The following is a 122,976-nucleotide window of genomic DNA, read 5'->3' on the forward strand; positions in this document are numbered from 1 at the left end:
CCAAGATGACCAGCTGGAAGAAGTCTGGAATGAATTTACTTGTTACCCAATTCCAGATAGAATTAAGAGTGTGATACACCAGAAATCTAAGGAGCTTTACTGTCATCTTTGGACAGAAAAACATGATATTTTCTATACTTGTACAGAATCCTCCAATGGGGAGACAGATTATCATTTCATTACGAACAAGCGGTACTGGGTATAGCTCTGTTCTGAATAGCTTTAAAGGTTACTGTTCAATTATACAGCATTTGTATGCAGTCACCCACTCAAAGTACATTCATAATAAATGATACATAGTAAAAATGTAACAATTAGCATATATATAGACTTTCACTCTGCATGGGGACTAAGATTGTGGGATCACCACCTGCTTTAGCTGCTAGATACTGTCTCTGGCAGTGACAAGACAAGTGCTTGGACTCACCAGCTCAGATTAATCACCTGTAATTATGAAATGCCATAATTATTCCATACAGCTATTATTAAGACATGGCTCTTGTTGATTACACATTAATAGGACATTGTGCTAATCGCTTTGGAGACTGATGGATCATGACTGCCATGGAAGAGAATATCAGACCATTTCTGTGAGTTCTTCAGTCTCCTGTAGTCAAATTGGAATAACAGAGTAGATGATCTGGTATCACACCCAAACCTTCAGGTGCATCTGGCAACTATGGCTGACTACCCATAGTCACCCGTAATATCACCCAGAGAGGGAGGGTTCCGTTCTGCAGGCTTGTACATGTCGTACTGCGTGCCAGCAACCTCCTCTGCCCAGTCTCCCTGCACCAGCTGGGCAGTGAGTGTGTACTCCTCTGGGGAACGGAGCATTCAAAAAGCAGTGGCTGTTGGAGAAGGCTTGGGAGGGGATTGCTTTCCTGTCTGTCCTTGTCAAGCATTCACAGAGGTTACACCGCTGAGGCTGGCCGTGGAATTAACGGCAAAAATCAATGCTTAAAATTAGCTAAACAAATTCTTTGAACAGTCAGAAGGAGCAATCCTGCAGGTCAGCCGTGGTCTTGGTCAGGGTATTGCAGGTATCTGTCAGACCAATAGGGGGCAGCGAAGACCTCAATCTCCTCTTGGCTCCAGGGGTGAAACGAACTGCAGTCAGTTTCTCCAGCCCTCATGAAAGGAGGCAACTATTACCTTTAGCTTGGCACAGCAGGGTTGTCTGGACTTCTAATGTGGTTGATAAGGAAACTGCACTTTAATGGATCTGTTCTGGCATTTTGGAGGGGGAGACTTTAATACCAAACAGAGGTGTGCATTTAAAAGGGCCCTGAGTAAACATGGCATCAAAATGAGACTTAAGGTCACCCCCCCTCCCCCTTTCTGCTATTAAAAGGGTCCAGCAAGTCAGGGGCAATCAGTTACGTCAATGTCCATTTTGAAGCCTTGGGTTTGCAATTTATAAATTGATTGATTTTTTGACCTACCTGTGTTGTGGATCAGTCCAGCCAGTTTCACCCAAAATAAATTAAGTGATTAAATGGCACTATTTTACGATTCAGATGCATTGCGTGAACACAATGCTTGCAAAAACTTAGTTAAACTAACCTGGAAATCTCTTCACAACTTTATCTTTTAAAAAGATATGTTCAGTCTGAAAATATATGACATGGAAATCCAAACTTTGTTACCATGCTGGCACTAGTAGAGGCCAGTTATGCCGTACGTCTTCACGTAGTCTGCTCTCCTGCGGGTTCCCCCTCCTCTGTATAATGTGAGCAATCCCGTGTGTCCGACTTGCCAACGATGCGCGCCCTGTGCAATGATCTATAGCGGCGCAGAACCAGGGTGTTAAATAACCTTCTCGTTACGCCGCTCCAGACGCTCGCTGAAGTGACTTTTTCTCCCACTGCTACTGTTCCCACGGTGACACATTAGCGACGTACGAGAGATAAAACTCCTGCTACCGCTGCTTATTACGCGTACTTCGTCTGGCGACAGGCTTCGCGCGACCTGCCGGAGAGGTTATCTCAGTTCAGCTTTACATTTCATTTATTTCCCGCCGGCCCACCGTATAATAATGGCGCCGCTCGGTATGACATTTTCATTGTTTGTTTCTTCCCGCTTTCCTTTCCTCGCGCGCCCGACTTCATTAGGGTTTCATCGACTATCTCCCCCCGGGAATTCCTCCCCTTATCGGCCGCTCGCAATTTAATTTCGGCGAACATGCCAATGGTCTTCCGTTAGCGGGAGGAGATAAGAGCAGCGGAAGCCGTTACGCTCCCATTCTGTCCGCCCCTGGCTCGTGTGCAGTTCCCCTACCCTGCATATAGGTGGTATGTAAGCAAGGTCCTTGGTGAGGACTAAAACAGGATGTACTGTAGCTTCCTAATGTTGCCTGCCTTGGCTTCCTAGTGTTACTGTGTGAACTCCAAGGCTGAGGTTAGACAAGGTTAATTGATTTTTGCTAAGTACGAACGGCATATGCACAGGTGCCTCTTTCTGCACAGTCATTAAATGCCCTCACTGCGCCACTTTGAGTTTGTTTTAGAAACCGCATCCACGCATCAAAAGCTTATTGTGTCGTTACACCTGGACACCATACATCTTTGTAATTCAAAAAGATCAAAGAATCTTGAAGGAAAAGTAGACTGGACAATTTTGTGGATAAAAATGAGCGGTGGAGAGAGTGCTGTTTGTGGAGCCCATTACTAATGGCATGAATAGGTTCCTGTTTCACAGCTGGGACATCGACATCCTTAAATAATACTTCATGATTCTCCAGTGGTGGCAGTCTACTCATTGTGTGAACTGCTGGATAGGGGCTAAAGGTTAGGGACTGAAAGTGTGAAAAGTACAAATGGGTCTATGCACACCTTAGCCTAACTAAGAGGAGCCAGTTCATGTCTTTGGGAGAAACAATATCTTCAGCAGTTTAGTTTCAGACTATGCTCTTGAAGGGGACTCAAAAACTTTCCTTTTAAGAATTGCTAACCTAACCAGAGACATATTGACAGAGATGATCACGAGGACAGATGATCTGTTCGGCTCATAACGATTACTACTTTGATAAACCGATGTCAATGGGGCTCTCTCCTGGATAAATAAAAGGCAAATAAATGTAAATGTTCACAGAGTAAATCGTACTTGGAGGTTTAACTAATTCTGTATGCATACCGGCGCTGCCTCTAGGGTTTTAGGGCCCCTGAGCAAGAATGTTGTTTGCTCCAAAGTGTTCCAAAAGAAAATAGATTCAATAATTTTGTGGCTCATGGATGGTTGTGGCCCTAAATGACTACATAAGAGTGTTTATGCCAATGGCCAGCTCTGATGTTTACTTTCAAATGTAGAGCTGGGCTAACATCCAATTTACAAAAACAGTCATGGGGAGTAGCTCCACATCCTAAGTGACACTACTTGACCCTGGTACAACCTGCTGTGGAGTGTGCATGTATGTGCCAGGAATCTGATTTTACAGTTTTATGAGGGAGTGAAGTTAAAATGGCTGCCTAAGGTGGTGTCACTGTGCTGTCCTGTCTGACTGGTATGCACATAAGCATGCAGAGAGGCATAGAAACATTACACTCAAATCAGAGTTCATCAGCAAGCGATGTTATTTCCTAAGGGTGCTGGTTCTTTGGACACAATTTCATCGCTGGTTCTACTGCCGATACTTCTGATGAGAAAAGTCGATCTAAAAATAAAATAATGTAACAATATGAGAAATGGTGCACATGAATGTCACATTTAGGTGTCATATCTCGTACACAGTCTGTGGTCTGTAGTTCTCATTACATCGTTTGTGAGAGGAAGAAGGTAATCATTGTTTGTGTAGACTCCCATGTTAAAACCTTGGCTGTTCTGTTTTGAGGTCGGGGCTGGTCTCCCCTCGCCCCCCCCCTCCCCCGGCTTTTACCCACTAAAGCCCTGAATCCCTTTCCAGAGCCCACACACAGGATACTCCGCCTTTTGTTGCAATCCACCACAATGCAGAAGATGAAAAATTGATATCATGTGATCACCTGCTGATTCTCATACGGTATCCCTGAGCCTGTCAGCACTGACCTGCTGTTGAACTGCCCTTAAACACAGCAGCCACACATGGGAAAGGTCAGAAGGAATGGCGGTAGAAGACTTGTACTTTTTACCCGGCCATTTTAACCCCCGCTGCTGCGCACAGATGAGATGGAATAAACAGTCATGCGAGCAGCGGGGGCGTTCTAATACTTTCTGAATCTCAGCTACCTGGAGTGCAAGATTTTTATTCTAAACACAAATAACAGACCCCCCCCCCAAAAAAAAAATAAAATAAAAATAAGCCGTAAAAAAAAAAAAAAAAAAAAAAAATCATTCAGTGATGATAATTATAAAGCATTCTCTTTAAAACATTTCAGTGCAAATCATTACATTACATTACAGGCATTTAGCAGACGCTCTTATCCAGAGCGACGTACAACAAGTGCATCAGTTCAAATCATTTTCTTTCCTTGCAGATGCATTGGTGCAGGTGGCGTGAGCCTAGGCTGCTCTTTCCCATTCTAGTCATGCGTTTTTCTGCTTTCTCTCCACTGGATGCTGCGTTCCTTTCCCTGGCTGTTGGTTTGCATTATTAAACGTGTGACACATTGAGGCCAGAATAAATAGATATTCTTAAATGAATATGACACTGAAAAAAAGTGGCAAAAAGCAAGGGGAGTAGTAGTTGTAAAATATTCTTAGGTCTTTTGCCTGGTTTTAGCGGTGAGGGAAAGTGAGGTTTTCCCTGACAGCATAACCAACGCGAGGTGTGTACCTCAAACTCACTCTATTTTTGTTGCTCAAAATGAAGTGCTAATTACTCGTAATGCAGGGAAATGTGACTAATTCAAACACTGAATGTGAATGTGAATGTGCTCTGATTGTAATTTTTCTCCCCTTAAAGGTCATAATGTGGCAATGCGGTGGTGTTTGAATGCTTAACAGTAGGGCTTGGTATTGGCAGTGATCTCCTGATTTGATATGAGTTTGATTCACTAGGTTTCAATTCAATTTCAATTCCATATTGATTCTGTTGAATTTCAATTTGGAATACTTCAGTTATAATATCACTTAGAAATGATAGAGAATTAATGCTGAATAATGAACTGAATGAACTGCACAGGCTGAATTCTAAATTAAATCAAATAATAGTGGAAATCACACATCTGCTGAAAAAATGCACTCTGATCGATCTCAGGATTTTAAGAATGGATATTGGTTTTTCCAAACAGAAATCACAATGAACTGGAAAAGTGGGACAGCACAGAACAATGGAAAACTGGTGGCCTTGTAGTTGTCAGGTTATGGCCAATCAAAACGTTTGCCTGGGATGTGCTGGTCATCACTGTCAGAATTGTATAAATGAAAAATGAAAAATGCGAGTGATAGAAAAAACCTTTGGTCATTCACCAAGGCATTCACATAATGATTTTAGGGGGAAAATGTTTCTAAGTGTGATGAGTGATTTGATTAATTCCTTCTTTTTAATAGAAAACTATATGAATAAATGTGCATGAGTTGCATAGAAAATAATCTAAATAAGGAAATGGGGAAAAGACTTAAGATAAATATAGATTAATCACAAGGAGACTTAATTACATGGATTTGATTGTACATGTAGATTATTGTAAGTATGCTGATCTGTGTTGAGAGTGAGAGAGAGTAATTCCTTTGGGATGGCTCAGTGAATGGTTTATGTGCGGTTTAGTCTAAAACAGCAGTGGTGTGTCAATATTTATTTTTTAGGAATCAATGTATCCAAATGAGGGAGAACTACGTATCTTTGTATCATTGTAGTCACAGAGGAAACCTGAACTTGGTTTCCATCAAATCCAACCTGCTCCAGACTGTGCAATAGCTGCAGAATCAGAGCTGATGTGTATGCCAATACTGTTTATTTTTCCAAGCTGTCTGTTTGAAATAGAAAATAAAAATTTTAAAATTTGACACATCAGAATTGGAGCACATCAAATTATACTGATCCTCTTCAACATGTTTCCGATTGTGACTGTACTTACAGGTAGCAGGGTCATCACTTCAGAAAACACAAAGACAGTGTTATCCCAGCTGGCATATATTTTCTGAATGGAAAAACAGAAAGTCCTTTGTTATATACGTACTCACCAACGCATGGATGCGTGCTGTTTTGTAATGTTGCCCACTCTTTGATGACACACATACTTCTCTGCACTGCTGTGTTCTGTCATTACCTAGATTACCTGTGCCTTCTTTCTCAATGAAAAACAGCATTAATTCAAGGACAATGAAGCTATATAATCTAGTACAGTTTAGTACAGTACAGGTGCTAATCTATTTACCAAGCAAGTGTTTAGGTTGTTAAAGTATATGTGGATATAATGACACAGAAATAAAAAGAAAGTCAATTGACTCTCTGAAATAGCATCTCTCACAGTCGCTGACATTCGCACTTTCTAGCTTTAAAGGCTGTATACAACGCTAGCTGACAAGCGCAGGCCAAGGAGGAAATAAATCTTCGTTTTAGTTTAATAGTGCAGAGACGGGCCACTAAGAGCCGGATCACAGACCTGATTTCTCCTGGCAGGACAGCGGACTACCAGAATTACATCCTTACTTTTCCATCTTTTGGGGGAGATGAATAAGTAGAGCAGGGCATCGGCCAGGGCAGGAGGGGGTCCCGCTAGCGGGGGGTTCCCCCCTGCATTATGCAGCAGGGGTCTACCTGTGCCAGATGCTTTCTTTAGGTGCAACGGTGGTGTAACTGAGCTGATAGCTTTTTGGCATTCCACAATGAAAATCAAAGAAAAGAGATAAAAATGTCTCTAATGAAATGGTAACATTTTAGTATGCTTTGGATAGTGTTAAAATAACTCCATCTGTTTTCTTACACCTGGTTTTTATGCATTAGTTCGACCTTTAGGTAGCATACATGCACGACTAATTTTCATGCTGTTCAGTGTGTTTTATGTTTTCATTTCAACTTCCCAAACATGGCTCTTCATGATTTTATTTGTATATGTGTATCAAATTTTTGCTATGCCCCCTCAAATTGTCACGATTCACTTTCAATTATTATTTTATACACCCTGAGGAAAAATACTACAGTTTTTTCAAGATAATATTTCTCATTTTATTTCCTACTCTTTTTTTATGTCTTCTTTATTTACCCAGGTGAGTCCCATTAAGATGTCTATCGCTTTTACAAGGGAGCCCTGGCCAGGAGAAGCAACAAGCAGATATTACAACATAAATCTATGTTGCTCAGGGGGTTTAGCCAATCAAACAAGCGCTCTGTTCAAAATACTAAATACAATAATTTAACTAGACAAAAACATACAAGGCAAAACACACTTTTCAGACATTATGTTAGTTTGTAAAATGCTTGCTGCTTAATGTCTTGCTAAAATCTGACCTGCGGTTCAGTGTAGTACTGTAGCTTTCAACAATTGACAGCCATATACAGTATATCCACTTCCTTTTATGGACAGCCATTCTACTGCGCCTCCATCTTGTATACACTCAGCATATGCATTTACCAGTGATATGAAGTTGTGTTTTATGGTTTCATATTATCATTTATCCTTTTTAGAGAAGAAAGGTGCTAGAAATTTGTCACGTTACAAGTAGACACACAATGTGATACCTTTGTTTAGCAGGAAACCCTGTATGCAGTTGTATGCTGTATGTCACCTAATGGGGTATGATATATTCAAAAATGTCTATTGCACTATAGCTCATAATTAACAATAATGACCAAGGAGAGGAGGAGGTGGTAGAGACAATCTCAAAGAAAAATGGACCAAAAAATAGAAGTGGCAGATATTAGTAGCAGTGTGATATTAACCTCCTGACCACACGCACATAACTGACCATGTGTATAAAATTAAAGGACAAAGACTGAGTCAATGACCTTGAGTTAAATAAAAATAACAAAGCAATGCATGCCTATACATTTAGTCCATCATTAAGAAAAATAAAGTTGTACTCAAACACAACTTGAGAAAAGATAAAATAATATAAAGTTCAGGCTGCAAGTATTTGGACAGCGACGGAATGTTTGATAGTGACAGCGACAAAACATACTGTACCCTGAATAAAAAGCCCCCCCCCAAAAAAAAAATAAAAAAAAATAAAATAAAGGCCTGCTGCTGAGTGTTTCGTGGTCTACAGCAGTAGAAGTCAGCACTAAGAATTTAAGACACAGACCGAAATTAATCCAGATTCTGAGTCGTGACAAACTGCCCCAATTAAAGCATCTACAAAAAGTAACACTGGGAGTGGTCCAACGAGGAATATATGCACACATATTTTTAAAACTTTAGGTGACTTGGAGATCTTTAGATGATCTACAAAACGGTTTCATACTTCAGTGACTAATTGCTGCAAGTAAATCTGTTTGAGGATTGGTTTTTTAAAACGATCTGTAAACAATTTAAATTCTTCAATAAATTAATGTAAATGCTAGTGCACACAAATGAACCCCCCAGAAAAGACTTGTGGATATGTAGTCTTAATATTTGTAGCTCTGTGCTGCAATGCAGTTGAAGTTTATATATTTTCAACAATTGCTAGTTACTTAATAAACAACACTCACAAAAGCCAATTACTTATTTCTGCCATTATTGTGAATCTAGCCCTTAGACATTACTGACACCATAGTGTGTCCGTCTGTGAGGGAAGTACTTGTTAAAACTGGGAGATGGAGAGTCTCCGTAAGTTTAATATGGGTACGCATATGTAAAACCACGTATGTTATACAAGAACAAATCCATTTGGTCTGCTTTCCGGCGTTGAAGCGAGACGACAGTCTATTCAAAAGTCATTAAGGTACTGCTGCAGCGAGTCTCAATCGACTTTATTTTGCGCCTTTTTTTCAACCGTATCTGGAACATTTTCACCGTGAGTTAGTCAATAGACTACTTCATCACTGAAAGGGGGGGTGGGGGGGGACTCGATAATGCACAGCATGCTTTCAGACACGCTGCATGTGCATACAATCGCCGATTTATCATTTTAAACATAATTTAATCAGGATATTTAATCTGTCCGGAATACATTTACAGTTACCTTCGGCGCGGCGTGTGTGATACCCGTCACTGTCCCACTGCTAATACATCCGGAAAACATACATAATCTGCACATGCGTTCATATCAATGAAGCAATACAGCGAGAAAGATAACCTGATAAAAGATAACGACATATAGAATATCAATGCATCAGTCCTGATTAGCTCATTGAAAAGTTTTATCAGCTGGCGCAGGCACAACTCTTCACATCGGAGACAACATCTTCATGCTTCATGCGCCGCAGCGATCTTGGAAGTGGAAATTCCTCAAGGTCCGCGCACGACACAGGTAGAAAAAGAGAAGACTGCGATTCACTGGTAGCCTACTCAGGGACAGAAGTGTGGCTCGAGCCGCCGCGCGACTGACCAGGGGTGTATATAAGGCATCTCCTGCAAAATGCTGTACAACAGTGCACTTCTTCCTGCCTCGAAGGTTGGTGCGGGCAAGTGGGGCAATGCGAAGCGCGTTTATTGCTGCTCTTGTTCTCAAGACATTATTGAGTTTTTTTTAAACCATGGATCGTGGGCAGTGTTTTGAGACTTGGACCCTCCTTTTTTAAACTGATGAAAATAACGGGATTGATTATTATTGACAAATAAGGGTTTTTCCCAAAGGGAACGCTTATAAATGAATAGAATTTGAAGTTTTTGAATTAAATGGACGATGCGAAGTGCCACATTATTTTCCATATCAGTGTATCTGGTATTTGTTGCAAATTTTTTAACTATTAATGGTATATGTTTTGGTATAGTGATATTACACTAAAATGTGAGAGTGATGTAACATCCGATCGTTTCTATTTAATAATTACAGAACCTACTATTTAAGACCTGATACGGTTTTTTTCTTCCTGAGAAATACATGCTTTTCAACTTCTTGTATCCCAATCGCGCTCAAGGAATGGATACGAATAGTCCTTCAGTGAATGGTGTCGCCTATACCGAAGCTGCGGAGATACTGAAACCAGACCCAGATCCCTTCTCTGGTCCGCTCCAATCCGTCGCGCCGTGGAACTTCAAAATCTTGGCTGCTTTGATGTTCATAATAACATCTTTGTCTCTGTCTGAGAACTTCACTGTTATGCTCGTTACGTTTAGGTTCAAACAACTGAGACAGCCCCTGAACTACATAATTGTTAACCTGTCTCTTGCTGACTTTCTTATGTCGCTAATCGGGGGCACGATAAGTTTTTTGACTAATGCTAAAGGCTACTTCTTCTTGGGAGCTTGGGCGTGCGTATTGGAAGGATTCGCTGTGACTTTTTTCGGTAAGTCTAAAAAGTTGACAGCTGGAAAACAATTTCGTCACTTTCAAGACAAATATGTCAGTTGTTCTCCCAGTGTACCTTAAAATCTAAACATGATATTAGATACAGGATGTGATATGTTACGGATTTCATTAGGTTGGCTAATATTCCATTCCATATTATAATGATATTTAGCAGACACAGATCTTACATTGCTTACATGCAATCCATTTAGACTGTGGGAGCCCTTGAAGGTACTGTAGGGGGTCCCTGGCCAGACTTGACATGCAATGACTGTATGCATTTGTGAAAATATTTAAATACAAAACCTTGGAGGAAAAAAACAAAACCATTTTTAACCCCTGGATGCCTTTGAGCCTGGGAGGGGGTCCCTGGATCAGAAAAGTTTGAAAACACCTGATTTTGACAACTAGATATTTACTGAAGGATCATCAGGTTAGGTACCTTGCTCAAGAGTGCAACAGCTGTGCCACTCCTGGGAATCAAATCACCAACAAGTAAATGCACATTTCTGTAAAATACAAGAAGGGGTTTATGGAATAAAAACAAGGCACAAAATTAAGAATCACTTGAGCACTTATTTATTGTTAAAAATGGGTGATGCTCAGAATGGGTCAGCGTAGTGTCTGACAGGATATTCAGAAGTCTTTGTACTTGATTCTGAAAGTTGTACCCTGAGAAGAGCCTTCAAATTCTGCTGCTCCGCTAGAGGTCTGCAGTAGCAATGTAAGATAATGGTTAGAGGAAAGGGGCTTGCAATTCCACGGTTGTAGGTTTGATTCCCATTATGTTGTTAAGCATGCTGTTACCTAACTCAAATTGATTCAGTTAAACATTCAGCTGTATAACAGATTGTATATAAAGAATGAATGTTTCCCTGACTGCCTGCTGAATGTCTACACTGTAAAGGTTAAAGCCATAGAATATTTTGTTATATTCACCTGAACTCGCTGACACAGAGGTCATTAACAAGCCACTGAAGAGCAGCTGTTGCCATAATCAAAGTATATCATAGTTGATTCATCTGGAATGCTAACACGGGGACATGTTTAACATTGCAAGAGCTAAAAAAAAGACTCATATCCATTATCAAAACAGTGACACATACATATCATCCTTGGTAAGTGATGCTGAAGGAGATGGTGCAGTTTGAATATATATGGAGTATTGGAGTATTGGAGATGGAGTAATTTGAATTAAATAGCTATGGGGTGTAGTGGAGTTCAGGTTTGGAGCTGATCACCCCTGTGGTTTAGCGCTGTGTTTAATAGAGTGCCCCAGTTGTAGGGGGCTGCTGTGTGCCTGGATCTGAGAGTGGGGTGAAATTTACCGATGTCCTGTCCTGGTAGGAATTGTCGGCCTGTGGTCGCTCGCTGTCCTGGCCTTCGAGCGCTTCTTCGTGATCTGCCGTCCGCTAGGGAACATCCGTCTGCGAGGGAAGCACGCCGTGCTGGGGCTGCTGTTTGTCTGGACCTTCTCCTTCATCTGGACTATCCCCCCGGTGCTGGGCTGGAGCAGCTACACCACCAGCAAGATTGGCACCACCTGTGAACCCAACTGGTGAGGTCGCCGTTCTGCCCCACACACGCAGTCGCCGTGCACACGTGCATGCACAAACACACGCACGCACACGCACTGTGACACACACACTGCATACATGGAGACACGTGTACACACACAAATGCATTTTAAATTCAGTCAGACCTACTGATGCTCATATAGACAGTCACACTTTAGCTCTTTGTACTTGGAAGGGAGAGTTAGCATGCTGTCTGCATCACAGGGACAGTTGGCTGCAAGCCCTAATCGCTCTGAATGAGTTTTTCCGTACTCTCTCTGCTCAGCGCTCTGCTATGTGGCTTAAGGCAGGTTCAGCATGTGAGCCTTGCCTTTGATATTTAGCTGTAAATGAAGCGCAACCATTGCATGCCCCCTCGTAGTTTCTAGGTCAGGAATAGAACCACAGCAATCATGACTGCATTTCAATTTTCATTTGCTGAATTATCTTATAAAAGGATTAATTAGGCGACAAGGTGGGGGTGGCGATGATCTTGCAGATGAATCCTTTGAGGGTCTGGTAATCCGTACAGCGGGGCAATGTGTGTGTTGCACATGGGGAGGAAACTCCTTCTGCATGATTCACCTGAAGGTGAGTTTGGAACCATGAGTTAGCACGTAAACACCCGCTACGGAATGCAACATCACAACTGACGAAGAGGCCAGAATTCCATGCCAGTTGCTCACGTGCCTGGAGACGTTGGGCTTCTCTTGTTATGCAGAGTGGCCAGCTAGTGGCGCGGTTGTAAATTCACTACTCAGCTACGCGGTCACTCAGTGTTTTCACATCCCGGCTGCGCACTCAGAATCACTGGTGTGAGCGGTTTGGCTTGCTGGTGTTCAGAGACTGTCACTTACTGTGATCCATTATGTGTGAGCACGTGTGCGCCTTTGTGCGGGGAAGGAGGTGTTGGAGGAGACCTGATTAATTCACCTCGGCCTTGTTTTTGGACTGTTAGGAGCGACAGGCTGATGGAGAGAGGTCGTGTCAGCAGGAGAATATTGGAGTCTTCACTTTTCTTCACTGGGGATTACTCTCCTCTGACAGACTATCGATCCGACAGCAAGCGGCCTGATTACACTCAGGACATCATCAGCTGTGTCCCACAAACTCAGTCCTGGGGGGTTCCCACTATTTTTCTAACAGACAATCGCTTAATCAACGGCAAAGGCTGTTGAAAACGTGTGCGATTTCTCCCAGAATTTTAACAAACAGAATGCAGGGAGAACACGTTTTAGCAAAATGCAAATTTGCTTTGTCGTTGAACTCGGTCATCTTCCATGGATGGTTTACTTTCAGTGACCAGGTGTCTGCACTTTCAGCACATTTGTGCTCCGCTGATTTCACCTGCCGGTCCCTTAATTAGCTTTGAATTACCTCCGAGTTTTGAATGTGCCTCGTATCATAGGGTCAGGGTCGGCTCGCTGAACACTGCCTGTGTGGCGGACGCACCGAGATTGACAATGGAACTGGATATGACAGCGTGTTTGAAATAGGGCGACTAACCTTCAGCAAGCACCACAGCAGATGGGTTTGTGAATGTCAGATAAAAGGTGAACCCTGTGCTTCCCCTTTTCGGGCAGGTACTCGGAAGATCCCTCTGACCACGGCTTCATCATCACCTTCTTCTGCACCTGCTTCATCCTGCCGCTCACCGTCATCATCATCTCCTACAGCAAGCTGATGAGGAAACTGAGGAAGGTTGGTGGGGGGGAGGGGGGAGGGGTTATGATGGCAGTGTTATTAAGTGCTCTGAACTGCCGCTCCGGACTCGTTAGGCTTGCTGCCCCCCCCCCCCCCCTCCCCTCCCCCCCAGTCCGCCCTCGTGCCTGCACTCCCTCCCTTCCCCTGTACCCTTGTCGGCATCGAGCAGGAACAAATAAAGATTAATGGGAGTGAAGAGGAGGCTGAGGCCAGGCTGGTAGAACCATGGTAACGATTGGGACAGGCTGAGTAATTATACACCAGTCAAACCCGGGGTGGGAGGAAGCAGGAGGCTTCATTGAGCTGAGCCAAAAAGACAAAGATCAGTAGTGCAGATAACCCCCCTCCTCATTGTCCTCTCACAGTCTCCTTTTCAGGCAGTAATGTCCAGTAGAGCGGGTCCTTCTCTTCATTGCCAAAACTGTATAGCGAGCTACAAGCTCCTTGACCTAGATGTTCAATTACGCCGTTTTAAGCCATAATTAAAATATAGCCCTACAATCCACCTTCTCTCTCTCTCTCTCTCTCTCTCTCTCTCTCTATATATATATATATATATATATACAGTAAAATTGAATGCTGTAATCACTCAATTACAAAATAAAAAATTACTTAAATTATTTTTTTCCTCTATCTTTTAACTTAACAACAGTTTAGCACAGATTAAAGGGGTAGTTCTCCTAAAAATGAAATAAAGCTACTGTATGTTTCCACTTACCTGCAGTGGTATCTATCCATCCAGATAGTTTCACAGAGTCCTGTTGAGGTTCGTTGTATCAGGGTGAGCTGCAGCGGAAATCTACAAAACTCGTCAAATCTCTGCAAAACTATCTGGACGGATAGATAGCACTAAGGTTAAGGGGAAACAACTTTATTTAATTTTGGGTGAACTCCCCCTATAATTTGATGGTTGACTCAAATTGTCCAAGGCAAATGGGTTCCTCGAACCATGTGAGTGGGCTGAACCTTTCCAGTGTACATGTGATGGTACAGGATTTGCTTGTCTGTTATAATGGCAAGAATTTCCACTGCTTGTGAAAAAGTGTGGAAATTGCTTTGGAGACTGAACCTTGTAAAAAAAAATAAAAATAAATAAAAAATTCTTATTTCCGTGCATTCTTTATTTTAAAAATCTTTACTTTCTCACTTTTGAAGGTTTCCAATGTACACGGCAGGCTAGGTAATGCCAGGAAACCGGATCGTCAGGTGACGCGCATGGTCGTGGTCATGATCGTGGCCTTCATGGTGGGCTGGACGCCATATGCGGTCTTCTCCATTACTGTCACGGCCTGCCCCAGCATCCACCTGGACCCCCGCCTGGCCGCGATCCCCGCCTTCTTCTCCAAAACCGCCGCCGTCTACAACCCGGTCATCTACGTCTTCATGAACAAACAGGTAACCGCAGTGAGTTTGGAGGGGCTCCAGCTTACAAAAGTGGTGTAATGAAATAAGATTTATCTCATAATTTCTCTCACTTTTGTCATACATTTTGGTATGTGATTAATTCTGTGTGACTAGCTACCATTTGGGATTTAGTCGTTTCCTGTGCTTATATTTCTTCCCTAGCACTTTCCTAATTGTCCGCACCTCTTGCAGTCAAACTGAGGCATCAGCTCTCCTCTTCTAGGTTGTGTGTCCTCACAGTACCGAAGGTATTCGCCCCGATGTTTCCTTTTTGCAGCTTGTAGCACTTTGCATTTTTTGTATCGGTCCAGTTTGTTGGTGAGCTCAGATATATTTTACTATTTTGTTCTCCTTGCATTTCATTTTTTGACTATTTGAGTGTGAGTACATGCGTGTGATTTAGCTAGTTAAGGCACACTGGCCAGTCTGTGTTCTCTTCTAGCTAGTGCTAGAGTTCTGTATTCTAGCTAGCACGTCTTCTTCAGCGCCCCAAATGTGTGCTATCCGAATCCGTTAGCACAGGGCAAGTTATTGAGGGAGAGGCGTCCCAAAAGGCTTCTCTTAAAGATCCTGTGTGTCAACATGGAGAAATAATGTCATCTCGAAACTGACTTTACTTAGCGGGAAGGATACATTAATGACCCCTCAGAACTACCACACAGCCCTGCCCTTTGTGTTGCTCATCACATTTATCTTCACGAACAAACAATGTAATCCCACGACTGCTATGGATTGATCTGGTCCCTGACATCTTTACCAGTGAAAAAAGGTTATCTCAGAATTCCTATTGCTTGTGACCTTGCTACTGAAGTATTGAGTATGGGACAGGGAGAATCCTTCTGCTTCTGTCACCCCCGATTCCAAGGTCTCTAGGGATTCCGCCCATTGTTGTGAATCATTCAGAGAATCTGATTTATCCCCTTGCTGTAAGTAAAGGGAATCTTTATCTACGTATCAATTAAACCTCCAAAATGAGTTTTTCAAGGCTCTTGTTAGTGTGTGACATGAGCAGTGTTTTCTCTGACTCGCTGCCAATTTCCCCTGAGAAGCATAAACATTGCTTGAAAGGCTGTTACCAATGACATGGCAGGCATTTGTGAGTAAGTGGTACACGTGGGAAAGGATACAATGTGCGTCTGAATACCCGGGCCACAAGAGGATTCTTAATTGTTTAGTAGAAGACACCTTATGAATCCTCAGTATAGTGTGTTTTAATTAGCCATTTGCCTGAAGTAAGATGTTCAAAACAACTGGCAAACATGAATGGTTCTAGTCTTTTGGTTTCTGGGTGTCTGTATTGATAAAATGTTTTACATTTTTTAAGAACTCAACAAGATTTTATGCTTGTCAAGTTTATTATCACCATTTTTTAACCAGAAACAGGTAAGTGGTTGAACTTCGCATGTGAATTAAAAAATAGACAGATAATCGTATCACAGTTGTTGTTTCCTTGTCCAGCTCCTGTGGAAGACCTGCTTATTGCTTTTTGATGAACATGTCCTTTGCATTCCAGCCAGGTTCCGCTCGGCTTACAGGCACATGGGCATTACAGACAGAGGTTTATTTTTTGCGCCAACTGTGTTTAAATAATTAAAAGTGTGGTTGAATATGTAGACTATAAAATACACAGTGCCATAGACTGAACATGCCTGTTTCAAAACATACACCGGGTGCCTGACTGAAGCTTATTCTCAAGTAGGAAGACTACATTAGGGGACGATTTTCAGAAGGCTTTTGTGTTTCAGTGGCCAGTGCAGGAGGGCTATGCAAACAGCTCACCACGGTGTGTACATGGCAATCTAGCCTTAGCTTTGGCCATTCAATTTAAATTTGCAGAACTTACCCACAGTTAGCGAGAGATGCCTTACAGCTGCCCAATGGCTGTCGTGCCTTAAAGACTGCAAAGAGCTTCTTCTTTTTTTTTACGGGAACTGCATAAATGCTGAAATATACGGATGTGTAATGCTGCAATGTTAGATTTTATTTTTTATTTTTGGCAGGAAGAAAAATAAATTTGTCTACAATGAATCAGAATCCCCAATTGGATATAAGCATTCATTTACAGATTCAATGTATTGCTATAGGGGACACCATGACAATTTAAGCTCTGCGGACTTGAGGTAGATGGGCTTGATTCTGGCTCAAGTCACCCTTTATGACACCCTTTATAATTTTCACCCGCAGATTGCAATATCTTGTCAAAATGTATTTCACAAAAATGTGTCACAAATGAAACTGCAATGACTACAGACCTCTCACACAACCAATTTTTTCCCCTCTAATATGGCATCTCCCCTGAGCCGGTGGCAGGCTCCAGAAAGAATCTTCCGTGATCACGACCCCCCTTTAGATCACTACGGAGACAATGAGATGATTGAACGATATAGATTTCCACTGCATGAAATATGACGTCTATGCAACCTTGAAAGAAATCCTCTAATGGGAGCATGGCCTTATACCAGTCTTACAAAAAGTAGTACATAAGCGTTCATTTTTTTTTAAGTATAGGCTATATATTTTCTTATATTTTAAGTATTTTATAAAACTAATTTGGCCTATTTTACATATACCTGAAGTATTTCCTGGAATAATTGTACCATTTATTCTAACAGCTGCATCCTAAAGTGTTGGCATATGTTTTAATTATTTTAAAAACATTTACTTCAGTAAATGAAAGTGAACTTTTAAGTAACCAACAGTCTCTGGTATTTAGTTCAGAAAAAGTGTACTTTAGGCATATTTTTCTACACTTTTTTCTAAGCTTTCTCTGGGTTATCCGACCCAGTCGCGTAAGCAATTGAAAATACTGATTTCATTCACTTTCCTCAGCCCCAACACAGGCGTCAAGTGAAAATTCTATACACTATTTAGACTCTCAAAAGTGCTTGACAAAACTGTCTGAACTTTGAACTTAGACCCCCCATGTTTGAGTACTTAAGCTGTTGACCATGCAGTGTGCTCCTGTATTCTACTGTTTTACAACATTCACCCTGTAAAACATTTAAAAAAATAATTAAAAAAATAAAACATCTAACATGGCAGCATTGCAGTTCTGGAGAAAAACTCCAGTCATTTCCCTTAAAGACCTGAATCACTGGAGCATCAATCGAAGAAACTGCACAATATCAAACTGTGCTGTGAGTAAACTCCAGAGAAGTTAAATTGGTTTAAAATGCCCTTTTACTATTAATTAAATTACATTTGGCTCAAATGAAATCTTTATGCGGCAACAGTCATATTAATCAAAATAATGAATGGATTTTTTGGATCACTATTTGAAATGTTCGCGTGCGTTTGTGTGTGTATGAGTGAGGGCTATATTTAGTTTGAGTACCTCAGCAAGGGTGTGCCCTTTCAGGGATTTAAAACTGGGCTTTTAATTGTGATGTCATAGGATCAGTTCACAGGTGGGATGCTTACACTGTTCCCTGGAGCAAAGTACTTAACCTGACTTACTGAAGTAAAAATGTAGCAGTATAAATGGAGTGTATGTAAAAGAATGTAAGCGGTATATGTCAGTGGTTAAGTGATCTGTGAAAGTCATATTTTAATTTCCATACATGTAGATGAGTGAATTTAGAGATACAGGAGCAGAAGGAAGCTGTTGACTGAAGTGAGTTTTGTCTGATCTCAGAGATGGATGTTGAAGTGATTGGGGACTGCGTGCGAGCACTGGCTGATCCACTTTGATCCTGGCTCATTAACTGGGTTAGAGCTTTGTGACTTTCTTTGCTCTGGATTAAAGCAGAAGTTACATTTATGCATGGGAGTAAAGATGCTACCATGTTTTTTTTTTGGTAACATGGGAAAATGCCCAGTATATTCAAGAAATCCCAGTAAAATGCTAAACTTTCAGTGAGTTTAATTTGGGTCAGTTTTTGGAGTAAGACCCTGGAAACACCAGGACTGAAATGCAGGATTGTGTGACAGTGTCTTGAGTTTGCATGTGCACAAGTCTGTGTCCTGTTTGCATGTGCACGTGCATATCTCATGTTTTCATGTGTGTCACATGAATGTATGCAGGTGATTTTACACAAGATTTCCGCTTTTGCCCTTTGTTTGAGAAAGAGCTTGCTCAACTTTTATGAAAATGTATTGGACAATCTCTGGGTATGAATTTTTCAAAAAACTTTATCTAAACTACGTGTGTGAGGTACACCAAGTCAACACTGTTACTGATATGCAATAAAGGTTGTAAACTGTTGTTAAATAGTATTTTGTTAATATTTAGGATTATGCTAATACTTAAGTGTCCCTCAATGCACTCCGTATGCTGTATATGCTAATTTGAGAAAATCAGAATTCATGATTTTTTCAGTGTTTAGTTTTCAATTAGCTCTCTAAAGCAATTTCTTTTTTAGGATTAAGCGGAAAATGTATTCAAATCTCATTAAAATTTTTTGATTAAATTACGGCTCTACCCTGATGTAACATGAGTCATCAGATTGTTTGTTTTATCATTTTTTTTACTTTCTGAAAATATGTGTAAGTCATAGGGTTGACACTCAAGTAACAGGACTGACAGCAGCACTGATCATTTAAGTTCAAGTTAATGGTGCCGTAACACTGTATAGTTTACAATCACATTTAGCATGAGCCAAAACCTTCCCTTACTCTCTCCCTTAGCAATACCACACAATGTGATGTGGCCAAAGCAGCAGGACTTTAATACTTTACGATTCATAATTTGGAATGAATCATTCATATGTCTGCTGCTTTTATTCAGAGTAATAGATCTCACCGATTAAGCCATATTCATGTTGCACTCATTCAGCATGAACATGAACGTTTAAAATCCTACATTAGCACAAATGACACACATCCTCCATGTTGTTTTTGTCATGAATAATCGTCAGGGGTCTGTTAGAAGCATGTTCGTATGTGGCATGTCTGCCATGTTTTTCTTTGACTTTCACAGAGTAATAAACGCTTTGAAGGCACAATATCTCAGAGCCAAATGTGATTGGAATTATCCTCAGTGTTCTTGAAATGTTTTCCCGAAAATTTGATATACCCACAACATAATTTAATATAGCTTAATTAAATTAATTTAATTTAATGTAAGGCTAAATATATTTGTGAGAGAACAGGGTGTTTCAGTTCCTGGCTTGTGTGTTCTAGGGGAGAGAGGGAAGAGAGGATAATGCAGGTTTACAGCCGTACCAGTTTTGTGCTGGATTGGCACAGAATGGATTTACACATTATTAACAGCACACTTTGGGCTGGCTAACCCCTTAGACTACACCGAAAACCCATTTTTGTAAGAATCCCCCCGTCTTAAATAAAACCCATTATCTCCAAAATTATATACACTACAGATATGGATCAAAGCATGAAATAAAGAGCACGTTTGTACAAAAACGACCAAATCCCTGATCCTATGGGAGTCTCACTCCATAAACATACAGGACATATTTATCCTGAAAACAACAAAGAAATGCAAAAAAAAATAATATTTTCTTTATTCTGTAGGGATTATATGTACTTCTGATTCTGGACAAAACCAGATTTCTTTTTCCAATCCCCAGGATGTATACAACACCAGGATAAAAGTTTGGAGTGGGATTGAACAAAGCAGTTCAATGGGGGCAAAAGTCATAGTGGGTAGATCACAGAGAGGGTCAGTTTTCTCAGGTAGTAGCTTGCTTTTTGGTAATTTACTTTGCACTGGAATGTCTAATTGAGATTTGTTCACTGTTCATAAGGTAAAACTATTTCACTTTTCACTTTTGAAATTCTATTTACGTACATAGAAATGTTTGTTTTCATATTCTCAAAACTATTTCAGCTCAATGCATATAATGCAGAATGAATAATGACTTTTGCTAGCCTGTATACAAAGAGATGGTTGATAGCTTAGGGCTCATGTGGGGGATTTTAGTGATTTTCACTGTAGTATTACCAGTTGTTTGACTTGTTGCGGCCTGTTATTGGATTATGAAATACCGTAATCATAAAATACCATAATCATCTACCTGGGGTATCTATTTCAGTCCTCCTTTGGGGAAGGGGACTGCCTTGTTATTTATTTTGTTATTGATAGTGGTTTTTACCAATTGAGACAGAATTTTTTGCATCAAAGTGTGAAGAGTCTAAGCTTTACAGAGGTGTAGGCATTACAGCAGTGCACCTTGAATCAGTGACCGATAAAATAAATAAATTAAGTGAATATTTTTAGATGCTGGTACCTAATTGGGCTATAAGAGATTCATGTGGAAAAAATAATCATTTTTAAGCTTTTAGTTATTTTACCCTAATAAATAAATGCCGGATGTAGACACAGTATAATTAACCTAGTTTCTCTTTCCTGTGTTCTGTATATAAAAGAATACCTTTGCTGCAGAACATTTGAATTAATGCATTTTCTTATTACCAAGCATTTATGGACCAGACAGTATTTTAAACCCATAGTTGATGCTCTGGCACAAACAGGCTTAAATATAGTTGTGCACTTCTGTGCAGACTTATTTAATGAAATGTTCGCATTTAAAAATTCTAATAAAAAGGCAAACCGTTTCCCCATTTTTCTGAGAACTGCACAGGGATTGACTCCTGGTGGGAGAAGGGGTGGGTGAAGGCAACTGATGCTGAGACTCGCTAACCTTGTGACCTCTGACCTCTTCCCAGTTCAGGAAATGTCTGATCCAGCTGTTCAGCTGCAGCAGCAGCGCCCCCCTGGACTCCACCGTGAACCAGACGTCGGAGCGGCCGGGCGCGACCGGCGAGAGCAACACGGGCGAGATGTCGACCATCTCCGCCCGGATCCCTGCGGCCGCGGGCGGGGCACAGAATCAGGATGACGAGACGAGCGAGGGCAGCACCTTCGCTGAACTGCCCATCCCTGAGAACAAAGTCTGCCCCATGTAGGACAGTGCCTCTTCTCTAGAACCCCTACTACTGCACAGAGTCACAGACAGGAGACACCCACTCACAGACAGGAGACACACACTCTCAGACATGAGACACACACTCTCAAACAGGGAGACATGCACTCACAGACATGGAGATACATACAGACACCGACACACACTCACAGACATGGAGGTATGCACTCACAGACGTGGAGATACATACAGACAGAGTCACACACTCACAGACATGGAGACACACAGACACGGAGACACAAGCTCACTGAAACACATACACATACACACACACACACACACACACACACACACACACTGGAACTTTACTACCTCCCTGCCTCATTGAAATGGACACTTCTGTGTTCCCTTTTGACAGTGAGCTAACACTTGGAATCTATATAGATCAGATTTAAGTCACGACTCAAGAGAGGGAAATTGTGTGCTTCTTATGACAATAGTAAAGCACAACAGCAGCTCTGGAATAATACATGTCCACTTGAAGAACATTATTATGATTCAGATTCATATTTTCTAGTTTACTCATTAGCTAGTTGAAACATATTATAATTTAATGTATATTTAAACCTCTGTAATATAAGCTGAAAACTGCCACTGGCACTCCCACAAAATGTATAAATTAGCATTACAAAAGAAATGAAATGTATATTCTTCAACTTCAACTCATGATCTCTCTGATTGCTTATTGTAATGGAACACTTGTCCCTAATGGGAGGGTCAAATTTGTGAATGCACAGTGCTCAATTTCACATTTCCTTCTCTCTGATGCCACTGTGATGGCTGAGGAATGTTTCTCTCTGTTGAGTCAGGAGACAGCCTCATTTGGTGTAACTGGCTCCTGTAGGATTGGGTTGGTTTGGGTGGGGTATGGTTGGAGAATGCTACACCCAGGGCAAATCACAGCTGTATTTAGGTGTGTCCATGGGGTGGGGGTTGCAGTGCACAACACCAGGATGAAAGATGATGATTGTTTTATAATTCCATGGCATCGACTGTATTTTTGAATCCTTCCCTCCATGCTTTTTCACTGATAACGTAAGTGTTGGAGACTGACTCTTTGTTCCAGTGAATTAGTTAAGTGTTCCAGGAGGCTGTTCTTTCTGCTGAACAGAGAGTGGACAGAGGAAAGACCCGAATATCTGCCTGAGAAATTCAGTTCTTCAGACAGTTGAGATATGAGTAAACAATGAAAAAAACAGCAATATATGAACAGAATAACACTGTGGATCTATTCCAGCTCACTTAATGTAGCACTAATGTAGTATTTTTGTGATCCATCGTATAATGATTTATATGCTCTTTTTCTATGCAGTAGGGGAATGCTTTTAGTCATGGGGTACAGAGCTGGCCAAAAGCCTGCCATGTTTCGATGTGTATAGGTTAATATGGTTTTAGTACTGAGAACTTTCTCACCAGTCAAAATAGGCTCGCTCTCGACCTTGTACTGTGAGGAGCAGGTGCTCAGTTGTTGCTCAGTTAGAGTACTAGCTGTTTCATTAACACAAGCCCTCAACAGTTTTGTCTCTGTGATGGCCTCTGTATTCCCTATGATGCAACGATCTTGTTTCTGAGGGAACACAAGCAGGGCCATCCCAGCACCCCAGAACACGGCAGGTGAAGGGACGACACGCAGCGTAACGCTGAATCACTGTCCCGCTACTCTCCACCAATCAGAGGCTATTGCTGTTCCTTTCCTCTCACATTCACTTTCTCTTCCGAAACACGTGGTGTCACCAGATGCTTCTTCACACCTCGGGCTACAGCTAAGCTTTCCTGTGTAGATTTGGCATGAAGTCCACGGGTGCCCAATCAACCAGTGGGGATTGGTAGATGGCAACGAACGTGGATCCCTAACCGACTCAACCCTCCCATACTTTTCCCTATAGAGCTACCAGCCACAGTCGGCTCAGTCTAGATTCTGAGGCCGTCAGGCTCATCCATGCACCTCAGCACGGTGCCTTTACTGAATGAGGAAACCCAGCAGCCCCAAAATGTTGATTTTAAACAGTGAAATAACTATTTTCTTCCTCTCTACTTTGAATGCAGTCAGAGCTTTTCCTCGTAATGGAAAACGGTTTTCGCGGTCAAGGCGTTTTACCGTTGTGGGTGGGTGGAGCCCTGCAGAGCAGCTGCAGGTGTAGAACAGGGCCTCCTCGTGGACTGAACGCAGCAGATAAACGCTTTCGCGGCTCTGACTGTGCTGGACGCTGTCTGGCTGCTGTTGTCAGTTGGGCGATGAAGGACAGATGCCCCAGGCCCTGACCCAGCCACTGCTGTGATATATATACACATTCTCATGGTCACCAAGGACTCATGACCCAGCAGAACAAATTATTGCAGGTTAATTCCCCTGGCCTGTCCGCTTGGTCCTTTTTTAGCTGGAAAAAGCTGGTAACCTACCTTAAGTACGTAATAAATCTAGATCAGCCAGACAGTGTCCGGCAGGCACTTCTGACTGCAAGGATTTAAGCGCGAAGTCTGAGATTTAGATGAATGTGAATGATTTCTAATCTCACTGGCAACAGTTGGATTGTGCCAGAGCAATACCAACCTAATAGCACATCATATAGGTAAATGGTCAGACAAAGATTGCCACAAAGTTGCATGCAAATGTAACTTTTTTTCTTTGCAAATGCTTTTGGGAATTGATTGTGTTGATTGTGCGTTTCTCCAGAGATTGTTGTTGTTGTTGTTGTTGTTGTTGATTGAACTCAAGTCAAATTTTGATCTAGACCCAAATTGTTCTCGAGTAAATTGCACCGGACCACAGAACCCATTCTTCATTATACAGTATAAGAGAACCTAAACTACATGTAACATGCTGCTTAGATGACACTGTGTTGGTGGTTTACATGACATCATATTGGCTCTTTCATTTAGCACTGTTCTGAGGTTTTGTCTTGCCTGATTGATTGGTCATGTCTGTACAGAAGATCTGTGTTCCCACATGACTAACTCTGGATGGTATTTATCGCTTGCATGTTGAAGAACATTTTCTTTCCTATCTCTGCTAAGTCGTTCATTGTGTTTGAGATCATTTTCTATGGAATTATCAGACCCTGAATCGGACACTGATTGGAATAAAAAAAGTCTGTATTCGCCAGGGAATAAAATCTATTTTTAAAGACAGTCCATGCCTCGGCAGGTTCCTAAAGGCTCTTGGATATTTTATGCAAAAGTAGGACTTTGCTGCTCCAATGAACATATTACACAGAAACATGCTGTGAGCATACAGAGGAATGACACTGAGCAAGACTTCTAAATCTGCCAAAACCTGTGTATTAAACCAGCCAAAACTGGCATATAAATCCGTCTGAAACCCATGCAATAATCTGGCCAAAACCTGTGTATTAATCCATCTGAAACCTGTGTATTAATCCTGCCGAAACCTGCACATTAATCCATCTGAAACCTGTAAAATAAACTGGCCAAAACATGTACAATAATCTGGCAGAAACCTGTGCAATAATCTAGCCGAAACCTGTACAATAATCTGGCCGAAACCTGTGTATTAATCCAGCCGAAACCTGTGTATCATATCCAGCCAAAAACTGTATTATTCCAGCTGAAACCTGTATATTAATCCGGTATTAGAATTACATCTGAACATCCGAACGAAGTAAAAAACGTGCTAGATTGGCTTTACTACAACTCTTTCCCCTACTTAACCTCTCCAACTCCTTTTCCTCCTCACCCTTTTATGTACTTTGCTCTTTCTCGCACCCTTTGCTCATGAGATCCTCTGCTCTAATAAATTGCCTCAGGAAGTCTTCCTCCTGAACAACACACGAAAGACAAATTTCACTTGTCACAGTCTGAATCTGTAGTTCGGAGCTTTTTAAGCATGGGACTCTCTTTTTGGGCTCCATTGATTTTTATTTATTTTTTAGTTTTTGATACTTGTACTGTTGTGTTCCATCTGGAAAGCAGTCTTCTAGAAAGCAGTTATTGTTACATTTCTCCCACATGCTTGTTAGAAGAAACCTGTTAGCAGAGTAGCAACAAAAACATTCTACAAAGGAATAGGCGCCTTTTTCGGAATTCAATGCTTTTTACACAAAAATAAGTGCTTTGTAACAAGCTACAATTACCAAACAAGGGCTATATTGAGCAAACAGCTGCTGCAATCAATCAGCTCTCAGTAATAATACAATAACAATATGTGTGAGAGGGAACAGTGGTAAAAGAACAATAACTCAATTGCTTTTGCTTTTGAGTGGTCGGCAGAGTCGATGCAGCGAAACAAAATGGTACCTCATGCCCCGTTCAGTTTTAATAACTCACAGAGTGATCCTTACTCACCCCTACATAAATCTTTCAGGACATTGGTTTCATTGACTCAAAAGCATGACAGCGGCAGTCCATCACTGAACTCATTAATAGCATCTGAGCGGAGCGTGATCTGTGGACCGTGCTTTGGCGATAGAAAAAAAAAAGAGTGGTGAAATTACAAAGCAACTTTAAGTAGACAGGAGAGAATAGCCTTTACTGCTTTTGCTGGGGGCCACTTCAGATGGATGTCCTTGTATTCTGGGGTGGGGCGATGGTGGTGGCAGTGGTGGTTTGGGGGGGCGGGGGGGAGGGTCTGGTACCTGTGTTTTCATACTCCTTCCCCAATTCCTTGTGCATCAGAACTGTTTGGTGCCACTCTACTGTTGTTACTGAATGTTTGACAAACACCAGACTAACCTTGAGTGGGAGGAAAGGGGAGGATCAGAAAAACGAGGACACAAAGGTGAATATACCTTAGTATGCCAAAGAGAGAAGAAAAATCATGTTTGAAACAGTGGCTGTTTCTACTGTGAAAATTTTGCACTGAGAGATTAGATAAGGCTAAGATTTGAGCCAGACAGCTCAAATCTTTGAAAAAAGGGGGAAAAAGTGAGGCAACACTTTCTTGTCCATGGTAAAAAACCAAATGGAATATGCAATGTCTCGGGAAAATAGACATTGGTGTCTTAACTGTTCCATTTCATTATGTTATCCATTCAAATTCACTCCATACCTTATGAAGAGAGAATAATGTGCATACAAATAAACGCACAAGGATGCTGGCCAACATAATAAGCATGTTTGCTTTACACGTAAAGCAACATTTTCATTGACAGTTTTGCACCCAGATTATATTGACATAAATATTTGTTTAGGAACTGGATGAGATTTTGCAGACACAGCTTATGATCAGTGTTAGAGTTTGAATGCTTTACAGTACTGGCAGACAGTTTGAAGAAATGAGAAGAAAGTTTTATACCACAGATTAGTAGTGGTGGTTAGTAGTGGTTTTATTGTTCTGTGGTAAAGCCTCAGTAATAACTGAAAACAGATTCAGTACAGAAATCTAAAAGCCTTAGGCTTGTATTGAACACCATGGTACCATTCTTTGTGAGGTTTTTATCTGCCCATGAATGTAAAGACACATCTAAGGAATACGTCCAAAATGCCTAACCTTAATGTAACCCTGAACTTTTCCAGGGTTTCAATTTCTAAAAGCACATTTTCTCAGATTTATTTCTTCATAAAGATTGAATGCAAATGATTTATCATCTACCTGAATACAAAACCCATACATTTTGGATTTTCAGTGTATTTTTTGGTGTAAAGCCCATCATACTGTAAATGTCTTCAAACTCATTTGTATTTATTTATTTCTTCATATATTTTAAATGTACATGATTTCACATACAATTGAATTCAAAGACCAAACATAAACATAAGCCTAATCATGCTTCAACCCTAAAATTTTCCAAATATTCCTAGCCCCAACTGTAATTCTAACCCTAAACCCTATTTCTAGCTCTGGGGTAGTTGTCTCATGTCATCTCATAGTTCTCATAGAACGGTTTCTAATAAACGGATAAAAAATTAAATATCAAATCACAAAATAAATACAACAAAATGTCTGGACTGTGATGCGCTGTGATGATTGTATCTTCTCAGTCTATCTCCCTTTCTGCTGGATCACACCGCTGGCTTGCCTGGCTTTCTCTGAATCTGATACAGCAAAACATGACGAGAAAGACATAGCAACATAACAATACTCCGATCACATTTGAATCTGCTACAGTAAAACATGTACACATTTCCTACTATATGAAGTCAATTTTGTGTGTGTGTGGGTGTGTGTGTTTTCTATGTATATATAGTATATAAATATACATGGGTGAACTGTCAATGCCATTAAAGTTCAGTACGTTTAAGTATATGATGACATTTACAGTAGCTCCCATTGAAGAGCTAAAGGGTTATAGTTTTAAAACCAAAACAGCCCAGTGATTCCCTTTTGATAAAATTGTGTCTTGTCTCCCAAAGCTTAATTCTCCCTTGATTGATAAGTCAAGTTTTTCCTGTGAAATGTAATGCTGCATATCTCTACATCTAAAAGACTAGTTCTTCCACACCGTCTTGACAAAACCATTTCTATATGGACCTCACTGTGTGCCCGGGGGCACTGTCATGCAAAAACAGTCAAGGGCCTTCCCCACACTGTTGGGGAAGGACATAATCGTCTAGAATGTGATTGTATGGTGTAGCATTAAGATTTGCCTTCAATGGAACTAAGGGGCTTAGCCCAAGCCATGAAAAAGAGCCTCCCTCCAAGGGGTCTCCAGATACTTTTGGTGTACATGTTACTTTTTTATTTATTTTTCAGAGACTGTGTATTTCCATGAATTCATTCAAAATTACTACCCATAATTAAGAACCTGTGAGTGTTTAACCTTTGCTCTCACTCTGCTTAATTCAAATCAGTCTACTAATTGCATTTAATTAGATCAATCACACTTGCTATGAACACTGGGCTTGAGAAGCTATGCGATTTTTGGATTTTTTTTTTTTATGTCAGGAGAGATGCTTACTGATTTGACAGCTCTCTGCTTGAGCTCCTCTCTAGAGAGTGCCTTCAAGTTGTCTTCATCACACTCTTCCTCGCTGTCAAGCAGTACGCTGAAAGAGTAAAACAGAAAGGGAGAAGGGAAGGAAAGATAGGAGCTGATGAGGAATTTGCTTTTTGGACCGGCAACACAATCGTAATCCTCTGCAGCTTAAGCTGGCTGCCTGTCTGATGCCAGTGATTTGGGGAGACCTTTTAAAACTGTCATCTCTCATGACTCTTTTGCAAGGATAATGCATCGACAGTTGGACACCGTGCACTGATGCAGGAGTTGTGTGAAATGGCAGGACCAGGTTAAAAAGGTTAGGACCTTCCTATAGTGCAATCCCCCCACAGAACCCATCTGTACGGAGAGAAAGAGTATATCGACCCCTCTGTTCCCTATGGCATGGCTGCTCAGTTGCCACCTCGGTGTCCTGATGAAGATTAAACAGCGTGGAAGTAATCAAAAACGTGCTACATGTCTCTGTTAGCTAGCCTCTACTTTCCTGTGGTGTGAGCTGACCGATTCATACAGTACCTTGAATTCTTTACTGAATTTTTTTAGTTATACATTATTGTAATACTACTGCAACATTTTTTGTTGATGTTCTTGTTTCATGACTTCACAGGAAATGGGTGTTTGCGTGGTACCTGATGGAGGGCGGCTGAATGCACAGGAAATGGGTGTTTGCGTGGTACCTGATGGAGGGCGGCTGAATGCACAGGAAATGGGTGTTTGCGTGGTACCTGATGGAGGGCGGCTGAATGCACAGGAAATGGGTGTTTGCGTGGTACCTGATGGAGGCGCTGAATACTGAAATGGGTGTTTGCGTGGTACCTGATTGGAGCGGCTGAATGCACAGGAAATGGGTGTTTGCGTGGTACCTGATGGAGGGCGGCTGAATGCACAGGAAATGGGTGTTTGCGTGGTACCTGATGGAGGGGGGCTGAATGCTGGGGACATGGACAGAGTGGGGTGTGTCAGGGGGTGATGATCTGAGGAAGTGGGGAATTAGCGCCATTTTTGCAGCAGCACCTTCAATTTCTTGATCCTGTCAGAAGATTGCATACCGATTATTAGTATTATTATTATTATTATTATTATTATTATCTGTTGGTCTGCAGCTCACCTGTGACTCCAGGTGGGATCGCACAGTCAGCATGTCTGTGATTCTCTGTTCCATCAGCCCCAAGAGCGAGAGCGTTGCCCTGGTGATGGTGTTGTCCGTCCAATCCCAGGGGCCCTCAGGGTGGGTAGGGTCAATGCCCATCCGAGCAGCCATGTCTTCCACACCTGCATGATTTGCTGAGTGACTGTCCAGCTGCTTGTTTATGACTACATCACATACAATTTCATATAAAATAAATCATATAGCATATTTGAATTGAGGTTGTAAAAACCCTCGTGCACAAAGCCCTATCTCTTCTGATCCTTCATTTCTTTTTTGTGGAGAATAAAAGCGTGATTTTAAATCTAATTTCCTGTTGCCATAACCAGATCGTAACATGGCATGTTTCAAAATAACAGCCTTCTGGGTCACCTTCCACTCAAATGAGAGTAGTATTTGAGATGACTGAATAAAAAGGGCTCTCTTGTGGGATAAATGAGCCAATATCTATGTGCAGACAGTAGTCTGAGGGCCCGTAAGTCAGTAAGGCAGTAAGAACAGCGAGAGCAGGAAAGGACGGAGATCAGGAGCTCCTCGATGAAATGTAGAAACGTCTCTTTGTTTCACACGCATTACCCCACAGCAGACTTAGACACAGCAGGAGGACCAGCCCACGGTGAAACCCTGTGCCTTTAAGGTATGGCAGACAAAAGAGGATTTATAGTAAAAAAAAAAAATTGTGAGGCAAGGTGAACTGTAAGGCACAGTGTAATAGTGGAATAACAACATCATTAACAACATCCTTTTTTACCTATATGGCCTTATATACCTTCAATTTATCAATCATTTACATATGACTATTTTCTTTATTATTGCTCACATCTTATTTTTCTTACTACACATCACCTCTGAACTGAAAAAACAAATGCAATAAAATATGAACTTCATTTGATGGATCTGCCATTGTAATGTCAAGTGGCTGTAATATTGTAACAGTCATGGAGATCCTATGGTGCTTGCTAGTAAATTTCTTTCAGGGCATGCGATTCTGTTTTTGCTTAGGTCCACATCTCTTCTCGATTTCGTATTCACTCAGTTCGAGATTCCTTTGACTCAGCAGTTAATTGTAGGGCTATGCGGATCACCTGTTGACCAGTGTCTTGGATGCTGGCTGTTAATTAGCCATTGAGAGCACCTGTTGTGCATTGTTCTCTTGTCCAATCAGGATGTGACAACACCCTTCCTGTTGGGATTAAAAGAGGCAGGAAAATGCATGTCTGTTTCTTTCTGACCATGCTATCTGCCACTACAGTTCTTGTGGGCTTTTTAAAATTTATTTAACATAATTTAATTTATAAATATAGCTCTTTTAGGACTTTAGTTTTCGATTCTCTTTACTTTAGTTGTCAGGCCAATGGATAAGTAGTTGTAAGAGCATTGGGAAGCTTAGCTGTTTTCAGGGTGTTGTGTTCAAAATAACACATCCTTTGCTGAGTCAACTGTGTTAGGGTGACTAACGGAGCTGGCCTTCGCTATCCATTGAAAATTCATATGGCTCGCCAATGACTGCCAAGTCCTACAGTCTTTATTCGTTTTATTTATTTTGTTTGTTTTTAAGTTAAGCTCCAAAATCCCGTTATCTACACAATTCTTTTTGACATTTTCTGTTGAACAGAGAAAATAATTGGTAAATTTTGAGAGAGAGAGGGAGAGCTACAAAGCAATGATTTTCCTTCCAAAGATTCATTTGTTCTTTAATATGCACTGAAGAGGCATGTGTTAAGTAGCATATTGAAGTGGTATTTGTTGACGCAAAGGCTATACTATATTTAAACTGCAGGTCTTGATGCCTGAATTGGATTTTTGTAGAAATCAGATCTTTTGTCTATAGTGTTTTCATTATACAACCTTTATGTGGCCTGTGTGTTTACACGTCCATGTAGATTGTACGACACGCATACAACGTAACGCACGTGAGGTTGACATGGCAACAGACACCATCATGGGTCCCAGTGAGGTTATAATGAAGTTGCTTTTGTTCAACTTCTTGCTCTTCAAAGGCAGGACTTGCATGCGACAGCAATGGATGGTAGAAGCCATTGAAGGCTATCAAACACTGTTTTAATATTTGCTGCAGTGAACTCCATTATCTCAGAGAAGGCCTTGGATGGACAGCAGGAATCAGGAGTGGTGGGATCATGTTGTGCACTCCTTTGATGACTTCAGTGGTCAGAACATTTTAGAATGATGTTAAATTAATATTTGTGCTGTCTCCTTTCCTGACAAAGCACTGTATCACCAGCCAATTCCAGTCAGGAAGTGTGGTTGTGGTGGCTTGCTACTGATGTTTTATATCGCACTACTGCACACCGTTTTGGCAGAAGCACATCCTCGGATAGTTTGTGCAGTTTGTCAGTCCCTGTAAAATGAACTTTTAGAGAAAACATGCATTTGGTCCATGGTAACCAACTCCTGGAAGTCATGGCTTCCAAAGTGACCATACCCTCAGAGTTCGAGTGGTTCACTGGTCCCATCCCTATAATAGCCCCAAATGAGAACCACAGTTAAATTAAAATAAAGTTATAAGATAGTTATTTCAATGGCCAAAGTTGGCATTCTGTGATCTTCCCAGCAGTGATCACATATTATATATATATATATATATATATATAAAATATTTGTGTGTTTTGTTTTCTGAACATATAATTATACATATATTTAGCCTCCAGAGGGTTTGATTACTATTTGAAAAGAAAGTAATATTTAAAATATGGATATTAAAACACTTTATTGATAAGAGCTTTGAAATGCTTATTAGCCATAATTTAGTGCAAGATCCAATAAAACATGTCCTTAATCTTTTACCAAATGTCAATAAATACAAGCTGCAAAAAAATCATTTTCAGCTACCAGCACATTTATATTATGTGTTGCATGACGCACTAAGATGTCAACAGGTCACCTTGGGGGCAAAAATCTGTAGTATTCAAATGCAGGTTGGGTGTTGGCGATTGTAATTTCATCAGAATTTAATATCATACATGAAGGAGGCCTGCGCCCAATCTCAAATCGGATACCATGTGTTTTTCTGGTATTTACACTGAATAATTAAATCCAAACTGCGTCAGATGTGTGGGGGAAAAAAAAATCAGGAATCGGGTCACATAGTGGTAGTGTAAATGGGGCCACTTCTATTTTCCTGAATGAAAATGTATTCCTCCTTCCCTTATTTTATGAGATTGGAAGAGGCACTCGGACTCCGTCCTAGACCAGCTGGGATTTTGGGAAAAGGGAATGGGTGTACTGGTAATATAATGCTGTTTAACACAGATCTGTGGATTGACAGCTGGTGAAAAGGGTCCTGTAGAAGCATTTGAGAACTCATTAGAGCTGGAGGAATATTCCTCTCTGTTCTGCTCTGTCCTTGGCCCACTGCAGCAGTGATCTCTCAGACTCAGACCCTGAATGGCCACTATCTGCTGGCTTTTGAGTTGTTCCTGCACTGTGCTTCATTTAAGCCATTGATTGGCTAAAGAATCTGGACACCTGGTTTCCCAGGCCAACTGGCTATTGATTGAATGCAAATCAGAAAAAAACCAGGACTGAGGCCCTCAAGGAGTTTGAGACTCCTGCCTGAGAAGTTTCAAGGCTCTTTTGAAGGCTCTATTTTCGTTTAGAGTTCCCCTCTGGGATCATTCCTGGAAGATTCCCAGGAGAGGGCCAGCCCAGTTTAGCCATGACTAATCTGGGTGATCTTTCAATGGCAGGGGGTCTAAAGATCAGAGTGCCTTTCGTGCAGAGGACTGGTCATGCGGGCTAAACTGGATGAATTTTGTAAATATTTTGTTATATTTTTATAAAGTGGCTTGTACCTGCTTTGATGAGCCTTAAGACCTGGTTGCGTTTTTCAGCCTCTGCTTGCAGCTTGCTGGCTGCCTGTGCGACGTGTTCGCGCGTCTCCTCCAGGTTCCTTCTGCGGTCCTCCCTCTCCTGACTCGCTGCAGCACCACCCGCTCGCTGAAGCTCCACCGCCTGTTTCAGCTGGAACCAGGGAGCGGGGGGGGGGGGGGCAGGTCACATGACTTAACTGCTACGTACAGCTCTGTTGCCATGATGGAAATTAGTTGGGCTATGTGGCTAATTATCACCCGAGACACTTAGAAACCACACTGTACTCTGAGGTAGGCTCAGAGGAAGCAGCTTTGAGAATGTGGTCCAGGCCATGAGAACATGCACACGCACACACGCACACGGTATGAATTTACACTGTGCTGTGCTATGACTCCACCAGATGCTTTCAATGCTGATTTAAGCAGCCGGCATTTTGACTGTTAATTAAGCATAAGGTGTGCCTGAATCAAGGGGATCACAAGGTGGAATTGGCATGTTCTGGCTGGGGATTTGGGAGCTGCCTGATTAATGGCGTCTTGAGAGGACTGTTGCTTCTCTCCTAACCCTCCACCTCTTTACCGTCCAAATAAAGGACCATACTGGATTTACCATCAACAGTCAGACATAATCCACCACTCCTGCAAAGCACACTGCATGATCTACTGAAATGACAGCTTTTGCTGCTAGAAACCCAGGATCCGGACCGCGCTCCACGGCCTGATTGACATTCATTAATATTGCAGCAGCCCCAGACAGCACCTGAGAGGGAGAGAGCACGCGGCGCACTTCTGTTCGCCAGAATACCTGCTCCATGTCTTTGGTGAGGTCCTCCACCTCGGCATTCTGCTCGCACACGTAATTAAAGAGGGCAAAGTTCACGTCTTCTCCTGAAGAGGGAGAAAACGGCAGAGGCGGTGTCAGGTGCAGGGGAGCTTCCGACCGAGATGAGAGCTTTCAGCCGACGCAGCGGCGCGGTGAAAATGAACAGCCAGAAAAGGCACTGCGCTGAACGCAAGCAATATCGCGCAAGCCACCATTTGCAAACTTAAGAACCGCACAGGAGCTCAGGTGTGCGACGGCACGTTTGACTGTTTGCATAATGAGCTGAAAGCTGGGGGTGGTTTCCTGAGGGTGACGGGAGCTATGGGCTATATGAGCAGCCCTGCACTAAACCTCAGGGCTTTCATCTGAGGGGGTAATCATTAATCAGTAATGATAGGAGCTTCTGCGATAAATGACATTCGCATGTACGTGGGAAAAATCTACTCAGCCTTCTTGACAAAAATCCTGTGTGTGTGTCCGTGTGTGTGTGTGTGTGTGTGTGTGTGTGTGTGTGAACACTAATGTAAGCTCCTCTCCCTCCTTTTGTGTGTGCATCTATTCTGCTTTTCAGCAGCTACTGCATGGTTGCTTGAATGTGGATGCAAGGTTTTTGTACGTGACATGAATAAGTGCCGGTTACATCCTCCTTGAACTGGCTCTCCCCACATTCTGAAGAGGAAAAACCTACAGAATTACCTGCGCATACAGGCGTATCCACCCCCCCCGAATGGTTCCTGTCCAATGATGCGTATCCTGTTAATACCCTGCCCGGGGTCGGTCGACTGCGCTGAACTGTATACCTCAGCAGGGTAATCACGGTCATCGCTAACGCGCGTGACTGTGACCGAGCGTACGCACTCTCCAGGTAGACGCTGTAGAAGAGCTGCGCGTCGAAGTCGGCCGCGCCCCCCTTGGCGAGCCGCTGCTCCTCCAGCGCTCTCCTGGCCAGCTCCCTCAGCCGCTCCTGCTCCTCCGGAGACGGCCCCGCCAGCAGGGTGGAGCGCCTGCGGTGCTCCGTCAGCCTGCGGCCCCTCCGCTCCACCTCCCCCTCGCGAAACATCGGAGACACCAGGGTGGAGCGCCTCCTGCTGACTGGAATGTGTGAGGGGGATAAAGCCCCGATTAGATGTTACTAAGCAACGGTATTCATTACCAACACTGTTTATTACCGATAGTGTTTATAACCAATACCTTACATTACTGATACGGGTCATTACCAGCAACATTCCTATTGTATTTGTTACCAATAGCATTCACAGTGTTTGTTACCATTCACTGCTCAGGCCATAAAATACCAATTGCAATAAAAACTCTCTGGCTCCTGATAATAATCTCCTGCTGATATTTTGACATTTCCCATTTTGAAAACTACAGAAAAATGATTCTGGACTTCTACAGATAACCATTAGGCCAAAACCTTCCTGACAGCGGTAGGTCACAGGTTCACATCCTAAACTGACAGTTGAATCTACAGCTTCCTCCACAGGACTTCCACACCTGTTCGGCTTTACCGGCTTCAGGTGCACATAATGCCTGCGCTCTTGGACCTAAGGGAGTCCGTGTTTTGGGGATGTCTTGTGAGGGGAGTACTTGGCCCCTGCTTCAGAAGGGGAAAAGGGCGATTTACATCCTTGACTTGTCCAGGGACAACCGGAACACTAAACTGATAGAGGGGAAAACAACTTTGGGCCCAGTTTGACGTCCTTTATCTTTAGGATCTCCTGTGACAGCCGGCCAGCCTGATCACCTGCAGGAAGCGGGAACAGATGTGCGGGAAAGTGGAAGGACAGTGCCTGGGGTCACTGTGGGAACAAAAGTTGCCTGGAACATACTACCATTGGAGGATACTCCCCTTTAAGTCTGTGTCCATTGTCTTCAGCCCTGGCTCTGGACAGCCACAGAGTTTCTTGGTTTTCACTGACTAAGCAGTTCACTAATGTAATTAATTGCTTAATTGATACTGTACTTGCTTAGTTCTTTACATTGTTCGCTGAGTCTACATTGGCTGCTGATTTTAAGGTGAAACAAACATACCAGCGTAGCATCATATCCTACCCTTTTCCAGGATCTGGGTTGCCCATCCCTGTCCTGCTATTGCTTTATTATTCATGCACATGTATTTGGCTGGGCAGCGGTGAGGCTTGTTATAGCAGAAATCGAGGGAGACTGTTCCACAGACTCACAGCAGATAATCCCCACCTGGGAACTGGACCCACAGAATAACACTTGAAAGCTGGAGTCAGATTCCTCTCCACCAATATCATCTTTGCTTACAATTCCTGACATGTCACCACTAATAATATTTTCCTGAAGGATGGAATAAGTTACCATATCACATAAAGGTGTGACAAATCCAGCTGGAAAATGGATCAGGTCCTTAGTGGGGAATGCAATGCATTATGGGAAATTGAGACTGCACATATTCTCAGGCACAATTACTAGCAATGTGCAGGACAAGAACACGTCAAATACAATAAATCCAGACATTACAGCTCATCTTCATATTTCCCATTGAGTCGTTGGTGGAATCTAAATTTATCTGGCCTGCTTGTCCTGGTCTTGCCCAGTCTTTCAGTTTTCTCAAAACTCTCAGATGAGTGTTGGGGTGAGTTAGCATGAAGTGGGTCAGATTCAGATGGCTCTCTCTGATTCGATGTGGGGTGACACGTGTTCGTGTGCAGTGCACAGTGCCCCTCTGGGCCCCGGTATCAGTCCAATAGGGCTGTGTGTGCATGCGCATGTGTGTGTATGTGTGTACGTGCGCATGTGTATGTGTGTGCATGCACGTGCGAGCTGAAGGGGAGGGTAAGCGTGTGCATGTGTGTGCGCATGCGTGCTGAGGGGAATGGTTAGGTGTGAGCGCGTGCAAATGTGTGCATGCGCGTACATGCGTGTGTTCTGAGGAGGATGGTTAGGGTTAGGCATGAGCGCTTACATGTGTGTGTGCGTGCGTATGCGCGTGCATGCAGGTGCGTGCTGAGGGGGAGGGTACCTACCGAGCCCCCACAGCACGCGTCTGCGCTCGTCCTCGCTGGGTCTGTCCGCAGCCGCGCCGGCTTGGTCTGTCACGCGGCTCCAGCGCTGGCCGCCCGGGACCCGCTTCCTGGTGACCCGGTCCACAAGCTCACCGATCTTCTCCACCGCCTCCTCGTACTGGTTCAGCACCACCCTCTGCTCCACCTTCACCTCACGCGCTCGAGCCTCTGCGTGCCCAGAGGTAGGGGCGATTAAACAAGAGGGGCAGTTAATCAGTTGTAAAAGCCCCATAATACTCACTGTAATTATACAGACACAGGGCAAACAGACAAGTGAAGTCCAAGGAAGAGGGGCCTCAGGTGACCTCAACGTGTCAAGTGGCTTCAAAGCATCAGGTGTTGATGATTTCACAGCCAACAGGGTTTAGTCCATTTTTAGAGGAATTATACAGAAACATAGGAACTATAGAATTAGGAATTATACAAAAACAATTGACAGTAAAGAAATGTCTTATGGAAAGAGAGAGGGCTTTTGGATGCGATTTGGATGCCAGCCCCCCTTTGTTTAAGGATGCAGTCTTTCCTAATCCTATCTGCACTGATTCCTGACTGAGCAGTAAGGAGGCTGATGGCCAGGGCTGAAGCCGGGGTAGGCGTGTCCTCAGGCCGCGGCTCTTGCTCTGGTTCAGTGACTGCTAGGTGGGATGCTCACCTTTCTTCCCAGCGGCCCTCAGAAAGTTTCGGTCGCGCTCCCGTTGTTTGGTTTTCTCCCACAGGAACTGCCCCTCCTTCTGGGCGTGGCTCAGTGCTCTCTGGATCTCAGTCAGCTCGCCCTCACGTTGCTCCGCCTCCTTTATCCGCTGATCCTGCGCACGGGCTGTCCTTGCCTGGGACTCCTCCCTACCGAAACACGCGCCACCAATCACCTACAGCATCGAACCTGGACCACACAGGTTAGAGATAACAATATAAATGACTCAACGGTAGTACAGTAATATCAAGTGGCCTATGTCAGTCAGGAGACAATTAACCAAGTGTGAAAGACACTTTATGGCAGTAAGACTATAACAAACATTGACCTTAAGTCATTATAGACACTTTCAGAGTGGAGTATCTATAATGTGCAGACAGCAGGAAATTATGGGAGTCTCCCCTATTAATGATCTGTCTCTTGCATATCTGCAAGTGATATAAAATCTCCTTGAAATGGTTTCCTGTGACAGAACGTGTGTTTTACTGAACACATGCGACGTGTGTGTGTGTGTGGGTGTGTGTGTGTGCGCGCGCGCGCAAGTTCTCATGTCATTACCATGTACTGTGTCTCTACTGTTAATGTCCTTTGATGTTACTTTGGTATGCGGACATGAATAAAAGTATAGAAATGTGTGTGTACCTCATGTGAATGTACTCATTAGCTTCATCCAAAAGGATTCCCATCTTTTTCTGTGCATTCTGCAGCTCCTGTGGAGTTAGAGGGACCTATCAGTGCACCTCTGCACAGTGAACTAGGTCCCTTTAGCCAATTACAGGTGGGGAGCCAAGGCTGTGCTTGGAACTTGTGGCTCTTACCTTGCCCAGCCTATTTTTCATCCGAAGAAACCTTTCTTTCTCTCCTCTCATGGTCTGAATGTCCTGCCGCAGCGTGCCGTTGGTGGACACCGAAGAGCCCAACCTGCAGTTCACCTGAGGAGGTCACGAGGAACATACAGGACAGGTGGTGATCCATCACGAGCCAGCAGCAAATCACACGGGCGCCATACGGGCTTTGAGCTGCTGACAGAGGAGCTGACTTTAACTTGAACTTGTAATAAATGTGTGAAGGTAACTCAAAGGAATAAATGCACAAATTTATGAGAGAGCCAGGAGGGAGTGCATACAGGTGACTGAATAACAGAATTAATAAATACACATTTGGACTTGAACGGAATGGAATGCAACGGAATGAAATATGAAGGCATATACTACTATATATAGTGACATCGCTCTCCGGGACATGAATCTGGGGAATCATCAAGCAACAGAGCTTATTCCTATTTGAAAGAAAATAAGACCAGATGCCGGAGAATCTCATTTTGTTCTGAGTAACAGAAAGACGAATGCAAGTTCTCTGCTTTTGACACTCTAATTTGTATTTGCTGTGACAAAGATTCGTAATAAAAGCAGAAGTCTATTATTTCTGTGAAAGGTCAATTCACAGTTGTTGACTGTGTGCTCGGATCGATCAACCGTGTTTATCTGAAAAGCCACTGTGGGTGACATTTTGGCCTTGTGCTGATGGAGTTGCAATGGCCCATTGCATTGTGGGGCCATGTACTATTCCGAAGAAAGATGTTGAAGCATGACATATGAATATGAACAGTTCTTGAGTAAACAGAGTGAGTCAGAGTGAAAATAAAGAATAAATTCCCTGCAGTCTTTGTGCCAGAGGAGTGGTTTGAGTAAACAGAGGGTGGTGATTGGATAATTGACAATACAAGCTTCACCCAATGCTGATTAAATTCTACTGCTATCATTACACTTAGGCTTTTCAATAGGTCATTGAACCAAAATCTTACTAAGCATTAAGCACTGGAATTAAGCGCATATAGTAAGATATTTGCAAATTATTGACAACAAAGACCCATCCAGACACATGATACTCCACAGGTGGTTCAAAATGCATGGAGGTACAGTATGGCATCCATGGCTGACTGGCATCCTAAAACAAGGCTTCCAAAACTGTACCGTGAGACCTCCTATAGGTTCTCAGAAGGATTGATGTGGGTTGTGAGATACATGTGAAAATATGCATAATTGTACATTATATCATTCCTATACACATTTTCACCAGTTCAAACTTAAAGCTGCACTAGATTTTAGGTTAGAGAACAAATGCTGTTGTCTTAATAGAATAAATAATTAAATTCCATCCTAAATATAAGACCAGAAAAAGTTGGCTTCACAGGAAGTCGCTAAATGGGCAGTGGGTTTGGGAACTATGAGAACTGCTGGGCTAATGTGTGGCAATGTGGTATAATGAATAAAGAACTGGGTCTGTAAGGCTGCACATCTGAAAGGTTACAATTCAATTCCCAGGTAGCACAGTAGTGCCCTTTAGCAAAGTATTTAACCTGAATTGCTTCAGCAAATATCCAGCTGTGGATCTTTGCCAAAGTTGTGTAAGCTTGCTCTGGATGTGTCTGCTAAATGCCCATAATGTAATATGATGATGACTATTTTCATGGCTGTGTTGTGCAGAGTGATGGTGATGATGATGATGATGAAGGATGTGTGAACCTGTGCTATTTGGCTGGTGAGCCTCTGAATTTTCCTGCTGGCATCCTCTGTGGAGGGCAAGCCTTTCCTCTCTGCATCCATTTTCCTCTGCAGGTCGTGGATCTGTGTGGTGAAAATCAGAACTCACGTTTTTTAATGATAACAGTAGCGTATTCATTTCATCTCATTTATTTGGTTTAATCTCAGTGCGCTTTACACAACTAAGTGCTTCACACTAGCAAAATGAACAAGGTAAACATAAAAAAAAAACATATGGTGCAATAAAATCATAGAATAACAAAAATACACATAAAAAGTTACTGGAATATTTTGGTTGCCTAACATTTGAAAATGTTGTCTCTGAACAAAAGAAGTTTTCAAAGGGCTACTGTACTTGAGATCTGTGGGGAACGATTATGATTTATAAGCAGGAAATTTTCAATTAGAAATTTCTGAAAGTCTAGAGATGTTCTTCTGCCTGAGTCTTAACACATAACACAATCAGAATACACTTAGGGACTGCTAATGCACTGAATTCAAACGGTTTTTTTTGAGGCAATGTTTAATTAAGTCATTACAATTTTAAAGTACACACTGATTCAATTATAAAGCTACATAATTGAAAACATCCATCCTGTTATGCATTATTTCATAAATCTGGTAGCCGGGTTGTATTTAATGGCCACATAACACGTGATAGTGGTGGTTTATTAGATTAGATTATTTTTTTAATTGTGAAAATGTCAAGCATAAAGGAAGAAAATCTCTTAAAATTAAGTAAGAGAAAGGTGAAAAGGTCACATGAACTCTATCACAGTGAAATTCACTCAGTTGACTACACATTTTAATGTGTAAATAAAATGGCTGCCATAGCGTCATAAACATTTCCCCCCCAAAAAACAGACATTTCTTGGCATGTCAATTAGAGTCCAGTTTATTCTGTCCTGAGAACCATGCCCTCTCAAACAGGGAAATCTCTCATAGGACATCTCAAAGCAGCAATTTGGCATATGATCAGAATAAACAACAGTGTTTCTCATCTGAGGGGATGTTGACATTGACTAATGCATTTTAGGGATGATACATTGTGTGCAATTATATTGTATTAGTATGAACTGTAAGATTATTGTTCTGGAAAGCAACACTGCAATCCATAAAATGCTGGCAGCTGTGCTGTGTATAATATGAACCTTTAATTTTAGATTTCTGAAACACACTGAAATACCTCGATTGCACAGGCACATAAAGCCATATCTTAATTTCAGTTTTAAGCTGGCCAAGTTTTAGAGCAATTGAACTGTCCAATTTCCTTTTCAGTGCCTGTTTTGTAAAATAAATAAACAAATAAATAGCTTTGTTTCACATTCTTTTTTTGTTTTTAGTAAGGAGGTATTCAGCTGGGTTGTTGTTGATATGGGTCAGAAAGTAATATTTGTGCACAATGATTCATTAGGATATTCAATAGCATTAACAGTATTATTCACTAGTATTCACAAGGTTATTCCCTAGCATTGATTAATTATCATTCACCGGCACACACCTCTCTATCCAGACTCCGAAGTCTGACATTCTCCCTCAATATGAGGTCATCAAGTTCATCGCTTCTCTTAAGCAGCACATTAAAGGATCGGGTCACACGGTCCTCTCCACTGCCCATCCCCTTCGGACTGAGCAGAAGCTCCTCCCTCTCTTCCCTCAGGCGTCCAATCAGCTTCCTGAAAGCAAGCAAGAGCGAGAGAGCTTTCAGTGGAAACAGGAAGTCTGGCCAGTTCACAGCTGGACGTTGATGTGCGGCAGCCGTAGCTTGCGTGGAGCACGGAGGGGAAGTGCAGGCCAATAAACGTGAGGGCCAGGGAGCGAGCAGCACGACATCACACGCCCGAGCGCTTTCAAAGGCTTCATTAATCGCCTGCGCGTGTCAGATCTCCTGCCTGTCAGATTTGTCCTCTGAGAGAGACTCCACCCGAAATCACGAAACACCGTCAAGTACCCCTGTACTGCTGTGTTTCAGATCAGACCCCGATAATTAGGACACAAGGACGTGGTTTCCTGCAGCGCTAATGTCAGCATTAGCGGGTGTTTGTTTGATGTAATGCATTTCGGCCAGCGTTTGCCTGTCTAATGCGTGTGTGTCATGTAATCTTCTCGCTGCCATTTCTCCGTGCTTGTACAGCCCCCCCCCCCCCCAGACCCCTCAGATTCCAAATTTAGGAAACAGAAAAAGTGGGGGAAAAAACAGCCTGCGATGTTGTAAAGGTCAGGGACCGAACAGCAGGCCCAGGACCTCCCCTGGGTTTAGAGACACCTGAGGAGGGTTGCGACTATGGTACGGGGACACCCTCAGAGCTGTGGAAACGTATTTCAGGGATGTTTCAGTTCCCCCTTCCCCTCTGCAGGAGCACATAGCTCATAACCTAAAATTACACAACGCCATTTTATCACACCTCTGGCATGTGCCAGCAGGCCTCTGTCCTGAGGAGAACACACCGATGTGCTCACCCCACGGAGCATGCTCCAACCTCGGAGACTCCTTATGACATCATGCAGCCAATGCAACAGGGTTTGGGCCTGATACAGATACTGGACACAGATTTGAAATATAGAATCATTAATGAAGGCCTCGTACTCACAGCATCATAGTATTTACAGTTTATGTACAGTAACTGTGTTTGCATTTCCGCTGTTCAGTCGCCATAAGAAAGCCTTTCTAAGGCACATCACTTGGTCATTTCAGTAAAAATGTTCATTTGTTGCATCAGGACAATAATGTGATTATTATTCAAACCGGTTGGAGCAGCTCACAGTAGTACTGTTAAATTGGTGTGAGCGGCTAACAGTAGCAATGTTAAGCAGGTTGAGCATTGGGGTGTCTAACCTCTGTCTACGGATGATTGTCTGGGCCTCTCTCTCCTGCACCTGTCTTGCCACGTCCAGCCTGTGGCACACCCGCTGCAGGGTGAGGACCTCACTTTCTCCTGAAAACAGGTGATGGCAGTATATCTCAAGAACATGGCCAGTGTGGAAATATTGTATGTTGTCAGGGGAGTTACATTCAGAATTTTAAAAGTTTCGACAGGCCACCTGCTGGAATTGAGCAAAATGAGTAATATTTCCATAACCAGGATAACAATGTAATGTAAAGCATGTCCTAAGTGGACAATTAGCCCACCACAATTTCTGGTATGTATGGCAGATATACATTAAAACAGATCCTGCAATACCTTTTCCATAGTTTAGAGTGACACTAATTTGCTTCGGTCTGTTGGGGCTACTCTATGATACTCCTTTGAAGGTGGCTCTCTAACTGTTCTCTAAAAGGACACTAATTTATAAGGAAATCTAGTCAAAATTGATTTTAAGCATATCACGTCCATTGAGATCATCATCAGGAAGGCTAAGCTCATCACACCATGAGAAAGGAGTTTCATTGTGATTCGGTGTGTGGTGTTTGTACTTAATCATCTTAAATCCTGAATTCATTAAATAAAACTAGCTTTTTTGATGCATTTCAAGTTGCAATTTGCAGCTTGTTTTTGACCTGAGGATACTTATTTCAGAACGCTGCAATCAGTCCATACCTTCATTGTCGCTGTCTGCCTCAGCGTCATTATGTCCCAATCCGGAAACGTTTCCCTTCTTACAGGCTTCAATTAAACATCACATTTGTGCAGTTTAACAAGTGCCAATTTAACAGCTTAACCCAAATTCATTTAACTCCACTACCTCTCCATGAAAGGAAACACTGTTCACACACCAAGCCAAGAGGGAAAAGATTTACCAATAAGAATCCTCTGATTAAAGGCCAAATATAACCGCGAACATGGGGAAATGGAGGATTAACAGCTTAAAATGTAAGATTTTCATTACATAGCATACCCTGTGATAACCAAGTCTTTTTGAATTCACAAACCAGATGCATATACACTTCATTTAAAAAGAATATATACTTCAGTCAGCAGTAACTGACATTTTGAGTTCAGTTTGCATCTGTCCAAATTCATATGTATAAAGTCTACATCTCCACCGGGATCAGCAGAATACAGTCAGCGAGGACAACAATCGATGTTTCGATGTAAGCACATACATACATCCTCAAGAGAAATACATTAAAACTGGAAACAAGAATCACACCTGCTTTTGATGGAAGAGAAGCTTTTTGTTTTTTAGACTTCACCATGACTCTCAGTTTTAGTGTCAGTTCCCCTTCTCTTTTCCCCTTCTGTCAGGGTGATCTCAAGCTGGTCACCCAAACAGGCATACGCACTGTGCGTCGATTGTCTGGAGAGAAAAATGTATACACGGCAGGTTTCCATGCAATAATGCCTCCCTAACTCCGCTGAGCCATGGGAAGTGTCAGACACTTGGAAACCAGATAAGCTCTTGCACCGCTGTCAGTACAAGATCAATAAAGATAAGATTAGCAACTTTAATCAGCCAAAGAGTTTAACAGGCAAAATACCTGTTGGGCCATTTAACATCCAAGGAGAGGTAGACGCAAAAACACACGAACACGCACGTGAACGAATACACACGCATGCATGCGTGAGCACACACACACACACACACACGGCAGAACACCCGCTGGGCCACCAAACATCCAAAGAGAGGTAGACGCACAAACACACAGACACGCACATGAACGAATACACACGCACGCACACATAAGTGCACAGTCTGTGCACACATTCATGAGGGAAAAAGCAATCATTCTTTTCAAAATTGTTTAAATATATGAAACCCCAAAAGTTTAGCCCTTATTTTACCAGTGCACATCAAATAAATGTGCCAGATATGCAGGTTATAAATCAATGGACTAAATAATTCATTAAAGCATGTGACTCAGACAGTGAAGACGGTTCACTTTAATGCCGACCATTCAAGTTTAATATTTATTCATTCATCCATTTAGAAACCGATAAAACCTTGAGATTTTGAGGGGCCCTGTAAGTAAATACATACAATGCAAAATACTGAAATTAAACAAGTCAAAACTAATATGAAAAATAAAATATTAAAACAAGTGTAAGAGCTGGATAGAAAAGTACTAAAAGTAAACAAAGCAGATAATTCCACAAAAAGCAAAAAAAAAAAGAGGAATAATAATCACACACCACATAAATCACAATGAATAAATTGCAGAGCTTTATTATTATTGCTTTTTAGCAAGGATTCAAAGTCGTTAATGCATATCAGTAAAAGCAGGTAGATAAACATCAACATTTGCAGGTTGATTACATCATGATCAGTATATGATAGTGCTATTATAATTGCCATAATTCCCATTAGAACTAGAGGGTCAAGTTGAAAGGATTACGATTATTTGAAAATTACAGAAAGAAAATTCCAACCCTGGCAAGTGTTTGACCGTACTAAACATGCAGACTATATGAACACATTTACTCTTCATACTGCGTGCCCAACAAAATGCTCTGTCTATTGGTTTAAAGTGCATGCACACTGCAATATGCATTGATAATGGTCTGGTTTCCGCACACCTGAAGCGGCATTAGCATGAACGTTAGCATGAACCAGCGCCGTTACCAGCTGGGCGTTGCTGGCGATGGATGTGAGGCGTGTTGCCAGGTGCCCCAGTCGGTACAAATACAAAATGGATCAACAAAGCAGTGCAACTAAACCTTTGCTCCCGGACGGAACCATAGCAATATGACCGCTCAAAACAACAGGAACACATCCCTCCCCCCAGCCAGCCTGGGGATTACTGTCTTTATGGAGTTTTATTGGGTCATTTCTGTTTGATATCTGCGGCTGGATAAATGTTAAAAAAAAGGGCACTGAAACACAGTGAGGTCTGCCCCAACAAAGAGAGCTGTGGCCAACGGCCCCACCATGCCAGTCTCCCTGGCGCCAGTGACTGAGGGGTCTTATTTCTGTACAGAGCAATAAGAGATGAAAAATGCTTTTTATATTTTTTTTCAGAAGACACATTTATAACATTGTGCAATATCTTTAGCACATAGGTCATCCGTACTTTGTAGCTGAAAACGCTGGTTCAATGGTTTGTAAATGGACAATTAATAAATATGTTCTATAAAACCTAAGCCCATTCCATCAGTTTTGAGACAAAAACTTCTATCTATCAAAATCATGTACATACGGGAATTTTTTCATGACTAAAGTGGACTGGCGGTACAGTAGATATGAAATAAGTCATGTCATGATTAAATTGGGTGTGCCATAGATGTTAAGTGAGTGACGTCATGACCTGATTGAGAAGGTCATAGATGTGAAGTGAATCATGTCATGACTAAATTAGGCAGGCCATACAGTAGATATGAAGTAAGTCATGTCATGATTAAGTTCCGCATGCCATGGATGTTAAGTGACCCATGTCATGACCTAACTGCGCAGGTCAGAGATGTGAAGTGAATCATGTCATGACTAAATTAGGCAGGCCGTAGATGATGTGGTTGAAAGCGAAGGGTGACGCAGAGTGAGAACTTCCCCTGGTCACTTCAGGCAACTCTGGACCTACAGACCCTGGAACAGAGAGAAAGGATGAGCCAGGAAATAATCTTTCTTGCTTGCGTACACACAAACACACAGACGCACACACACATGCACATGTGCACGTGCAAACACACACACTCACTCGCATGCACACATGCACATGCAGGCACACACACACAGTTAGGAGGCGGACTGTACCTTTCCGACAGTCGTCCCCTGACTCTCCCCCCTCCTCAGAAACAGTGCAGCTCTGTGCTGTCCCCTTCCGCAGTGCATGCACAGCCTGGCCAGAGGCCACGCCCACCTTCAGCAGACCTGCAGCGGAATGGACGCTCAGATACCACACCCTCACACACCTACAGTCAGAGCTGAGAGATTTCAGCCAACCACACAACCCTCAGGTACTACACGCTCATACACCTACAGTCAGAGCTGAGAGATTTCAGCCAACCACACAACCCTCGGGTACTACACCCTCATACACCTACAGTCAGAGCTGTGAGATTTCAGCCAACCAAACAGCCCTCAGGTACTACACGCTCATACACCTACAGTCAGAGCTAAGAGATTTCAGCCAACCACACAACCCTCGGGTACTACACCCTCATACACCTACAGTCAGAGCTGAGAGATTTCAGCCAACCACACAACCCTCGGGTACTACACCCTCATACACCTACAGTCAGAGCTGAGAGATTTCAGCCAACCACACAACCCTCGGGTACTACACCCTCATACACCTACAGTCAGAGCTGAGAGATTTCAGCCAACCACACAACCCTCGGGTACTACACCCTCATACACCTACAGTCAGAGCTGAGAGATTTCAGCCAACCACACAGCCCTCAGGTACTACACGCTCATACACCTACAGTCAGAGCTGAGAGATTTCATCCTAAGGTTCTGTCCCTGGGGAGAAGTGTGTGTGCTGAGGAAAGCTTACTCTCCAGCATGGCGTCCATGTCGCCCGTGTTCCTCTGGAAGGTGCTGTGCCACTGGTTGAGAGTGATGGTGCGGACCCCGCCCAGGCTCAGGAGGGCCGCCGTCCCCAGGGGTCCCTCCAGGGCCAACCGGCCAGGGCTGGAATGGGGGGGCAGGGGTAAGTTAGGCACATCTCCTTCATCCATGAGAACACAACAATATTTTACAAACTGAAATGACCATTCAGCCCATCTAGACTTTTGATTTCTAAGACTAGTAGCACTAAGTCTAATAAACCCCACAGGTCAATTTCCACTCTCCTTTCCCCTGTGTACTTTATACCCATGATCCTCTAGCACATTCTTCTTGTCCTACGCAGGGATAACAGATTCACAGCGGGAGCTCTGTGAGTATCTGAGGGGGAATGACAGACAGGAAACAGGAAGTGCATTAATTACCTCTTTAGCGCATCCAGCTTGGTCTGCCTGAGTGCACTGCTGCTGGTGTGTGCCTGGTCAAAAAGCATGACCATCTGGCAGTCTGAAAGAGCAGAACCCAGTGCAGACATTGCAAACTCATCTTCACATAGGGGGGATACCTGTACTCTTAATGTGACACACTATCAGAGCTCCCAATCCCCCTTCCAGTAAAATAACCTCCCTGACTCCCCATGTTCAAACGCTGGACCAACACCGCCTTCATCAATAACGGCACGGTCACCCCAATAATGACACGGTCACCCCAACATCCTGCGGTCACCCCAATAATGACACGGTCACCCCAACATCCTGCCTATGCTGTCAGTCTTGCCTTCTCCATGGGAGATGAGTGACACTGCTGACCGTCCCTGTGCTTACAGCCTGTCTGTGGTGTGAGAGGATGAACTGTCTCATGACAGCTGTTCAGAGATGAGTCTGGGCTGTGTCTTTCTCACCATTTAGTTGACAGTGGCAGAACTGCGCAAAATCAAAACCAGCCAATCTACATTTCAACAAGGAACGACCATGTGTCATATTTAGTTAAATGCAAAAGTACTGGGACAGTTGGGTAAAATTGTTTTTTTCCCCTCTGTACAAGAATACACAATTACTACAAAAACTGCACCAGTATCTTGTGCATATTGGACCTTATTCGTCAAATATACATATTAGTACCGTACATTCAAATGTAGGCTAATGTGTGTTCTAGTTTGTCTGCATGTCAGTGGCTGTGTCCCAAAACTAAGGCAGCTGCCTCGCTGCCTGCTTCCTCAGAAGTGAGCTCTCCCTGAAGACAGCGTCCTTGCGGAAAAAGAACCTCAAAAGGCAACAAATTTGGGATGCACTTTGAAGACAGGACCACGTCAGAAAGAGAGCGTTCACGTACCCACACGAGATCAGCGTTTACTGTTACAGTTGACGGGTTTTACCTTCCAACTGAGAGATCCAACGCGAATAAATACGGATTCTGTCACTGTAGCTGAAATTGTCCTGATTCTGATTTAAGAGAACTAAATTTTCGCGTTCAGCTAACTACATAACTAGCCACTAGTTCTGCTACTTCTCTTAGTTGTAATGAGACTATCATGATTTCAGTATGTTCGCTGTATGTAAGCCAAGTTACCACTGTTAGCCTGTTCTGTTGGAAAGTAATGTGATTACTAGCAAGTTATCTGGCTAGTTCAGTGAAGGCTCACAGAGGCTTAAAAACATTAAACACATTATTCCAGTGTATTATATAACAAATTGAGTTTACTGTATATTCAGATTTCCACAGATTCACTGGTTTGAGCCGCGAATAATTTAACGGAAGAGAGAAGCCTGACGTAATCGCAAAGATTTATTTGCCTTCAAATTTAATCGAAATAATATTTTAGAATGTGCGCCTTAAACCTTAGCATTTTTTGATGACTTCGGTTAGGGACATGCCTACCCAGGACAAGTGAAAATGCTGCCTTTAGAAGCTGCCTTCTAAGGCAGCTGACTTCCTATTGAGACACAGCCTGTGTGAGCGTGCGTGCGTGTGTGTGCATGCACGTATGGAAGGGTCATCTGCCTGAGCCCTGGTGCTGGTTTCTCATTCTCAAAGACAAAGCAGTTCCTGTATTGGTTCTTATTACAGTTCAAGAGTTTTTCCAGGGCAAGAGTTCATATTCCCTATGAAAAACATGAGAGGGGTCAAGGGTACTTTCTGTTAGGCTAAGAATTCTGTAGAAACCTTTGTAGAGTCTACTTTATAAGCCAAAGATGTAAGACAAGAAAACTTCAGATGAGAGCCAGAGTATGACAACCAAGAAATTTATTGTGTGGATGAAAGAAAAGAAAAAAATTATTATAGCTATTGCCAAATGTTTGTTTTCCAAGGTTAACAGTATGAAATGTCCAGTATGGAAGAAACAAACTACTTATGAGGACTTATGAACTGCCAGCAATCAGCTCGTCCTCATAAGATATCAGAAAGTGATGGCAGGATGGTTATTGTATTGCAGGACACTGCTCAGAAGAAAATTACAGAGGCTACACTTCCAGATGTAAACCTCTTATCAGCACAAAGAACAGAAAGGCAAGACTGGAATTAGCAAAAAGATGAGCCTGAGTTTTATTTTATCGAGGCTTTGAATGAAAAGTACTCCTAAAAATATAAATGTGGGCTCCTATGATAAATGTTAATAGCTACTGCTATTCAAATGTAGATGTGCCGTTCATGAATATCATTAATGAAAAAATTAATATCCTTTATAAGTTAGAATTAAAATGACATTAGACAGGTTTTCACTGCAACAGGAATGCTAATGCTAAACGTTACAACTAATGTACCTGAAAGCTTCATGGACACTATCTTGGATGGTGGGATGTTGGCCAAGAAATGTTCAGTTCCATTAAAGATGAAGGCACTGCAGTTTGTCAACAGGTGTTCCAGTTCATCCAGACTACAAGGCCAGGACAAATCAACAATTCCTCCATAAGTTAGACAATATTGCACTCTCAACTGAACAATAAGACCAGCAAGGGAGGTGAAATAAAAATAATCAGACAATACTGTCAGGGGAATCCGTCTACATTCACAATTACTTACAACAATGTGTTTATGATGAGCGTTCACAACCAAAGATGGAATTATAAAGCAGAGGACAGTGTAGAACTGAAGGTGAGTAATGATAATAAAGAATATTCCTCCTCCCATTGACCCCCAACCCATTTTACACCTGATAATCGACCGTGGTCACATGACACTGACCTGGGGGCGTGCTCTGGGCCCAAAATCCCCTCCCACAGTGAGGTGGTCTGCTGTCCGTACACCTCTAAGATCCGCCTCATTCCCTGCACGGGGCCGGCCCCTCCTGTAGAGTGGGGAAAGGAGACGGTAACAGGCGGCAGCTTCAGCCCACGCCAGTGGGGAAAGTCACATTTCACAGAACGACATTCTGCTGAGATGCGTTGTCCCTTCCATGTTATGACGGAAATGAACTCACTCACCTCCTGGCTGGTCATGATTACTGTTAATGGATTACATTTGGGCCTAATTGTTTCCGTACGAAACAATTAAGGCAAACCTGCACTTCACCAATCCATGTTCAACATGTTCCCAGGAGATATATATATATATATATATATATATATATATATTTTTTTTTTTTTTTGCTAATTAATTTAGCAAATGAATGCATTTGACACAGGAGTAATGCACAGTGTATTCTGAGAGAAAAACCGGATTCAGGAAGGGGAAACAAATTAGACTAAAATGACATTTTAGTGGAGAGGGAAACAGGGAGGTACAGACATTTTACACCCTGACACATTTCAGAAAACAGAACATTAATCACGGAGAATTCTCTCCGCACAGCTCTCCAAGGTCTTCTGGCACAAAAAAAGAATAAATAAATGAAATAAATAAATAAAACATAAAACTAAAACCTCTGCCTTCTAGTTTAATGCATGACATTCAAAAAGCCATTTATAAGGAAAGGATATAAAAGTTGCAATGAAACGATATAACATCCCTATTTATAGAGTGGATTTTATGAGTGATGAAATAAAAATGCATAAAAGTTGATGAGTCTTATCCTGGAATATCCCCCAAACTGACATGTACTGTATCAGTGAACCTTTCCTCCCTGACCCAGCCATGGCTTCAGGGCGCACCAATACTGGCATTAAAGGCAGAAAGTACATGCTCCACTGTACCCACTGGAAAACAGCGGCTGATTATGTCTGGAACTAAGAACAGCTGGTTAATGCAGACCCGTAGAGTGCTGCTAGATACTACATCAAAGTGTCATTTTGATTTGGTGCATTCACAGAAGCTGTGCAGAATGTCACTTTTTGTCACAAGCAAAATATGAGCAGCATTTCGTATTTTGTCCTCGCAGCCAGTTCACATCTGTCACCCACACCAGCACAGGGTGATATGCAATGGCATCATTAGATGCCACAGCTGCCACCTGTGACATAAATGGTCATGCTATACACATTTCACCATTGCAGTTGAACATGTCAAGTAAATATAACAATGTAACAAATGTAACAAAGTCCCACTCACTGAATGGAACACTCGATCGGTTGCTGATATACCAGTGCATGGCCTTCCCTTTTTATTACTAAATAAGACACAAATCTGCCGGACTATTTGCTTACCAGTGTCTCCTGCTTCATTGTAAGGGTCTACCACATCTACAGGAATATGTATAGGAATGCTCTTTGGATAAAAAGTTACAAACAGGAAGGCTTGGCTTCCATCCCTGCCTGCTTTCCTCCTGTTTATGTAGTACACTTGTATGTAATGTACAGCTGTCTGTCATCACTGCACAGGTAGCCAAACATGGGCTTCACACAGCACACAACACTTGCTTACAGTCCACATTTACTAAGCAGCTTTAAGGTTCTTCTCATTTAGGATGCATTTTTACTAGCAATGAAAAAAATACACATGCCTAAGTCCTGTGTATGAAGAAATGGCTGTGTAGTGTAAGGCTAAAGGGATATTTGTGACCGTTTTGAACAGCTAGCGAGGCTAAGACCACGTGAGGGCCTCTGCGTGAGCTGCAGAAGGATACACTTGACATTGTGCGCGTCCACAGGAAGGGCGTCCGGAGGAAGCACTCTATTCACAGGCACCTGGGTAACAAAATACGACCCGTGAGCAAGCACACGTCACACACATTCTGTAACACACACGCAGAGAAAGAGGGGAGGAGATTAAGAGATAAATGGAGAAAGAAGGAGAGAGCAAGAGATGGATGGAGTCAAAGAGAAAGACACAAGGAAACATGGCCAGAGAAAGAGAAAGAAAGAGAGGGGGAGAAAGTGAGAGAGAGAGAGAGAGGAGAGAGAGGGTGTAGAGACAAAGGCAGAAATAGAGGGGGATGGAGAAGAAATGATATGTAAATCCTATTTGAACTCAAAATGCGGGATAATTATTAACAGCGCATTATGTCACTGATTGAAAAAAGCGCAGTTAAAAGGCTGTGCTGGTGAACGAGGGTGTGCAGCTCTATCTCCCACAGCCAGATGAATGAGCAGAGCTCACCCCTTTGAAGGCCTTGCTCTGATCTCCGCGCGTCTTCGCCCCTCTCCCGCCGCGCGCGTCCTTCCTGCTCTCGCTTTCAGCTGGAACAAACAGCAGTGACATTTCCAGCAAGGCCCCGAGCCCCGCCGTCTCAGTGACCAAGCAGAAACCAGAACGCCCACGCTCAGACGCAATCTTCACACTCACCTGGGCGCCAAATTAATACACCGGGATTAATGTCTGTGCGAATAATAATAATAATTAAAAAAAACTTTTCTGTATAATTAAATAACCCTGCTATCTGTCACAGTTGTTACTCTCTGTGCAGACTGCGGCATCCAAACTAGGAACTGCTCCTACCGTTTCAACTGCAAAAAAACAAACAAAAAGCAAACAAACAAAACAAAAAAAGAACTTCAAAAGTAAACCCAACGCTGGAGTGGCATTCGGGTGAAGAGAGACTAAAATGAAATTTCTGAGGATTCTGCTGCTTTCTCACAGATTTAGCAGTTAACCTCTAGCACCAGCAGCGATGCAGAAGAGAGGGGCTCGACCTCCTTAAGGACCTGCCTCGCTAAGAGGCGTCATGAACGCCCGCATACGTGCTCTTTCCCCCGAGCTCTCTCATATCCTTGGATAGCCCCCTTCAGAACTTCATCCAGCTCCACGTCCACCACACGGGAGAAGACTGAGTGGAGAACAGTCTTGTCTTTAACTGCAGACAAGTGCACTTTTTGCAGGAAAATTTCAATATAACCTGTGGGGGTATGTAGGATCTATTCACAATTTAGGATTTAGAGACTCTGAATCCAGCCCCGTTGACAATTAATCATCCTCTTTTAGCAAATTACACTTCTGAAAGATAACCCAAGGGAACAAGCAAGTCTCCTAGAATCTAATATTTCTACATTAAAATATAAGACCTTCTGTCATTGAATCCAAAAAATAAAGAAGAGAAATAATGCACAGTAAACCAAGGATAGCAGTACAATAACCTAAACAGTTATGCTACATTATGTCCGTAAGCAGAGGTGATAGAGCCCATCTGTCAATCTCAGCACACTAAATGACCCTTCCTCCTCTTTTTGGTCAGTTTTTTAACACAAAATGGCTGCCATGCATCACCCCAGCAGGTGAAACATATTGGCGGTGGTGAATCACAGTAAGCCCCAATGAGATCCTGAAAGGCACTATATAAATTCACAAATGTTGTTTCTTTGTGCATCTGCGCTGAATACTGGGATTTTTAAAAACTTTGTTTGTACTCTTCCTCTCTTTTCTGGGTGACAAGGAGACTGAGTCCTGATCACTTTGCTTTGGCCTTCATCCAGTGCCAGTTAAATGTCCTGTGATGTGAATTTAACAAGGACAAATGAATTACTGCGATTGCAATGTACAAAATGCTCTAATCTCACGCTATAAAAAGCACTTTGTCATTATGAATTTTAAAGAGATTAGGGAGCTGAATCCGAGATGAACTCTTGTTTTATGTTATTATTAGTACTCAAATTTTATCAGGAGGGATTCAAAAAATTTGGTGGTGTATAAACAGATTAACAAACATGAAACAGAAACCCGTGGAAGTGTTTAAGCCTGACTGAAAGACCACATGACTTCCATGGCCATGCGCCAAAAGTCAAATTTACAGTTTAAAAACAGAAAAAGAAAAAAGACAGCAACAGTGTGGACCAGCGGTCAGAGCTGCAGTGTGAAGCAGTAATCAGAGCAGCAGTCCCTGGAGCAGTGGAGAGAGTATCAGTGTGGAGCAGTGGTCAGAGTAGCAGTGTGGACCAGCGGTCAGAGCCGCAGTGTGAAGCAGTAATCAGAGCAGCAGTCCCTGGAGCAGTGGAGAGAGTATCAGTGTGGAGCAGTGGTCAGAGTAGCAGTGTGGACCAGCGGTCAGAGCTGCAGTGTGAAGCAGTAATCAGAGCAGCAGTCCCTGGAGCAGTGGAGAGAGTATCAGTGTGGAGCAGTGGTCAGAGTAGCAGTGTGGACCAGCGGTCAGAGCTGCAGTGTGAAGCAGTAATCAGAGCAGCAGTCCCTGGAGCAGTGGAGAGAGTATCAGTGTGGAGCAGTGGTCAGAGTAGCAGTGTGGACCAGCGGTCAGAGCTGCAGTGTGAAGCAGTAATCAGAGCAGCAGTCCCTGGAGCAGTGGAGACAGTATCAGTGTGGAGCAGTGGTCAGAGTAGCAGTGTGGACCAGGGGTCAGAGCAGCAGTGTGAAGCAATAATCAGAGCAGCAGTCCCTGGAGCAGTGCAGAGAGTAGCTGGCGTTGGACAGGAGAGAGGGGTGCAGAGCTGGGGGCTCACCTGATTCGTCCCTCTGCAGGCGAGCGTGCAGCAGCTGTAAGCAGAAGTCCCGGGACACAGAGCTCACCCCCTCCCCCTGCAGGATGCTAAGAGCCTCCAGGGGCAGATCCATCAGCATACTGTCCACCAGCAGAACCACACTCGCACCCGGGTCCACTGGAGATCGCTCTGCAGAGAAACACACAGCACACATACTACAGCCCTGCACAGAGACTAGATCACTGCTGACCAACTGAGCAGCAGAGACGGGACCACTGCTGGTCAATATCAGCAAGAGCTAGATCACCTGGTCTAATTACAGCACAGAGACTGGACACTGTAGCTAAATACGACACAGAGCTAGATCCCCTGTCTATATAAGCACAGAACTAGATCACTCCTGGTCAAATACCACAGAACTGATCACTCCTGGTCTAATATACAGCACAAAGACTGAGATCACTGCTGGTCTAAAACGCACAGAGACAGATCACTGCGGTCTAATATACAGCACAGAGACTAGATCACTGCTGACCCAACTTACAGCACAGAGACTGGACCACTCCTGGTCTAATATACAGCACAGAGACTAGATCACTGCTGACCCAACTTACAGCACAGAGACTGGACCACTCCTGGTCTAATATACAGCACAGAGACTAGATCACTCCTGGTCTAATATACAGCACAGAGACTAGATCACTGCTGGTCTAATATACAGCACAGAGACTAGATCACTGCTGGTCTAATATACAGCACAGAGACTAGATCACTGCTGGTCTAATATACAGCACAGAGACTAGATCACTGCTGGTCTAATATAAAAGCACAGAGACTAGATCACTGCTGGTCTAATATACAGCACAGAGACTAGATCACTGCTGGTCTAATATACACCAGACTAGATCACTGCTGGTCTAATATACAGCACAGAGACTAGATCACTGCTGGTCTAATATACAGCACAGAGACTAGATCACTGCTGGTCTAATATACAGCACAGAGACTAGATCACTGCTGGTCTAATATACAGCACAGAGACTAGATCACTGCTGGTCTAATATACAGCACAGAGACTAGATCACTGCAAACTGGGTATTACCATCTTTGAGAGAAAAGTTGAGAGGAAAGCCTCCATTTACATACTTGCACACATCGCTAAACATTATTTCCTTGTATTTCTGTCTGGTATGTCCCTTACCTGCACAATCCTGTACATAATCACACAATTATAAATGAAGAAATCAATCAGACCACAGGCCTGAAAGCTTCAACACCCAGCCACAACTCCCGTGTTTCCATATGGCCGAATGCACATCCCGGGCCAGCATTTGTTTTTTTACCCCCAGAGGTTGCGTGCAGCAAACGCTTTGGGTTACTAGAACGTGAAGAAATCTGACATCCATCCATAATGGCCACCAAGGATTTATTTCAATACTCATTAAATTTTAATCTTGATCCATAACCAAAGCATTGACAATCTGTTCCCCCTCTAATTGCCGCCTCCAGGCCTTCAGTTCCAATTCGGCCGGGGTCTGTATGGATTTCTCGATTTGTGACAAAGAGCCGTCCAGGCAATGGGCTTAAAACTGGCGAAGCGTCAGGAACAGGCAGCCGTGCTTTGATGCATGTGAGCGGTTTTAAGAGCAGCGCTCCGGTCCCTGCGTGCTCGGGGGGAAGAGCGCTGCTCTCGGCATAGTGTGGGGATTCCGGGGGATAAAGACCGGGCCCTGCACGCGTGCGGCCAGGCGGAGCTCGCTGGGCGAGGTGCGGTCGGCGGGTGCGGTGCGTACCCTTGTCGCTCACGGACCTCTCCTCCCTCTCTGTGGGTCTGGCGCCTTCTGTGAGGTGTGCGGAGGGGGCCCGACCCCTGAGGGGCACAGAGAAAAGGTCAAAGGTGAGGCTCAGAGTGTGAGGACACACATTCACAGGGATTAGCAGGCCTCCAGGCGTTGCCTATGATGATCAGCAGGTACAAGCTCTTGCCTTTAAAACATTTAGACCAGGAAAAACTACTCCACCTCACAACCCTCTAAAGATCTCACACTGAGACACCCCCAAACATCTCACAGACACTGATACAGCACAGTACTGCAATTACTTTTTTCTGCAATACAGTATCGATACAGTGGCACAAAGAATTTTATCTAAATATGTGTTTTATAATGCATGTAATTTTTGTTATGAGGTGATGAGGAGGTGAAGAGCCATCCTCCACAGAGTCCATTAAAATCATAACTGCACATCTCATCATGGATTATCCCGTCTGTACCATAGTTGTGAATCGTTAAACTTATGAAAAAATGAGCACTTATATTTGATATTTTGCATTCAAAATGAAAGGTTATTAGCAAAAGAGGTGCTGTTTCCCAAGCAACACATGAGAGTAAGACAAACATCTGTAAAACAGCCACTGCCATCCCATAAATAAAGCATTCGTTTATAATATAATGGAAACCTTACTTTACAATTCCAGGAAATACCCCAAACCATAGATACTACCTAGCAACCTCATTCTAGTTAAGTAGCAAGCCAGCCTTATGCTAGGTTCACTGTCACACAAACATAAAAACAAAAAACGTAACAAAAATCAATTTGTTTTTGTGTCAAAATGGTCTCAGTGCGTTTCCTATCATCTACTCCATTTGCTGCAAAACAGCAGCTATACTTTAATAGGAAAACAGTAAAACACTTTTTTTTTTACATTGAGTTTTCTGCTAAACTTAATTAGCACAGATTGAAAAGATTTGAGCTACTATGAGGCATGTTTGTATCCTCAGTTCAGATATTTTAACTCCGGGACCGTTCTGCTTTCTGACAGTTTGGCCTTTTGCCAGTTTATGGTTTTACATTGGATTGATGGCAGAGGTGCACATGTTGCTGTAAGACTCCATGCACTGTTTTACACTGTTTCATCTCCATCGTCTAAAATTGTATGAAACTGACACCACTCCAAAATATAGTGAATATAGCATGATTCCTGCTTTTTAAAAAATAATTTAGCCTTTGTAGGGGTATTATATCTTCTTCAGGCACACATGTATTGCAGATGACTGTCTTGCAATATATTGCGTATTGCAGAATCCCCTGTATTGCTGGCAGCGTATTTCACCCTGTGATTCCCACCCCTATGCAGCAGGTTCTGCGGCAGACTCGGCTCCTGTCAGGTTGCGCTACGCTAGCTGGTCACAGCCCCGCTAGCTGAGGAGCAGCCTACCCACAGCTGCTGAACCGCGAAACAGCCACGCCCAGCCACAGGGCCCGCAGCGCAGGCCAACTTTTAACTGATTAGGGGAGCTTTTTGTTTCATTCCAATTTGTAATCAACCTGGCCTGAGAGTCACATGCTTTCAGGCCTTTTAAATAAATGACAGTTTGACTCGTAATTAGTCAGTTTTGCTTTGCTGGAAAAAAAACACTCAAATGTGAGGCGTTGGCAGTTAGTGTTCAGAAACCAGAAGTGACAGAATGTGCTCTAATCATTGACAAAAGCCTGTGTCAAATCATGGGGGGAGGGGGTCATGCCTTACGGGAATAGATTATGCTACAATCCAATCGTCAATGTAAACATTTTTGAAAATGTCATGGTAAATACACTTCACACAAACGTAAATTAAAAATGTATACACTGCAGTATCTGAAAAGCAGCAGAATACAGTATATGGATGAGCCACGTCTAGCTTGGTCTGCAGAGCTGATAATGTCATAACCCAGTGGGCATTTACTGCATTAACTTCCCATCCACTCACCTGACCCAGGGCAGGGCAAACTGAGAGAGAAGGGGGTGCAGATACCCCTCCATGTCTTGCACAAGAGTGTTGAAATGAGATGCCACTTCACTCTGCACATTTCTCTGCACATGGAGAAGAGGAGACAAAGAAGGAGGTTATGAGATGTTCTGCAAGGTAGAGCCATCCTCCAGACTCTGGCTACAACACAGATGAATCTCATCATTTCTCAGAACTATATACAACTCTGAGGACATTAGTAGGTTGGGAGAAGCAAGCTAGGTGCTCCTACAAGTCGCCACGCAATTTGGGAGCCAATCACGGCATTTCATTTGTCGGTGTTCAGACTTCCCTGCAATCCCAGGTACTTCCACTGAGATTCCGCTGAGATTTTGCTGTGACTGAGACGTTTCACAGCAACAGTAACGGACTATAATGTCAAGAACAGACAAAATGGAGGCTGATAACTGCTGGATGAGGAGTACCGACCATTATGTGCTTGTTGTTTTGGTATTTATGGAAGAGACGAAAACACGAAGCTCACCGGGTGTGATGTCATCGCGTGGCCTTCGGCCATGGCTCCGCCTCGGGCCACGCCCCAGTTCCCACCAGGCTGGCTCTCCTCCCTCGCCAGCGACCGCGCGGCCTCCCGTTTGAAGGAGCGGGCGCGCTCCCGGAGGCCAGAGAGGGTCGCCGGGCACGCACTGACCTTAGCGACCCCGCTGCAGTCCAGCGTGCCTGCTGTACACAAGGGCGGGGCTGTAACAGATCCCAGAGAGGCCTGTCCTTCTAACACCCCCATCCCACCCCCACACCCCCCGCTGGTCGCAGGAAAGGCTGCGTGCTGCATCGGCATGCGTCCCTCCACCCGCAGCTGGAAGCGTGGCTTGTTTGTGTCCGAGGGGCTGCTTAACCTTGGCGTCCTGCGAGCCTGATGTCCCTCTCAGCATTCGGCTCCCTCCCGCCGCGCGTCTCCTCACTGTACATGCCAGCTACGCGTGAGCCGCGCGTCTCCTCACTGTACATGCCAGCTACGCGTGAGCCGCGCGTCTCCTCACTGTACATGCCAGCTACGCGTGAGCCGCGCGTCTCCTCACTGTACATGCCAGCTACGCGTGAGCCGCGCGTCTCCTCACTGTACATGCCAGCTACGCGTGAGCCGCGCGTCTCCTCACTGTACATGCCAGCTACGTGTGAGCCGTGCGTCTCCTCACTGTACGTGCCAGCTACGCGTGAGCCGCGCGTCTCCTCACTGTACATGCCGGCTACGCGTGAGCCGCGCGTCTCCTCACTGTACATGCCAGCTACGCGTGAGCCGCGCGTCTCCTCACTGTACATGCCAGCTACGCGTGAGCCGCGCGTCTCCTCACTGTACATGCCAGCTACGCGTGAGCCGCGCGTCTCCTCACTGTACGTGCCAGCTACGCGTGAGCCGCGCGTCTCCTCACTGTACGTGCCAGCTACGTGTGAGCCGCGCGTCTCCTCACTGTACATGCCAGCTACGCGTGAGCCGCGCGGCCCAAGGATGCGAGCGCATGTTTATTTATCCTCCGCCAATTCCCCCAAGGCGCCCGTTTGAAAAATGAAGCCGTTTTTGCATGGCTACGAGCCCTTGACGCTGTCACGCGGGGCCATATGATAAAACTGGGCGCCGATGCTAATGCTAATACGCTCAGCGCGTTACAATGCCAGGCTTCCCGGTCCCGGTCCTGGAGGGCAGCAGGGTTTTTGGTGTGGTCCTAAAACCAGGCTGGCTGAGCTGGCAGTGCGGGCAGCCGCAGAGTAAGGGTGAAACACAGCGTGCCCTGCCTCTCTCCTGGGCCAGAGCCGGCCTGCGCTGCTCTCAAACAAAGCGACATGTCCGACAGACGAACACAAATACCTGCTGGGGGAGGGCCCTTTCCCCTCTGGCTGTCCGCGGGCTTCGCCTTCTCAAAAAGGGCTCCGTAGAGAGCAGACCTGCGGAGACAGTCAAAACACGCGTTAGCATATATGCTAACAGCCACCAATCCACACAGGCTCTTCAAAGAGAAATCATTTTTTTTATCTCAGCCGTAATTAGCAGCTGATTCTTTATTTTCTTGTGTTTTTCTTTATTTTTTGTGTACTGACAGTTGTGCCCCGTGAGCTGGACTTCTGAATAACAGGAACATAACGAGCACATTGTCAAACTCCACCTCCCTGTGTTCACACAAAAGAGTGAAAAAGCTATTTAGTAACACAAGGCGGAATCCACAAAAGGACTGTGATGCTTTCATGCCTGTTGAACCCAGTACAAGAAAAATCTGATGTACAATTCACAAAGCATCAGAGGCATGGGGGGGGGGGGGGGGAGCACAATAGTGTATGCCTATCAGGGTTATGGTGCCACAGTGTACTGTCTGGGTCATGCATATTAAAATTCTGTTATCTGCATAAATTTCAAATGACTCATTTTTATGCTAATTGTATGCTCAATACAGACCACGCTGCCTTCACAAAGATTGCAAATAATCACTCGCAATGAGCACAGATTCTTAAAGACCTGAAAGTCTATTTAAAAGCCACGCAATGCGTAGACCTGTCAATGACCACAACTTGGTGTTGCAAGAGGAAGACTCGGCTAACATGGCAGGCGGGCAATACTAGGATTTTCTTGATGCAAAAGAGGTGTCATTTGTTTTCTGCGATAAGTCGGCCACTTCATTGTATGGAGACAAATATTCAGACAACTTGTATTCAAAGTAACAGCAGTCACAAAATCAATTCATTCAACATGGTCCAGTTCTGTTAAGTTATTCCAAGAAATACTGAAGAGGTCCATTTGAACTTGAAAAATAGATGTGAACAAAACCAGCCTTTTAGATTCGCGACTAAAAACATGGTATATTCATGTACTTGTGTTCACCAGATATTTGGGTGTGGGTTCTGCAGTTACATGACATTCACATACTGCTCATACCTGTTGCACATTAGAGCACTGACTGCACTTGCTATTTTCTGAGTGGATCTTTAGTTTCATTATAATAATTCTTTTTTATTTCAGTACATTTATGTCACTCATTAGCCTAATTCAAATCCCATGACTAAAAGTTAAGAGTTAAGAAGACAAGAATATTTAAGAATCAATCCAATGCGTTTACTGGTCTGAGCTTTCTGCCATGTTTAGAAATCTGTCATATTACTCAGAACATGCCTTCATGTGAGACCGATGCACAATGAAATGATATTACGATGAAAATCAAAGGCTCAATTAGTGCAATGACATGACGTTTTCACATAGTCCGTTGTTACTTTATTTTTGTCCAGTCTTCAGCGTGGATCAACTTAACTGTCGCTAAATACGCTAATCGTTAGGCCTGAGAACAGTCGGCCTTTTCCATTATCGATGCTTTATTAAGAGGCTAGGCAGGCCTGAGGGAAGCGTGCACAGAGTCACCTGATCACGAGTGAAGTCTATTTGCCATGAGCAGCCACTGGCCATTAATCTGGCTTTAATGTCAGGGATAGCATGGTTTCAGACCAATACACACGTTCCCATTGGCATGTTGTTATGACAACCCCAAGAGCGAGTGCTTCCTGAGAAAGCCCTGACCTCATCACGGAGGGACCGAGGCACAGCACAAAAATGCAGTTGGAAAATTGCAAGTTGGGAAGGAAGCCGTGCTGGAAATATGGAACAGATACAGGGAGCTCAGGCCTCTTCCCCTGAGTTCCCCGGCAAGCAATAAAAGCTCAAGTTTGGGTCGTCGCTAAAATGCAAATGAATGACCCATCCTTAACCACTGCCCTTAGGTCCGCGACTGCTATTCCACACCACATCCCCAAAAGCCAGAGTGAGCTTTAACACGAGAAAAGCCAGAGGCAACGCCATGAGGCGTTTAGACTATAAGTTAGCGTAAATGCAGTACCGTCCTCCTTTCACGACCTCCTAAATATTTGGGCTTAAAATAACTGTTTGTAAAAATTTTTTAAATCTAATCCATAGAGAAATAAAGTCAGTTTGTGCCACAAAAACCCCCAGCCAGACAATAGGCAGCAGGTGTTGGTACCCAGGCCAGGTGCGAATGTGTCACTCTTTCCTCTGGCACGCTATTCAGCAACTGAATGAGACACACTTTGATACAAATTGCTCAATAAAGCGCTATCAAATATAATTTTGCACATGTAATCACTCAAAATTCATTTACTGCGATTGTGTGATGAAGTTGAAGAATATAGAGTGAGGATGAATAATTTTGGGTGTTGTAGTTGTAGAAATGATGGTTTATAACTGTAGAAAATGCCTTGTTCAGTTTTTCACTGAAACTGAGACTCTGAATAACCTTTTCTGAAAACCCGGTGTCAGGTGAGGAAATGCAGTTCCTGCTCACACAAACCACCAAAGCTGTGCATTCTTTGTGGACCCGATGAGCAAGAGGAGAGGCAGTGTGTGCGTAAAAGCGCACTCCAAATAGCGGAAGCAGGGGAAGAGAGAAGTGTAGCCTACTTTCATGATGGAAGAAATTACTTAAATAAATACGAGGCGTAACATTTTTAACTACTTTATTCCATTTTGTGTTTTGGCTTGTTTTGCACATTTTAGAGCTTTTCTCAGTGTGCCTGTAACCTAATATGCCTTGATAACAAAACCGCTATATTTTAGAAATAAAAAAGTTGGAATTGATTCAGTTGTGTCCCTTATTTTAAGAAAATAGTTTTGCAGCATATGGTATCATAAACTTTAATGGTGGCTGTGGGTGCAGAAATAAATGCTTTAATGAATACTGGGCGTCAGGCTTGGCAATGACAGGAGGTAAAGAAACGTGGCCTTTCTAGTGTTAAACACTGGGCGGAAGTCACAAATAAGACCCACAAATAGGGATTACGGATTATGGCTTTAGGGTGTGCAGATTCTTTCAGTTTGGAAAATAAGATGTTCTTCTCTATTACTTCATCTTTTTGAGTATAATCCATCGTCTGTAGGGCAAAGATGCTTCTTACGTAGTGGAGCTTTTTCAATGTACAATGCATTAGCTGCATTATGTTTAAACTCAGAAACCTTCATTTGGCACGTGGAAGACTCTCAATTCCAGTGTGTGTGACAGTGAGAGTGTGTGTCAGCTCAAAGAATGAGACCGAAAATAATAACTGACTTTAAAACCAATAAAAGTATATCACTCAACATAAAGCTTCTACAATTGACTTTGATGTGTTATGGTTCCCTCTAGTGGCACATACAGGCTATGGTAGGATGCGTTATACGGTCCTAGTGAGTATTAAATGAGTGCAAACAGTCAGCATAGCACTGCCTCAGCATTACACTGATTTAATAAAACAGGCCTGCGCTGGACTTACCCATCCTCAGAATGCTGGAGCAGCAAAATGCTGAAAGTGGATGGGAGCTCGCCCAAAATGCTCAGGTGGTTTGTGTTAATGTTCAGGTGTGTGTATGCCTGTTGGGGGGAAAAAAAGAGCAAAAAAGTAGAAACGGCGCAAACAACCACAATAGACGTTCATTATTTAAGTGTTAAGTATACTGTGGATATTTGGATATTCACAGTATGCTATATGCTGAGCAGGTGTTCAGGTGGTATTGGGCTGTGTTCAGGTGGTGCACCTTAGAGAGGTGTGTGAGTGTGTCCTTGGTGGGCCCCAGCAGGCTGCTAGCAGGCTCCCCGCTCTGCGCTGTGGCCTGCAGGTTGGTGTGCAGGTTGAGCAGAGCGGAGAGCTGGGACTCACTGCTGTCACTGCAGGCAGCTCTTAACACTTCTGCCATCTGAGCACAGCACACACTGCTCTGAAAAGACAAATGAGTAACGTCACAATGGGCTTCAAACAACACAAACACATACGCATGTAAGCGCACACACACACACACACTACATACACTACACACACACACACACACATACTATACACTCATACACTACACACACACACACACACACACACACACTCATTCCTTGGTTACCTGGTACAAGGCCAGATACTGGCCGGTGGAGCTGGGGTCGAACTGGCCGTGGCACTCGAGGGCAGTCAGGCAGGCGGTGGGCAGGATGTGGGTGAGCTGGTGCTGCAGACACAGGCCAACAGCCTGGGCCAGCGTCTCACTGGCCTGGGCTAGCAGCTGCATGGCCGCGTCCCTCTTCTCCTGCAGACACAAGCAGAAGCAGCGCGTTTACAACACAGGGAATATACACAGGTTAGCTCAGGGTGAATATCCCCAGATTAAAGTACAGTAAAGTACAGCAGCAACCAAGATGCACATGAATATACCAGTGATACCAGTAGCTCATTATAAACAAACCCAGATTAAAAACTGCAGAGATACCTGTAGCAACTGATATAATCACCCTGATTAAAGGCCAGGGATACCTGTAGCAACTGATATAATCACACTGATTAAAAAACATAGAGATGCCTGTCGCTACTGATATAATCGCCTTGGTTAAAGAGTGAGATACATACATCTAATTAGAAAGTATAAATGTCGATTAAAGGCAATACAGGTGTTCAACACCCTGATTAAAGATAAAACATCATATAAACATGATTAAGAGGCACAGAGATGATATACACATCCTTATTAAAAAGCAGAGGTGTCTGCAAGATTATAAACACCCTTATTGAAGCACAGAGGTGATGGAACACTCTGATGGACAGGGATACCTGCAGTTTGGTAGATGTGGGCGTGCTCTGCCTCTGGTCTGTCACACTGGGTCCATGACTGTCTTCTGCCCCTGTTTCTGACTCCTCCCCCTTTCCATCCTGTCAAAAAATTTCCATTTAAACCTGAAGAATCTGATAATACATTGACAAATACTGATAAAAAATGCTTCGGCAAACTTTGGAAACGCCATGCAGAGATCATTTAAAATGTGCATTTGATTACATTAAACCCATTTTCCTTAGTATCATTATTATTATCTTCACTGACATCATCCTTATTGTCCCCACCTTCACTGTTTCAGGATCAGCAGTGTCGGGAGGTGTAGGGGCCACGTTTGGGACGTCCCACTGGATGGGGGGGTACAGGGGATCCCTCTGCACGGCCAGCAGAAGCAGGCACTTTCCCAGCATGCTCAGGGACGCGGCCCTGTCCTCCACGCAGTCGGCGCTGAGCCCGATCGCCGTCTGCAGCTGGGTCAGGGCCACCTGCCCCAGGGTCCGGCTCACACTCTGCCACTCCTGCGGAGGGGAAGCACCGCCCTCAGGCGCCGGTACACCAGGAGCGCCCGGCGCGCTCTGTTTGGACGCCCCGGCACTCTAAAATGGAGCGGAGCGTATGAACCCGGCGGCGGCGCTCGCGTGGTTAGCGCCCGCCCTATCGGCAGCTTTACCTCCGCTGTCCGTCAGGCTCACCTGCACACAGTGATAACTGTCTTTCTGAGCCACCAATGCCTAGAGTTCCTGAACTGGCATGTGGCGTTTCGTGCACCGTTTTCAAGTGGATTTGAAACCACGCCCATTTGGCACAAACTTGGCACGTGCCTGTACCTCAGGCTTTCGAACCCAGTCATAGCTGGAGCCATTTAAACATGAAAACCAGCACTGTACTCCAGCTCAGCCTGACTGAAGAGAGTTTAGAACACAGCACAGCTGGTGTCTGCACAGACAGACAGGTACAGTGACTCTTAAGTCATTGCACTACATGGAAAATCATTGTCCAATCACATTTTCCCCTGAAAAGTCCACATCTGGGGGAAAACATGAAGACAGCCCAAGAGTCAAGAGCAATTCATTCTGTCACTGACTGTACAGCCTAGATTTTCAACAGGGGCTCTGCAGACCCCTGGGGTCTTGGAAGGTACTGTAGGGGGGGTCCCTGGCCAGACGTGATAAGCATTGTGCAATGGCTCTATAGATTTAGGAAAATATTTAATATATATCCTTTTTGAAATATAGCCTTTTTAAACTCATGACAGGGGTCCCCCGGATGCCTTTGAGCCTGGAAAAACACCCTGCTATCACACCTCAGACTGCAGGTTTTACACTGTAATGGAAGACTGTGGAGTGAAGTGAATCTGGAATCCCAGAAACCCACAATTCATTTTACCTGTAACACAGAAGTTAGGTCAAAGGTCGCCTCCTCTAGTACACCCACCCGTGACATGAATTCCAGGTCAAAGGTCATTATCCCCCAGAGATGCTCATGTGTGATATGAATGTCAGGTCATAGGTCATCTCCTCCTGAGGCACTCACCTGCTGTAGAGAGGTCAGGTCGGGGGAGCCCTGCAGGAAGTCCTCCACGGTCCTCTCCACGGAGCTCCGCCTCTCCCGCAGCCGCTCCCGCTCCTTCTGCTCCCTGCACACCCGCTCCAGCATGTCAATCACCAGCCCCGCCAGGGCCAGCCTGAAGCGGACCAGCCTCCTCACAGCAGGGAGGCTAAGGGTTTGAGTCTGATCACAGGAGACACACACGCACACACACACACACACACATACAAACACACACACACACACGCATACACACACATAAATACAAACACACACATTTGTATACATTAAATAAGACTATACGTGGTGAAATTCAAATAATACTGATATGCAACAATACATATTTTTCTTAAATATGGAAATGCAATTCGGAACTAAATACTGCATGTTGTGTGGAAGATGGATTGTGGACCTGAGGGTCACGGGTTTGAATCTTTAAAAAAAAAAAAAAACTTTCACTTTTCACAATTTCACTTGTTCACTGTTATTATTAATTCTTATTTAGAGAGACAATCGCACTGTTCAAAAACACAAACCATGCAATGCACAAGAAAATGATATGTGCTATGAGCGCCATCTATTGTCAGGACTAGGACAAATCACGATTGTCACATGCAAGATAAAAGCTGGAGGGCCTGTTTCAGGAAGCACGTTTAAGTGCGCTTTTAGGGTTACCGGTTGAGCGGGCAGCAGGCTCAGCGCAGTGAGCACCACCTCCTGCTGTCTGGAAATGGCCTTCTGCATCAGACAGTAGGAATCCAGCAGGTGGCGACGTTGCACCTCTTCACTGTCAGCATGTTTGGCCAGTATTCTGAGGAAAAAAAGGCACAGTAATATCGACCAGTTCACAGATACAGGCCCACAAGCAAATGCATGGACAAAGGGGCAGGCTGGCAGACAGACAGACAGACGGACAGACAGATGGATTGGCAGGCAGACAGATGGACAGACAGACGGACTAAAAGCCAGCCGGTGGAGGGCTGTAAAAATTCTTGCCTCAGTGCCTCGGCCTGCTCCAGGAGAGCCTCGGCCCCGTGCTCCTGGTGGCCCAGCTGCAGAAACTCATCTGCGGAGTGTCTGAGAGCGTCGCAGGCCGCAGTCAACATCTCCACCACCTCTGGGACCGACGCGGACGTTTTGAGAGACTTCACCTGCAATACCGCTCTCCTACACAAGGGGGAGTGGCGAGGCACAGTGATTACAGCCTTGGAGCTTGATTAAGATAATTGAGATATCGTAAGATCATTTAATTAAGAGTTTATTAAGACAAGTTTAATTATCATGAGTTTCTGTGCAGCAGAATAACTTTTTTTACTTGCTTGAATTGCTAATGCACCCCATATAAAGCATAAGTCCCTTAGGTCAACCTGGATGCATGTGTCTGCCAAGCTCTATTAATCAGCATGTGAGCGACTTGCAGCATACACATGAATTCAGTGCAGTGAACCATGTTTATTAAAGTGAGTCAATGTGCTACTCATTTCTCTTTACAGTTGTGACTGTAAAGTGGAGACTCCTTCTGTACAGGGTCCATGTCTCTGAAGCATCAGGGGAACAGTGCACTACAGGTGTAAGTACAAAGAAACACTGCAGGGACACCTGTAGTAAGGAAATCTAAGAGTGTGAGCTTGTGACCTCACCTGGTCTCCAAAGACGCCACCAGGAACCTCAGACCTGGACCTCTGTTTGGCCTCTCTTCCAGAACGGACCGCAGAACTGCGCTGGCGTGTTCCAGGATCCGACACGCCTGACACATGCAAAGCACAGACACGCTCCAGTGAGCTTATCCCTGTGTTTTTAGGACCAGCACTGTTCCAGGTATCCGCTCTGCAGGAGAGGAGGGAAGCTTACCTGAGTCTCTTTCTCCTCCCCGCCCCCATCCAGAGTGGCCTTCACCATGCACAGGGTCACATGGTACCAGAAGTCCTCATCCCCACCAATGGCCTGGGCCTCCCTGAGCAGAGCCAGGGCCTGGCCGTGATGACGCTCCTGATTGGCCAGCTCAGCGAGGAGGAGCAAGCTCTTTGCCTGTGAGCTTCTGTCTCCCACTTTCTGAGACAAACACAAGGTGTGCACACTGCTATTGGCCGTTCTACACACAGGCACACACACACACGCCTAACGCACATCCCATGGATAACACACGCAAGCATGAGTACACACACATAGACACACATACAAACAGACACAAACAAACACGCACGCCTAACCCCCATATTGTATGGATAACATATACATGCATGTGCATACACAGACACACAAACACACACGCAAACACACATCTGCTGGATCTTCTCAAGCTTAAACTATCCATTGCTGGGTACATACTCCTAATGCAGAAACCACACACATTATTTAAATGTCAGTCCATCAGTCAATTTAGGGCAACTCAAACTGACAAGCACATTAAATAAAACATAAGAGGCAGAAGTTTGATCCTCATTCATCCGCTCACCATGGCGACTAAGTGGGCCTCAGCCAGCAGCTCTCTGGCCGGCTGGTACCGGCCCAGGCCCAGGAGCATTTCGGCCTTTTCGGTCCAGATCCCCTGAGCACACCGCCCGCTCGCCTTCCCCCCCTCCAGACCCGCGCTGTCTGTCGCGGCCTGCAGGGTGAACATGGAGGGAAGCGTGTTCACATCGCCCCTGAAGCTCCCCGCAGCGGCGGAAACGGCGGGTGTGAGCCTCTGCGCGCTAACCTACCGCGCGCTAACCTGCCGCGCGCTAACCTGCCGAGCGCTAACCTGCCGCGCTGCCGCGCGCCTAACCTGCCGCGCACGCTAAGCACTGCCGCATCGCGCCACTGCGCGCAACCGGCCCACCTGCGCGCATCGCAACCTGCCGCGCGCCAACCTGCCGCGCGCTAACCTGCCAAGCGCTAACCTGCCGCGCTCTGCCCCGTCCCGAGCTGGCGTCACGGCCGGGGTCCTCTCTCAGCGAAGCCACGGCTTCCCGACACCTTGGGACACGTTAGGGTTGGAGAAAAGGACATGATAAATGCACCACAGCGGGACAGGAAGAGCCCTGTAACGGTAAAGGATTCTGATTGGCTAGGCCACCCCTGGGGGGGCGGTACGTACGCCATGCGCTCCTCCTCGTAGATATAAGCCGGGCCGACGCGCTTCTCGTGATACGACACGGACGCGCTCAGTCTCAGCTGGGAACACGCCCTCGCTATCCTGTGGGAGGCCAGAAAGTATACAAGTACTGACCTGTATTTATTGTTTTATTTTTTATTTTTTTACACAACCTAACTCCTGTGGGAAAGACAAGTTTTATTTCTAAGGAATAACAATGATTAAGGAAACAGCCTTATACTGCACATACAGAACTCTGGGCACATTAAAAAATAATAGTAAATATAATAATAATAAGTGTACAGATTACAGTGCTGTGCTTTAGAGACGTGTACCTGAGACGGTACAGGTCAGAGACACTCTTGCTGTCCATCAGGTCGTGGGCGATGACCTCAGCCAGGTGGAGGACAGGTAGAGTCAGGTGGGTCAGAGCACATGAATTCAGCTCCTTCACCAGCAGGTCCAGGAAGTACAGAGTCTGAGTCTGATCCAGACACAAAACAACAACATACACAAATACCTGAGTGAACAGACTCACCTGAGACCGAGTGAACAGACTCACCTGAGCCCGAGTGAACAGACTCACCTGAGTCCCGAGTGAACAGACTCACCTGAGTCCCGAGTGAACAGACTCACCTGAGTCCCGAGTGAACAGACTCACCTGAGACCGAGTGAACAGACTCACCTGAGTCCCGAGTGAACAGACTCACCTGAGACCGAGTGAACAGACTCACCTGAGCCTGAGTGAACAGACTCACCTGAGTCTGAGAGAACACTAATCTGTTTGAGTGAATACTCATCTGAGTGTGCTTTCAGAAGCTCTGAACAGATCCACCTGAGAGGGACTCAGTAAGCTAAGAAAGTGAACATAAGCAGAAGGAGGCTCAGTGAACAGACTTGCCTGCTTGCTGACGCTGTGCTGGTTGACGGTTCGGGGGCTTCTGTCGCGCCTGAAGGCCTGACGCACCTCTGGGGGGCAGTGAAACCGCGCCCACTCCTCCGGGCCAGTGGGCGGGACTTCCGCCGGGACCTCCGCCGGACCCTTCCGTTTGGGCTTGTCCTCAGCAGTGAGCTGAAGGGGCTGTCCCAGGACAGGAGAGGGACAGCGTGCGATCAGCACAGGCAGAATTAGTAATGAAGCCGTTCCTCACACTGCTCTGACTTCAGAACCAGCACTTCAGGCTTGTCTCTATAAAGCATCATAGCTATGCTAAGTGTCTGTGGTGCTTCTCACAGTTTCTAAGGCGATGACTTTTGTAAGCCTACATTGGAGCTGAAGGAAAGACCCCAAACCTCTTTAGGCTTCTTCCCTTTGTCTCTCCTTGCTGAGGCAGGGGCCTGGGGAGGGAGAGGTGCCTGACTGTCTGTCACCTCTGTGATCACTTCACCTGCAGCGCCCAGAGACACCTACAGGGGGAAGAGCACCAGAGCGCTCACAGAAGAGCACACACACCCCACACACATTCTCACACACTCTCTCACACACACATAATGTCAGTGAGAGCTGACCTGCCAGATGCGCAGGACGCAGGTGTAGGCCAGCAGGCAGTGCTGCAGGTGTGGGGGGGCCCCGCCCCCGCCTGTCATGGCCGCCAGCAGGGTGTGGACTCTGAGCAGCCCCTCCAGCTGCTGCACGTCCCTCAGGTCAGAGAGAGAGAGGCTGGAGACTGAGCTCTCCACCCCTACCTGAGACTCCTGCTTCACTGGGACCAGCTCTGCCTCCTCTGCAGAAACATAAACACATGCATACAAAGCATATATATATACACGAACACACACACACACACACACACACAAAACACCAAAAGACACATAAAAAGCACACTAAAACAGACTCAGTCTGTGAATACCTGTCAGGGGAGCCTTCAGCTCCTCGTCTTTCTGCTTACTGATCTCGGATCCAGAATCTTCTGCACAACAGACAATAAAGAGGAAAAATAACAGCGATTCATAAACACATACAGGCCATTGCCAGTCTGGAACAACATCAGGGTACAAAGAGGCAGTGTGTCAGGAAGGTGTTGTACATTGTCATTAATACAATGCTGTTGCCGTGGGGACAACGCGGTGTAGTACTGTCACGGTAACAGTGCAGTGGTGCTGTGCATTACCGCCGTCCCGCTGGTCCCCGGCCTGCATGTGCAGCAGCATGTCCTCCGCCCAGCGGATGGGGTGCATGGCGTCGGCCGAGGGGAAGTGGGCCCAGTACAGCCATGCCCCAAACTCCAGCAGGCACTCAACTTTCAGCCAGCGACTGGCGGGGCCCTGGGGACGCGAGGAAACCGACGGCAACACAAAGGACAATGAAGGGCTTTCTCTGAACAAAGATATCACTCAGATGTTTCACGTTCAAAAAGCAGCCTCCAGAAGCCGTTTCTGAAAATGCTTCTCTGAGCTCTGAAGAGTTTGAAATAAGGCGCGGGACTTGACGGCTTTCTTGTTAAAAATAGCCACCATTAAAATAAGAACGCTGTCTTCCAGCCCGCACTGCTTTCCTATTGATGATGAATTCCTTTCAGGCATCAGACACCATCACTATTTCATCGTTGCGCACATAGAGACGACCGTCCTCTCCAGAGTAACTTCCACTGCCAGGCTACGCTCCAGCACGCTAACATAATGCGTCTCTCCGCTAATATATTCACACTATAGTGTAACATCCGGTGCCAGTGGAACCAAAGAAACACGTGCGTGTCTTAAGATAGCACGGTATAATGCAGGACAGTACACACGCAGAATGCAAAGAAAGATGAAAAATACATGAGTTGTGTCTCGTGAGGGAAGTGTGCTTGTGTTCAGAGGGAGCGCGGGTTCTGCATTATGGATGAGGAGACCTTGAGAATGACACCTCCCAAATTCCCACCGCGCGGACGTGTCCACCCACACGGGATGGCTGGGAGCGACTACCCTTCCCGCAAAAACAGACCCTAAATTCAACACGTTCGGTCTGCGATCGAGTCGAGATAACAGAACGTTCAGGTGCAACCGGCGAAGCCCTGTTAGAACCCCCATGAAACAGCAATGGATAAGAACGATAGCAAAAAAATGTCATGTAATCTTTGCTGTTTATATATTTGCAATTTCTATCTTCGCTATTAAAAACGTGGGGTTCTGTGGGAATGTGGTTCTGACCTGCAGGGATGTGATGTGCATTCTGTAAGGATGAGGTGGTGTTCTGTAAGGATATGATGGTATTCTGTAAGGATGTGATGTGTTCTGTAAGGATGAGGTGGTGTTCTGTAAGGATGTGATGGTATTCTGTAAGGATGTGATGTGTTCTGTAAGGGGCTCTGTGGGAATGCGGTCCTGACCTGCAGGGATGTGATGTGTATTCTGTAAGGATGTGTTCTGTAAAGGGTCTGTGGGAATGCGGTTCTGACCTGCAGGGATGTGATGTGTATCTGTAGATGTATGTCTCTGTAAGGGGTCTGTGGAATGTGTTCTGACCTCAGGTGTGATGTCATTCTGAAGGTGGGGTTCTGTAGGAATGATGGTATTCCTGAGGATGTGATGTGATTCTGTAAGGATGAGGTGGTGTTCTGTAAGGATGTGTGGTATTCTGTAAGGATGTGATGTGTTTGTAAGGCTCTGGATGCGTCTGTGCAGGATGTGATGTGTATTCTGTAAGATGGTCGAAGGGTCTGTGGGAATGCGGTTCTGACCTGCAGGGATGTGATGGCGTTCTGGAAGCAGGCCAGTTTGTGCTCTGGAGCTGTGGAGCAGTGGGCCATGTGGTGCCACATGTGGGACAGGCACTCCTCGCCCTCGTCCCCAAAACGCTGCATGTCCATGAGGAAGGTCTCCCCCAGCCTGGCCCGGGCCACTGCACGCTGTAAGAGCGCTGAGCCGCACACATGAGCCTGTAGGACACCGACACAACACACCACTTAAAGAGTGGCTGTAGCACACGCACACACACACCTGTTAAAGAGTGGCCTGTAGGCACACACACACACACACACACACAGTTAAGAGTGCCTGTAGGACACACCACACACACACACACACGCTGTTAAAGAGTGGCCTTAGGACACCCAACAAACACACCACACTGTTAAGGGGCCTGTAGACACACCCCACACACGCTGTAAAAGATGCCTTAGGACACACATACACACACACACACACAGTTTAAAGAGGCTAGACACCGCACACACACCCCACACCTGTGAGTGGCCTGTAGGACACACGCACACACACACACACACACACACACACCACACAACATTAAAGTGCTGTAGACACACACCACAGCTGTTAAAGAGCGCTGTAGGACACACACACAACACACACACACACACACACACAGTTTAAAGAGTGGCCTGTAGGACACACACACACACACAGTTTAAAGAGTGGCCTGTAGGACACACACACACACACACACACACACACACAGTTTAAAGAGCGGCCTGTAGGACACACACACACACACACACACACACAGTTTAAAGGGCAGCCAGTTGGACACTGCTGTAAGGCAGCTCAAAGCACTATGCAGTAGGAGTGTTGTATCTCTGTACATATATCTCTGTTATATCTCTGTACATCATTACTCTCCATTTCTGCTGATATAAAGCACTGTGTTGGATGTACACCCTGTGGGGGGTATGTTAGACTGCCCATAGCCTGAGAATAACCCCACTCCCTTACCCCCCTCCCACTCGCTTCCACAGCAGGTTCCCATTGGAACACATCCCCTACCAGTAGGGGGTCCCTGATTAAGACCACAGCCTAACAGGCAGACAAAACGCACATCACAGGACCCAACATACAAATCCATTCTTTTCCATGTGCTCTCAAAACTGACCCTGGATCAGCTGTTCAAACTGAATTGAGATTCTGGTTTAGAGGCAGCGCAAGATGATGATGATCCTAGATCAGGTTGATTTTTTGAGGATGGGGGAGGGTGGCTCTTGCACTCACAGCCTGTGTCTAGTCCGGGGCATTTCCCTGACCGCCTGGTCCAGCACCCGCAGCCCTGCCCGCCAGTCATTCCTGTTGCCATGGATACAGAAGAGGAGGCCATAGAATGCAGCTCTCAGAGTGAGGTCATCATCTGGTCTGACAGCACCTGCACAGAGAAGCAGCTCAATAAAGGTTCATCCAATCAAATCTAATCTAAGCACAGCAGTTACACTGCACAGCACTGATTTCAAGGGAACTTAGAGTTGATTTATGATTAAACAAAGAAGCCATATTTGACATTTGCAGTAAGACTGAACTGTTTCCCATTCCTAACCAATCAGGTTTCTCTCCAGGAGAGTACAGGATGCCTCCATTACCACTGACCAATGAGCTGGCTTTGATATCACATGACAGGAGCAGAAAAGATTTGCCATACTCCGTTTGTGACACGTGACTCGCACCCGCTCACCCAAAATCTCCAGACCTGGGCTCGCAGCACCCAGAGAGGAGTCAGAGGCCGCTTTTACAGGGGTCTTAGTTCCCTCTTCCTGTAAAACAGGTCACAGAGAGTAGCAGTGAATGATGGCATGGGGGGAGGGAGGGTATCATACCGAGGTTAGGGAACTAGGCTTCAAATCCCAGGTGGAGTGAAGCCATTGCTCTCAATGGTAAGGTAGGTACTCAACCATAATTCCTTGGGTAAGTACTCAGCTGTATAATAAACCGTATATTAAAACAGTGTTGAAAGTTGCATAACAGCATCTGCACATACAAACGCATAATGTGATGTAAATAACGTATGATACCGTAAGGCGCAAAACTGGGACCGTACCATACAGACCATTGCAGAGGGGAGCCTTACAGATACTGTGAGGTGGGGAGGACCCACCTTTCCATCTCTGGAGCTGGTACTGGCCATGGCTCTGAGGATCTTCTCTACGGAGTTCTGGAGCTGCTGTCTCTCCTGGGGGGTCCGCAGCAGGGGGAGGCAGGAGTTCCAGTAATGCCTGGCCCCCTCCATGCAAAGGGCCTGGCTCCCGGCCTTCTCTGCATAACTAAACACGAGATCCAGGCCTGGGTTAGTGCCGCACCTCACCAGCCTTCATACAGATACTGTACCTAACACACACTGCTCCACAATAACACATGATCCCTAACACACACTGCTCCACAATAACGCATGATCCCTAACACACACTGCTCCATAACAACACATGATACCTAACACACACTACTTTACAGCACTGGAGCCTTCGCGAGCACAGCACTCTCCATTGTCCGCTGAACAGCAAAAACGTTTTAAGGATAATAAACATACTCCCACACACTGTATGCTTACAGTAGTGTCAGTCTGTGTGTGTTCATACTGTGTCTGTCCCAACCTAAGGGCCCCTTTAAAAAGCCTGGCTGGGCTGTGCCCACTTTGGGCCGGAGGGTGTAGAGGTGCGGCGGGTTCGGGGCGTACCTCACACTGGACTGCAGGGTGTGGAAACCCGCTCTGTACAGGTCAGGGTGTCCCTTAGACTTCTGCACCATCCCCAGCCCCCTCAAACAGGCCACCCTGCTCAGCATCTCAAACACCTGCTGGCTGCTGTACCTTTAAAAAAGAGCCACACAATGCTATTCATATGCCTTGCATTCATTTTGCATATACAGTACTGGCACAAAAAACGGAATCACTGCATTAACAAACATGATGATTAATGCAATATTTTGCAACAATTTCTCTTTTTGGCATAAAACACGTAGTATGAAATAAATGTAATACCGACATAAAACAAAAATGAAGATATAATTAGCATTTGTGGTAAAACAAGTAACTCATTACACCTTCCTATATATATTAGTTCATACCCACATAATTGAGCAGACTAATGTATCTTACTGTTGGAAATGTTAGAATTAGTTTCATGATCAGCACCGCAGGTGTTTGAGTGGCCTGGGAGAGCTGCAGGACCCTGGACAGCGCCAGCCCCACTCACAGACATTACAGTGTCCCTGGCTCACTGCCAATCAGACCAGCTGATACCAGTGGCCTCATCATTACTGGGCTCTATAAAAGGCATAGGCCTGGCTCTTCTTTTGGTTCCTTTTTTTCCTCCCCTTCTTCCCAATGTTTGGTGGATACTTTTGTGATATAATTTGAGGTAATGAAAGGCAGTTGGTCAAGCATTTTCCCTGAGTTTTCTCTGTTCACCATGAGGCATAGCAATCTATCTCTATGTCTACAAATTATCTCCATCTCCAGCAATGTGAAAATAAACTATATTAGAGACTTTTACATGCATACAAGTCATACAGTAATGAAATGACTTAAGTAGAGCTCACTCCAGTATGATATAAAGTGTAATGATCCTGAATGGACACTAGAGGGCCTTTCTACTCCATGCTGATGTAAATGGCTGAATGATATAAAACCAGACATTGAATGGCACCATCAGGGCACATAAAAGGCTCTGCACCGGCAGCGCTACATTAGAGAAGTCTCTATGCGTCCCATCCGTGCAGACGTGTCCCGGGCTGTCTCAAGAGGGGAATACCAGAGAAAGTAACAGGAACATGGAGCCGTTCACTGCAAATCTATGCAGAATATGCAGAACCGATGTCACCATTCTCAGAGCCGTACATGTCTGCAATGGACGAGTGTCTAATGATGTCAGAGCAGTATCAACAAAGCAAGATTTAAAATGTGAGTCATTATGGTGAGAACAGGATGGGGAGTTACTGTTTTATTTAGTTTTTTTAACTGAAAGCTCGGTGGATTTGTTTTTAAACTGAAAGCTTGGTGGATTTGTTTTTAAACTGAAAGCTCAGTGGAGGCTTTTCTCTCCGGAGAGACGGCGATGGAAACTCACAGAGCAAGCGTCGCGACCTTCACCTTCTTCAAGGCGGGTGCTTCCAGCTGCAGTGCATTCTGGGAGCAAGTCATCACAAGCTCCCCTTCTTGGGCCTGATGGGAAAAATGGGCCAGGTGTGTCCACACCTGCAGCTCCACCAGCGGGTCCGTCCACACGCACTCAGACGCCATTCTCACCAGCTGGGAGAAGACAAGCAGCCCAGAGTAACCTGGAGCCCAGTGGCTCATGGGATTGAACCCCTCATTTAGCTGCCTCGCCTGTTCTTTACCCGTCGGGAAACTTTTAACAAGCTCATGGCAATGATTGGATGTGTTCTCGAATCCCTCACAAGGATTTCAGTAGTACTGAAGCTAGCTTGTGCTGGCATTAAAATTTCAAATATTACAGATGTAGAATTTTTAACCGAACACATGAATTCACAACTGACAACAAAAATTTTCAAACTCCATAGACTTTCCTAGTAGGACTTAGATAACTCATATTTCTGACAGTGTCTTTGAATTTACAAGACTGCAAGACTGCATAGCAGAACAAAACTGAATAATGTATTGTACATTATACATTCCATAAGCTGGACAGTCTCCCTCATCAAACTGACTCATAAGATGCAACATCAAATTGTGAAACTGTGAAACAGTGTAAAGCATGGACAGTCTCTGCATTCTCCTGACACAGGAGCTGAGCTAGTGGAGCCTCACCTCTTCTGCACTGGGAGCAGAGAACTCCATTAATCTGGAGTTGCTGTTACACACCAGCATCTCCACACCCACCAGAACACGCCACAGGGACGAAACCTCTGCTGTCTTACTCTGGAGGAACAAGCAGAGTTACCACACGCGCACATGCATGTACACACATGCACACACACACGCACACACACACACACGTACACGGACGCATGCACGCACGCACACACACACATCTACACACGAGCACACGCATACGCATTCACACACACATATACACATGCACACACACATACCCACATATACATGCACATGCATACGCGCACACACACCCGCACATGCATACACACATGCATGCATGCACACACACATGCACACCCTTGCGTACCTCTTCCTCGAAGTCCAGTTTCTGCCCTATTTGTTGCTGCAGGAGCTGCTTGGTCCGGACCCAAGTGCCAATTATCTGTTTCCGCGTTGCGATGGACACCGAGTCAGCCGACACGCTCCCGTTGGTCAGACGCAGGGCGTACTCACACAGCTACGCTCGAGGAGGAGAAAACACAAACTGACCCACAACTCAATGCCCCAGCTACACGACTAAAAACAAGATTCTGCAGAAACAAACAAAGCAACGCTTACTTTTTAAACATTTCAATCCCGTGATTTGCTCTGATTCAAGTGGTGGTGTGTTTCTATTAGCGGTATGCTACATCAAACCATTAAAAAAAAAAACGATTAATTGGTAATTGCCCTTTTGAGACAGCAACTAGTTGACAGTCAGAAATGTGTTGTTCACATCTCTAATCAAACCCGCCAAAACAGATCTACTGACTTATTTTGAGGCTGAATAATTAACTTCACAGAACGGCTCAGATTTAACTTAAGGCAGCTGATTGGCAGTCAATGAAGTGGCAAATTGTACCGCTGATCAGTATAGATGGGGCGGGGGGGGAGGAGTAACAAACGAAGGTGCAAATTCAACTGCCGCAATCCTTTAGCTGGGGATACAGAAAGCAGGTTAGCTCGCCAGATGAGATGCAGTTCACCTCTCCGTCCACCAACTCCTCAGGTCTGTTTGTTTCCTGTTGCTGTGTGTGTGTGTGTGCGTTACCCGCAACATGTGCTCTCCAGGCCTGACTAGCTGCTCCTGCAGGGCCGTTCCTCTCACCTCCAGCGCCTTCCTCACGTCCGGAGTGGCCTCTGGCTCCAGCGGCTGGCCCTGAAGGCTGCCCGTTTTCTCCGCCCCCTTCCTGGCCCGGCTGGGCGGGGCCCTCTCACTGTCCTGCCCCTCTGCCCCGGGCCCGCAGGCCGGGGGGATCCAGGGCAGGATCAGACCCTGAGCCACAGCGTTACACAGCAGAACCAGCAGCTGGGCCTGCCTGCACAGGCACATACACACACACACACACTTAGCACACACATTGTTCAGAATGCCACTTAACCATGCACATACACGTGTACAAAAAAGGGTCACAAATCTTTTATTATTTTTATACTGAGTGCTTCAAAAGACAGAATTGGGCATGGGGAGGGGGAGAAGACCCACCCAGCGTGTCCGGTCTGCTTCATCAGGTCTACCAGCGTCTGAAAGGTGGCCACCAGGTGCCGCTGTCCTCCAGAGGCCAGGACGTGGCTGTTGTAGTTCCACAGGTACACCGCCGCGTTGGAGACGATCCAGGCCTCGCCCAGCTCCGCCCCCAGCTGCGCCGCACGCAGGAAGTTGGAGGTGGCGTATGCTGAGAGACTCTGAACCCAGTCTCTGTGAGAGGGATGCCAAAAAATTAAGACACATCAGCTCGGACGATGGTGCTAGAGTGATCCATACTGACCAGTGGATCACTCAACATGCAGAGCTGTAGTCTACTTCAATGAGGAAATTCAACGATGGAGGTAAAACAGAAACCACTACTCTTTCCATAAGTGGTATGGGATCATTAATGACCAAAGTGAAGAAGTGAATTTGGTTTATCGCATCTTATGAAGGTGGCATCTCCTTGAATTCACTTGCTCCAGAAGGAAGACTACTCCCTACTGGCCCATCAACACCACTTCATGCTAGTTTGAGTCACTAAAGTTCACCCATGCTACAAAGCCAAATATTCTTTTATTGATACTACAGTGTGGACAAAGGGTGGATTTGCACTGTTACAGAACTTCAGTAAAGTGAAATTCGTATTCTTGCGATTCATGAACATTCATGATCCACAATTGTCCTTTACTTTCAGAATCCTATTTTATCCTGCAAAGGAATGTTGACAGTTTACTGCCTTATTAATGTATTCAGTTATTGTGATTTTCCACAAATAACTGTCTTTCATGTCTTGCGGGATATTATTAAATGTATATATGCCTGTCAGAGATAATGTGATTTTAAATCTCCTCTGTCATACTGTTACATCAAGCACATTGGAAAGCAGTACCAAGTAAAGCTTAGGCTACAGATGAAATTTCTTGGAAAATGCCAAACACTTATCAGCTTACAGCTGCATTTGACCATGAGGATAAATATTCCCTATCCCATTAACGTCCATTAAAAAAAGGATTTGTTTCCTTTCATACAAGAAAAGTTGAGCAACTGCACAAAACTATAGAACCTTCAAGGGCCAATGTGGACTCTGTGTACATATTTTTTAGAAGTCCAGCTTTTTTATAACTAAAATAAACTGAAAAATAAATACGGAAAAACAATGGAAACCACAGCCATATTCTAGCCACTCCGGAATATTCTGTCTGCTTGATGCTGCCATTACCACAGTATATTAAAATAGTAAGCATAACAAAATGATTACCATGTGACAGGCGTATCAAAGTGACAAAATTGCATTCAAGCAATTGACTGCCTCAAACCTCAACTAGATACTAATTTGCCACACAATGGCTGTCAGTTCCCTGCGGTACGAAGCAAGCACTCAGAAGAATGAGAAAAAAGGAAAAGAAAGCATAAAGGTGTCAGGGAGAGATGGTAAACACAGACAAGTTATGTTACAATTCTGCTTAAGAATGCAAAAACAGAAAAACTACTTGTAATTGAAAACCTGAAATTGCATTTCACTCCATCTTATTTTTGCAATGACACGAAGGTACTGTTGAAACTGCTTTTAATATGAATTGAAGTGGCACTGAAAGTATTGTAAAGTAGAGAATTACAGTTGGTTGTCAACATCTTAGCAGCTGAAATGTTGGTGTGACAGAGATTTAGTGCTACCTGTATGTCGCCCACAGCGGGTCGTCCTCCGGCCGGGTGGAGGCGCCCTCTGCTGGCCGTTTCCCTCGCTGCGGCGGCAGGACGGGTGCCCCGTTGAGCTGCACGCCCTCCAAACGCAGCTTCTGCACGGTGGCCTGGCAGAGGATCAGCAGAGAACAGCTCTGGGCGACATGCTTACCAGCCTCTGTTCCCACAGCCCATTCATTTTTAACCACCGTACACTCTACCATCTGCTTATGTGATCACCAGAATTAAACAGGGAATCAACAGAGTTATGCAGAATAGTCAAAAGAGAAAAAACAGAATCTGGAGCGGAGGAAGTGAGTGGGTGGGGCTGTGAGCAGAGGGAGCGAGTGGGCGGGGCTTACCTCTGCATTGATGAAACGGAGCTCTGCCAGTAAGCGGAGCAGGTCTCTTTCAGCAGCACCTGCAGGGATGGGTAATGCCACTTTAGTGAGGAAGCGCCTGCAGCAACATCAGGGCTGTTTAGCCTGACTAATGAGACCCAGGGGGCAGAGCGTGACAAACGAAGGCAAGGCAAACCTAGGGGGTTTTTCACAGAACTGGATTGAGGGGGTCGCCTAACGGCTAACTCTTTTTCTATTGGGTGAAACCAACCGGTTGAAATTAGATTCGTTTTTCAAGATGCTTCTGAAAGTTTGCCGGCTAACCGTTTAATCCTGTTTGGTGAAACAGCCGGCAGATAGGTCTCCAGGATGGACATGTAGCTCGGCTTCTGCTGGTTTGGAGCTGGAAACTCACCGTTACCGCTCGGTGTTTCCTGGCAGCCGTCGTCATGGAGAACACAGAACCGGCAAGCTGCGCGGCACACGCTCCAGGCCTCCAGCTTCCTGGCCGCCTTCGCTAGCTCCGCCCACAGCCTCACTCTGGTGAGAGACGGTCTGTTTTTACAGGCGTTCTCTACCTGCACATGACACACACTCCCTCCTGTGCCAGAGCGTGAGGCTAAAAACACGCGGGTTAATTTCTGCATACATGTTTACATCACATTAATCATGCATGATTCTTCCGGAGAACCTGTCTCAGTGCATTTTCCTCATCCAGTGAAAACCGAACGCTCTTTTTTTAATCCAAGCATCACTTGGTGTTCTACAGCACACCCAAGGGCTGAAAAGTTTTACGCCAACGCTGTACAACAACATCGGAGCACAAATGCAATTAGCGATGCCTTGCTGCTGAGTCACTGGGTCTAGCCTTCAGTCCAAAAAGACTAGAGCGCCAACGCACATCATTTCTGAGTAACTGCGCACTACGCAGCAAGACTTCTGCAAAGTTCTGTTCTATTCAGTCCCAGCATGCACTGCTCATTGCAGTGCAGTCAGAGCAGGCCATGAAAGAATCTGACGGAATATAAGGAATGAATAACAAAAATAAAAAATAAAAAGGCATTCACACGTGCACATGTCGCACCTCTCTGGGCTCGTCTTGCCCCCCTGCCGCTGCAGGTGCCCCTCTGCCCGCTGAACGCAGGCGATGTGGTGCTCAGCCTTTGCAGCCAGCTGGCTGACCACATTCTCTCCACGGTTGCCTGGGGTGACTGCAAAGATTCCGGAATAAGAAAAGTTAGAAGCATTGTCGAAAATAAGTCCATTATACGGCACTGTACTTGCTTAAATAAGAGTGTACACTTCCAAGCAGTCAGCAATCAGCCAGCAATGGTTTGCACACACACACACACACACACATTTCTGCATGCATACAAAGGGAGGACCTATCACCCTTTTCTTGTTCCCCACAAACATGTCATAAATCTGCTGCTTTCTTTCTGAGCGCTCGCTTCACAGGAGTGAAGTTCCTGCTCTAAGTGCAGGAATTATTCCTTTGATTTTGCGGTTCAAAGCGGGGGGAAACGATCAAAGCCTCGGATCTGCCAGTGCCAGTGGCTCGGGCTCTGAGGTCGGCAGTGTGATGGAGAGTCAGAGAGAGGCAGTTTCCCTGACGACACCGCGCGCGGTGAGTCAGTACCGCTCATTCCACTGAGTCATGCCCTCAGACCCAGTTGCCTGGGAGATTTTTGAAGCCCCCCTCCCCCATGACCCCTCCCCAAATGGCAGGGCTCCTTTTAGTCTCCATCACCCAAACATGTTTCCCTGGAAACGGCAGGCTTGTGCAGATATGGAGGAAGTTATATGCAGTTATGCAGTTAGGGGTGATGTAGAGTAGTCATCATGTCAGCCATTGCATCAGTGCACCCACGGGCCAGATCTACACAGATAAGTCCCTATTCCCTTTTCACCTGCACTTCCAGGTGCGTTTCTGAGGGGGTCACACACCGCTGCCGGAGTTCACCGGGTTTACCTTTAGGGGCGTTGTCTGCGTCAAGGACCGTCCGAAAGTCGTCGGGGGCCAGAGCCACGCCCGCGTTCACCAGCATCGCCCGCACCTTCCTCCTGGAGTCTCTGGAGCCGGCTGTCCTCGCCTTCACACAGGGGGGTGTCTCTGTTAGCTTTCCATTAGAGGGGTTCCTCACCTGTGAACCTGCGCTGGGGTCCCTCTAAAACACTGACACACGCGCTAAGAATGTAGCGCAGGCCCTATGCTGCTATAAACTGCAGATATGTTACAGTTAAAAATCTTATGTGGATTAAATTAGTGAATCTGAAATCCCTTCTACACCCCCACCTGAGATGATATCAAGCTGTGCCCAATAGGCTGAGCTGTCATCAATAACAGGAAGTTCTGTTTTCGATAGGCTGAGCTGTGTTCAATAACAGAACATTCTGTGTAATGAGCTGAGCTATGTTCAATAATAGCAAGTTCTGTTTTAAATCGGCTGAGCTATGTTCAATAATAGCAAGTTCTGTTTCCAACTGGCTGAGCTGTGTTCAATAACATGAAGTTCTGTTTTCAATTTACTGTGCTGTGTTCAATGACAGGCAGTGCTGTTCTTCATCTGTGAATTATCCCAGAGCTTCGCTCCAACTGTGTGGAAATTGTAAAATTAAAAGTGAACTCTCCAGAACTCTGTCACAGCACACAAAAGTAGAGCAGTGGGCTCTTTCATAATGAGCTCCACATCGGTCAGGAAAAAGAACAGCTTGCGGTCACTGTCAGTTGCAGGCGTGGTAATGCGGTTATAACCGCGACTCCGGCTGCGGTGCTGCTGGCATCAGTATGAGTGGTTAAGGTCACATCTGAGGCTGTGATTCTGGTTGAGTTCAGAGTCAGGATTCCACTATCATTACTCTTGTGTTCACAGACATGTTTAGGATTGTGCTTGTGGTCTGTAAACGTGGTTATGGTTGTGTTCACAGACATGTTTAGGATTGTGCTTGTGGTCTGTAAGCGTGGTTATGGTTGTGTTTGCAGACATGTTTAGGATTGTGCTTGTGGTCTGTAAGCGTGGTTATGGTTGTGTTTGCAGACATGTTTAGGATTGTGCTTGTGGTCTGTAAGCGTGGTTATGGTTGTGTTTGCAGACATGTTTAGGATTGTGCTTGTGGTCTGTAAGCGTGGTTATGGTTGTGTTTGCAGACATGTTTAGGATTGTGCTTGTGGCCTGTAAGCGTGGTCACGGTTGCGCCCGTGTTTCCCTCCCCGGTCGCGGTTTGCGGCGGACCTGCTGGATGAGCAGCGCGGCGCGGTCCTCGCTGCGTTCGGGCGTGTCGTACAGCAGGGCGCGCAGCCGCAGGGCGTGCAGGGCGGCGGTCAGTCGCTCCCGGCGCTCCCCGCTCGCGTCCAGACGCAGCGCCTTCTGCACGTGCTCCACGGCGGACTCCACGCGGTCCTCCTCCGCCTCCATCACACCGACCTCGCTGTGCACCTGGCACCTCAGGTCCAGCAGTGTACTGCACAAACACGGACGTGCAGTAATGCACACACACTACACTAAGCAAACACGCACACAGTCAGACTGTGCACTAGGCCTGGCAATTCTAAAATTATTCAAGTGCGTCAAAAATCGGTTTTATTCAAATGGAACAAATTTGTATTTCACAGAGTAAACAAACTGACATATTCAATTTGTGCTAACACATCCCACACCCTTCTCACTTAATAGCATTGCCGAGATAAATGTATTCCACTGTAGTACCTATTTGCTTCCAAATTACAATCATACACATACACCGCACAAACTTGCATGAACATGCATGCACACACATACACATTTCATACAGATTTCATGTACATTTCATAGGCCAATCCCTCTGCAGTACTGGCCATGTTGGGTATTCAAAGCTTGCTGTGCTCTGGCACGAAATCAGCCAGTAAAGTGTTACTGTACATAAAGAACGGAGGACCTGGGTCACCTGTTTGAGTCTTCCAGCACCTGGGCCAATCGCAGCAGCGGCTTCCTGATGCTCCGCCTCAGATTGTGCTGGAGGAGGGGCAGACAGGCATTCCACAGCGTGGCACACACCCCCTGCACAGTGCCAGCCCCGCCCGCCCGCAGCGCATTCTGCAGCAGCTGGTCCAACCTCCACACCAGCTTCTGCTGGGCCTGAACACACATATACCAACATAAACAACCATTACACCCCCCCTAACAGACTGACCTGAACACACATACAGCAGCATATACCAGCATTACAACTTCTGTAAAAGCCTGACCAGCCCTGAGAACACATATACCAGCATATACTACCATTACACCTCCTGTAACAGTCTGCCCTGAGAACACATATACCAGCATATACCACTATTCCACCTCCCATAAAAACCTGGTCTGAACACACATATACCAATATATACTGCTATTACACGTTCCATAACAGTCTGACCTGAACACACATACAGCATACCAGCATATACCACTATTCCACCTCCCATAAAAACCTGGCCTGAACACACATACGCATACCACATGTATACCTTCAACATACTGCAGCACACATACAGTACAGAACCACTGCACCTTCGAAATTCACTGTAGCTCACTTCAAACGCACAAACAGTAGAACATCATTACAACTTCCACCCCAACTTCTACTGGAGAGTCAATACGGTCCAACAAAGAATATAATTGCATTCAATCACAGACACCGTGTCCTGTGACTGGATTATGGATTAAGCTTTCCAGCCTCCAGAATTTAGAGTTTCCAGTTCCCTCCTGATTCATTACAGTGGCATTTGTCTGTATTTGATAAATGGCCTAAATGCTGGAAATCGATGGAGGCTGTGGTAAATACTGGTGTGAGCGTTGCTCTGGGTAAGGTTTGATTAAAGTGCTGTCGCGGGCACCTCCACGTCGCTCCTCTTGTACTCCTCGAGTCTCGGCCCTCGTTTGTGGAGCTCCAGTTCGCACTTCAGACACTCCACGGCAATGAGGAGCCCAACATCCTGATGAGAGCAAACAGAGAGCCAGTTCTTTCAGTGGAAAGGAAATGCCGGACACAGAACAAAGGATTCTCCATACTGAGTATGCAAGAGGTTATCAGACGCTATTCACTCAAAACTATTTAATGCTTAACCACTCTTAAAAATAAAATGAAATGTATTGCTGTAATTACAGATTACTGATTGGCTTGTCCATCTCGATGCAATGTTCTTAAACTCCTCACCATGCATTTCTCTGTTTTCACTGACATTAGCTATTGCCTGTACACATAATTAACTAACTGCTGCATGTAATGAATGTCAATATCTCTGGAACAAGACTATAAACTCCTGATTGGATGCTAATCCACACCGTCTGCCCACGCACACTTGGACGTGTTTGAGGCCCATGCAGACTCATGTGGAGTGCTCTATGGGGACAGGCAGTGTGACTGACGAGCCGTTTCTTACAGAGAGTCCAGCCCGCTTCAGCTCTCCCAAGCAGTCCGACGTCATCTGCGGGACGCCTAACTGCAAGGCCAGGTGGCCCAGCTCCAAAAGAAAGGAAGCTCTAAAAACGAAAAAAGAGAAGACACCACGCAGTACAGGATATGACACGGGGGAAATCTATGACATCAACAGGAGACTTTTCACATTGCTAACACTAGCGCGGATAAATCGCTGGCCCGGATGCACAGGACAGATTTTTTTATTCCTGACTACCAAACTATTTTTGTCACAACCAAATCTGGAATTCCCAAATGTTATTACGAGCACGTCCCGTCGTAGCAATGTCCTCCATAAATTTGGGAGGGGGGCACAGTAGCATGTACAGGAGCCTGATCGACTAGAGAATTCATTACTCTACAGAGCTAATGGGATGAGCTGAACCCTGCCTCTCCCAGAACGTATGCATGGTCCTCCAGGGCCACCAGCCACAGCTGAAGCAATCAGGATCCCAACACAATCACACTATGATCATTGGAGCTTTCTCACATTTGTTTTGCTCTGAGACCATGGGAATGCACTGTGGAAATAAGCACAACCAGGTCGCCATTGTGGGTACAATCTGGCAACCTTCCAATGAAGTCAAAAGGGCTGAGCCAGGGGAAATACACATGTGTTAGGGGAAATACACATGCTGTCTGTTTATCACTGTGTAATGCATGAAGAAGCCTACCTTGGTCAAAGTTCCTAGCTGCAAACCAGGCAGAGAGCAATTTGCTATAACCCTGTAATGTTTTATTTGCTGGTGGTCTGTTTGGGGCACTCAATAACATTCCTAGCATCACATGATAGTAAGCAGACAGTATGTTTCAGCTTAATCTGGCTGCTGCTGGCCTCATTTTGAATGGGCCACACCTGTCTCCATTTGCATCGCATCTGACATCCACCACTTTGACTATACTGATGAAGAGGATGGATGCATGTGGGTGACGAAGAGGAGGGGTGTGGGTGATGAAGCAAAGGCATCCAGGTGACCAAGAGAACAAATACAGATGATGAACAGGATGGATACAGGTGAGGAAGAGGACTGATGTGAGCAGAGGTGAGGAAAAGTATGGACCTCTCTCCAGGCGTGATGGACGGGTTGCTCTCCGCCAGGCCTGTGTTCGAACTCTGGGCTGCCCCAGGGGGCCGGGCAGCAGTGGGGTTTGTCAGAAGCAGAAAGATCTCTTTCAACTTCGCTCCGTCGTCTCTTCTGCCTGCCCCACCCACCTGACTGGGGTAAACATAAGGAACAGGAGTACAGCTCTGTGTTCAGTGCATTATGTCTGTCATAACATCTTTTCACAGACATCAGGCAACATGAAAAACACTACATGTCACATTTACAAACATTTAACATCCTACCAGCTCAAGTATATGTTAAAAAAAATTAACTGAGGCTAAGTTCAATGCAAGATGAATGGCAGAATGTTCCAGATCAGTGAGGAACAAACTTCACTTTTAAGGAGATGCACTGTGAAACCTTACATGTTTGGGCCACCTTTTCCTGACAGTGCATCACCTTTACATAAGACAGGTGCACAGTCAGTCACTGTTAAATGTGGGTAATGTCATCCTAAATGTCAATGAAAGTGTCTTATGTGTACATAATGAATCACCTACTGTTTCAGCTTTTGCATTTTGTAAATCACAGATAAGGTCAAGGTCTCCTCGACTTTCTTGGGACTTTTGGAGAGATCCAGGAGCTTGTGCTGCACCTGTGAACAATGGTCTTAATTAGAAAGATATATGTACGCCGGTGCATCTGAGTGTGTGTGTTAGCAGGCAGTGCTGTGGCCCTGGAAGGCCAGAGGAAGGCAGTCCTGCCTCTGGACTATTAATAATGCCAGTGCCCAGGACCATGACAGGGATGCCATGTTACTGGAGACTGCACACTCACAGGACAGCCTTAAAAGCACAGTCCTGACTCACTGGGGTCATTAAAGATCCCGCAGTCTTTACCGTCCAGGACCGGGGGTTCCATCTACTCTTTCAAATCATTCCTCTGTTCATCTGGCCAAACAACACTCTCCTTCCCCACTTCTGGGATGCAAAGAGAGCTCTGTGGAAAAATGGCTCCTTTCCATTGTGAAAGAAGCCAGTCACAACTTCCTGCGCTAGTTCTTTGAGTGCTAGCTACATAAGCCCAATTCATGACTTTTATTTTTAGCATTATTTGCATGTGGGAGGTTGTACCTGTGAGGAGAATATTTGAGGATGCAGGCGAGGCTTTACCTGTAAGGAGAATATCCGTGGATACAGGTCAGGTGTGTGCGCTCCTATAAAATCTGCTGTGACTTTTCCCCAACTAGCAGCTTCTTTCAATTTTCCAGCTTCCACAAGACATTCTATCAAGAGCCTGCAAATAAAAGAGAGGTCGTTGCGCACCCTAGAAACCTGAACTCCATATGACATCGCTACAATAATCTGCTAAACCAGCACTGATCTCTGTTGATAAAAGAAAGCTCAAATAAGACCTGATATGCAGTGAATTTTAATGCAAAGAAGAGAACGCACATCCCACCATTTCTTGTAGCTTTTTCTCCTACTCCTGAGCTTCAATGTTTTATTTATTCATGATTGCACACACACACACACACACACACGCACACGCACACACAAAGACGCAGTTCTGAAATTGCACATGCCGCCAGAACACGTTCCCAATCCTTGCAACTGTTGGCACACATTGCTCTAAGCACCAATGAACTCATCAACACGTCAGCCACTCACAGCATAAGCTCCGCCCTCCAGCGATAGTCAGCCTCTCCAACTTCCTCCAAGGCCCTCAGCACCTGCGTCAGAGAGGCCTGGAGACGCTGGCGGGAGCCGGGCCTGAGGAAAGGCCGGACGGTTTGGAGGTAGAGCACAGAGGCATTGAACACTAAGAAGTGATATCTGCATGGATAAAAACCAGGGAAGAGAGAGAATTAAAAAGGCAGATGAATTATTCACAGTGTTATGCACACACAGGGGAAGTGCAGGCCTATCTGCCTTGTACAACTTCATTTAGGGCATGCACCGGCCACTGATTCAAATACCAGTGAATTGCAAATGAACGTACAGTAAACCTGTTTCAGTGAGTCACCAAAGATCAGATCAAGGTTTAATCTCTTCTACTGAAAGAGAGCTATTATTGGACTACGGGTGCAACAGGGAACGGATCAGCGCAAGTGGGGTAAACAGCCTATTTGAGAGTTGCTAATTTAGCCCCCCAGGAATGCCCCCCTCCTTCCCCCATATTATCACAGACTAGATAAAAACAGCATTCCCTTTGGTGCTCGCTGGGAAATCTGCAGAGGAGATGAAACAGCATGGGGTAATCACCACTGTTCTTCTGACAGATAAGGAGTTAATCAGACCAGCTTAACTTGAGTCCTAACTTTGGCCTGTTTTCGTCCTACTTCATTATGTATGGAGCTCCAAAAGCGTTCATATCTGTAAATCAGAATCTGTTCACTTGTAAAAATGTTTCGTGCTTGTGAAAAATAATGTAACTCTTTGTGCTTATAACATCCATTTGCACGTCCAAACACTGGGACTATTTATTACTGAATGCCCAATATAGGAAGTTTTAATCCAAATGCAGTTCTGCTACACCCCAAGCAAAGTAAATATCATATTTACGATTTCATTTCTATTTGACTAAAGACCGCATTAAGAATGAATACACTGCAGAATCAGGCTAATTAGGAAGAGAACAGCTCTTCTATTCAATTTCCACTTCACTTCACCACAAACTGACATTATACCGTTTTGTGTTTCACAGTAAGCAATAAATATTCTAAAATAAATAATTCATATTTTTCTGTCAAACAAAATTCTTATAAACAAAGCTCACTTTGGTTAAGAGGAAACATGTGAGAAATGAGAGATGCTGAGCAAGAAAAGATCTGAGGACGAAATAAATCGTTTTTCCCCTCTGCTAACATACCTGGGCTGCTCTTTTGAAATCTCAATAGCCTTCAGAAAATGCATCACTGCCTTTTCCACGTCATCCTGGAGGTAAAATAATGAGCCAGAGAAATTAATGAGAGGCAGCAGTGTGAATGGGAACGGCATTACCTTGCAGACAGGCACAGAAATAATGATCACACAAGAGAATAGTAATATTGTTGAAAGTAAAGTACATCTTTGAAAAGAATCAAGGGGAAATTGAAAGGAGGGTGAACGCCGCTAAATGAAATGGAAGCTTCGATCGACATCTTCTTTAGAAGTGTCAAACTGACATTGTTTTGGGAGGTCAAATTAAGATTCTTTGGGGATTTCACACAAGCTCTTATGCAATTACCTTGACCTGATGAAGTGGGTTTCCCCACAGATTAATAAATCACCTACCTCCATGCACCCCCTCCCATTCTTCTCCTGTCCCATTCTCCACCTGTCTACATTTTGCTTTCCTTTTTCTCTGTTGCTTTTGTCCTGATCGCAGATTCCATGCCCAAGTTCAAAGGCTGAATGTTTCAAAAGCTACGTGCGTTCACTCAATAGTAAAACCCCTTGGCGCATATCTTTTGTGCTGAATTGATCAGAGAAAGCAGAGCAGCAGGCTGAGGACCTGTGCTGTGGCTCGTTGAGCTGGCCGGCGCCCTTACCATGCTTTCCAAAGTCTGGGCACAGAGCTGGCCCTGGCACAGGTACGCGCGGCACAGGAACTGATTGGCCGGAGGTTTCCCTTTAAAGTACATCATTAGGCAGGTTTCGCTGATCTCAGTCAGCCCCAGCTGAAAGAGAAAGCATCAGAACTCAGGCCTTGCTTTTCAGCCTGCTGTGAAACCAGCGTACACAATCTTCATTTAGGGTTTCATGTATAATTCAGCATGTTCAGTAATTACTAAGTATTCAAACTTAAAATAAATACACCCAGCCTCCTCCCACACCAACTCCATTCCCTGAGGATCCTTACACAAAGAAGGCTCGATATGCTTGTTAATTATAAACATGCATCTATCTGGCTATTTGTGAATCGAAGCATAACTACAGAATATGTTATACCGCATTACATTTTGATAAGCCGTAGTATAAATGATTAGACAAACTGGGTTCTGGAACTCAAAGGTTTGGGTTTGAGTCACAGCTAGGGTGCTGTCATTGTACACTTGAACAAAGGTACTTAACCTGAATTGCATCAGTAAAATATCCAGCGGTATAAATGTATTTTATGTAAAAAAGCAACCTGTGTTGATTTGGATAAGAGTGCCTGCTAAACGTTGAAATGGAATGGTTTTATGCTACCTGTCTGTTTCTAATAATTCAGCTACTGTGCGTACAGCAGAAATGTGGTCTGATTAACTATTAGCGCTGCTTTACTCCATAAATTTGCCCTGTAGGTCAGTCTGTTCCTTAAAACATCAAAATAATGTTATTTATGATGCTCATGACCCACATTCTCTGTGGGCTGTTGGAAACCATGATGATATTTATTCACAGTGACTCACAACATGCCCCCACTCCCTCCACACTTATCATATCATGTTCAACTTATAAACAAGTCATTTGAACACACACACGCACACACACAGAGGTTCAATGGGTTCTTATGTACAAAAACTTTGTAAACTGATGATTTAGTTTTTAAAAAAAGTTCAATAGGTTCAAGCCATAACTATAATGCCCGCATTACCTCGACAGCAAGGTGTTGAAAATATGACATATGAACAATAGCTAATAAATATGGACACAAATATAACATCCATGTTCACATATACAAATAATCAGTTTTAAAATATTGATTAAAAAAAGGATGCAACTTGTTATCTAGCCTATAGCCCACACAAGGACATTAGGATGGGTTTACAGTTCTCATTTAAAAAATGCTGTAAACTACTGAATTTAAATAGTCTTTATTAAAAATGCGACCTGGCCTTTGGTGAGCTTACATTTCTTTTCCATTCACAGTGCATTTGTCAGCTTACTCGTCCACTTTAATGGAAAGTACGCTTTCAGCATGTCAACATGTCTTGTTGGAGATTACCATGGTGGTTTCCATATAAGCACACCTTCACAAATATCATAGCAGCTGATATATTCAAAATGTTATCCTCATCACACTTCGGATATATGCGGCTGATTAGGCAGGCGGCACATGCTCTCCGGATGATCCCGTTTTCATCGCGGCCTACGCGCACCTCCTGCCTGGCGACATCTGTCTCATGGGGGAATTAGACGGCACATTTATCGACTGCGCGGAACTCAATTCCGGGAAGGCCCATGCGTGTCGGAGCAACGCTGTAGGATACAACTTCATCCTGCGTTTCTGAAGCTTCTTAAACCGCTCCTTATAACCAGGACTTCTATGAATCCTTCACGACAATAATGCTTGCTTTGTAATTCCAGCATCAGGCATAGGCATGTGCATAGGAAAGTCACAGTAAATTCCGAATTGCATTTAAATAAATCAACTTTAAGCTAGTCATGTGTGTGCTAGTATGTGGCGTTATATAGAGTTAGGAAATTATTTAACAGATAATTCTGGTGCAAGTTTGAAAGTCTGAAGTTACAATGCAACTCCATATTCACATGTACCTACTGTAGCCTATATCAAAAGGCTAACGTGTTTTTACAGTCTAAACCTCAATAGCTGTATCATTTTTGTATTGATCTATATACACATTCATTCACGCAATTACTTGTGAAAGGGTATCCACTAAATGGGTCGAGGGCGCACTGAGGAGATAAATAAGATAGAAAACGGGTGTAATAAAAGCAGATTGTGAAAGGACTTTTCATGGCAGTTTTACCTGAAAGGCTTGTTCGGCGCAAATGACGTACAGTTCAGGACAAAAACACCTGCCACCTGATAATGCTTTTTCTTTGGTTCCTTCATTGATCAAATCATACGCTTTCTTCAAAGCCTCAGCATCTAAAAGAGAACATATTAGCGTTCATACACATAGTCTAATATAAATAAGATGTTCTGTCATTCTTTCGTAAAGTTTGGTAATTGACTCAAATCAATGGACATGTATGAAATGCGGATTAAGCTAAATTACATTCAGAACTGTATAGCCAACGTCGTTTGTTTAACGATTACCTTTCTGTGTCTCGGCTTTGGTCAGAAATTGCCGAATCTGAAGGTCCATGATGTTTCAAAGTTCAAAGCTAACGGTAGCATTAATTAGGGAACATCATCAGCATGTATCTTTTAGTGATAACTCAAATATGAACTAGACTAAATTAGATTGCTACCTGCTCGACTTGTTCATTTACAGTTGACGAGATTCAATCACTAAATTTTTGGGTATGAGATAGAGTCCGGACCAACTGACCGATTGTATAACTAAAGTACAATTACATTTTATGTATTTCATTAATATTAGTTACATGTGGCTATCTAGCGTTAGACTAGACCACTGACCACGTCTTTTTGTTAGGTTTACATTGTATCCTAGCAACAAGTACAACCATACGGTAAGCGTAGAGGGACAAACACAACATTCTAACCAGGAACACATGCGCATTCATTTGCATTGTATTATATTATGACGCTATAATCAATGGCTATTGTTTACATTGTTCTGCTCTAATTGTGCGGGTGTTTAGAAGTTAGTTTAGAATGTTGCATATATACTATGTGTTGATGGTGTTAGCTTTTTAAAAATGATATGTTTGCAGACACTCTTATCTAGAGCAACTTTCATAATTCATGTTTGACATTTAATTAATTCATAAAGTTGGATATTTACTGTTTACTGACTTCAGGGAACAAGTATCACATCTGCTTTAGGAATACAAGAGGGATTCCAAAACGTGTTTCTGGCGCTTTGTTGTGTTGTTTGTTACTTGGTTGCTGCGGGGACTGCTGGGGAGGAGCCGACTACTCTTTGGCGACGATGCGACAATTAAGTGTTATTTCTAAACAACTAACTACTGTTTCCTGTTTGTCCCGTGAAGCCATTTCACCCTGAATCCCCGAATCCATTAGAAGCTCTGGTTTGGTCGGCTTTGTGATGAAGCTGAATGAGACACCCAGGACAATACCTAAACTGAGCTAAATCTCAATAATGTTGACAATGTTATACTATGGTATGGCATGGCATATGTCCTATGGCAAAAATCCATATTTAATATTAAATATTATTAATATTTAATTCCTGTCAGAAAGGGCTTAATTGATTAATTAATTAATGTATTTACCACCAAAATACTTTCAGTTAATTTTCAAAAAATATAATCACGCCATTCCTTGGAAAATAATATTTAATTCAAACCATATAAGGTACATTTCAATCAGTGAAATTTCCTCAAACCATTCCTATAGTATAGCACAGTAATGTCACTTTCATTCACATTGAAGTGTAACATTCTTCTGTTAAATTTACATATTTGTGTAAGGTAATTTTCACACTGACAGTCCTTATCTGGTGCAATTAAAACAGCTGCCTATCTAAATCATAAACTAAATGGTTAATTACTTCTGTAGGCACAAGACATAATTGCATTGGCAACCTATGATAAACTAGACTCAACTACTCTATTATTTTCATTCCATTTTTTCATTCAAAATAAGTTTTAAGCATAATCTAAATGTTGTTCTAAATCATAAACAACACAAATAATAAATACTAAATTCCTGGAGGGTTTGAACATACGTAACTAGCACACATTAAGGCAGAGACACATCAGGGAAACAAAAGTTCTTCCAAATGTTACCTTTCCTTTCTCAAAGGGCTCATACTGAGGTGTGAGGCCAGGAAGGGTGTGTGGGCATTCAGCCCCCTAATGTTCCTGAGCCATGGAAGCGCTGCAGGACCTTGGGCAGTGCCACGCCCAGGCAGTGTAGCAGCTGTAGCTCATCCCTAATCATGCCAGCTGTTGCCCATTACCTGGATCGGGGCAACTATAAAAGTTCTTGTTTCTAGCCCTTAAAAAGAAACTACGTTTCCATGTGGTTGCTGTAAGGGCTTTGGTTTGTGGTGCTGTAGATTGTTTGTTTGGCCTTTTGGAGCAGTGTACTTTTTGTTCCTTCTTACATAACATGCATCTTGTTTTTTAGTGGAGTGTTTTTGTTTAAATACCCACAAGGTAACGAAAGGCGTTTAGCCAAACATTTTTCCTGAATTTGTTTTGTCTGTTCATCAAATGTCACAGTGACCACCTCCACACTGTGCCACAGGGGGTAACCCACTCATATCCCAACCAAACCCTAACCCTTTTCGTCATACTGAAAATGTTTTGACCATCAGGAGACCAGAATGTGGACTGAGCAGATTGCCTTTATTCCAGTCACCCAATATTGCTGCTCGCATTTAACCAGTTATGCCATTTAAAAAAGAAAAGTTTTATTTATTTATTTAAATCTCAGAACGTGCTGTGCTTCAAACAGTGAAATGTGCATGACTATCTCTCAGTTCCCTATGATCAGGTCCCACTAAATTCTTATTTATTTATAAATTACCCTCCCTGTTCAGGGCTCAGACAGCATGAGAAGTGGCTTTAATGTGATGCCCTGCCCTCTCTCTTGTTCCATTTTAAAATGAATATTGTCAATTTTAGCTTTGGGTCTCCACCCCAAAGCATCATTTTCCTTTAGCAAATGTACTGTTTCTGCTGCTCAAAGGGATTTCTATCCTCATTTTCCCATGTCCTCAAACTGCTGCCTAATTGACCAATTTACACTTGTTGAATGGAGAGGTTGTGGTAGATCAGTGTGGTCTTATAATGTGCCTTAGAATCAGTGTTTATAATGCAAATCGATATCCACATGACATCTACATGGTTTTGCATAATGACCAATTATGTCATTGTCACAGAGCCTTGTCCTTGACGCACGCATGCACACACGCACACACACACACACAGCACTGCAGGAATACTCACTGAAACTTAGAACTTCTGAACAATAATTTATACACTTTTCTATTCTTTCTGCCCATTCTCTCTGGTGATGATTTTGCCAAAAATGACAAAATCATATGCACACAATAAAATAGCTTCTCTTAATATGAGATGAAGGGCTGGGAGTCTAAATCTGAAGCAGCTGGTCATCAGGGGTTAAGAAATCCAGAGCTTTTGAGCATGATAGATATTAATATACCCTTTAAAATGAAAACATCCATCTGCTTAGACAAATGCAAATGTGCATTTGTGTGCACCTTGCACTGTACATTATAATATTAAAAAGTAATCCATGAACCATTTTCACAGGTGCTTCTGCAAAACCCATTTTGCTTCATGGGCCATCAGATGGAACAGTGCGGAGAGCCTGCACAGATGACCAGACCTGAGATATGGGTCTGGGTTCAAGAATGAATAATGGTTTCATTATTTCAATAGCCTCATCGCTAACTTTCTGTCACATGCTCTAAAATGCCCTGCTCTGAAAAGGGAATATGTCCTTCCTGCAACAAAGCTGTTCATTCGCTGCAACTGAAGACATCCTGTTTTGCCCAATCACAGGATACATTTTTCATTCAGTGCAATGTAATTCTGTGTTTCCTTCCTTTATTATTCCTTCCTTTATTCCTTTATTACATGTTAGTAGCCTCATTTCTTTATGTGGGCTTCAGTATATTTTTGCCCAGAGGGCATTTTTCTTGTCATATTTTACATGATAGGCCCACTGCACTTTGACATTTCTCAAGGCTGTTTGCATTCTCTCTACCGTTCGTCAAATTCAGATTACGCTAATGCATACACTGCTCTGTGTTATGCGACCAATGTATAATCCTCCAAACCAGTTTCAGGCACGCGCATTAATAGCATGTTCAATTGTGCCCACATCGTTTCTGTTGCATGGGTAACTCTCTTCACTTCCTTGTGTCAATGTCCTAATTTGCAGCCAGGATTTAAGGATTTAAATCATTTACAATACACTATTTAAACACTCTCTTCACTCGATAGGCACTTGAAACTGAGTGACTGGGCTTGAACGGATTGGTGTGGAAAATGAGGTTCTGTGGACATTCTACAGATCATGTAGAAAATGAGCTGTGTCTCAAGTTAGGCTCTTGTGCAATGAAGTACTGAATGTCAGCAATGGATGGTCACAATAAAGGTAAAATTACACATGGGGAGTCTAAGAGTGAAACAAACTTCACTCTTTCCATCCGTCCAAAATATCTTCTCTTTATTTTTTTCTTATAAAGGAAATACTGTAACAATTTATAATCAGTTGAATTCTACTTATTATTGTAATAAGTAGAATTCAACAATGTGGTGTGGTGTAAATAATAAAAAACAACCTTTTGGACACTTTTGTAAAATAAGCTCCAGAAAAACGTTTATTTAGAAACCTGTGATGCTTGCAATCAATACTGTTTTGTAAACCCAGAAATAACTGTTCACAAAGAATGTGTAATTGTGTTGACTTTTTTCACTGTGCAGTGAGTATTTTTCCGATGGTTTTGTGGAACCTGACACTAAAATTATTGGATATTGGTATTTAATAGCCTTCAGAGTCATCAGATCTGACCCCAGTGGAACATTTATGGGAGATTGTGGAACGATGGTGGAAACAACATTTTCATCTTGAATTTATTGACTGTCATGGAAAGCAATGTGTAATATTCATCCTGAAAAAACCCCATTGCTGGTAGACTATGCTATTGTGTAGGCTACACTGGTCACATGTGGTAACCTCTCTATTAACCCCTGTGTTCAGTTTGGGCCCAATTGTTCCACTTTAAACTTTGTGTTTAAAGTTGGTCAAGACAAATGATACTTTTGAGAGATGTATTTCATAACCAGTGACTAAACTAGTGTGTTTTTTGTGTTGTGTTTCTATTTGTTGTTAATTTTTATTTTCTTAATGTTTTTTTTCTACATAGTTTCTTTGAATATAATCAAAGATTAAAAATAATTTAGAATGTCAGTACAAAATAACAAATACCAATAATCTACTGCATGAAATCCTTTTTCTTTAAAAGTTTTTCACAGGTAAACATGATTTTTGCCAGGCCACCGAACAGGCATCTTGTCCCCCCTGGTGCGCCCTGCTGTCGGGCAGAAGGCTCTGTCTGTTAAGGACATGTGGGGATCAGGAGCAGTGTGGGGCATTGGGAGCGGTGTGGGAGATCAGGAGCACAAATTCACATGAAACAGTCAACATGCCACATTGCTGTTAAGACATTAGACAGTCAGGGCATACAGCTTTAAAAAGGATCACATGAATGCTTGCTCAGAACAGAGTGCTTAATAATAAAAGCCACATCCCAAATGACAATACAGACGGGGTGATGGGAGTGGCCTCTTAAACCTTTCCCATCACAAAAGCAGCTCAGTTTGACTGATGCATTCGCAGTGGGACTGCGTGTTCCATCACAGATGACAAGAGGCGTAGTCACACTGCGAGAACCCTAAAAAAGCTCCACTGAAAGAACGTAATGATGAATAAATTACAGCTGGTTGAATGTTTGCAGACAATTGAGGTCACCTGAGCATGGTTCCTCTGGTATTACCATCTGCAGCGAGCTGAACAGGAAGGGACCTGCCAGACTGCAGCTCCTACTTTGGAGAGTTTGGCTTTTCTTCAGACGCGTTTGTCTGACAGCTGTCCCTAGTCACCGTCTTGCGGCTACCGATGCGGTGTTTCTCTTTGTATGTTTGTTTGTTTTGCTCTCAGATGAAGAGAGAAATGAAGCCAGCTGCCTTCATTTCAGCTGAATAATGTCGTCGCCACGGGAGACGCCACGGCAGCGTTAACTCTTCAGCACATTGTGGTGAGCCGCCTTGCTTGCAAACTATGAAATTAGCTCAGCTGTGACCTAAAAATACAACCTCATGCCATAGGAACAGTGTTATGAAACCTTGACCCTACCCACCATTTAGAGAGTGATCATTATTTGTGAAGATATTTTTGCAGTTCTTATATTTTCTACTGGATATACTGAATAAAACCTGACCCTGATTAATAATAACTATGAAAATTAAGATAAGAATACCACACTGGTAATAATAATAATAATAAGATGAAGCAGAAGAAGGAGAAAAAACATTGCCATCATTCTCATCATCATCTAAGGCTGTCAAACTGAAAATAGACACAGATTACAAACAGATTCACAATAATTTAATATGCTTTTCAAATCCAGACATATGAATAGCTTAGTAATAATAAAAATAATGACTTGAAGATAAATAACACATTTATTGTCAGTGCCTGACAGTATTTAAAATGAAGCCCGCAGGATTCCTAGGGGTGCAGTGCACATGCTGCGAATGTTGTGTTGACAGATTAATCAGAGAGGGATGAGCAAATCTATTCAAAATAAGTCATTCGATTCAGCTCACTGGGCAGACGGGATTCACATGTGCTTTGTGGATAATGGAGGAGAACGCAGGGTTTGGGATCCCATTAAGGCCAGGATGCTGAGGGAAGGCCCAGCCTGTAACAGGGTGGCGAGCCTGGGGACGGCGTGTGTGTTGATGGGTGGAAATGGCCCTTTGCTTGCGGCCCTTGGAGGACGAGAAAGTAAAGCTGACTTAAACCTGGAGCCTATCTCAGCTTTGCAGGGAGGCAGGCTGGGAGATTCCATCACCTACCATTTCATGTCCCCCCCCCCCAGCCCACCCCCCCCCCCTCCCACCCCGCCCTTCCCACAAGGAAGGGCAATGAAGGGCGGCTAAATTTGTTCCAGGTATGAAATTTTACATCATGAGGAATCCACAAAGGGTAGCTTTTCTGGGATCAACAAACGGTGGCTTTAAATTGATCAAGTTTTTTTACATTGTAAGGGCTGACAAAGTGATATACAAGTGGAAATTTATGAGTTCTTTCTGTTGGATAATGGTACAGAGGTGGAAATTTAGTCAAAGCAAATTATGCAAGTATTTTTTTCCGCCTAGGGCGTTATTACTGTGACACATAGCTTGGCAGAACATGTACTGTAGTAGAAGCACAGACAAGTAAGGAGTTTAAGACAGACCAGGACAAACTTAATGTTGAATACCCTCAAAGAATGACAGTTGGTACAGTGAAAAGCATGAATTGTGGTGTTGAATTGTCAGTTGAGTTTTCATCATCAAGTATAGATGGCATTGTTATTTTCACAGTGTCTGTATTTTGATGTTGCATGTTAATTAAAAATTGAAGGACTGATGTTGACTGTAGAGTGCTCAGGCACAGAGGTGTCCTTCTTCTACAAATGGGACTCTTCTGATGTGAATTTCTGGCTCCATAATTCTGCAGTTGGATAGGTGATCCTGTGGAGTTTAATGGTGAAGCGGGAGTTTATATAAATGATACTCAAATAAATGTCCTCCCTTTGTTCTACTGTATAATTCTCAGTGTCAGAGAGATGGATTGTTGGTAATGGCTCTGGCACAGTGCTGGTATCCTGAGTAGAATACACACTTGAACATTAAGCAGCTTTGCATCACAGCACTCTCTGTAAGCTCTAAACCTGTGATGCATACAAACATGGCTCCCATTAGCTGAAGAGGATAACTGGGGAACTCAGACAATTAGGGATCAAAAGATAATCTTCTGTCAACCAACAGGTCTGGGGGGAGGGAGGGAACGGAGAGGCCTTCAGTTTAATCATATGTAAAGAATGGCAATCATCTGTTGCTCCCCCCATATCACATACACATGAACAGGGTAGGTGGATCATTTGTACTGGAGGGTGAAACTGCTGTCCAATAAAATACTTTCTGACAATTGAACACTGAGCTGAACCCTCACATGTTGTGGAAGAATCCAGCACTCCCAAACATGCCTTGTAAGAATCATCGCTTTTCCACCAACAAAAATAGTCCCCTTATACCGACCAGAAGCCCTCTAGAGAAGTTCTTCAAAACTGCATTACTAAGAGTGGGGATTACAATAAACAAAATACACATAAAGCTGTCCTGAATATTCATGCAGTTCAGAAGCATGACAAAAAATAAATAAGTAAATAACAACACTGAATTGGGAAATCAGGTAATTAAAGGGGCTTCTGACAGGAAAGCTAATCCCACTAATCCTTGTGACTCTAATCCCAGCTCTTCACAGATTGAAGAATACACTGTTTCAACAGGCTCTTTTTCCTGAGCGATTCATAGTGAGATAACCTCAACTCTGAGCCAGTTCAATCCAATGAGATCTTTGTATGTGATGTAAGCAGTGGCTGCTGGGGGCCAGTCATGTACCCACAGGCACGACGATGTATAAAGCCACATCCCTGGCCGATCCGTGACCCTCATAAATGGCCAGACACAGATACACAGATTTGTGTGCGTGTGTGTGTGTGTTTATGATTGTGTGAGCGACACAGAGTTATCTCTGGGAGTTCAAAGATGCAGTCTCTTCAGACCTTGATTGCTTTAATGTTATGTCTTCATCCTAGTACATATTAGACTCTCCTAGCCCGAGCAACCTTTAAAGTACGTGCACTAAATGAGATGGTGTTCAAGGTATGCCATTCTACAGGCTATTTCTAGGCAGGGCATTACATTACATTACACTCACTTAGTGCTCTTATCTCTAAAGGATAGCATAAGTGCATCCACCTAAATGAAAACAATTCCCACTGAGATGGGCCTAGATCATCCAGTCCTATATTTTCAAATGGGACAGCATTTATTAGTTTTATGTCTAATGAATTTTTACAAATTAAAAACGTTCAGATATGGGAAATGCTAATTGGCAGTCTGATTCCACATTGTAACTCAACAATGCGTTGTGTAAGCACGATTTTCTTATTTCAGAGGTTGTTCCCTACTCCTGATACTCCTTTGGAGTGCAGGTATACACTGTGCAGCTAGCTGGAGGTGCTTTGAAAATGCTGGCTTCTCACACTTCAGCAGATCAATTCTGGCCCCATCCATTATGAATCAAACGTTTTGAAAAGAATTCAGTTCAATCCCTGAGTGAAATTGTTCAAAACCTTTTTGGAATGCTCCTATGGGACAGGGGATCATGATGAGATGTCAAGTAGACATTAAATACATTTTTTCGGTTTAACCCAACAAATGACCATTAATTATTCAAGTTGGAACACATAGATTAATAGTGACACAGACCAACTCACATTTCCATTTCACACACGCACAAAAAGAATCTCTCTATCTCTCTCTCTCTCTCTCTCTCTCTCTCTCTCTCTCACACACACACACGCACACACACACACACACACGCACACACACAGAAGGTTTAATGCAAGATGAACCGATTGAAGCAGATGTGGATACCAAGCGCAAAAGGAGCAATAGCAACAGTTTTACACATTTTATCACCTGCAGCAGAAATGACAGCAAATGGGGAGAATGGAATGGAAATTAATTTTAACCTCATCCAGTCCACAGCTCAGCAGTTTCTGCTTCTCATAGCTGCCTGCAAGTTGGGCCTGTTTGTTGTAAATTGAGGAAATGTTTTAAGAGTGCATACAATTAAAATTCTTTTCACATGAGAGATATAAATATTTTTGTAATAATTGAATGTCTACATAAAAAGTTAAGGGAGAAAAAGTTCCACTCTTACAATCTCCACTCTTTATACTCAAGACTCAAGACATACAACAAACAGAAGACAGTGTTTGGGATCCATTTAGATTTGTCGTCTGGTTATGAGTCAACATCATGTGACACCCACCCTGCTGAGGTACACCGGACCACTGGGACTTGCCAGCTGAAAATAGCCCGCTTGGGGCAGCCTCCATTGATCTCTGATTAGGTTGGCAGAGGCAAGCAAGATTTCTGATTGGAAGTGTTCATTTTCAATCAAAAGCAGGGGTCCACTTGATTGGATCATTAACATGACCAGCATGTAGCAGGAGGGCTCTGACAAAGAGTAATGAGTTGCCTGTCTGAATGTGCATGCACTTCATCACAGTTGTCATTTTGAATGTGGGGCGGGGGGGCTGGATCGGGGGTTAGGAGAGGGGTGGAGGGTGCTGGTGGGAACAATTGACAGCAGTTTGCAAGATGGCAATGTATATAACTGAGCAGCTTTCTAGGATGGTCTATTAATCATCATTTAATTGTGAAAGCAATTAAAATATGAAAAGCTGCTTTCAACAGTATTTGCATTAACTGCATCCCACTCAGTCATTTACTACCAAGCACATAATTATTTCTTATCGGTGCTGGATGTGCAGTGTGCATGACATTCCTATTATTATAAACCTTTCCTTAAGAGCTGACTTCAATACTTCAGCGTGCCAATAGCTGAGAGTGGCTGAGAGTGAGAGATTGGAAAACGTGTGCATTTTTTTCAAGCCTTCGCAACGCTCACTGAATTACAGACATGAAAAACAATTCCTCACTGAATGGGGAAATTTAGTTAGACGTTTTACAGAAGCCATTGTCACACTGGGAGCCACTAGCAGCCCTGCTTCCCTGTAAGGGCTGCAGTGTCCATCGGTGAATCATAGAATCTGAGCAGTAAATCTGAGGCCTTCACAGTCTCGTGTGTGGGACTCCCACAAGTCTCCAAAGGGGTCATTTTAATTCACATATCGTCAAAGAGGATTTGTGATGGATTACATGTATCCTACTTTAGGAGCAGAGGTGCAGACAGCACATGTGAGGCTGATCAGGTAAAAGTCACGTCTCAGCTCCTCTCTGCTCTATTGATCAGCAGCTGAGCCTGCTGAGAGCAGTCAACAGCTTGTGAGATGTTCACTGTGATTAATCTTTTCCATTTATGCACTAAAGCTCATCATTAAAGACGTGCGAAGAGGTTTAAAAAACAACAAAATAATAATAATAATAATTATAATAATAATAATAATAATAATAATAATAATAATAATAATAATAATATCATCATCATGAGGATTATCATGTTTGGATCACCTTACATAAATGGTATGCAGTATATAGTGGCTCTAGAAAGCGGAAGGATGTGACGAGAGCAGTTCTCTGCTCCTGTATCTGGTGTGCTGTCCCTTCAGCACCGCAGGTGTTTGAGTGGCCTGGGAGAGCTGCAGGACCCTGGACAGCGCCAGCCCCACTCACAGACATTACAGCAGCTCTGGCTCACTACCAATCAGACCAGCTGATACCAGTGGCCTCATCATTGGGCTCTATGAAAGGTCCAGCTATGAGGTCTACATGGCGGAGATCTTTTTGCCACAGGGTAAATGTGTGAGGTTGCACTGCTAACCTTTAGGACCACCTTGTTTCTTCCTTTCCCCCTCTTTTTTCTTTTATCTACCTTTTTGATAGTGTTTTTTTCATGTTCTTATTTTGCCTCGTCTATTCACCACATGACACATTGCCACTATTCCACAAAGTCAAGGTTATAAGGAAATGGAAAATGTTTTGCAGTTGCCTTCCACATCGCACAAGACTAAAGCTCTCTGGCACAATTTCACGTGTCCATCATGATTGACTGTGAAGAATAGTGATATTAAGTGTTAGAGATTACAATAAAGCCAGTGTTTGCTAGCAGTGAGTGTGAAATATGAGTGAATAAAATCATGTTCACTTTGAAATGTGTGTGTGTTTTCAAAATGGAGGATATACAGTGAGATTAGATCTAAATCTGAGGGTTTTAAATATCCTGTAATACTGCAGCTTTTAAATATCCACTGATGGCTTAAATGTTCCCATGGGAAACATGCTGAGCAAGAAGGACAAAATGCAATACAGAGAAAATTCTAAGCCAGTTTTTTAAATAGCAGTTTTCCTTTGTTCAAAGAAAGCTGGTATGTTCAGTTTCAAAATCCTGACACAGCTGGTTCACTGCCACATTCAGCTAATTCAATAATCTGTGGCCTTGTCCCTTCGGCATCAATCTATTGATTTCATCCCCTTCCAGTGAGATTTGACTTCATATTTGTCACCCGCAGTACAGTACAACACATAAGGAGAGTAACACATTTCAAAATGATGGGCCAAGCTTGAGTCTATTCTGTGCCTTCAGGCCTGGAATGTTGAAAGATAAGCTAAAACAACCTCCATTTTGGCTCAAAGAACGAACAATTATATACCAAACTATTGTTAGAGTTTAAAATGGCAAAGCCTCTTGCACTGTTATCTCAAACTGATAAGTAGGTTTCCATGTTCATTTATAAGAATTTGTTACCGATCTGCACTCATGTCATCTGTGCTGTCATTCCTCCAACTCCCTCCAGTCCTTCTGTCTTGCAATTGCAAGTTTAAATAAGCTGTAAGCCAACATACTGCAGTGAGGTCTGGATGTCAGCTGAGCTTTTTAATAATCACATAATCTCACTCTCAGGTAAAAATGTAAATGCCCTAATCCTATCTGCACATGGACATCACCGACATATTCATCTTCTCCAGCGTGTATTCACCGCGACTTCCATCCTACAGCTTTGCACAAGTCCAAGGCTCCATAAGGTCTTCATGTCTTGAGCACCCAGGTGGTTTTGGTGACAGAACAGCCTGAACGGAAAGGGCATCTACATTGACAGGCGAGCGTACATCAGGCAGTCACCTGTAGATAATCACTGCTGGAGTGAGTGATTCATGAAGCCTCGCTTTGGTGGCTTTAGCTGTTTGAACAGTGACACAATGTCGCTGACACTTCACAGTCCTCCCGCCCACCCACAGCACCTCCATGTCAGCAGAAATAACCATCAAGAAGTTTCACCCGCTCCTGCACTACCTGCTGTGGGTCTCTGGTGACCATGCTCAGAGCTGGAATACTGTCTCATTGCCAGAGAAACACAGTGCAGTGACTGTTGGTGACTGGATTTAGAGAATAAGATACGTATTACCATAGATAATCCTGTTTTCCGTCCACGCAATCAAATCATGCACTGGCAGAGCACTAAGCTATCCAAATGTTAAAAATGGAAAAGTAGATTATGTCATGGTTAATCTGTTTATAAGCCTCTCTTACATTCAACTAATTATTATTATTTATACTTTTTTTAAGCAATCATAAAATGGTTAACTAAGCCATTGGTCATGTTACACTCTTTTTCTGAGAGCAGGACAAAAAAAAAATGTATTTAAAAAATGCTATCAAAATTCCAAATGGCAAACAGTGAAAAGACACAAGAACAAACCAAAAGAAGAGCACAGTAATTATGTGTATTGTCATTGGCCGAGCATGTGTACCAAAGCATACGGCCACTGTCCAAGGTCCTGTCGACTTCCCTGGCTCTGAGGGAGAACAGGAAGAACTGACAGGAGCCAAAGCTGAGGAACAGCTCCCCTGACAACAGCTCTATAAGCACCCACCAAAGCACTTCAGCTTATGTCCTTTTTCATAGTGCTGCAGCAGTGTTGCTCTTTGGTTATACACCGCTGACCTTCAGGACACTATGCCTGGCCATTCTATATTTATATTTATGTGTGTTATTAAATGGGCTGGTGTTCACCTGTGTGCATCTGTATCAGCACTGCTGGACTGCAGTCAAACAGCCCTGTGGTATCAGTCTCACAAGGCTTCCTGTGTGACATCAGAAGCTTTCAAAGAATGATGTAAAGAGCCGCTGGTCAATCCTTGTGTCTAGAACATAATAAAGCTCACTCATATGTGCAAAAAATTCCTCAGAATGCAGCAATTTGCTCACACTGTGTGAACACAGCAGTGTTGACAAGGAAAATCTTTCAAACACAAGCAATCCCTTCTCAGTCTGGCCTCCCTACAGCCATTCTGCATGTTTCAATTTACTGGAAACCAGACTTCTGGGGTTTGATTTGGTAGTGCACAAGTGCACTTTTCAATGGCTCCATTGAAACTCGGCTCCATCACCGAGAGCTCTGTAATGAGTCTGTTCCTCTCGCTGTGGCTTGGGGGCATCATCCTCTACTGCCCTCTGCAGAGGTTTCTGACCAACATGGGTGATAGTGACATCTCTACCTCCTAGGTTTGAGGAATTGAATCATGACTGTCACTCTCTGAAGCAAAGGCTCATGGGATGTCTCAGAAGAGGCTATCGAGACAACGTCCCGCCACCTACCTCCTCCCACTCTCACCCACGCGAGGGTCAAGGCGGCAGGCAGCCAGGGGGTAGGGGGCAGAGGGGTGAGGGTCGAATCAGACATAATCCCTGGGGCATTCTAGATGGTTAGTGCTAAAAGGCTACCTTCTCTCTTAGAGTCATTGCAGCGCTTTCCCTCCCTAGCCTTTAAGACTTAAAAGAATCGGGCGCTATGCGTTCCCTGAGCTATACATGTTCTGCTATGATGTAAGTGACTGGCCTAACTGCTAACAAGGTTGCTCCATGCCTTGTTCCCATCTCCACCGTGCAACAGGGGCTAATTACATCTGGCTAATTACAATGTGGTGACTGAATTCAGACATAACACTGCGTCTAATGCAGTGACAAGGAACAAGCTACGACTCACACCTTGAAGATGAATGTACGCAGCACTGATAAACACGCCCTCACTGTGCAGCATGTGCATGGTTGTTTTTTTTTTTTTTTTGCTGCTGCGGCAATACACAGCTAACAGATGCATTTTCTAGGGCTCTTTTCTGACAAGTGGTGTGAAGGGAGTCAGGGGCGAGGATGAAATGAGCGCGGGTTCACAGCCCTCTCTGCTCCATTAACGCTTCCAGCACAGCAGGGAAATGAGCACCAGCACCTCAGAAGCTCCCCTGACGCCTCTCAGCGGCTCGCAGTCCTCTTACATCTGCTATTTATCAGACATAGTATCAAAGCTGAGAGCAATTAAAACTCTTGATATGGCAAGATGCAGACAAGGCATGCTGTTTCTCTCTAATTGGCCTGGTAAATGAACATGTTAAAGAGTTGTGACGGCAGTAGACGCTAAGTTCAGCTCTAGGTCGCCTTATTAAACCAAAATGTATGCATAGATGTTGGTTTTTTTCTCCATTTCCTTCTTATGATATGTAAAAAGACATTAATATTGCTTCGATCAACATTCGGCTTGGATATTCGCAAATGAGATATATTACACTTGGGTATTTGTGTGAATAAATAATTTTCCTTTATCATTCCAAATAAATATTGAAAGTAGCTGTACAATTTTAAATATTCCCATATATATTTTTTTCTTTATTTCTCCTTTTAAGAGAAATTTTAATTTTGTGCTTTTCCACAATACCTGAAAATGGACTTGGAAAATAAGGTATTTGTTAAATTTCTGAATAAATATAAACCTTCAGAACTGCTCCATCATAAACAAATACATATTTCTGGGCACTTGTCAGACGTTTTCTGCAGACCATGGCTGCTGATAAATTGTGCTTTCCAATGTGTATTTCTCTGATTCTGAGCTTACTATATCACTGGTGTTCCTGAAATTGAACATTTTCTAGAAATGTTTTATGGGACTTTGAGGTTGTTTTACAAGAGGTTAGAATGGACAGATGTGGTGAATTACACATTAAAAAATTTTTTACAATCACTGGGGAGATTGCAGGACGTGTCTGCATCTACTGTAGCATCAGGAGGGCGGAGACCAGAAACCTTGACTACCCAACAGCAGATGATTTCAAACCAACCAATAGGACTGAATCTCAGATGGCCTTGCTGCTTTTACTGAGCCAATCAGCATGAGAGCGAGACCGAGAGAGAGAGAGAGAGAGAAAGAGAGAGAGAGAGAGAGAGAGAGAGAGAGAGAGAGAGAGAGACCGGCAAACCGGCAGAGTCAGTTCCAGGATCAGAATCCTTCTGAACTTTGAGTATGAGGGAAGAACAAGGCTGCTAGACCTTGCCTGATGGGCTTACACTGTGTGCGAACGCAGTGCACATCTGGCCCCTAAGGATGATGCCAGCCTTCACTTCTTACCATCCATACCCTAGCGCCATCTCGCCAGGCCAGCTGGCGTACAGATGCAGAAACCCATTGGACGTGTATGTTAAATGAGTCTTCCCGCAGTCTGAGGCTGCCAGCCTAGTCTAGACAGAGGCCTCATCACTCCGCTTCACTGGTTCAAGCAGCACCTGTTTAGCTCGCCTCGGCAGATTCCAACTGTTTCCTCCATTATTAGTTGTCAGGGCTTGTCTCTTCTGAGCATGTGCAAACCTCTGAGATCAATCAGAGCTAAATATGGACTCTGTGATGGGATCCCTGTGGGGTATTGTAATCAGTTAGACTGGAATGCCCCACTGAGGCTTTGGAAATAACTTCCATCTCCAATAATATCTGTCTATATCCATTTGAAATATACTGATTTATAATAAGAATAACTGAAAGCTGAAGTATGTCTTCTTATAATGGGTCATTTGCTTCATCTTTGATTGGCAGAAACTTTGAAGAGCGAGCCTAATTCCTTCCATCATTGCCGTGCAGGAAACTGACACAAAGCGTATTATGAATCTTTTTATGTTTCAGGCTATAAGTAATTGGATTTTCTTTGGCAATGCTGAGTTCGTAAAGGCAGAAAATAGCTGCTCCCATGTGGATTCAAGAATGTTAACACACACACACTCGCACACAGACACACACACACCCACACACACACACACACACACACACAGAGCCTAGGTCATATTCCAGCCTGCAGAAAGGTCTTTGTTGTTTCATGGTTCATTTGGTTTTATTGCCTGCCTTTTACAGCCTACTGCACCCCCCCCCCCATCCACCCCCCACCCCCACCTCCGATAAAAGATTACAGTATTCCTTTTTCAGAGCAAAAGCCTACTTGAGGAAAACCAGTTTATGTAAGTGTGCAGATGGAGAGCTAGCTACTGAAAACCTTTCCTTCCTGTGACATGTGGCTTCTGTCTATCTGTCTGCCCATCTTTCAGTCCCCCTCTGTAGTCTATCTATATACAGTATGGCTCTTCCTGTGACTATGCACTCTTACTTTTATCCTTAACTCTACCATTTCAAAAAGTAAAGGCAGAGGGGAAAAGATGACACTTACATGACACTCAGATCTCTTTGTAAACTGTGGGCGAGTCCTGGGAATTTCAGCCAATCGAAAGAGCAGTGTGCATGGAGGGTCGTGCACTCCTGTTCTCTGACTAGCTGTCTTTTTCAGTGTGGAGTCCTAACATGCCCACATACCTGTACACACACATCTTTTGATGACTTCCATGCTTAAAATTGGGCAACACTGTAATCATACTATATAATATAATGCAGTCTTTGTCCAAATGCTGTGCTCACCCTTTATGAATTACTTTGGGAAATGCACTCCAGAAAACAAGTCGACCAATGCTATCCTATCATTAAGCTACATTAGATAAGCCTTAAAATGTCAAGCCATTAATAAGCAGTAAACAAGACAGGAATGGCTAAACAATGTAATGATTTTATAACATTTAAATGTTAAATGTTAAAAAGGTTTTGTAGAAAACATTCACGATGAATAAAATGGTCTTAATATAAAGAGGTTGTTTTAATATGCGATGGTTTTCATTGTGTCTGAAGGCATCTGGTTTGATGGATTTGGGAGGGGGGGGGGGGTGTCTCAGACTGTGTCTCAGTGATGTCCCCACTTCTCCTAAGTGCAGTCCTTTATTAAAACAGCCTCGTAGCTTATGGAGACGCTCTGTTTGATCACTCATCCGCCACCGGAATTCCAAAGTGGATACAGTACATAAAAAAAGAGTAGCAGATGCAGATAGACAGCAAGAAGACAGGCACGCACCACATTCCTCCTTCCGCTTGAGCTTTGAAGTGATAGAAACCCTTTGCGCAAACCGGTCTCTCTTGGACAGTAGCGTGCTGTATGTAGGTCAAGAAACATTAGAGAGAATAATTTTGTACTCTTTTCCCTCTCTCAGATGAGGCTGGGACTATAAGCCCCGGTAGGTCACAAGGTCATGGCTTATCCCGGTTCCTGTGACATCAGAAATGGATGGAAGAGAGCGCCCCCCTGTGACGGACACCCCTCCAGTGCAGCAGCCTGTTCCTCAGCCGCAGAAAGCCACAGGGAGAGGTGCAGATATACAGTACTGTGTGTTCCACTGGTGTGAGGTCATGTAGGACATGATATGGGTGGAGCTACCATTTTATCATTGACTTGCTGATTTGAACCAATCACTACAGTGGTGCAAAATCTTTTTATTGGTTCATATCAATGCTGACTGCTTGGCGCTGCTCCACCTTTTATGGAGTTCATGAAAACTGAGTATCCCTAGACTCTGTATATGTTCTTTACCATCACTATAACTGCATCAGTATTAAGGTTCTCCATAATACTGCTGAGGTTAGGGTTAACGATGGGGAAAGTGATCATTAAACCCTTTCTTTCTTATACTAAAACATTTTTAAAAAGTTTTTTATGTAATACATAGAATACAGGAAAGACAAAGCTGAAGTCACATTGAAGGATTAGGGAATTGATATTCAATGTACCATAGTGCAGTGCAGTCCCCAGTTATGGCTCTAGACTGCTCAGCAGACAGTGGTAGACATTATCTTTTTTTACAAGCTTTCCTTCTGTTTTCAGACTCCTTGGGAATAATATTCAATATGACAAACGGCATAAATAGTCACTTACTCGTTACAGCTGAACAGCGAAATGGGAGGTGCCACTTCAGAATGGTAAACAGGCAGGGAAATGAAAGAACAGGGATGTAAGGATAATAAACTGCTTCCCACTCCACCATTTACTCCTGCATCAGAAACCAAAGTGTGTTTAATAAGTCCCAGTCACATGTGGATGGAAAGGCAATGGTGGGGCAGATGGAAAGACTTCTCACATGCTCACTGCTGGGTGGGAGGCTGGGGGGTGGGGGGCGGGGGGTGATGCCAGGGAGGTGGTGTGGGTGTCTGTGTGAGGGGGGGGGGGGGGGTAAGTCCCTGTTGGCTTTTGCCTACCTGTCAGAGGAACAGAATGCGCTGGTGGAGGGTGTTCCCATGTGGGAATCTCACTGGAGAGGGCAACAGAATTTCAATTACCCTGTGGAAAAGCCCAGAAGGTTCTCTTTCTCTCTCTCTCTCTCTCTCTCTCTCTCTCTCAAGAGGTGAGTTCTCTTCCGAAAGCCAACCTCAAGTAAATCTGTAAGTGCCATGAAAATTCTGGTTTGACATTTTCCTGACAATTTTTTAAGGCAGTTAAACCTTTAATTTTTTCCTTCTTTACATTTCATTAAATGTAACCTTTACTTTCAAAGCAACCACCCACCAAAACTTGCATTTTTGCCCTGGAGAGTTACCGTTATACTGGCAGCCACATGGTATAGCTTCCAAAGAACATCCTTTCTGTTCTAAAAATAGAGTAAGAAACCTGCTCTCTCGCACACATTGGACGCAAACAAATCGAAGGAACGCTTTGATTATAACGGCTGTCGACTCTGTGTCGCAGAAAAAATTAATTCTCGCTTCAAGGCCTGTGTCTCTCCAGGACTCCGCAGCGGGAGATTGTTTGTGACGGCAAACTGGAACTCCCCACTGCGTGGCAGAACCATGCCGGTTACAAGCCCTATCCAGGCTTCTGATGGACTAGACCAGCCCGAGGGTCTCACATTTGACACCTCCCCATACGGAGCGACTGCAGCTCGTCATTCCCTGCCCCCACCCCCCGCACTTCCACCCCCACTCTTCAACCCCGTTCTTCAGCAGATGTTCTCTGAAGAATCTGGAACATCGGCTAATCTCTGCCGCCGTGTGGTGAAGTCATTATTGCCGTTTCCTGGGTGATGGGGTTGCTGTAGGGACAAGAGTTGAAAAAACAAACAAACAAAAAAAAAATTGGTTTCAGACAGGATGTTGGTGTAGAAAGATGGTCTGAGAACTAGAAATAATAAACGGAAAGAGTGGCAATGCAATACATACTGCATACAACTCAGAAACTGAAGCACCTCCCAGGCTATTCTGACCCCACCCCTTTCTCTCCACCAATGGCAGACTGAGGAAGATTTCACTAAGGACAACGTATGGCCTCTGATCTTTCAGCTGATGAATCTTAATCTCTGTGCCAACATAACCTTCCTTTGTCCTCTGCACTTGCAAGTATGCACATTTTTGGAGAAGAAAAATCTGGATGATTCCCGAATTCCCTTACCCTCCATTATTACTGTCCTCAAGAAGAGGGAGGATAAATCCCAAAACCAATCCTTACTTCCTTTCTAGCTCTACAGTACCAGCACGAGGCAAACCTTAGGGCAGAGTTGTAGTTTTAGCTCCAATTTCTAAACATTTCTTACAAATTCATGGAATCAGAGCTCCAGGTGAAAAGCTCTCAGTCCCCAAGAGGAAATGAGGAGGGGAGAGAGAAGCCAAGTTTTTTTTTCTCCAACGGCTCAAATTGACAAAGGTGTATTAATCTGTAAGCAAAAAAACTTCTCTCATGACCAACAGGCAATTTGTACAGTGAACCACCACTGAGCAATGAACCATTCTTCTCATAAATGCTAGCTCTCTCCTGTAGTACCATGCTGTCCGTGGATTGAAAAACAGACACTGGTCTGTGTAAATGTAAACAAAACATTTTTTGGCAATTCATATCCAAAGAAGAAAAACAAAACTTTAAAAGCCCATACTTCAACATAAATCATTCATGAGTTGATACAGTAGTAACAGCATGTTCTCTACTTTTCCATGTTCTTGCTCATAAGGCCCCAGTGAATCAAACCCCTGAAAACATGATATAACAACCGAATGCGCATAACAGAATACCAGTCTGTTTCCATCTGTTTAATCCTTACTGTGAACATTTTAAACACAGCGGTGCTTGTGTCAGGCGATGTAATTCAATAAGAATAAGAGCAACGCTTTACTGAAGAAACCTTGCAGGAAGATTGAGAGAAGATGCTGAAAAGCAATTAAGCTTCACACCAGTACCGCTCAGTGTCACATACTACACTTCATAACACCGTGCTTCAGGACACAGGGGCTTTTCATTCAGAATTCAGAAGGTAAACTTCAGAAAGGAAACGCACCAGCACCAGGCTACATTTGTACTTTCAAAACTTTTATTGCTACCCAGGATATTTCCATGTGTAATATTATGTTTTTTCCTTGTGAAGGGGAAAATGGAGGAAATAATTTATTTGTCAATAATCACATGTGCACGCACACACACATACATACAATAATTTCTCAAACGGGATACCAAAAAAGTGTAAAGGTTATTGTTTTCTTTCATTTTAATCTGATCCAAAATTCAAATATGGTATCTAATATTGTCCTTGATTTAGGAATTTAAAATGACATCATCACCTTTTATTTACTTGATCATGTGATATCACCCATGTAGGACAAGTGAAGTCATGTGATGCCCTTTGTGATGCTATGCACATATCCTCAGCATTGGAAATATATTCCTGGACTGTTACATTTGTAAAGTGTAAAAATTGTCAGATGACATAGATTAGGGTGCTTCCTGTGCAAATTAATAAGTCATAAAGTAGTTAAATGAAATTGTTTGCCATTTTATACTATATATTTATGTTAAAAACATGCAACTCGTGGACTAAGTCATCTTCACTTGTTTTCTGTGCAAGTGACCCACAGTGATGCTCTTTTTGAACATGAAACTGACCATTGGTGTGCAATATCTGACAGAAATCACAAGCTTGTGGTCTGTACCCTGTTCCCATCGATAGATTCTGGGGCAGAGTGCCATGATCTGCCTGTCACATCCCTTCCAGAAAGGCGCTAATGCAAAGCGACGCTCCTGTGAGCTCCCTAAAGTGTGATGGAGCCACGCGGGCCACCGGGGGGGCGGAGACGTCCCTTTTACGGGCGACACGCCGCGTTCGCACGCCCCTCTCACTGGAGCCTTTGATGAGTTCTCTGATCTTTGACAGGAATGTTTTGCGACAGCCAGAGAAGGCCCTCCAAACGGTTCCGGCTCTCAGCTTGGTTAGTGGGTATTCAGTCCTGAGTTTGCGGTGGCAGCCACAGCCCCAATCTCCGCCGGGCTCTCTCCGAAACGGGCAGAGCATTTTAGACGTGCTGATGTCTACAGGCATGTTCAATACCGGGTGCAAACACTCATACAATATTCAAATGCAGATGTCCTCGCTGTGCAGATGTTCACATATTTCATGTAAAACCATGTGCGCATCTACATCAAGACTGAATGTACTGCATTTTTTGTCGATTGCCTAGCGGTGGGTGACTATAAACCTCTGTGGTTAAGGAACTGGTGTCATTACTGGGAGGTTGCAAATTGAAATTTGAGGCAAGATGATACTGCTGTAGCACAGGGAGAGCCAATCAGCCCTAATGGCTGCATTGAGAAGCTAGCTGTATGCAGAGATGATTTGTAAAGCATGCAAGCTGGGTTAATTCACCCATTATGGTCTGCTAAGCAAATCATTTTAATTAAAGAAGAAAAAAATGCAAATGCATGCAAAGCTCTGTATTATTGTTGATACTGAACCCCGGCATGTGTATTCTGTGGTAGGGTTGTAAAGTGGTTGTTGGCGTTAGAACATGTTAGCGCTCATACGACATGCAGGCATACATGTACTGCACACAACTGAAGCACATTCACGGAAATATGAACTCCAAAGAATGCACCCCTCGTTTTTTGCCCCCTGAGACACCAAAAGGCTTTGAAATGTCACTTCTTACGTAAGGTTTCAGCCGTCACCCAAATTTGTTTCTAGGGCATCCCTGCAATTTTATGTGAAAGTGCCATATGGAAAGAATGCCCTGAAGTCTTAGACAAAATACATGCAAAGCTGATCTTAAATCAGAGCCTGCTAGCAGAGCCGTACTTGTATTATGTCTGAATTTGTATTTTGTATTTGTTGTTTTTAATGTACCTGCCCAGGGACTACGGTTGAAAATTAGCCATGCAACAACAACAAAAATAATAATAATACATTTCCTTCTGCAGGAATTTTCAATTTTTTTTAGTGACATTCTTTCATTTCCCTTCTGAAATACATGCTTCTGTTGGTGGTAGGTGATGAACAGTAGGGGGCAATATAAAGAGGTAAAATATAACAGTTTCCTATTGGATGAGATTTGAATAGACATTTTTCTGTCTAATACGTTTGCTGGAACCATCACAGAACATACCACTGTACACTTAATATGAATTCTTCAACAGAAAATCTCCACAAACTGCTAAGCGGAAACAAATAATACTTAACCATGACATTAATGCATTTGTGATGTTTCCTTTGTGGCACCGATACTCAAACACCTAGTGCTGGTTTTCGGATGAACATAAGATTTGCACACCAGGTAAAGACTCACACACCATGAACAGGAAAACCATTCGGTCAGCAGGCCACTGCATTGAAACGGCTATTATTAAACTCACAATACCTGCTTGCGAGACACTGATGCAGAGTAGTTGTCTCCTGAATGTAATTTGCAACTGTTTCATGCTCCACCAAGCAAATGTTTGCTGTTTCACCGCAAATCACATAGAACAAGCTCCATCTACACACAGCAAGAATGAATATCAATCACAAGCGTGGAGCTCAGCAGAATAGAGAATTGCACTTAAACAAGCCTCTGTGTTCAAGAGCACTGAGATACAGAGCATTGAATGGGTTACACCTTTATTGGGAGCCCAAAAAAAATTACTCTCCAAAGGGGAACTCATTGAGCTCCTTAAACGACAAAATAAAGTGCAGAGCATCAATGTTTCCCACAGTGTTGGTCAGGACACACTGGTGATCACAAGATTGGAAACTGGTAGAAATGTATGGCACATACCTACAAAACATACTATATGTTTTATGAACTAAGTGAATACTGTATACCAAATTGTATTTAATACACATTGAGTAAATACAATAAAATAAAATAAAATATAGCATGTGCATTTTTGTGTGCACTTTTGTGTGGGCATATGTGTGCATGTATGTGTGTGCGTGTGTGTGTGTCTGGATCAAATCATAAATTTGACCAAGAAACTTCCTAGTTACAGTCTTTCAGATTCTTCTTAGTTTTAAAAGAAACATCTGTTTCGCACCATTGTTATTAGTATGATTTAATATGTTTGCTGGTCATTTCAGTTAGTAGCATACTTATGCTTCATTTAGGGGATTCAGGGATGTGCTGAAGCGTTAGCCCCAGGTCTGGTGTGTGTAGCATCTTTTCTCTCTTATCTGTTTAACACCCTCGCTCCTCTGAGGCCTGTTACTGAAACAGACTGAGCATCCAGCTGCCAGAATGAATGTACTGGAACCGCATGATGACAACAGGCAGTGGTAGAGCGTGGGGGGCTGCAGCGGGAAACCAAAGAATGAAAGAGAGAGAGAGAGAGAGAGAGGGACAGAGAGAAAGAGAGAAAGAGAGAGAGAACAAGAGAGAGACAGAGAAAGAGAGAGACCTTCTTTCCCACTGCAGTGACAGAAGACTGAATCCGATTTGCTGAGACACACAAAGGCTTGTTTCAGATCACTGAGGGATTCTTTGGTTTATTACGAGTAGGAAGAAGCCAATTTTTGTTGGCATTTCTCCAGGGTAACGCATAATATCTACAGAAAAAACTCTGGAGAGCGCTCAGCACTGCATCACAGAATGCGAGCTGAATGGCCACCTGCCTGCCCCATCCCCAGCCCCAGCCTCTAAAACACAAGCACCATATTTAGCTGTCTCAAATAGGGATTGACACTTGAGCCAAGATGTAGCACTCTTCGAAAAGGTTGTGAATGACCAAAAAATGATCATCATACAGAACCCCGCCCTCCCCCCCCCCGCCCCCCAGGGCCGCACTGGTACCTGACTGGCTGTCAGGCTTTGACTCAGACCCCTCCAGCCCTGCAGCGCGCGGCGCAGAGCCGAGAGCCCAGCGAAAACTTCAGTAGAAGCAGCGGCTCCGTGCAGCATCTGATTCTCTCACACGGCTCTGGGGATCCCCTGTCCCCGCAGGCTCACACCTCTCTCAGTCAGCAGAGAACCTGTGTGCTGCACCTTTTCACTGCTGCCGCTCATGAGGAGTGAGACACTCCCAAACGTCACGTCTCCCCCTCAATTTTCCCTTTTCTCCCGTGAGCCGGGAAAAACCCACCCAGGTTTGATCACACAAAAAATGTTGCTTAAAATGCATGGTGAATCATTACCAACTCCTCTGAAGTTAATCTGCCCACCTGTGGCAATTTCTAACTGAATTCCCAGAGTATCTGTGAGACTTTATGCCTTCCTTTGCAATTCCAGTGTTACAGCGAGGGCATAAAATGCTTAACGAGCAGCCTCACCTTAATTGAGTCTGCATGTCTATGAGATGCAGCAGTTTCTGCTTTTTGCATAACCTGTAAGGAGAAGAAATGACAATAAACTTAACTTAAACTTACTGGAATATTCTGATCTGCACTCTTTTGTTTTAAACCCCAAAAGGACTGAAATCTAGCACAATTTCAATTTACAACATTCTGCGAATGACCCATTAATTCTCAGCTCTTTGGCAGAATCCTGTGGGCCCCCAGTCTAATTTCCCTCTGAACCTGTGATTCGCCACATCAAAAGCATCGCTCAGAAGTTTTAAAGATGGTCCATGACACTGGGCAAACCCTGGAGATTACCTCAAGGGTACGGAGGAGCCCTATCTGTGGCTAGCAGACAAAAGCTAAAAGCCCCAGCTGGGACCTGGCTGGCGGCCAACACCTCGTCACTTCGCCCGGGAAAACTCGCCGAGGGAGAGAACTTGACTAACAGGGCTCCAGGCAATGTGATCCCCTCGGACTGCCAAAACGGAATCTGTCAATCAAATGATAATGACGGCATCACACTCTACATGCAGGGATTTCCAAACCTTTTCATCCTGGCATTCCCTGGGTTGACTGCCCCCTGGTTGGGAAACCCTGCCTCAGTAAAATGCTAATGCTGCAATGTTAAAGCTTGACAATCTTTGTGCATCTGCTACTACAGGTGCTGTAAGACTTTAAATTGTAGTGAAAGTGATTCATATTCATATTCATTCTGATTTGATTATTTCAAAACATAAATGATTGCAGTGTAATTAAACACAGTGCTGCACATATTGCACCATATATACCCGAATTTCAAGTCCTAGAAATAGGAACCCAAAAGAAGTTACTATGTTCACTGATTGATGATCAGACAATTTAAAAACAAAATTAAATGGAGAAGCCTAACAAACTACACAGCATGTCTCTCTTATATTTTCATCACAAAGTTTCGTCACAGGGCTGTTACATTAGCACATGGGCATTAGTCTTATTCACGATGGTACTACATCATGGGCTTCTATGAGACAAGTATCCATGTCTATGTCATTTATAAATTATAGAAATATATATGTTATTTTCCCAAATATGCTGAGGATCTCTTAGCACTTCTAGTAGGGGAATTAAGAACAGTATAACAGCACAAACATCATGTCATATCTTACACATTTCTAGGTGCTTGTGAAATTCACATTTTAAATCATACAATCCAAAAGGTTGAGCTTCTCTAACCCTCAGTAGACAGACAAATCATGAGTGATGGAACTCTTTATATCAGTGCAATGGGGATTACAAAAGGATCAAGGATTCGATTTGTGTAGAGGCTTTTCTCTAATCTCCTCCACTCCATTGACACTGAGCCATAAGGTTGTGATGAAAGTCCAACCGTAAATAACATGCATAAAACATGACCGTGAATGACCATGACCGGAGCATGGATGAATGATAAGACTGGTTACAATGGCTATGCGTGAGCACCGGGAACACGGCCGACCTTTTTAACCTTTTTGCCACAGTTCAGGCTAATGGTTCATCTCTGGTTGTCACATTGCTAGGTGGGGATATGGCTTTTTCATGGGAACAGGGCTGATTCTTCGCGATTGGCTGCCCAGTGAGTAAAAGCCAAAATCCAGACATCAAGAGCGGTGGAAATCACAGTTAAGAGACGTTTTGACGCTAACTGACTAAATTAACCCCAGGATAGCTCAGGTTTTACCGAGATGTAGCCTGGCAATGATTTAGTCAGCTAGGAAACCTTCACTTTTAAACCAAATATAGCCGGGTTTTCACCTGAATGCCTAGATGGCATTTCATCAGCCTTTCACCACAAAAGGTTTCACTGCAAGCTAAAACTTTTTTGTGGTCTTCTCAAGAGAAAATCTTGATTATGATACTATACTATCTAACTATACTTGCTAAGCCATCTCCTGTTAAAAAATGTTCTTCATCCAAGAAAAAAAAAAAAAAAAAAGAAGAAATTTGGGGCCTGTCGGCTGGCTCATCCTACAAAGACAACGGAATCTAGTGGAAGCATGCACCTCCAGCGCTATATCTCCATAGCTTAACTAATGGACTGTAGAATGACCAGCAGGCTGGCAGCACCTGATGTGGAGGAGAGCTCTCCCAAAATGATGGACTGTGCAACAATAACATGAATCTATGAATACAGTTGACTGTTATAAATTGAAAGAAGACAAAATAACTTTTAAAGGTTCATAAAAAAAAAAAAATCAATTCCTGCTGCCATTCACAGTGAAATATTTACTTGTAAAAACCAGCTCAGATGGACAAAATGTGACTGATCAACCTGAGCTTCCATCTCCAGAGCTGTTATTTTACAACTAGTTTGATCCGTTTTCACAATAAGGCCAAAACCAACTGTAATTATGCAGAAATTGATAAAAACATTGATCTTGAAAGAATAATGAGAAGAAACAGAAAAATAAAACCACCTGGCAGACATAAAGCATATGCAAGACACCTGCTTGACTGCCTGCCGCTTTCCTGGAGGCTTGTGGGAAATGAGGTCCAGATTCAAATTGATGCTGTTCACTGGCTATAGGGAAAGGATTGGTCGGCTGTCAGAACACCCACACAAAGAGACGGTAAAAGGGTCGTTCTGGTGCCTCCAGGAACCTCACAAACCATCCATCAAATGTAAATGCCTAGGGGCAGCCAGGGTATTTTTGACATCTGACCACCAGAGCCCCAGGGTTAGTTGAATCCGCTAAGTCCCAGGTCATCCTCTTAGCACAATGATGATTGAAAGAATGTCTCCAG

At 43.9% G+C, this 122,976-nt stretch overlaps 2 protein-coding genes across 2 annotated transcripts; one reads left to right on the plus strand and one right to left on the minus strand.

The window, feature by feature from the left end:
• The first annotated feature begins 9,787 nt into the window (after window positions 1-9,787).
• Window positions 9,788-22,500, plus strand: valopa (vertebrate ancient long opsin a). Its single transcript, XM_064317534.1, has 5 exons — window positions 9,788-10,288; window positions 11,638-11,848; window positions 13,430-13,547; window positions 14,706-14,945; window positions 21,582-22,500. Exons 1-5 carry the CDS (start codon window positions 9,883-9,885, stop codon window positions 21,819-21,821), a joined length of 1,215 nt encoding a protein of 404 aa, XP_064173604.1. The 5' UTR covers window positions 9,788-9,882; the 3' UTR covers window positions 21,822-22,500.
• Window positions 22,501-45,880: 23,380 nt separating this feature from the next.
• LOC135245237 (cilia- and flagella-associated protein 46) lies at window positions 45,881-95,719 on the minus strand. Its single transcript, XM_064318153.1, has 60 exons — window positions 95,361-95,719; window positions 95,068-95,189; window positions 92,923-93,051; window positions 92,262-92,326; window positions 91,061-91,225; window positions 90,563-90,686; window positions 89,951-90,045; window positions 89,406-89,561; window positions 88,310-88,409; window positions 87,764-87,862; window positions 86,833-87,023; window positions 86,142-86,370; window positions 84,881-85,001; window positions 83,993-84,119; window positions 83,324-83,448; window positions 82,930-82,988; window positions 82,562-82,695; window positions 80,903-81,115; window positions 80,525-80,735; window positions 79,745-79,894; window positions 79,369-79,479; window positions 78,668-78,849; window positions 77,278-77,409; window positions 76,702-76,867; window positions 76,282-76,360; window positions 75,830-75,978; window positions 74,567-74,764; window positions 73,016-73,169; window positions 72,755-72,814; window positions 72,414-72,628; window positions 72,198-72,311; window positions 71,806-71,985; window positions 71,240-71,388; window positions 70,908-71,006; window positions 70,696-70,786; window positions 70,284-70,433; window positions 69,680-69,880; window positions 69,469-69,575; window positions 68,825-68,995; window positions 68,504-68,639; window positions 67,814-68,011; window positions 66,568-66,798; window positions 66,280-66,378; window positions 65,582-65,761; window positions 65,228-65,407; window positions 64,966-65,063; window positions 61,532-61,608; window positions 60,194-60,390; window positions 59,671-59,774; window positions 57,716-57,792; window positions 55,944-56,111; window positions 53,656-53,735; window positions 53,183-53,243; window positions 52,764-52,799; window positions 51,367-51,469; window positions 50,946-51,058; window positions 48,609-48,690; window positions 48,173-48,309; window positions 47,428-47,544; window positions 45,881-47,259 (listed from the first exon to the last, which is right to left on the minus strand). The coding sequence occupies exons 1-60, from the start codon at window positions 95,407-95,409 to the stop codon at window positions 47,150-47,152; spliced, it is 7,956 nt and encodes a 2,651-aa protein (XP_064174223.1). The 5' UTR covers window positions 95,410-95,719; the 3' UTR covers window positions 45,881-47,149.
• Between the last annotated feature and the right edge of the window lie 27,257 nt (window positions 95,720-122,976).

This window comes from Anguilla rostrata, chromosome 18, assembly GCF_018555375.3.
Source record: "Anguilla rostrata isolate EN2019 chromosome 18, ASM1855537v3, whole genome shotgun sequence".
Classification (NCBI taxonomy): Eukaryota; Metazoa; Chordata; class Actinopteri; order Anguilliformes; family Anguillidae; genus Anguilla; species Anguilla rostrata.

Coding starts and splice junctions, on each gene's coding strand:
- LOC135245237 (XM_064318153.1), bottom strand. CDS start 95,409: ATGGACCTTCAGATTCGGCAATTTCTGACCAAAGCCGAGACACAGAAA. Junction 95,190..95,360: donor CAAAGCCGAGACACAGAAAG/GTAATCGTTAAA, acceptor GTTCTCTTTTAG/ATGCTGAGGCTTTGAAGAAA. Junction 92,327..92,922: donor CCCAGACTTTGGAAAGCATG/GTAAGGGCGCCG, acceptor TTTTACCTCCAG/GATGACGTGGAAAAGGCAGT.
- valopa (XM_064317534.1), top strand. CDS start 9,883: ATGCTTTTCAACTTCTTGTATCCCAATCGCGCTCAAGGAATGGATACG. Junction 10,289..11,637: donor ATTCGCTGTGACTTTTTTCG/GTAAGTCTAAAA, acceptor CTGTCCTGGTAG/GAATTGTCGGCCTGTGGTCG. Junction 11,849..13,429: donor ACCACCTGTGAACCCAACTG/GTGAGGTCGCCG, acceptor CTTTTCGGGCAG/GTACTCGGAAGATCCCTCTG.